This window comes from Pituophis catenifer, unplaced genomic scaffold, assembly GCF_029215685.1.
Source record: "Pituophis catenifer annectens isolate HBS135680 unplaced genomic scaffold, rPitCat1.0.hap2 SCAF_7, whole genome shotgun sequence".
NCBI classification, from domain to species: Eukaryota; Metazoa; Chordata; class Lepidosauria; order Squamata; family Colubridae; genus Pituophis; species Pituophis catenifer.
This window is the reverse complement of record NW_027256887.1, coordinates 89,433,088-89,544,521: the sequence shown is the minus strand read 5'-3', so window position 1 is coordinate 89,544,521 and position 111,434 is coordinate 89,433,088. Positions and strand designations below refer to the sequence as shown.

Genomic DNA, 111,434 nt, shown 5'->3' with positions numbered 1-111,434 from the left:
GTTTCAGTTTCTCTGCACAGACTCAGAAGCTGCAGACTAAGACATGCCCTGGCTCCAGTCTCAGCTCCCAACTGGCTGACTTCGTTGCTATGCCTATTCATTGGCTGACCTTGTTACCATGCCTCTATTCCAGTTCATGAATATACTCTTCTCTCCTGCCTTTTCTCTCAGAGGGAAATGTGAGATTAATGAGAGGAGAAATAGGGATTTGTGGAAATAACGTCCCCCTATAGAGAAAAGGATCCATGCAGGATGGGTAGCTGGAGAATCCCTGAACCAAACCAGACCAAAAACTTTACCAGCAAAAGCGGAAGGAAAGAAATGCATTCAGGATGCTTGTATTCTGGTTCATTGGCACCTCCTGCAGGGTCTGGGGAGCCAGAGGTTGTGTGTCTTCTGGGGTGTTTGAGCTGAGACTAGGACAGTACTAAATGCCACAAGTTTCAGGCAAGATCTGAGGCAAACGTGTGCGAAGCAGCAAATTGAAACAAACTGTAGAGCTCAACCCCCTTGGTAGCTAGGCAACCAGAGGGCAAGCATCTGGCTACTGCATACCAAAGCTAGAAGGAATGACCTTGGGGAGAAAAGCAATGTCCTGACTGGAGTTGCAAAGCTGCAAAGAAAAATTCTCCACTGAGCCCTCCCCCCGTTTCCATGGCAGCCAGCAGCAGGCTGGCTGACACTCTTGACTGAATAGAACTGAGCATTTACTGGCCGGATGCCCTGCCTGTCACCTACATGGAGTTCGCAGCAGATATTTTCTCTTTGTGCCCTGAGAGAGAAACATCCGTCCGAGGGGGAGGTGAGCATCTTCACCACTAGGCCACCACCACACTCCAACATCATCAATGCTGCATCAAACCACCAAGCTCAGAGAGCACCAAGAATGCTACAGACAGATCATTGTGCAAAGAAGATACCTGCATGGGGTTTTTTCTGGGAGGGGGGAGGGGGCAAGGGAAGGGAATATGCTACTCAAACTCCCAAAAACTAGAACTGGAGCAACCACATGTTCTAGGTTGAAATGTCACTAAGACATTTGAGTTAATTTTTATTTATGACATTCATTTCAACCTCCTGAATCTATCCAATAATCTATATTAATCAACTAGACAATCAATTAATCAACTAGACAATCAATTAATCAACTAGACAATCAATTAATTAATCAATGCTAATCAATTAATAAATCAATAAACATCATTAAATATCATTTAATCAATGAGTAATGAAGTAAAGTAGTATGAAAGGGTTTGGTGGTAAATGAATATTATTTCCTCAAGTAGCTTCTGTCTGGCTGTTGGAGTGTCCTTTGATGCTCTGATTGTTCTTTGGTGCTGTCCTTTGATGCTGTGATGAGTGTTCTGTTGTAGTGTCCTTTGATGCTATACTTTTTCTTGGATGTTGTCTTTTGATGTTCTTTGATGCTTCTTGGGTGAGAAGCGAAACATCTTCAAAGAAAAAACAAAGTCCAGTTGTCTCTTGAAAGAAAGCACCTTTGGGACACTTGGCTTGTCTGTCTGGGTCATAGGACCTCAACTTTCTTGTTCTTGACCTCTTGTGGATCTCCCATCTAGACTTATGATGTAAATATTTCTCTACTACACAATGCCAGCTACCTGGTTGTGCTGTTCAGTGCCATCTTACCCCCTGCCGCTGCGTGTTGGGCTGCTTTGGAGGCCTCCGGGCATAGGCTGCCCCTTGGGTGCAGGTGGTGGTAGAGGCCTGCTTCTATGGGTCTGGCGCTCAGTGCCTCTTCTGCTGCTGCCATGATCAGAGCCTCAGCCCTTTCCAGTTACGGGTAGGATTTCCCCATGTCTGGCCACCTAAGCTATCCGTAGGGGAACATTTGTAGCTCAGGGCTGAAATGAGGGGTCCTTGATGCTCCCTGAGCTGGGTGGTTTTCTTGCAGACGTTTCATTACCTGATTAAGTGACATCATCAGTCCTGGAAGGGAGTGGGGTTTGCAGAGAGGGAGCTGAGGGGTCCTTGATGCTCTCTGAACTTGGTGGTTTTCTTGCAGATGTTTCATTCCTCAAATTAGCACTGATGATGTTACCTAGTTTGAGTAATGAAACATTTGCAAGAAAACCACCAAGCCCAGAGAGCACCAAGGACTCTCTCAGCTATCTGTGGATGGGCACATCCCATGCAGAGTCTTACCTTTATTATCTTTATTAGCTTATTAAAAGGAGAAATAAAAACCTAACAATAAATAGTCAAGGAGGCTAGAAGACAGAATAAACAAAGAAATGACAAGTGCAATAAAAAAAGACAAACAAAGAATTCCAATTCCCTTTATAGCAGATATAGATAAAACTCCACTTTACAATTGGAATGTAAACTCCCATTTGTCTTTATAACTTGTAAATATTACTGGTCATCAACTCAGTATGTCATGGTTTCTGTTTCTTGAAAAAGCTTCAAATGTATCTTCTAATTGGTATTAAATTTGGCTTGTCTCTTTTTTTCTAACCAGAACTGAAAGTTTTGCTGTCCCAGCCAGCTCCCCCAGCTTTAACAACCACACTTGCATTGTGGGTATTGTCACATTCTTCCAATAATGAGCGTATAGAAGCCTGGTTGCCTTGCAATTTCCCTAAAGTTTTGCCCATCAACCACAACAAAAAATAGATTTATGAAAAAATGGGCAGATGGGAGTAAAGTCATTTTATGCCAGAAAGGAAAGAAGGAAGGAAGAAAGGAAGGGACGGTGGGAAGGAAGGAAAGAAGGAAGGAAGAAAAGCAAGCAAGCAAGAAAGAAAAAGAGAGAGAGAGAGGGAGGGAGGGAGGGAGGAAGGAAGGAAGGAAGGAAGGAAGGAAGGAAGGAAGGAAGGAAGGAAGGAAGGAAGGAAGGAAGGAAGGAAGGAAGACTTTTGCTTCCAAAGACCAACTCTTAAAAAACCTACATGGTCAAAATGTCAAAAAGCCAACTTAAACTGCAGTGTTAAAAATCCCTACAACTTTGTACGTTCATATTGATCTCAGAATAGAAACACACCTTGGGGGCAGGTGAAGAAGTTGGTTGGGAGAGTGCCTCAGTTTATCCCTCCTTTTCATGCCCAAAGAAGAGAACGATTAAGTTGACGGCATCTCCCCGGCGTGGAAGAACTCAAGAAGCCCAGGAGACCGGAGGGCTGTGATTGTGACAAGAAAGTTAACAACTCCCTTTGCACCTTGTTTAATCCTTCCAGAAAAACAACCTGGTTGACAAAGCCATCTCCCCAGATGCTAATTCCACCCCATCAACAGCCTCCCCAATGGGGCCCTTTCAAGGTTCAAGTAAAGCCTCAGACGAAGGAGCAGAGTTGGAAAACTTCCTGATCCAACTTTGCCAGTTAAGTGTTCTTGACACTAACCAGCTAATTAGTAAGAAGCCTTCCCTAAAGATGACGCCAGTTCAATTCAGCTGCGAGGACTAAGATCTCCTTGTTTAGCAATGTAAGGACTTAAGGGAACCCAACAGCAAAGAGCAGGGATGAACAACGGTGGCCCTTTAATGACCTGTGGACTTCAATTCCCAGCATTCTTCCTAAGCCATTCAATTCCAGCATGGCTCGGGAATTCTGGGAGTTGAAGTCCACAGGTTGTAAAGAGGCCACCCCCGGTGAAGAGATTGGAGTAGGTAAAACATGGAAGGCAGTTGTACCCTGGAAGTCACTCCCCTTTGTAGGAAGATAGCACCCACCCTCTCCTAGGAAAATGAGATATTTTAGAAAATATTAAAAGGGCAGAATATTTCCCATAAAAGGGAGGCAGAAACTCAGCCCCCTCCCCCACACTTTTGTCTATGGGCCATGAAGGCCTGGGCCAGTCTATTCTACATAACAAAGGTCTACCTCCTTCAGGCAGAGCCATAGTAGGAATTGCCCAAAGCCCCTTCATTGCATCATCACCCAGCAAGGCTCAACCAAGCTTGGGACTCAAAAAGACAACCTACAAAGTTACCCCTGCATGGCCCCATGGAAGTCTGACAACCAATCAGAATACAAGCTCAAATTCAAAAACCCAGAGAGGGCATAAAACCCAGGCACCCTCAGCATCTCTTCCCTTTTATCCCGTCTTCACCCAAGATTTTCAAGGCATGTGATCCTGTCCACCATTAAAACCGTCTTTCCAAGTAGCCACCGTGTTTCCAGTGTCTTTTTCCCCACTTGGAACTGAACCCAGAAGGACATTTCCTCCAACACCCGTAGTTAACAGCCACCACGTTTTTGAAGGACTTAGCTTTGTCTTCCACACAGAGGTCATATCTCCAGCGTCAGGGGTATGTGAGGGGTGTGTGGGAGGGCGAGTTATTTATTTAAGAGTATGGCTGCTCATCACAAAACACAACTTTGAGTAACTCACAACAACAATGAAAAACAGAGTAAAACCCAAAACCTGGTTCCTTAACCAACAATCTTCAGGCCATGAAGCCATACAAGCCATTTTATATATTAGGCTGTTGGTTTGAGCTCCGAGCTTGGCCATTTGGCTGCAAACGTTTCATCACCATTTGAGGAGACAACATCAATGCATTTTGAGTTGAATATCTGGAGACCCCCAGATCTGGTATGTCCAGAATATTGCCACGTAAAAGGTATGAGACTCCTGGGAAGGTGCTTGTGTGAGGCTCATATTTTAAATCAAAGAATTGCTAAACTTCCCAATGGACATGGGAAATTTATTGAGTAGTCTTGAATGTAGTGTTAGAAGAAAATTCTGGTCTGATCTGAGCCAGGATCACATAAGAATTACATTGGACATGCTACTCGAAGAGTTAGAAAAAATCTATTCAAGAGCGTAGAAACAGCACTTGTGGTAGCTACCATGTGAGATACAGAGACTGGTAATATTTACAGGAAAGGTGAAAGTCCTTTATAGCAATAACCAATAGCACTTAGACATTCACTGCACCAAAGTGCTTTGCAGCCCCCTCTAAGCAGTTTACAGAGTCACCATGTTGCCCCAAACATTCTGGGTCCTCATTTTTCCATCTAATCAAAAGGAGGGTCGAAGACAGTATAGGAATAAATCTAATTGTGAGTTAAAATTCCACAATTATTAAAATTCTTCCCAGACTATCTTTTATGGAGATACTCAAGAATCCAAGTCATGGTTGACCCAAAGGTGATTTTCCAAAAGCAACTGAATTTTCTTGGTTTTTTAGAATAGAATAGTTGGAAGGGACCTTGGGGGTCATCTAGTCCAACCCCCTGCCTAGGCAGGAAACCCTACACCACTTCAGACAAATGGTTATCCAACCTCTTCTTAACCTCTTAAGGTTATCCAGTGTTGGAGCATTCACAACTTCTGGAGGCAAGTTGTTCCACTGATGAATTGTTCTAACTGTCAGGAAATTTCTTCTAAGTTGTTTCTCTCCTTGATTAGTTTCCACCAGTGGTGGAATTCAGCCGGTTCGCACCCCTTCGGGAGAACCGGTTGTTAACTTTCTGAGCAGTTTGGCCAACTGGTTGTTGGAAGATATCATTAGGACAGAGAACCTGTTGTTAAATTACTTGAATCCCATCACTGGTTTCCACCCATTGCTTCTTGTCCTGCCTTCGGGTGCTTTGGCGAATAGCTTGACTCCCTCTTCTTTGGGGCAGCCCCTGAGATATTGGAACACTGATATCATATCTCCCCTAGTCCTTCTCGTCTCTTCACTAGACTAGAAATACCCAGTTCCTGCAATTGTTCTTCATCTGTTTTAGCCTCCAGTCCCCTCATCATCTTGGCTGCTCTTCTCTGCACTCTTTCTAGAGTCTCCACATCTTTTTTACAGTGTGGCGACCAAAACTGAATGCAATATTCCAAGTTTTCCTTGAAAACATTTCTCATCCAAGCTGCTGCTGCTGCTGCTGCTTCTTCCACTTCCTCTTCCTCCTCCTCCTCCTCTTCTTCCTCTTCTCCTTCTCCAGAAGTGGGTCCCTTGGGAATCTCTCAAGTTTGGAGTGGAGGACAAGAGCGACTGTGTTTCCCAGCAGCTGACATTTCAAGCCCTTTGCTTTGGATTCAGGAACCCCCATATATATTTTTAATTGTTAAGAACATGACCTCATAGGAAAGTTCACCCCTTGTACTATGCCAAAAGGTCTCCTCCTATCAACCCTAAAGCTCTCTAAAAATCATGCCTCCTTAGAGTTGACCTGCATGGAGGGTGGAAGAGGATTCAATTGACAGCGATTGTGAACTGGAACAGGCCCCGTGCTAGAACTAAGTATTTCTTGGTAGATAACAGGATAAAAGAATTGGAAGAGTCCTTGGAGGTCTTCTAGTCCAACCCCCTGCTCAAGCAGGAGACCCTCGACCCTTCCAGACAAATGGTTGTCCAATCTCTTCTAAAATCTCCAGTGATGGAGTACCCATAACTTCTGGAGGGAAGCCATTCCATTGATTGATTGTCCTCACTGTCAGGAAATTTCTCTATAGTTCTAGGTTGGTTGTCTCCTTGATCAGTTTCCATCCATCCATTCTTTCTTGTCCTGCCTTCAGGTGCTTTGGACAATAGTTGACCCCCTCTTCTCTGTGACAGCCCCTCAAATATTGGAAGACTTCTATCATGTCACGCCGGTCCTTCTTTTTACTAGACTAGACACACCCAAATCATGCAACTGTTGTTTGTATGTTTTAGCCTCCAGCTCCTTAATCATCTTTGTTGCTCTTCTCTGCACTCTTTCTAGATTCTCAACATCTGTTTTATATCATGGCAACCAAAACTGGATGCAATATTCCAAGTGTGGCCTTACCAAGCCCTTATAAAGTGGTACCCAAGAAGATCCTGATGCCAGGCCAGGCCAAACATTTCTGCAGTCCACTAATTCTCACCATGGTCAACCAGAGGTCGTAATGGGATAAAGTGGAATGCCAATGCATGCACACATGTATACAGAGAGAAAGATGCACACTCACAAAACACCATAAAGAAATAAAAACACTGTAAAAAGCAGATCCTGGTTGGATTTACTATCTTAGAGACTATTAACACCAAGATGATTATATGGTTATACTATTTTATGACATGCTGTTCTTGGTGGTTATATTATTTTATGACATGCTGTTCTTGGTCGTTTGGCCCCAAACCAGGATATTATAAAATAGAATAGAATTCTTTGTTGGCCAAGTGTGATTGGACACACAACAAATTTGTCTCTGGTGCATAAGCTCACAGTGTACATTTAAAGAGCAAATCATAGGTCATAATCATAGATATTATGACAGGTCATATCAAGGTCATATTATGAGGGGTCATATCAAAGGAGGAAATTCTAGGATAAATTCAGTCCAAAACACAACTCATTTGCAATTTCTTTTTTTAAAATTATTTTTTAAAAATTTCATTCCAAACTTAAAATACAAACTTCAACAGAAAAAAAGGAAACAAAAACAAAACAAAACCGGAAAAGATTAAAAAAAAATATGCCTGAAAAATAAATAATAATTAAAACCTGACCATACACATAAATTGTCTCTCTTAGTTAAATACTGATAAATACATTTCAACAATAATACCGTATTTTTTGGAGTAAAGACACACTTTTCCCCCCAAAAAAGAGGGTGAGAATCTGGGTGTATCTGTCAGATGAAATGTCTAACTTAAGTTCATCTCTGTTTATCCTCCCCAGCAAGGGTTAATTTAATGTCACCATCCATAGTCCCACTTTACCTCTAAGCTCCTCCCTCGGAGTATAAAAGGGACTCTCCCACGTGATCCTCAGGTAATTCTTGACATACATCTGTAAGAGAAAGACATAGGTCATAAAAGGTTGGGGTAGAACCATCAATCCTAACAGTATCTTATACTCCAAAGCCCTGCCCAGCTTCACAAACGGAGGTTTCAGAGGCTGAAAAAAGGATCAAAAACGAATCTTTAGAAAAAAAGCCGCCAAACAGAGCTTCAGGAAAAAAGCCTCAGAAATTGAAGCTCTGTTTCAGGGGCAAAAAAAAAAAAAGTTTTTTCTGAAATGGAGTTTTCAGAAGTTTCAGAGGCAGAAAAAAAAGCAAGGCACAGAGCTCACAAACAACAAACCTGTTGCTAAAATTCATCTCTGCGAACAGCTGATTGGTGGTATTCTGGGAGGCCGATCCACCCGCCAATCAGCTTTTTTCTTATTTTCCTCCCCAAAAACTAAGGGGCGTCTTATACTCAAAAAATACGGGAATTCCCCTCCCTTGCAAAACAGGCCTACAGTTTATAAACTTCTACAGCCCTCTTTGGCCCGCTAATTTGACCTATCCACTATTTACTCTTTAAAAAAAACATTAACAAGTAAAACAAACAACAAAATTAAACTTTAAAGCTCTCTGTTTACAATCTGTTCTTATAATTTACACGCAGTCAGTCCACAATGGCTTCTAATCTACCACAAACTGTTGCAATCATTATCCCTCATCTGTCCAGGATCAAACATCTTCGATGGATTCTTAATAATAAAATAATAAAAGTTGGAGATTTCCCAAGAAAACAGCTGAGTGATAGGTTTCTCTGTCCTTTGCAGGATGTGAGCAACACCTGCTTTCCAGAAATTTCCATCCGGTTTTGGATCCCCTTATCTTGCCGGGCAGGGTGTGAGCCTGTGAGTTGGGGTATATAAGCTGGAACACAGACCTTGGTGATCTAGAGGATTTCTCCTTCAGATTGGATCCCTCTTTGAAGGTGAGAGTCATAGATTAGAGAAAGAAGGGTAACATGATTTAATGAGAGAGAGAGAGAGAGAGAGAGAGAGAGAGAGAGAGAGAGAGAGAGAGAGAGAGAGAGAGAGAGAGAATAACATATTTGTACTTATAATTGCTGTGAAGAATATCAGAAGCTATTTCTTCCTATCTATTCTCTTTTCCCTTTTTCTTTAGTCTCCCCCACCCTCTTTTGATCTTTCTTTCCTTTCTTTTGGCTTCCTTACTTTATGTTCATTTAGATTGGTTTTCAATGTTCTTGTTTAAAAGTTTCAATACCAAATAGCAATAGCTTCAGGGAACTTCGGCTCTCACAGCTAGGCGTGTATGTCTCTTGCTCTGATTAAAAGGGTTTTCAACAAAATCAGGAGATGCAAAACCTTCACCCCCTTTTAAAGAATGCCTGTAGTTTGAAATTCTTCAACATCCCTTGCAAGAACTCCAGGACAAAAAGATAGAAGAGATAATTTATTTGACTGACGAGGTATCTTGGGTTATAAGCAACTGAAAGTCCTGCATCTCTCATAAGAGATCGATGGTTGGCATTGTGTGTGTTTATGTCTTTGTCCATTTTGGGCAGCCAAGGTGGTTCACTGGGTGGGTGGGTGAAAGGGAGGATTGCTTTTCTTGTCCACAGTAGAGATGAAGAGGAAAATCAAGATGGGGGCCTTAAAACTTGAATCCCTTCCATTTAGGCATTGAGTTCATTGGGGTTGAGGATTAGCTAAGGGTCCCTTCTCCAAATTCTTCTACCAGGTAGCCTGCTCTGACTTTACACCATCCATACATCCTGGATGCCCCCTGCTGTGACCCAGATCTTAATGGTCACAATGGGAGAAAACCAACGATGAGGGCCAGAAGTTCAGAACCAACATTTTGAGAATTACAGGCTGTGGTTCCTGGCAGAACGGGGGTCTCTACCAATTGCTCAGGGTAGTATTGGGGAGGGGAGGGGAGGGGCTGCAATCCAGAGATGAACAGGCGGGTTTCACGGTTGAGACGAGTGCTCGGTTCTTCCTTCTGGGGAGGGATGCCCGAAAGGGGGTGGCCTGGCATTGTTGGAGGACATTCAAGGTTCTTCTCAACTTCTGTTTCCCTCCTCAGGTTTGAAGATGCTTCTCATCACTTGCTTCATCTTTGGCCTTTTGGGCAGCCTTACCTGGGCAGGTAAGTTGTTGCCAGCAAAGTTGATATATCCCACCTCCATCCTGTTTCCCCCTGAGTCCCCATTTATCTAGTCCTTGGCTTATTTTAATGTTTTATTCTTAATGGGGGAGCCTCTACTTCTAGCCATGATCCATTTAGACCAACCCAGAAAGGCATGGAGTTCCAGGGTCTCATTATATGGACCCCAAACACTGGTACCTACAGGATGAGGCTGGCATCTGTCCACTAAAGAGGACCTGGGCATTTTACATCCCCTGGGACACATCTGGCCCCTCGGCTCTCTCTGTCTGGCCCATGTAAGGTCAGTCGGAAGTTACAAAGCAAATGCAAATAAGTGTACGTCATGCACACAATGCAATGCACTGCTTTCATCTTGAAGGCAGCTTTTTATTTCCAGTTTGTGTATGTGGGTGCCTGCGTGCCTACAGACCTTCATAGCCCTGTTAGTTTGGCCCTCCAGAACAGTCCCAGTTTCTTATGTGGCCCCTGGGGAAAGTTGATTGCCCACTGAGCCCAAGAGCCATCTCGGTGTCTCTCACTTCTGCTCTTGTTCTCTTTGCTTTCTCATTCTGTGTTTCTGTTTCTGTTTCAAGTTTTTACTTTTATTGTTTTCTCAAAGTATGAAATACAAAGAAGAATGAAAATAGGAAATCAGGGGAAGGAAAAAGAGAGGGGGACAGAAAATACGGGGTACAAGGGAAAAACGAAAAAAATGTTGACTTCCGACTCTTTTTAGCACAGTTCAAAATAGCAACATTACAGGCTCAGCTTTTAACTTCTACGCATTAGTATATAACTAGCCGTTTCTATAACAACAAATCTATCAAATCACCCCCCAAAAAATTAATCACAAGCACAAAATCCAGAAGTGATATTTAAATAAAAAACTTAATTAAATATATTCTCTTCTTTGAATAAAGCATTCAATATAACCATTTCTGCTTTATCTTCCTCGCAGTGGGAATAGTATAAAATTCTGTTTGTACTTTATAATCTTTATAAACTATCACCATTTATATTCATGAAATTCACTGTATGCTTATAGATTCTTTAACCTTAAAGGAAAAACAAACTGTTTTATCCTTTTTAAAACTCTAAACTTTTCTTTAAGCTAATACATTTTTTCTTTATAATTTTCTCTTAACATAGATACTTTCTAACACACTTTCAGTAATATTTTACAAGCTTTAGGAATGACTTAAGCATTAAATATAAAGGGAAAAAATACATTTTCAAACCCACTTTACATTATGACTTTTTCAATTACAAATTTCAGACCGATAAAAATCCATCCTAATTGCAATTGACTCATTGAGTTTAAGTCACTCCTTCCAGCTTTTCTTCATGGAATAAAATCTTTTTCTTCTCTGGAATGTTTATTAAGTAGCTATAAAGGTCTCTTTTGCTCAAGGATTTCTCAGCCTTGTTATTGTCCTTGAAGACAAAAGTCCATTTTTATTCTGTTTTCCCAGCAGGTCCTCATGCTCGGACTATCTGTCCTTCTGGCACTTTTGCCTATAAAGACGGAAGTGAGTGGAATTGCTTCAAATTCTATGAAGATCAGTTCACCTTTGAAGATGCTGAGGTAACTCACCTGAGTGGGAAGAATTCCCATTATTTTGGCCCAGTTTTTCCAAACTTCACAACGTCAAAAAGTTCATGTCATTCTTTGAATGAAGAGCACCTGCTGTATGATTCTTTTTTTTAAAAGGATAAAGATAAAAGTCTATAAGAAAGAGTAAAGTAAAATATTTCAATAATTCTGTTGGATTCCCTTCAGTTTAATGGGATTAATTGCATGGCTTCACTTCAATATCTGAGTGAAATTTGCCAAGGAAAGTAAAACTTGAATGAGACATCTAACTGCTACATTTAAGTGGTATTAGGTATTGTGTGGTTTAACAAGTTGTGCAACTCGGCTATTGTCTTATCCATGTTGTGGGAACAAGGCCAACAATCATAGGGTTAACAGGTGTCCTCACTTAGCAACATTCACAGTTATGACCGTAATGAAAAGGTATCTTTATGGCCAATCCTCACACTTATGGCAGTTGCAGTTACTTAGCAATTGCTTCACTAAATGACTGAATTGTCAAGCCCAATTGTGGACCTTCAAAAATTCAAGCCATGTTGTTCCAAAGTGGCCCCTTGTCTCTAAGAGTGTCCACACACAAACGCACACCTCCTTCCCTCTCCTCTCTCTCCCACACCTTGCTTTTATGTGCCACTTTTTCATGGATATCCCACCGCTGACACCACTCTCATACCTCGCTCATAAGCATGAGAGTCATCTTCCCCAATATATATTTCTCTTTATTTTTCCTTGTTGGGCAAGAGAGTCATGCTCGCATTTGCAGCTCCTCTTAGGAGAACTTCTACTGCAGGAACATAGCTGAGAGGACCTTGTCTGCCCAAACTGCAGGACTCCTGGGTTGGTAGACCTGGATTGTAGCAGACATGAGAGGGACAACATGGTTTGTTGGTGCTAAGATAATTTTGGTTCTTCTCTCTTTGCAGCAAGAGTGTCAGTTCAGATGGAAAGGCCATTTAGCATCTTTCAAATCTGACAAGCAGACAAAATCCGTTGGTGCCTATGTCAGTAAAGAAAGCATAGAACGTGGCTGCGTCTGGATTGGGCTCCGACGAGATGCCGGTTCTAGTGTGGTGAGTATTTGGTCCTCCTGTCTCTGAGCAATTAGCAGCTCTTTCCAAAGGGATGTTTCTTGAGTAGTGATTTACAACCTCCCTGAAAACTCCTTTGGGTGAAGCTGGCACTTGCTGCCCTCCCCCCGCTCTTCCCTTCCCGTTTATTCGTTATCAGGGAGGCATGATCAGGTACAGGGGAGCTTCCACCCCCTCCCCTTCCTTCTCCTAAGAAGCGCCTGAGACTGTTTGGCTGCAGCACCTCCACCAACCCCCAACCCCTGCAATCGATCGCACCATGGCTTCTGGCTGCCAGCATTGGCAGCTATCCAATTTGCTGGTGGCTTACTAACCCAGGTGGCCAAAATCCCGGGACAAACAGTGTGGTGTCGAATGGGCCAGGCCAAAGCGTGTGGGACGGAGGGGCCGTGGCCCATTGGCCAGGGCAAACAGCTAGGGGCATGTCAGCCGAGGATAAAAGCTAGTGGTGAATGCCCGGAGGCAGTTTTCTTCTTAAGCTCTTATCATCTTGATCGTTCTCCTCTGGAGACCCTTCAATTTGTCCGTGTCCTTCCTAAAATACAATAGCCAGAAGTGGGCACAATATCCTAGCTGATACCGCAAGAATTAATCCTGGATCTTTGGCTTGTCAATATTTTCATCATTGCTGTGAATGAAGAAGGGGAAAGAGTGCTAAACTGGCATAGACAATACCCTTCTTGCTCTTGTTCAGTCATGCCCATCACTTTGCCACCCCACAGACCATAGCATGCCAGCCCCCCTCCCCCCATCTTCCACGGTCTATCTCCGCAAAGGTAATACCTTAGAGTGGTGTTTCCCAACCGTACCCATTTTAAGAGCCATAGACTTCAACTCTCAAAATTCCCTAGAAGTTGTGAGTCAAAGTCCACACATCTTAAGACGAGATGTGTGGTCGAGAAAGTCTTCCCTAGAGACAGAACTAGCACTCAAAGGATCTTGATGAGTTAGATAAAGGGTCTGAATGCAACCGTTGGAAATGCAAAGTTCTTTTCTTAGGAAATAAAACCTAAAAGCAGCAGTGTCACATGAAGGGAGCCACTTGGCTAAACACAAAATTCTCCCTCCCCCCAAAAAAGGGTAGTAACTGTTCTGTGGGGTCCTTCATGCTCCCTCCCTCCCTCCCTCTCTCCCCTCCTTCCCTCCCTCAGCCTCCCACTCTCTCTGCCTCCCGCCCTCAGTCCTCCACCTTCTCCTCCTCCTCCTTTCTAGCACTGATGACGTTTCCTAGCTGGGTCATGAAAGGTCTGCAAGAAAAAAACCAAGCTCAGAGAGCACCAAGGACCCCATAGCCGCCTCCTCCTCCTCCTCCTCCTCCTCCTCCTCCTCCTCCTCCTCCTCCTCCTCCTCCTCCTCCCCCCACACTCCCTTCTAGCGCTGATGATGTTTCCTAGCTGGGTCATGACTCAAAGGCTCAGGTGTCCTTGGGGCCCCAGAGACTTTGGATTCTGGGCATAGCAAGAGCGATAGCGATAGCGCTTGGACTTATATACCGCTTTATGTATCCAAAGAGTCTTTGTAATAGGCGTGTGGTACATGCTTGCACAAAAACCTATTTAACAGGACTTCCCCCTTTGAATTAATTTAAGCTATATTTAGAATCGGAAAATATCTCTCTCTCTCCCTCCCCCTCCCTGTGTCCCCCACTCACCCACCTCAACATGTTTTATTCTGCATTGCACAGAGTACTGGATGGCGCTGGGTTGATGGATCACGAGACACCTATAGAAAGTGGGGGTATAATGAACCCAACAACTTGACTAATAATGAGTATTGCGTCTGTCTCAATCCTTCATCTGGTCAGTATGAAAAGCCTTCATTCCTTAGGGTGGTTGGAGTTTGTATCTGTAATTCCAGGAAAGAAGGGAAGGGAAGATGGGAAAGGGAAGGGAAAGAAAAGGAAGGGAAGGGAAGACGGGAAGGGAAGATGGGAAAAGAAGACAGGAAGGGAAGGGAAGATGAGAAGGGAAGGGAAGAGAAGGGAAGTCAGGAAGGAAAGGGAAGGGAACGGAAGGATATCCATACAGATCTTGGGAATAATGCTCCTATTGAAGGAGACTTTTTTGGTGTGGCTGATTTAAAACATCAATTGTATTTTATCTTAAAAAGTAATCCAGATGTGCTAAAACTGCAATCTAAAAAGAATAGATTAATACAGTGTTTTTCAAGATTAGCCACTTTAAGAAGTGTGGCCTTCAACTCCCAGAATCCCCCAAGCAGAGACCCTGATCTTAACTGCCTTCATGAAAGAATCGAGTCCGTTGTAGCTCAGCAGGAAGATTGTTCTAGAGCAGGGAGGCAGCCACTGAAAATGGGCCCTTCCCAGATCCCATCAGGTGGCAATGCTTAGATGAGGGGAGCCTGCAGCATGGCCCCACCCCACCTATAGCTGAGCTGGAAGGCGGAGTTAAGCTTGTCATCTGTTTGAAGTCTTTGTGTCACCACAGGAGATGCAAGTCCAGTCCTCTGGAGGTCTGCTGGCCCTTATCCAGAGCCAATTTACCTCTGACCGTTAGTTGGCTAGATTCTTGGGTATCGGAGCTATTTGTACTTGACACCACCCGTGAGCGGAGAGGCAGGTGTATTTGAGAAAAGATACTCTGCAAGCAACCGAATCCTAAGCCATGTCAGGCTCTTAAGATGATCACCACCTGTGTTCCTTCCTTTCAGGGTACTTGACTTGGATTGATATAGACTGTAACAACAGACTGACTTTTCTCTGCAAGTGGAAACCCTCTTAAGCCAAGTCTGCAGATGGAGTTGGGGGGCTCCCCCTTGATTGGAAAGCTGAGCTGAGATCTTGCAATTCCATCTTCTTCATGTGCAGTTGGTTCCTCTCTGTCCTCTAGACTTGCTTCTCTTCCCCTCTTTCTGAAGAACTTGCCCCCCCTTGATAATAAAGTCTATTGCTCTGCCCTTGTCTTGAGTTTGGCTTTTCTCTCCCAGGGGGTCCAGGGCCCCTCCCTGAATGAGTCTCAGAGGGAAGAGGGTGTTGTGTCTGCAGATGAGTTTCTGGTCACAAAACACCCAATGCAACCTTATCAGCTCCTTTCTCTCCCACCTTTTCTCTCAGAGGGAAATGTGAGATTAATGAGAGGAGAAATAGGGATTTGTGGGAATAACGTCCCCCTGGAGAGAAAAGGATCCACGCAGGGTGGGTAGCTGGAGAATCCCTGAACCAAACCAGACCAAAAACATGAACCAGCAAAAACTGAAGGAAGGAAAGAAATGCATTCAGGATGCTTGTATTCTGGTTCATTGGCACCTCCTGTAGGGTCTGGGGAGCCAGAGGTTGTGTGTCTTCTGGGGTGTTTGAGCTGAGACTAGGACAGTACTGAATGCCACAAGTTTCAGGCAAGATCTGAGGCAAACGCGTGCGAAGCAGCAAATTGAAACAAACTGTAGAGCTCAACTCCCTTGGTAGCTAGGCAACCAGAGGGCAAGCATCTGGCTACTGCATACCAAAGCTAGAAGGAATGACCTTGGGGAGAAAAGCAATGTCCTGACTGGAGTTGCAAAGCTGCAAAGAAAAATTCTTCACTGAGCCCTCCCCCCGTTTCCATGGCAGCCAGCAGCAGGCTGGCTGACACTCTGACTGAATAGAACTGAGCATTTACTGGCCGGATGCCCTGCCTGTCACCTACATGGAGTTCGCAGCAGATATTTTCTCTTTGTGCCCTGAGAGAGAAACATCCGTCCGAGGGGGAGGTGAGCATCTTCACCACTAGGCCACCACCACGCTCCAACATCATCAATGCTGCATCACATCAGTGGTGGGTTGCTCCTGGTTCACCCTGGTTCTGGTGAACTGGTAGCAGCAGCGGCGGGTGGGCAGAGCCAGATGTCATCAAAAATGCTCTGCGCTAATACATTTTGTAACGCCAACAAACCGGGCAGATGGTTGGCCTATACATTAAGGAAGAAGCAGAGTATACGGACTATTGATAGTATTGATATTGGAGGGAAAGAAATTTTTCAACAAAAATTAATTAAAGAAGCTTTTGTAGATTATTATACTAAACTATATGCTAAAGATGATATGCAGAATGGATTTATAGAAAAATACTTAGATAATAAAAGAGTCACAAAAATTACTAATCAACAAAAGGAAAGAATGAATTATCCTATAACAGAGGAGGAGATTATAGCAGCAATTAAACAATTAAAAACAGCTAAAGCTCCTGGAACTGATGGTTTGACTGCAGTGTATTATAAGACTTTGCAAGCAGAAATGGTGGAACAGCTCAGAGACTTATTTTGTAACATACAACAAGGGGGTAAAATACCCCCATCATGGAAAACAGCCTACATTTCTTTGATACCAAAAGAGCAAGTAGGTCCTAAAAAACCGGAGAATTATAGACCAATATCTCTTCTGAATAATGATTATAAAATTTATGCAAAAGTACTAGCCAACAGGTTGATGCCAGTAATCCAAGAGGTGATCCATGATGATCAAGCGGGATTTATTGAGGGCAGATACATGAAGGACAATGTAAGGCAAGTAATAGACTTACTGGAGTATCTTGAGAGGAATAAACAGGTACCTGCAGTGCTGGTCTTTTTGGATGCGGAAAAGGCCTTTGATAGAGTCGATTGGAATTTTCTATTAAAGACTTTAAAAAAGATGGACTTTGGGGACCAATTTATACAGGCAGTTTCAGCAATTTATCAAGAGCAAAAGGCACAGATTATTATTAATGGAAGTTTGACAACAGATTTTAAAATTGAAAAAGGAACAAGACAGGGATGTCCGTTATCCCCATTGCTATTTATTTTAACACTAGAAGTCTTGTTGAATACAATACGGGACTCTTGAAAGGTATAATGATAAGGCAAGAGGATTACAGAATAAAAGCATTTGCAGATGATCTGGTTGTTACCCTAACACAGCCAATGGAATCAATAATCCAGATGAAAGACATTATACAAGATTATGGTAAAGTTTCAGGTTTTAGACTAAATCAGAAAAAAACTAAGATGATAGTCAAAAATATGACACAAGATCGTAAACACGAGCTTGAAAGGAGGGCAGGTTTTGAGATTGTACCAAAGGTAAAATATCTAGGAGTCCAGGTTGCAGAATCAAACATGAAACTGTTTCAAAATAATTATGAGGTGTTGTGGCGAGAGGTGCAGAAAGATATGGAGACTTGGAAAAAACTGCAGCTGTCTCTACTTGGAAGAATAGCAGCAGTTAAGATGAATATTTTGCCAAGATTTCTTTTTTTGTTTCAAACGATTCCGGTGCTTAAAAGCGACAAACAATTGAAAGAGTGGCAAAGTGGAGTGAATAAGTTTGTTTGGAACGAGAAAAAACCGAGAGTGAAATTAAAAATTATGCAAGATGTTCCAGAACGGGGAGGTCTTAAACTTCCAAATCTACAGTTATATTATGAAGCAGCAGCTTTATCTCAAGCAAGCGACTGGTTTGGAAGGAAAAAGACTGGAATATTGAATATAGAAAGTTTTGACCTTGAATTCGGATGGCATGCTTACTTATTTTATGAAAATAAAGTGGACAAAGTATTTAAAAGTCATATACTTAGAGACTCCCTGATGAGAGTTTGGAAGAAGCACCGACTCAAATGGGATTATAAAATACCGCTATGGCTGGATCTTGGTCATATTATTTGGAATACAAATATAATGTCACTCGGGGGGTTTTTATACAAAGAAGTTCTTTTTACAGATGCGGGCAGATGGCAGTTGAAGACATTAGAGACACTGTTGGCTGAAGGGATTAATTTAATTTGGTTACAATATAATCAACTTCAAATGAGATGGAAAGAGGACCAAAAAATTGGTATTATGTTGCATGAGGAAGAATTGGTTAGACATATAAAAGAGAAAGGTCCAATGCATATCAAAAGGCTTTACAATGTTTTGTTAGAAAGAGATTCAGAAACTGAATTGGTTAAAGATTGTATGATTAAGTGGGCACAGAATTTTGAAGAACCTGTGATGTTGGAAACATGGGAAAAAATTTGGGTTCAGAATGTCAAATTTACACAGTCACAGAATTTGAGGGAAAATTTTTATAAAATGTTTTATAGATGGCATTTAGATCCTAAGAAATTGTCATGTATGTACCCTAATGTTCAGCCAAAATGTTGGAGATGTGATTGTTCAGACGCTACATATTATCATGTTTGGTGGACTTGCAGGAAAGTTAAAGTTTTCTGGATAAAAATTTGGTGGGTTATGCAGAATGTTTTGAAGAAAAAAATTCAATTTTCTCCACAATTGTGTTTACTGGGTATAGTTAAGGGTTTTACATTGGGTGAAACAAAGTTGATATTGTATATGATAACAGCAGCCAGATTATTGATAGGTAAATACTGGAAAAATGAAGCTTTGCCCACTGTCGAGGAATGGACTTTGAAGATGGCCAGTTTTGCAGAGATGGCGAAGATTTCAGCATATTTAAAAGATTGCTCACAAGAGACTTATGAGTGGGAATGGAAAAGGTGGATAGAATATGTTCAGAACAAATATCAGACAGGGAAGTATAAAATAGCTTTTAATTGAAAATGTTATGTTAAGATAGAAATATTTTAATTTAGTTAAGATGAAAAATAATATAGGGGATGGAGGGGTTCAAGTTTTATATAAAGGGGGGTTTTTCTATGTGAGTATATTCTGTGGAAGTCCGGGGGGAGGGGAGGGTTAGGGAGGGTTAGGGAGGATGAGGTTGGGGAGTTTGGGGTGGGTTGATGGGGGGTAATGGGTGAAAATGTGAAAATGTAATTGTAAAACTTTTGCAATAAAAAAAAAATGCTCTGCACATGCGCAGAAGTGCTGTGTGCTCACAAAGCGAGCGCGTGCACCGGCGCTCAACCAATAGCGAACCGGTAGTGCCAGGATTTGAAACCACTACTGCATCAAACCACCAAGCTCAGAGAGCACCAAGAATGCTACAGACAGATCATTGTGCAAAGAAGATACCTGCATGGTTTCTTTTTTGGGGGGGGGGAGGGGGCAAGGGAAGGGAAAATGCTACTCAAACTCCCAAAAACTAGAACAGGAAGAACCACATGTTCTAGGTTGAAATTTCACTCTTTTTTGTATGATAAAATGGGCACAAAATTTCGGAGAACCAGTTATGATGGAAACTTGGGAAAAAATATGGGTTTAGAATGTTAAATTTACACAGTCGCAGAATTTGAGGGAAAATTTTTATAAAATGTTTTACAGGTGGCATTTAGATCCTAAGAAATTGTCATGCATGTATTCTAATGTTCAACCAAAATGTTGGAGATGTGATTGCTTAGATGCTACATATTATCATATATGGTGGACATGTAAGAAAGCAAAGGCTTTTTGGATAAAAATTTGGTGGGTTATGCAAAATGTCCTGAAGAAAAAAATTCAATTTTCTCCTCAATTGTTTTTTATTGGGTATAGTTAAGGGTTTTTCAGTGGGGGAAACAAAATTGATACTGTATATGGTAACAGCAGCTAGGTTATTGATTGGTCAATATTGGAAAAGGGATGATATGCCTACAATTCAAGAATGGACTTTGAAGATGGCCAGTTTTGCAGAAATGGCGAAGATATCAGCATATTTAAAAGACCGGACTCAAGAGAGTTATGTATGGGAGTGGAAGAAATGGATAGATTATGTGCAGAATAAATATCAAACTAGGAAGTACCAGATAGCTTTCGCGCATGCTCGAAGATGGCGGTGCTGGGTGAGCTCCCGATCTGATGATGGGGGCTATTTGGCCTTTTCGAGGGGTGTAGGGGCGCTAAATCCTCTTGCGACCCCGAGCCCCAGTGAGGAGAGCCCCTGCCCAACCTGGGGAGGATTTTTGCTCCCCTTGTGACATCATGGTTGGAGTGAGGGGCTAGCGGTTTGGGAGAGGCCCTGAAGGGTGCTTGGGACGCCGAGGACGCCGCGGAGCGCCGCAGGGTTGGTAGCGGCGGCGGCGGCGGCGGCGGCGACGCTGTGAGACCTTCCTGGGCGCTGTGGGACTGCCTGGAGCCCCGCGAGGTTGTGGCGGCGGTGAGGGCGCCGTAAACAACTGAGGGCGCCGAAGAACAGCTGAGGGCGCCGAGAAAGCATCGGCGGTGATGGCGGCGGCAGCAGCAGCAGCGGGAATGGCGGTAGCAGCGATGGTGGGAGCAGCTTGGCGTGGCCGCAAAGAGTCATCTAGCTGCGGTCCTTGTTTTTTCCATCATTTTTTCCATCGGAGAAGAGGGGCTGGAGGGGGACGGTGGCTCCGGCGGTGGTATGAACTGCCGTGGGGCGATGCCCCCCCCTCCTCCCCCTCCCCCCTTCCCCCCCCCCACTCAAAGCAGCAGAACCAAGGCGGTGCTGGCGGTGGAGGCCAGTTGGCGGCGCTGGTTCCCCCCCCCATGCATCTGTTATGGTGCTGGGGTGGGGGGTGACACTGGCTCCGGTGCGACGTCTGCCACAGAATGCTGCAGTGGTGGCTTGCTGAGAGTGGAGAGGAGAAGCCGAAGTGAGGGGGCCTGGACTTACAGATCGGCAGAGGAGGAGATGTTACCCTCCTCTGGGGATATTGTTTCCCCCCCCTCCTTCCCCCTGCCTTCCCCCCCCCCCTTTTTCATGGGGGGTGGGGCTTACGAACTACTATGCTCTGGACATCCTGGACCCCCCCCCACTATGTTCCACTCATGCCCTCGCTGGTAGGAGAGACTGAACACCATTTGAAAGAACTGAGGGATTTTTGTATCCCAACGGGGAGGATAGAACATTGTTCCCGTTAACCCTTGTAACGGGACCGGCCATCGTGAGAGGATGGTTGGCTATTAGCCTCTGTTGGAGAAAAAGAACATTGGACCTTCTCCCTGTCGTGAGAGGACAGTGGAGTCCAGCTCTACAAATGGACATTTTTGTGATCTGTATGTTCAGTCACCCCTTTGGACTATGATAGACCCCCGGACTGGCCTTTTTCCCATCTTGGTTCGGTTGATGCTCCAAAAAGCCGACCTTCTTGCGCTGCGAGACTCCCCCCTCTCGCAGGCCTGGCCCTCCACATTATCGAGGGCCTATCTTGATGACGGGCTTTGGAACCCCGAGAGATGGCATGTAGCGAAGAGGGGGTTGAGGGGTTTTTTAGGAAAATTTTTTAAAAAAATTTTAAGGGGACCCGGGAGGGAGGGGGGGGGTTGTAAAAGCGGACCTGGGGGGGTCCAGATAGCAACCGAGCGGGATGATGGGTCGATTAGTTGCAGCAGGAGGGTCGCGAAAGGAAATTCAACCGGGAAGCAGGGGGATGACAGGAAGGGCTGTGAAATTGAAATAATGAGTGGGAGGGGCAGGTATGACGGACGCAGGGGGCCATATCAAGTGTTGGGGGTGCGCATACGCTGTTTACGAGCGATTGCGCACTCCGGCCCCCGATGCGTGACTCGTGTCCTGGGTTGTGTAGAGTCTCAGGCCCTGGGTCCGCGGCTGATGTTGTGTAATGCCAGGTCGGTGGTTAATAAAGCCCCCCTCATTTGTGACCTTATTTCGGAGGGGGGTGCGGACCTGGCAGGTATCACGGAGACCTGGTTGGGCCAGGAGGGGGGGGTCCCCCTCGTTGAGATGTGCCCGCCAGGTTTCCGTGCATTTCATCAGCCAAGGGCCCAGGGGAGGGGTGGGGGAGTGGCGGTGATTATTAGGGAAAGTCTTTGTCCGAGGGAGACCACTGTTCCTCAGATAGCCGGATGTGAGTCCCTCTGTGTAAAGTGGGGCCGTGGGGTGCAGATGGGCTTGCTGACTACGTACCTGGCTCCCTGCCACGTGGCAGCGACCCTGCCCGAGCTACTCGACGTCATTGCCGGGGTGGCGGTTGATACCCCCAGACTTATTGTCATGGGGGATTTCAACCTTCCATCCGCGGGTGAGGCGTCAGAGGTGGCTCGGGAGTTCATGGCTTCCATGACGGCCATGGACCTGACCCAGTTAGTTCAAGGCCCCACTCACATAGGGGGACACACTCTGGACCTGATTTTTGTCTCTGGTCAGTGGTTGAATGATCTTGGTAGAGGGGACCTAGATATTAAACCCTTGTCATGGACAGATCATTCGCTCCTCCAACTAGACTTTCCTACCGCCGCCCCCCGCCGCAGGGAGACGGAGCCAACTAGATGGTTCCGTCCCAGGCGCCTGATGGAACCCGAAAGGTTCCTGACGGAGCTTGGGCCGTGTCCTGAGACCCTAGCACACGACTCGACTGAAGAGCTGGTGGCCGCCTGGGAAAGGGCGGCCGCTGGAGCTTTGGACCGCGTCGTGCCTTTGCGGCCTCTGACCCGATGCCGATCTCAACTGGCTCCTTGGTTTTCTGAGGAGCTGAGAGAGATGAAGCGTCGGAAAAGACGCCTAGAGAGCATTTGGAGGACTAGCCAATCCGATTCCGACCGGACACAGGTGAGGTCTTATATCAAGACCTACCTAGTGGCGATAAAAGCGGCAAAGTCTAACCACTTTTCCGCTCTTATCGCATCTGCAGAGAACCGCCCAGCCGCCTTGTTCAGGGTGACCCACTCCCTCCTCCGGGGGGGAGTGCGGGAAGATCCCTTGCAGGGTCGTGCTGAGGATTTTGTGCAATTCCTGCACGATAAAGTCGCTCGGATTCGGGATGGCTTGGACTCCGACTGGATGAGTCCACGGGAGGAGACGAGGGCAGGTCTTGAGAATGTTATCTGGGAGGAGTTTGATCCTGTGACTCCCGAGGATGTGGACAGGGTTCTGGGTAAGATTAGTGCCGCCACGTGTTTATTGGACCCGTGTCCCTCCTGGTTGGTGCTGGCCTCCCGGGAGGTTACACGAGGCTGGCTCCAGGGGATTATAAGTGCTTCTCTGAGTGAGGGTGCCTTTCCTGCCGCCTTGAAAGAGGCGGTAGTGAGGCCCCTCCTCAAGAAGCCTTCCCTGGACCCGGCTGAATTAGCCAACTATCGTCCAGTCTCCAACCTTCGTTTTGTGGCGAAGGTTGTTGAGAGCGTGGTGGCACGACAACTTCCCCGGCACCTGGATGAAGCTATCTATCTAGACCCGTACCAGTCGGGCTTCAGGCAGGGGTACAGCACTGAAACGGCATTGGTCGCGTTGGTGGATGATCTCTGGAGGGCTCGGGACAGGGGCTGCTCCTCTGTCCTAGTCCTATTAGACCTCTCGGCGGCTTTTGATACCATCGACCATGGTATCATGCTGCAGCGGTTGAGGGGGTTAGGAATAGGGGGCACCGTTTTGCGGTGGTTCTCCTCCTTCCTCTCCGACCGCTCGCAGTTTGTGTTGGCAGGGGGACAGAGGTCGACCTCGAGGCATCTCGCATGGGGAGTGCCACAAGGGTCGGTCCTCTCGCCTCTCCTGTTCAACATTTATGTGAAGCCGCTGGGTGAGATCATCCGTGGTTTCGGGGTGAAGTGTCATCTGTACGCTGACGATACTCAGCTGTACATCTCCACCCCAGACCACCCCAACGATGCCCTTGATGTGATGTCCCGCTGCCTGGAGGCCGTGCGGGCCTGGATGGGGAGGAACAGGCTCAGACTCAACCCCTCCAAGACCGAGTGGCTGTGGCTTCCGGCGCCCCGATATGGTCAGCAGGTGCCATCGCTGACTATTGGGGGTGAATCTTTGCCCCCCACAGAGAGGGCTCGCAATCTGGGTGTCCTCCTGGATGCACGGCTGTCTTTAGAAGAGCATATGACGGCCGTGGCCAGGGGGGCCTTTTATCAGGTTCGCCTGATTCGCCAGTTGCAGCCCTTTCTGGATCGGGACGCCTTGCGCACGGTCACTCACGCCCTTGTCACCTCCCGGTTGGACTATTGTAATGCTCTCTACATGGGGCTCCCCTTGAAGAGCACTCGGAGGCTCCAACTGGTCCAGAATGCGGCCGCGCGGGTGGTTATGGGTGCAACCCGTTGTGCCCATGTGACACCCCTCCTGCGCGAGCTGCACTGGCTCCCAGTGGTCTTCCGGGTGCGATTCAAGGTGTTGGTTACCACCTTTAAAGCGCTCCGTGGCATAGGACCCGGGTACCTTCGAGACCGACTTCTGCCACCAATAGCCTCCCACCGACCAGTTCGCTCCCACAGAGAGGGTCTCCTCCGGGTGCCATCAGCCAAGTTATGTCGGCTGGCGACACCCAGGGGGAGGGCCTTCTCTGTGGGAGCTCCAGCCCTGTGGAATGAATTGCCCCCCGAAATACGAAAGATTTCCGACCTCCGGGTGTTTCGCTGCGCTCTGAAGACCCTGTTGTTCCGCCAGGCAGGGCTATTAACATAATGTTTTAAATTGGGGTATTTTAAATTTCTGGGATTTTAATTGGAGCCTAATTATCTAATGATTTTAAATTTTAATTGTTGTCGTGTTTTTTGTGTTTTTAAATAGGCTGTACACCGCCCTGAGTCCTTCGGGAGAAGGGCGGTATAGAAATAAAATTATTAAATTATTAAATTATTAAATTAAATGTTGTGTAGAAATGTATAGTTTAGAGGGGGCAAAATAGCTTATTTTCATGAAGAATTGTATAGTACACAGGGGGGAGAATAGAGGGGTGGTAAACTCTGATATAATAAATGTGGATAGATTTCACCTTGGGGAAGTCATGGGGGGTGGGGAGGGTTTGGGGGGTTAAGGGAGGGATGGGGTGGGGAAAAAAATGGGGGGAAAAGTCCACTTTTCACTCTTTTCATATCTTTGGTTTCCTGGTCTTCCTTTGATGTTGGGCATGGGCTGGGGTATCTCGTACATGGAGTTCAATACTTCAATCAGAATAAAGCTGGAAAGGACCTTGGAGGTCTTCTAATCCAACCCCCCACTCAAGCAGGAGACCCTACACAATTTGAGACAAGTGGCTGTCTGATCTCCTTCCCAGTTTCTGCAATGGGCTTAGGGTGGCCCTGGACTGTTCTTCCTACATTCATCTTGTGGACTTAGTCTGACTTCCCACAACTTCTGACTTGCTCAGCAAATTGCTTGCGGTCCGGCCTCCTTGAGCAGACCGGTCCTGGGTCTTCTGGGTCTGAACCTGGCTCTGTTCAGGGTGGACCAGAGACCGTTGGAGAGGTGATATGATAGCAGTGTTCCAATATCTCAGGGGCTGCCATGAAGAAGACGGGGTCAGCCTCTTCTCCAAAGCACCAGCTTCTCATCCAGGAAGCTTCTTCAGTTCTGAGTGGATGGTGGGGAACGAGCTGTCTGAACTGGAGAAGCTTCTTGGATGAGAAGTGAAACGTCTTCAAGGAAAAACAAAGTCTAGTTGCCTTTTGAAAAAGCACCTTTGGGACCCCCATAACCTGGATGACTGAGAGTCTCCACAGACATCCTTTTATTGGCAATAAAATGAACACAAGTGCTGAATACAAATTGAGCTTTTTATTGAGTATTTGAATTACTGAATTATTACACGGAATTATTATTATTATTATCACTCCCAGGAATGACTGAAAAAAGGGCTCTTGAAAGAATTAAGTCCATCCAGACCACAACTAAACTTAATCTTCAGCTGTTTCTTAAAACTGGTTTAGGAGCCTGGTTTAGCTCAACAGACAGAAGCACTGTAATTTAACACCAGCTGTCTGCAATTAAAGTAAGATCGAATCTCACCAGGCTCAAGGTTGACTCAGCCTTCCATCCTTTCTAAGGTAGGTAAATTGAGGACCCAGATTGTGGGGGCAATAAGCTGACTTTGTATAAAATATACAAAAGGATGAAGGCTATTGCTTAATGCACTGTAAGCCGCTCTGAGTCTCCGGAGAAGGGCAGCATATAAATCAAATTAAAACAACAACAACTGATAAGATGAATATTGAGCCTGTCTCTCCGGGGTTGGCAGATTTACAAGATGTACAATACAGTTATTGTTGTTGTTAATGAAAGTAAACATCTACTCAAAGGCATCTTGTTATGCTTCTTGTAGGGACCTAGTTAGGAAAGAGCACAGAATGCTGAATTAATATAATATCTTCCATTGTCTCATAGGAAATGTTTTATGGTATTTTGAGTAAGTCCATTGAATAGAATGGAATAGAATTCTTTATTGGCCAAGTGTGATTGGACACATAAGGAATTTATCTTTGGTGCATATACTCTCAGTGTACATAAAGAAAAATAAAATACATTAATCAAGAATCATAAGATACAACACTTAGTGATAGTATAGGTTACTAATAAGCAATCAAATCATACTAGGAAACAAATAAAAATATAAATCATAAAGATACAAGCAACATGGTTATAGTCATACAGTCATAAGTGGGAGGAGATAGGTACTAGAAGGATGAGAAGAAGAATAGTAATACAGTCTTAGTAAGTAATTTGACAGTGTTGAGGAAATTATTTGTTTAGCAGAGTGATGGTATTCGGGGGGAAAACTGTCCTTGTGTCTAGTTGTTCTGGTGTGCAGTGCTCCATAGCGTCGTTTTGAGGGTAGGAATTGAAACAGTTTATGTCCAGGATGTGGCGGGTCTGTAGATATTTTCACAGCCCTCTTTTTGACTCATGCACTATACAGGTCCTCAATGGAAGGCAGGTTGGTAGCCACTGTTTTTTTTGACCAGTTACTATGAAGCCATCTCACTTTTCTCATATATACACACACAACAGCACACCACACGATGAAGCCTGCCCCATCTTCTAGATTTTGAGAAGCTTCTTCAGGGCCCCCTTCACTTCCTTGTTGCGGAGGCTGTAGATCAAGGGGTTCAGCATAGGGGTGACAATGCAAAACATGGTGGAGATCAAAGTGTCCACCTCTAGAGAGTAGCCAGCACTGGGCTGGTTGTAGTTCACAAAAGCGTTTCCAACAAAGAGTGTTACTACAGCAAGGTGTGAAGCGCAGGTGGAGAAGGCTTTGCGCCTGCCGATCTTGGAGCGGATCTGCAGAATGGAGGACAAAATGAAGAAATAGGACAGGATGATGAGCAGAACAGGGACAAGGCCCACCAAGGTGCTGTTGATGTAACTGACCAACCTGTGGACTGAAGTGTCACTGCAGGCAATTTTCAATAATGGGGGAACGTCACAAAACATGTGAGGAACCAGGAGGTGTCCACAGAAATCCAACTTGGAGGCCAGAGCAGCATAGATAGCTGAATCCAGGAAGCCCCAGAGCCAAACGGCCATGGACATCTGGATGCAGACCTTGCCCCTCATCAGGTGGGCATAGTGCAAAGGTTGGCAGATGGCAGCGTAGCGGTCATAGGCCATGACAGCCAGCAGTGCAGGCTCACATCCTGCAAAGCCAATCAGGAAGAAGGCTTGTGCCAGGCACTGGTTGTAGGAGATGGTGTACTGCTGGCGTAGGAAGTTCACCAGGATCTTTGGTACCACCACAGAAGAAAGGCAGATATCCAAGCAGGAGAGCTGGCTGAGGAAGAAGTACATGGGGCTGTGGAGACGGGAATCCAGGGGAATTAAGATTATGATCATGAAGTTGCTCATCAGAGTGACCAAATAGTCAGCAACGAACACCAAGAAAAGGTGTATTTCATGGCTCAGGAGGCTGGACAAACCAAGGAGGATGAATCCTGTCCCATGGGTTTTGTTCTGGGCTTCCATGAGGGAGAAAAGAAACAGCTGGCAAAAACAGAAAGATGCATGTCAAGAAAGCAAAGAGGAGTAATGAATTTTGGAGAGGCAAAATGACAACCTCATTCTTTGGGGTCTCTGTGGAGAATAAAATATTAAGAATCTCTTATATTTAAAGACAACCTATATTAAGGGTCAAATATATATATTTGGGTTGATGTTTTAAGGACTTCCTTCCTTCCTTCCTTCCTTCCTTCCTTCCTTCCTTCCTTCCTTCCTTCCTTCCTTCCTTCCTTCCTTCCTTCCTTCCCCCTCCCTTCCACAAGAAGAATGATTAAGGGGCTAGAGGCTAACACTGGACAACTATCTGTCTGGAATGGTATGAGTCTCCTACACGAGCAAGCATGGGGTGGGACTAGAAGACTTCCCAGGTCCCTGCCAACTGTATTATTGTATGTTTTTCTTGTACTGTTTTGAATTAGAATTAGCCCCTGGGTGTGATGAGTTAGATTGGAGGTGCAGAACTGGGGGGGAGCAACTTAATTCTCCCCCTGCATTCCTGGGGCTTTTGACATGATGAGAAACTCTGAGTAAAATCCTTTCCAAGTTTGGTATCCAAACCATTTTCCAGGGCCAAGACAAATATTGAATCCTTTGTTTCGTTTGTTCAATTTGTAGAGCTGCCTATTTCACATTTGTGATTCTGGGCAGCTCATATCATGAGAAACCACCATATAATATAACCAAGAAACAACTCCAAAAATCAGTCAAACAAGATAACCTCATTTGAAAACCAAAAATTACACCTAAGAAACAGAAAAATAGGAAGTGAAAATCATGAATATAGGCGTCCAGTAGAGTCTGAACCACAACCAGATTCCCAAGCATCTTGGCATAACCATGTTTGTAGGTCCATCAGGGATGGAGCCAATCTAACCACTTGGGAGGGGGGGATGTGATGTTATTGTAGACAGTTAGCACCCACTTCTCTCCTAGAAGAATGCAATACGTTGAGAAATATTTAAAAAGGCAGAATATTATATTTCCCCTAAAAGAGAAATCTTAAGGGAGACAGAAACTCAGAGCCACAGTTCCCTGCCCCTAAGGAGATATTAAGGCCAGCTTTTAAAAATGCAGATTTGGTAATCCATTCAAGACAGGATATTTTGAACAAAGGCAGAATTAGGTAGAATGGCAGGATCAGCCCTCGCTCAAGATCCAAACCAGGAAAGCCATTCAGACACAATAGGAATGGCCCAACAGCGTTTTGGGACACAAGCTTCCCCATTGCATCATCTCAGAGAGTTCAGGTTTCAATCAAACTTCATTCAGACAACCTAAATTTTTTTTAGCTATGACCCCTGCATAGCCCCCCCCTCCCCGGGAGTCTGACAACCAATAGAATACATTTCTTGCATAGGAACAGGAAGCTCAAGGGCAAGGGCCCAAGAGAGGGTATAAATACCTCTCCCTCTCTCCACTCTATGTGGTCAGCTGCCCAGAACCTCAAACCCATGTGGTCCTGTCATCAATAAACCATCTTTCCAATCAGCCTCCATGTTTCCAGTGTCTTTCTCCCCACTTGGAACTGAGCCAGATGGATATTTCTTCTAACATTATAAAGGGTGGGAGCTGAGGCAGAAAAGGCTCTGCTCCTGGGTCCCACCAGATGACCCTCCCTAATAGGTGAGTGAGCAAATGGATTAGGAGACCCCAAAATCAGTGCCATGAATTCTGCTGAGGAAGTAGCAATGCTTCAACTCTGCCTTCTAGAATCATTGGCATCCTTAGGTGATGCTTTCACCTGAAACAGCTGGTTTTGGGTCACCTTCTTCACGAATCATCATCCTGCAGAAGGACACACTTCTTCAACCTTCCAAAGAGCCCTCTGCTTTGGGAGATGATCTTCTCTGAAATAACAGAACAACAGAACAGCAGATTTGGAAGGGAACTTGGAGGTCTTGTAGTCCAACCTCTTGCTCAATCACAGTTCCTCTGAGATTGGAGGAGCCGAGAATGCACTATCTGGAGGACAGAAGGACAAGCAGGGCACGATTGAAACTTTAATACCTTAATAAATATATCCAGGGTGTTTATAAGGATCTAGAATGCAGTATTTTCAATATTAAGCAGAAATGAAGGACACAAAGGGCATCACCTCAAACGGACAGGAGGGAAGTTCGAAAGTCATGCTAGAAAGTTGGACTTCATAGAAAGAGTACCGGAATCTTGGAGCCAACTTCCACCAGAGGTGGTGGGTCAATTCTAAATAACCGAGTTTAAACATGCTTGGGATAAACACAGGTCCCTCAGGCAACAAAAATTAAAAAATAAAATGAATATAATACATAAATTAAAAAGAAAACAAACAGCAACCCTCAAAGGGCAGATTGAGTTCCTCAAGGAAAAAACAGTCCAGTTGAACTTTTGAAAAAGCACCTTTGAGACTTCTGAAAGGACATTTTGGTCAAAGCTGTTTCCAATCCAAGCTCCAGGAAGGATAAAAAAAAGCTGGATTGTTGGTGGCTCAACCTGTGGCTCCCTTAGGGAGAAGTAGGTCTTTGACATGTCTGAGACCCCCCCTAAGTGGAGATTGCCAGGTGGACTCAGATATCTAGGAATTCTTGGCTCCTCACCACTTCACTTGCCCTCCCAAGAACAGATCCCTCCCTGCCAATGCCTCCCCACAATGATTAGGAAGATCTTTGAAGACCACAAACTGTCTCACCTTGGCTGCTTATCTCACCTGTTGAAGACCAGCTGTGGTCGAAGGAGAATCATGCTGTCCCAAAGTTCTCTCAAGACAGGTTTAGGTGCAATGAGACTGGGGGTGCCTCATCCGAATGTCTGTCCATGCAGCAAGAAGGGAGATGTCTAGAAGCTCATTCTCACAACAGAAGCAATCCTCATAATTTGTGCATTATCCGTGAGAGGTGGTACCCATGGGGGAAAATGTACCTTGGTTAGTTAGAAGGACAGGGAGAAGGGACCCTCTGGGGCAAAACTCACATCTGGGGCTTGTTAGCTGGCACAGGGTTCATTTAGTTGTACCAGGGCTGGGGGACGCAGCGGAAGGAAGAGAGCAAAACTGACTAGCTTTGTTCTACCTTGAAACGTAGCTAGTCAGGAAGAGAAATCAGAATTCAGTTCTCATTGTAGTTTGTAGCTGGTGTTCTAGAAATGAATCCAAGGGCATTTTATATAATGCAAGATATTTAAATCCCTCCTCCCTCCCTCCCTCCCTCCCTCCCTCCCTCCCTCCCTCCCTCCCTCCTGTGGGCCGGATATGTCAAGAGCTGGCCATGCCCACCCCTGGTTTAGTGAAGGGGAAAAATTGTGATATGTCACATGATGATGTGTCATCACAAGTTTGACACCCCTACCCTACACCATTTCAGACAAATGGTTGTCCAGTATGTTCTTAAAAACCTCCAATGATGGACCACCCATAACATCTGAATGCAAGCCATCTGAAGATTAGAGGTTGAAAGATGAATTTAATATGTATGTTTAAATAATATGGTGGGTGATGTTAGGATGGATTATATTATAGCACAATATGTGTATTATATTAGGATTAGTAAAGAAGGCCCGGGCAAATAGAATAAATGAAATAATTAAATGGAAAGACTAGATTGGAAAGATGGTACTATTATGTAAGCTTAAACCAGGCTCCAACTGGTCCAGAATGCGGCCGCGCGGGTGGTTATGGGCGCAACTCGTTGTGCCCACGTGACACCCCTCCTGCGCGAGCTGCACTGGCTCCCAGTGGTCTTCCGGGTGCGATTCAAGGTGTTGGTTACCACCTTTAAAGCGCTCCATGGCATAGGACCCGGGTACCTTCGAGACCGTCTTCTGCCATCAATAGCCTCCCACCGGCCAGTCCGCTCCCACAGAGAGGGTCTCCTCAGGGTGCCATCGGCCAAGTTATGTCGGCTGGCGACACCCAGGGGGAGGGCCTTCTCTGTGGGCCCCCAGCCCTGTGGAACGAACTGCCCCCGGAAATTCGTAAGATCTCCGACCTCCGGGTGTTTCGCTGCGCATTGAAGACCCTGTTGTTCCGCCAGGCCAGACTATCAACACAATAGTTTTAAATTGGGGTATTTAAATTTATTGGGGTTTTAAATTTGAGCTACTTTATTTAATTATTTTAAATTTTATATTGTTGTTTGTCTGTGTTTTTAAATAGGCTGTACACCGCCCTGAGTCCTTCGGGAGAAGGGCGGTATAGAAATAAAATTATTATTATTATTATTATTATTATTATTATTATTATTATTATTATTATTATTATTATTATTATTATTATTATTATTATTATTATTATTAAATAATATTGTAATTGGCATTAGAATGGTATATTGAAATATTGAATAATTAAATAATGAAAAATTATATCTTAATACAAATATTAATATTAATATCAGGAGTATATGAACTTAACCAATGTAACAAATACTATTGATGAAAGTGTTGTTATTTGTATCACAATGAAGGATACCCAGATGTCACACTGTTCACATATTGATGTTGATGTATGTATAAAAATAAAATAAAAAATGTATAACAACAAAAAAAAGATCTATTGTCTATTCATATTAGCTTAGTGTTGTCACAAATTTTTTTAGCTGTGTCTAAGATTTAAGGGTTCCCAAATTCTAATATTTTTTTTTAGAAAAATGTTACTTCTTTTCTTGTACCCTGTAGAGCTGGAAGAAAGAAACACACACACACACGAGAACAGTGTGTGTTCAGAAAGACAGAAAGACAAAACCCTCATGCATGTACAGACATATCTGGATAAAGCCCACTCCCACCCAACCCCCTGAAAACCAGAACTCTCTTTGTTGATTTCTTATTTCTTAGGGAAGAAAAAGAGAGAAGGAAACAGAGGAAGAGAATTTCTCCTCGCCTCGACTTCGCTGGCCAGGCAGATTTTTCAGAGTTTAAAGAGTTTGTCAGTTCAGGAAGTTGTTTTGTCCAAATCCAGGAGTCTCTTTACTACCTGTACTGAGGTGGGCAGATTCCAGACCCTCCAGACAAATGGCCCATTGCTGGTGAAGAAACCCAGGCAAGATCCATCAGTCAGGTTAACCTCAGGGTCCCTTTGTGGTTGCCAATTGTTAGAACAAAATTCTGCTCCATTCCGCAACTGGATAAATGAGCACACAACACCTGAGGAAGAGTTTATTCGAAAGCAAAACAAGCACGCAAAAGCCAGATGAATTGGGCATGTCTAGTTTAATGAAAAGAAGGACTAGGGGGAACATGAAAGTAGCCTTCCAATATCTAAGGGGCTGTCCCAAAGAAAAGGGGATCAACCTCTTCTCCAAAGCATCTGAAGGTAGGACGAGAAGCAACAGATGGAAACTCATCAAGGAGAGAAGCAACCTGGAACTAAGGAGAAACTTCCTAACAGTGAGAATGATTAATCAGTGGAACAGCTTGCCACCAGAAGTTGTGGGTGCTGCATCACGGGAGGTTTTTTACAAGAGATTGGACAATCATTTGTCTGAAATGGCCTAGGATCTCCTGCCTGAGAAGGGGGTTGGACTAGAAGACCTCCCAGGTCCCTTCCAACTCTGTTATTTTGTTATTCTGTTAGGTGGAAAGAATCCCTTAGCAGTGGGCTCTCTTCTTCCCAAATGTGGAAGCAACATAGGTAGAGGAAGAGCTGAGTGGGTTCCCACTAAGGCCTTGGACTACTAGAGGGATCTGAGGACTAGAGCATCATGGGCTATTTGTTGCCATCCAGTGGATGTTCTGATCTTTGCAGCCCTGACAGAGCAGCTAGTGAAGACACAACCTTCAGGGATCCACTCCACCATCCTATTCCCATGCCCTTTGTAGCAGGATTCTCCGTACAGAGTGGGAATTGCAAACAAATCAACTTTGGGGGCAGAAAAATAGTGCTGAGGCCAAGCAGATTCCCAGCCTTCCAATTAAAATGAGACGGACATGCAAGAAAGCATCATCGCATCAGAAGATGGTTCTTCTTAAATGATATCCTCCCCCCTCCCCCTTGAATGCCAAGTCTTGTCATGCAGAAGATTTGGGGATCTTGAGCTTTGGATTTCAACAGTCTCCTGGCTCCGCAAAATAAAGGAGGCCAGTCATGCTGGAGAGAATTTATTTGACCTTCTGGCCTATGAGAACAAGCGAAGTCAGATCCAAGCTACGTAAAGCAACCATGAAGCGAAGGGGTGCAGAGCGGAGATTTTGATAGGCAGGGGGGCTTCCTTGCTTCTCCAGACTTCACCAGGTGCTTCACTCCCTCTGGAGCAGGAGAAATGTGCACTAGATTAAGCACTGGCAGAAGAACGGACGCAAGGATGCACAGTTCTCATTGTTCCAGTTCTTGTAACCTGGACAGCAAAAGATAAGTTTGGTTACTCTTTTGCAGTGACTCCCTGAGAGTCCCAGAAGATCTTTTCAGTGGCTTCTCTCTCCTTTGCAGGGGGACAGGTGGATACCACAGGTGGAGAACTTCATGTGCGAATGTGGGCTTTGGGTTCAGCAGGTTGCTATAAGCAAGATAACTTACTTAGCCAAGAAATCAGGATACGGCAACCAGATTTTGCCTGTCAAGCTCTGCTCAGCCGCAAGAGGGCAGCAAAGGACCTGAGATTTTGGTCGATCTCTTTTGCAGGTCAAAACTGGGTGCAGCATTGATTTCACAGTCATGAGTGTTATAAGGGCCCTTCCCACCCCATGTGCTAAGGGCATCCCTGGATGATGGGTGTGAGAACCAGTATACTTGGCTTGCAAAGCGGCCCTCAATTAGACATCGTAGCTTGCACAGAAGAGCCATCGGCATGCTGTGGTTGCTCTTGTGATATGCTGGCCAAAATGTACCATTTCATAAATAGCCATTGTTGCCCTTATGTGAGAATAGCCACAGCATGCTGCCTTCTGTTCTGTTCTGTTCTGTTCTGTTCTGTTCTGTTCTGTTCTGTTCTGTTCTGTTCTGTTCTGTTCTGTTCTGTTTTCTCTTCTCTTCTCTTCTCTTCTCTTCTCTTCTCTTCTCTTCTCTTCTCTTCTCTTCCCTTCCCTTCCCTTCCCTTCCCTTCCCTTCCCTTCCCTTCCCTTCCTATATGAGCCATGGTGGTGCAGTGGTTAGAGGGCAAGACTGTAGGCTACTTCTGTTGACTGCTGGCTGCCTGAAATTTGGCAGTTCAAACCTCACCAGGCTCAGGGTTGACTCAGCCTTCCATCCTTCCGAAGTGGGTAAAATGAGGACCCAGATTGTTGGGGGCAAGAGGCTGACTCTGTAAAACCGCTTAGAGAGGGGTGTAAAGCCCTGTGAAGCAGTATGAGTCTTAAGTGCTATTGCTATTGCTATTGCTATTGCTGTATTCTACTCTACTCTACTCTACTCTACTCTACTCTACTCTACTCTACTCTACTCTACTCTACTCTACTCCTCTACTCTACTCTACTCTACTCTACTCTACTTTACCCTACCCTACCCTACCCTACCCCACCCCATCCCATCCCAAATTAAGATATAGCTTGTTTATTTATCTCATTGTAAGATGATGGTCCTATAATCATTGGTACATAAATGTTCAGCTTTTGAAGGAATGATGGCTTTCATTTTTGTTTGCCAAAGGCCACCAGTTGCCAAGCGATGAGCTTTCCAAGATGCATGAAATGGTCCTCATTGTTGGAAGTGCATCCTCAACTCTCCCCTTCCCCCCACCTTGGCTTACCTGACTCAGCCCAGAGCTCAACGCAGTTCTCGTTCGTCTGCTTGTTGTTGGGTTTTCCTGATTTCCAGGATGTGTAGCTGAGTTTGGAGCCATCACTCCACTTCCAGTCTTCTTTCTGTAATGATAGGGAAGCCACATGAGCTAATTGAGGAGGGGGCTCTGGCTCGGCAGAGCCCAGGGGCAGATAGAGAAAAGTTGGCAGGTTTCAAAGCTCAGAGCAAAGAGACAACTAAGTTTCCTTTTCTCCATCTGTAGTCGATTTCAGTTGATCTAGAACAGTTAAATAGGATTAAACTTCATAAATTCTTGGATAAGTGGATAAATTCTTAGAAAAGTGGTGTCACAGTGGTTAGAATGTAGCATTGCAGGCTGACTCTGCCGACTGCCAGGAGTTCGTTCCTGATCAGGTCAAGGTTGACTCAACCTTCCATCCTTCCAAGGTTGGTAAAATGATTGTTGGGGGCAAGAGGCTGACTCTGTAAACCGCTTAGAGAGGGCTGTAAAACATTATGCAGAGATATACATCTAAGTGCTATTGTTATTGCTGTAAAGCAATATAAATATTACCAATCTCTCTGTCTCAAATTGTAGATACCACAAGTGCTGTTTCTATGCCAGGGGTGGAATGCTCCCGGTTCGGACCGTGTCGCCCGATCCGGTAGCGATGGCAGCGAGTGATTCGGAGAACTGGTAGCAAAAATGCCTGCCCCCCCCCAAATGCCCAGCTGAGCCACACGATCATCAGAGGCTGTTTTTTTTTACTTTTAAAAGCATTTTTTCTACAATCTGTTCGGCCGAAAAAATGCTTTTAGAAGTTAAAAAAAAAAGAAAAGTTGGCCATGCCCACCCAGTCACATTACACCGCACGCCCCCACAACCAAGCTCACCCACAGAACCGGTAGTAACAAATTTTAGATTTCACCCCTGTTCTACGCTCTATGGGTATATAAGTCTAAATGCTCTTGTTAAGTGTTATTAGTGACAATCAGGAGATCTAGAGAAAAAAACACCCCTGAAGAAAACTATCTGGAGCTGTTTGTGAAATCACCGGCTCAGCCTGGGAGCCATTTCGCCTGATGGCCAACATTGAGGCAGCCTGGAAGACACTGATGGATCTCAAAAAGATCAGCAAGGTCAAAATTTATGATCCCTTGGATCGGAGTCCACCAGCAAAATTCCAGGGCTCTGGATCACTCTTGGAAACTGAGATGGGAGATCCTGGAGATGGGGAGGGAGGGAGGGGCAGCTTTGGGTTTTTAAGCAGAAAATAACCTTTGTATTCATAAAGTCACCAGGAGCTGAGCTCAATTCCAGGGAAACTTCCTTTCTTTGTACAGTTAGTCCTCGACTTACAACACTTCATTTAGTGACCGTTCAAAGTTAGAACAGCACTGGAAAAAGTGACTTAGGGCCATTTTTCACACCTACAATGGTTGCAGCCTCCCCATGGTCACGTGATCAAAAAATCCCAACACTTTTGGAATTTATGACGGCCGCCGTGTCCTGGGGTCATGTGATCCGGTTTTGCCACCTTCTGAAAGCAAAGTCAGGCGGGAAGACGGATTCACTTAACAACCATTTTACTAACTGAACAACTCCAATGAACCACTGTATAGTGTTAGAACAAAAATATAGGTGTTATTATAGATAAATATACAGAAATAAGGGAAAAAGTATTAGTATCAAATCATATTATGTTTAAATAGTGAACAAAGCTTAAGAACTGTATGTTTATAGGAGTACTAATATTACTCTAAAGTGACGGAAGATGTTTGGAACCAGTGATGTGATATCTATGGCCAATGTTTTTTTAATTTTGTATTATTAATAAACTTTTTTTTTAAAAAAAACAACTCCAATGATTCACTTAACAACTGTGGGAAGAAAGGTCATAAAATGGGGCAAAACACACTTAACAAAGGTCTCAACATAAATTTTGGGCTCAGGTATGGCCATAAATTGAGGACTACCTCTATACGAGAAGCATTTTTCAAGTACTGAAAACGCAACAGAGCCGAAGGTGAAAGAGTGCCGGTAATCAACATGAACAATATCTACACAAAATAAAAGAGGAAGAAGAACAATCCTCCCAGGCTGGGCTCTGCAGTCCCTAAATGAACAGCCCACCCGAGTTTGAACGAGGATTCCCGGAAGGACTTGAACAACAGAAAAGGACCTACATGCGATGGACGACTCAATCCAATCCAGATGTTGACCTTGAATTTCTGGGAGATGTGCACAGCCATGTCCTCTAACTCTTCCTTGCCGTCGAGGGAGGCCAGGTGGCAGCCGTGATTGTACTTCCTGCAGTACTTCTGCAAGAGAGCGACAACAGAGAAGGGCACTTGGTCAGCAGGAAAGAAAGACGTGTTTGTGTTTACGTGTGTTGGGTTTTTTTCTTGTGCACGTGAGGGGAAAAAAGGAAATCTTTCCCCATGGTCCTAGCCACCGTCTTGACTTTGTTGAACATCGCAAATGCCCTTGCTGGAGTCTGCAGTTCCCCAACAGTTCCTGACTTTGATTCATGAGTTAAACTCAATCAATCAATCAATCAATCAATCAATCAAAATAGAGCTGGAGGGGACCTTGGAGGTCTTCTAGTCCAGCCTCCTGCTCAAGCAGGAGACCCTCTACCATTTCAGACAAGTGACTCTCCAGTCTCTTCTTAAAAACCTCCAGTGATGAAGCACCCAAAACTTCCGATGGCCAGCTGTTCCACTGGTTAATTGTCCTCACTGTAAGGAAGTTTCTCCTTAATTCCCAGTTGCTTCTCTCCTTGATTAGTTTTCATCCATTGTTTCTTGTCTTGCCTTCTGGTGCTTTGGCAAATAAGTTGACCCCCTCTTCTTTCTGGCAGCCCCTCAAATATTGGAAGACTGCTCTCATGTCTCCCCTAGTCCTTCTTTTCTGTAGACTGGCCATGCCCAAATCCTGCAATGGTTCTTCAAATGTTTTAGTCTCCAGGCCTTTAATCATCTTGGTTGCTCTTCTCTGCACTCCCCCCCCCATCATTTTACAGGCAAGCTGGTCTGTAGATGCCAGTGAGAGATCAGGAAATCTGTGGTCTAGAAGATGGTCACTCAACCTTGAAGCTCCACAATGACCAACCAATAGATACTGCCCATGAAAGCTTACATAGTCCGCAGAATATTTGCATTCCAGACTATCCTAAAAATCATGAGCTTCGCTACCTATTCATGCACTCAGCCTAGTGGCTCTCCACTTCAACCCAACCAGAGAACTGCCTGGATTTAAATTTAGGCTCTGCCTAGACTTCTCCTCCTCCTGGGCTAGGAGATTCACAGACACACAACCAGCGCTTCGAACCTCTGCCTCTTCCCAGGTCTTTGCTTCATCGAAGACCTTGTAGCAAAAGCTACTCCTGGAGAACCATTCATGGGGACAACAGCCTCTCGCTCCTGTGTGGGAAGAGAGGAACCCCAATGAGAAGATGGCCAGCAGAAGGAGGAGGAGACAGCTTGGTCTGCAGAGAATGCTTAACCTGCTGAATTACAAACTTTTTGGATGACTGTAAATTGAAATTGACTTCTTGGGTTCTGAGCACAGAGCCTGCATTTTTGGGTTAGCTTTGGTTAATTTCCTGGAAATTAGCAACACCATTTAGCTTTATATACCGCTTCATAGTGTTTTACATCCCTCTCTAAGTGATTTACATAGTCAGCCTCTTGCCCTCAACAATCTGGCTCCTCATTTTACTGACCTCAGAAGGACGGAAGGCTGAGTCAACCTTGTGCCGGTGATAATCGAACTGCTGGCAGAGGGCAGAATTAGCCTGCAGTACTGACTGCTCTCTAACCACTGTGCCACCACGGCTCTTTTTGCATGTTTTGTGTTAATTTGTCACTTTGGTTGCTCTATCATTTATTTAAGCATGCCAGCCCGGAAAAAAAACCAGATTAAGCCTGTTTGCACACTTGGAACTCTGGTGCCAACTCTGAACCTTCCTTAACCAGTCAGACCGAGCAACAATTACCCCGCTTTAGCTCCAACCTATCTAGACTACTGCAACCTGGTTGATGTGGGGCCACCTTTGAAAGTCTCCTGAAATTGCAACTGCTGCAGAAGGCATCAGCCAAGCTATCAAGCAATGCAAAGCATGGGGCAGCCACATGGGCCTGTCCAGAAGGATTTTGTCAAGTATTTGCAAGCCATTGGCACATGTATCATACAGACACTAGTGGAGGCAGAAAGTGCCCCCACCCCTATGTGGAGAGGAGGGGCTTACACTGAGTATAAAACCCCCTCTAACCTTTCCACCATGCTCTCTTTTAGTTTGTTCTCCATGAGACATGATCTTTGATAGGGGTAGTCACACACGCTGTGTGCCCCCTACCCTAATGGATATTAAGACAGCCTTTGTATATAGTTAATATGTTTTGTTATATGAATAAATACATTTATCACATTTATTCATGCATCTGCCTTTGGACTCTTCTATGCTCCTGGGTGTTTCTACGATCCCAATTTCCACAGATTTCCACTCTACTCCTGGATGCCCCAAAACTGCCGAACCCTAAATGGCTTAACAGCTGATTATTTGTGGGACTCCTCCCCCTGCTCCCCACCGCCCAGCAGACGCCTCTCTTCAGGTGCCCCTCTGGATGCTCAGCTCTTAGTCCGTGAGAGAAGGGAAGGCCAACTTCTATGTGGCTGCCATAGAGCCTAATCCCCAGGGTAAAGATGGAGAGGGCCCTGTATTTTTAATGATAAATGGATGTATCTTTTGCAAGGGTTTAACTTTTAATTTATTCTGTATTTCAATTGTATTAATTTTGCTTTATTTTTTCCATTGTTGCAAACAGTTCTGAGCTTTGGAACAGAGAGATACAGTGGGGTCTAAATTGCACAATAATAAAAGAATAAAAGCAACTTCAGCGAGAGGACGTTGGGGGATGAAATCAGGAAGGGATTCATATGCAAGAGTCTTTCCAAACAGGAGAGACCCTGCTCGAACTCACCACTTAGGGAGACGGCCACAACCAGCAAGCGGAGGCTCAGAAAGGAGAATCGCCCCATGGTCTTCCTTCCTTCCCTGCAGAGAGAAGCAAAGAGGGGAGAAGGGGAAGAGAGGATGAGATGGGTGGGGAGACCCTCAGGAAGGGCCACCTCACATCCAACCTGGACCAAGCTCTCCCCCCCCCAGTTTCTTTGGCAGTTTTGGACTCGCCCAACTAGATCCCTTGGCCATGCAACATCCTTGGTGGGTCACAGTGGAACCTGTGTTACTATGTAATGGGGAGGGGGCTTCTCTTAGAAAGGTTCCCTCTTTCTATATCCCCAATAGAGCCCTTCCTCCCTGCCTGAGGGACCCTCCTGCAGACCCCCAGTTGCAACCTGGACATCACCTGCAGCCCCCTGCAAGAGGTCCCTTCAGATGGAGAGAGAGAGAGAGAGACAGGCAGGAGTCATCTCCTGCAGGGGCCTCACCTGTCAGGTGTCCACAGGTGGGAGAGCCGCACTCACCTGTCCCTTTGCCTCCACAGGTAGCAAGTCTCAGTGGCAACTCCAGGCTTCCCTCCAGCAAAGGGAACGGCGGCATTTATAGGCAAGGAAAGGCAGGAGGATGGATTTCTTTGGGTGTGTGTGGAAATTTTTGCCTAACAACCAGGATGTAGCTTTCTTGCAACAACTTTCAGCAACAGGCTAAGCACACATAAGTCGTATCCCTGGGGGTTTAATCAGATGTATTTTATGTATTTATTTAAAACATTTACATAGCTGCTCATCTTGTACTTTCCTCTGGGTGTCTACCAATCAATGATTAAACCAACATCAATAATACAGCAATGTAACAGACAGGTATCTATTAGGAGCAAAAACCTGGCACCAACCTGAAGCTTCCTTCTGCATGCTGTCCCTCGTTCAGGCCTCATCCTGTCCTGGCGCTTGTGGGAAAATCTTACTTGATTTTTGGAGGGCCAGGGAAGCAGAGGCCTGCCGAAATCCAAGGGGAAAGGAACTTCCACAGGACAGGGGCTGCCAGCAAAAAGTCAGACTTTCTAGAGTCCATAATATGTAATGTTTAAGGGAAGGGACTAGGAATTTGCCCTCCTAACTGATAGGATGGGTTGAGGTCTATAGGAAGAGATCGACATAAACTTGAACACTGGGACCTATCTAACAAAATTAAATTCAATGGAGAGAAAAGTAAAGTCCTACACTTAGGTAAGAAAAACCAACAGCCACACATATAGACTGGGTGAAACCAGGCTTAATAGCAGTGACTGAGAGGGATTTTGAAGTCTTAGTGGACAACCAGCTAAATATGAGCCAGCAGTGTGTGGTGGAAGCCAAAAAAGCCAATGCAATCCTAAAGTGCATTAACAGAGGGATACAATCAAGATCAAGGGAGGTACTAATACCACTCTCTAAAGCCCTAATAAGACCACACCTATAAAAAAGATATTGAGACTCTAGAAAGAGTGCAGAGAAGAGCAACCAGGATGATGAGGGGACTGGAGGCTAAAACACATGAAGAACAGTTGCAGGAACTGGGCCTGGCTAGGCTAGTGAAGAGAAGGGCCAGGGGATACAGGAGAGCAGTCTTCCAATATTTGAGGGGCTGCCAGAGAGAGGAGGGGGTCAAGCTGTTTTCCAAAGCACCTGAAGTCCAGACAAGGAATAATGGATGGAAAGTGATCAAGGAGAGATTCAACCTAGAAAGAAGGAGGAATTTCCTGACAGTGAGAGCAGTCAACCAATAGAAGAGAAGCTGCCTTCGGAAGTTGTGGGAGCTTCATCACTGGAGGCTTTCAAGAAGAGACTGGACTGCCCTCTGTCAGAAATGGTGTAGGGTCTCCTGCTTGGATGGGGGGTTGGACTAGATGACCTCCAACTCTATTAATCTGTTAATCTAGATAACCTTGCTCAGTGCCATAGAAGGCTTTAAAGGTAACAACCAGCATCTTGAGTTGCACCTGAAAGTAAACCAGGAGGCAGTGCAACTCATGCCACCATGGGGTTGCATGGCACAACCTAGGAGAAACTATCATTTTGTGCATTGCTGCATTTGGACCAGTTGTACCTTCTGGATAGTCTTCAAGGGCAGCCTGATGGATAGCACATTGCAGTCATCCAAACAGGAGGTGACCAAGACCTGAGTGACCATGAGCAGAGCCTCCAGGTCCAGGAAGGGGAGCAATTGGTGCACCAGACAAATGTGCGCAAAATTCTCTCTCTCCATGGTTGTCTCCCACTCCCAACTCCAGAAGTTGGCCCAGAAGGATGCTATGGTTGAATGTATTAGAAGCCACTGAAAAGTCCTGGAGGTGGAAAATAGTTGTAGCACCTCCCATCTCAAACTCTCCAAATTTGACCAATGCCATTTCAGGCTGTGTCCAGGCCTGATCACCAGGGCTTCTCCAGAAGTGGAGAAGTTTGTTCCAACCCACAGATGCTATGTGGACCTTCACCAAAGGAGAAGACAAGGTCGGTCCTGGCAGAAATTGATAGGCAAACAAAGAAAACTTTTATCACAGACCTCCACAGTTCCAACACAATTAACAAGTAAAAATCAACAGTAGGAAAGCAATGACATCGTCAGCCAAAATACACCTTACACAGGAACAATAAAACTGCATAAACACAAACTGGTTATAGTGTTTGCTTTTTGATAGAGGGTATTTTGCTTCTGGGGCAATAAAAATGTGGTTATCAAACGTTTTACAAGCCATGACGTGTTGCCTGCACAGTCAAAATACCTTGATTATCAGCACCTACAGGAGAAAAGCTTTGTATTTGCTTGTAGGTTCCATGAGGCCGTATGTATATATATGGAGGGGGGGGAGGGAGGGAGAGAGAAGATTAGGGAGGGGAGGTCAACAAAGAAAATTTAAAAATTGACACAAAAACAACAATGACATAAAAAATCATTAAGAGGTTGCAGAAAAAAATGCTTTTAGAAGCCTCTGACGATCAGACAACTCAGCTGGGATCGTCAGAGCCTTTTAAAAGCATTTTTTAAACAACCTTTTCTGCTGAAGAGGTTGTAGAAAAAATGCTTTTAAAAGCCTCTGATGATCTCAGCTGAGCCGCACGATCATCAGAGGCTTTTTTTTTACTTTTAAAAGCGTTTTTTTCGGCCAAAGAGGTTGTACTGATGAAGTGGGCGGGGTAAGCGAGCAGCGACCAGGCTGGGGACCGGTTCGGGGGCGTGGCCAGCCAATGTTATTACCGGTTCTCCAAATTACTGCAAATTTTTACTACCGGTTCTTGTGAACCGGTGCGAACCGGGAGCAACCCACCACTGGTCCTATTGTGTTGCAGATGCTGGTGCATTGAGAAAGGTGGGGGGAGGCAGGAAGCTGCTTTGTCTTTAAAACATGTTTCTCCATTTCTCATCCAGGGAAATATATTCTGCCTTTTTAAATATTTCCTAAAATATTTCATTCTTCTAGGAGAGGGTGGGTGCTAACTTCCTACATGTCTATAACAATCAAAATACTTAAAGCATTTTAAAACAATAAAATGAATTATCTAAAAATCACTGCCAGTTTCTGTTGGGGAAAAAAAGTGGCTTGTTCCAAATTGAACGGAGAGCATGCTGGCATTGACAGCTTGATTGCTTAAGAATATAAAACGATGAGGAACATAAAATAATGAAATAGGGAAAGTCCCCTTTAAATCCTGGGGAAGCCACAGCAAAGCGCCCTCTAGGAATCCCAGAAAAAGCAGGTCAGGGACAGTTCAGGGAGGGCGCCCCCTGCTGGTTTGCGGTTTTGTGGTTTTCCTCTTGGCTAACAACAAAAAAAAAAAAAAAAGAAAGGAAAAGACTAAAAATATCCTCTACACCGAGTCAGCCAGGAAATAATCAAAACATGTAGAAACACGCCACCAAAAGCAAGAACTGTTTAAATTATTGTGAAAGCTTCCCTTTTCTTTGCCGGCTTCTTTGCAAAACTGACAAATGAGCCCCAGGCGCAGAGCAAGAAACTTCCGACATGAGATACAGTTAGGAGTATTTTGTTGAGTAATCTTGTACAACGACACATGTAATCTTGTGCCAAAAGTGAAAAATATAATCCGTCAAGTGTGAAAACGTCAACCTTGTGAAAGAAATAACAAAGATTGATATGTTGTAATTAACCAAGAAACGTTTCGGATAAAAGTCTGAGCGAACTTTTAGTCAGAGTGCTTTTACTCAGAGTGCACCTCCCAAGCCATGGGGGTCCTGGAAAGGATGAGCAAAGGATGCTGGGAGTGTATGCAAAAAGTTAAAAGTTAAAAGTTAAAATCGGGGCATTAGAGAAACTAAGATTTAGACTGAATTCTATCATACCTTTGTCATTCATTATAGCTCTGTTGGAAGTAAATTCCTTGTCCATTCCACTGTCAGATGAATAAGCCCATGACCCCTGCTTAAACTGGTGGTAAGATTTATTTTGACAGTATAATTTTGACAGTCCAGCAATTACAACATTACAAGGTCAGAATGCCAAATGTAGAAGACGAGAAAGAAAAAACAACTATAGACTGGGTGAAATTTGGCTTAAATGCCAGTAATTGTGAGAGGGATCTTGGAATCCTAGTGGACAATCACTTCAATATGAGCCGAGAGTGTAGGGCACAGTGAGAGCAATCAACCAATGGAACAGGTTGCCTCCAGAAGTTGTGGCTGCTCCATCACTGGAGGCTTTTCAAGAGAGGCTGGTCAACCATTTGTCAACCAAATGATATAGGGTCTCTTGTTTTTGAAATTGAAACATAAATTTATTTATGTTTCATAAATTTCATAAATTTATGTATAAATTGAAACATAAACTGTTTCAACTTCTACCCTCAAAACGACGCTATAGAGCACTGCACACCAGAACAACTAGACACAAGGACAGTTTTTTCCCGAACATCATCACTCTGCTAAACAACTTAACTCCCTCAACAATGTCAAACTATTTACTAAGACTGTATTACTATTATTCTTCTCACCCTTACTACTATCTATCTTCTCCCACTTATGACTATAACCATGTTGCTTGGATATTTACGATTTATATTGTTTTTATTTGTTTCCTAGTATGATTTGCTTGCTTATTAGTAACCTATGACTATCACTAAGTGTTGTATCTTATGATTCTTGATGAATATATTTTATTTTTCTTTTATGTACACTGAGAGCGTATGCACCAAAGACAAATTCCTTGTGTGTCGAATCACACGTGGCCAATAAAGAATTCTATTTCTATTCAATTCTATTGAGCAGGGGGTTGGACTAGGAGACCTCTATTATTCTATTATTCTATATTCTATGTTTTTTTTGTCCTGTGGTGTGCATTGATCTTAGATGTGCAAATCTCTTCTTGGTGTGAAAATTTATGAGGGTTCAAGCATCAGGGAGCACTATGGCAATAAAAGATTTCCCTTATTTTGAGAGGATTCCATTTCCTGCAGAGACACGTTTAATCAACTGCAGCCCAAGTACTATATCAATGCAGGCGGAAAAAGTTTAATTGTTTCTTTCTATCTTATTTTGAGGTTATGGTTGATGTGCGACCTGGCTTGAGGTGGTGGTGGTGGGGGTTGATGTCCCAGGGGATTTTACCATTCAACAGTCCTCCCACTTTGTGGAGGACCAAAGGCTCTCAGTCTCCACACAGTAATAATGGTTTCTAATGGTTGTAGCAGACATACTTTGGGTCAATTTGTGTCATCATAAGGGGTGGCTTCCTTTTGATATGCAGGGGCCTGCCATTTCGGGGTGTGTGTGTGTTTGGGAGACATTTCCTGATCTGCCCTAGGCAGATGTGTGGGCATTGGACAGGGGAGCAGAAAATATTATTATTGTCCCCCAATTTTCCTTATGGAAGATGCTTGAGAAAAGAGGCTGACCTACATAGAAGAAAGCATCGTAGCATCAATGGATGGTCCTTCTTAAGAGACACCCTCCCCCCCTTTAATGCCAAGGCTTGCATTCTGGGGTCTTGCACTTTAGACCTCAACCATCTCCTGGGGCTCAAAAATAAAGGAGGCCGGTCATACCAAGACAGAATTTATTGGATCTTCTGGCCCACCAGAATGAGCAAAGTCAGATCCAAGTTACAAAAAGCATTCATGAAGCGAAGGGGTGCAGCAGAGCAGAGATTTTGGCATGCAGGGGGGCTTCCTTGATTCTCCAGGCTTCAGCAAGTGCTTCACTCACTCTGGAGCAAGCAAAGGAGCCGCTTGCCCTAGTATTTGCACTGGCAGATAAAAGCACGCAAGGATGCACAGTCTTCATCATTCCACTGCTTATGATCTGGGGGCAAAAGAGAAAGTTTGATCCCTCTTTCGAAGTGACTCATTTCACTGGCTTCTCCCTCATTGGCAGGAGGACACGAGGATACCCCAGGTGGAGAACCTCTTCTGCTAAAACAGACTTGGGGTTCAGCAGGTTGTAACCTAGATAACTAACCTAGCCAAGTCAGGACATGGCAACCAGACCTTGCCTGTCAGGTTCTGCTTAGCTACAAGAGGAGAGCAGCGACCTTGAGTTTTTGGTCCATCTCTTTTGACCAAAGAGCTGAAAATTGGGGGTGGGGGTGGGGCTTTGATTTCACTGTCATGGCTCCTATGGTGACCTTTTTTTAACCATGTGCTAAGGACACCCCTGGATGGGTACCAGTATATTGGCTTGCAAAGAGGCCCTTCCGTTAGACATCGTAGCTTGCACAGAAGAAGCATCCCATGGGAATTCTGTGTTCACTTGGCCGTACTGGACTGTGTTGTGTTTGGGTTGGCCTGTGAGAACTTAGAATCCAAGGGATCAATAAATGGCCTTGATTTTTGTTCGTCAAAGGTGCCAACCGGTGAATGTTCCAAGATGCATCAATAGGTCCTCATTGTTGAGGAGGACATCTTCCCCTTCCTCCCCTCCACCTTGGCTTACCGAAGTCGGCCCTGAGCTCAACGCAGAACTCTTTTTCCAACTTGTTGTTTGGCTCTCCTGGTTTCCAGGATAAGTAGTCAATGCAGGTTCTGTCTGTCCATTCCCAGACACGTTTCTGTAAGGGCAGAGAAGCCAACTGAGGAAGGTGCTCTGGTTCTGCAGGGACCATGGGCGGAGAGCTTCAAGTGGGTAATAAAAAACAGATCTCCCTCCCTCTCTCTCTTTCTCATCTATCCAGGCAATCGTAGTTGATCTGGAACAATGAAGCAGAGTTAAACTTGGTGAATGCTCGTATAGGTGAGGATCAGAAGATCCGGAGGAAAAAAACGACTCAGAAGTAAATTATCTTTAGGTGTCCATGAAGTCACCAGTTTAGCTTGAGAGCCATATTGCCTCATGCCCAACTTGGTGACAGCCCTGGCCGATACCGGTTGATATCAGAAAGATAATTAGGCTCAAAATCAAAGAGCCCTTGTGTGGGAGACCACCAGCAAAACTCCGGAGATATAGATCAAGGGGGAAAGAATGAACCCCACCATGTTAATGGCTCACCAGAGATCCAAGAAGCTTCAGAGGCCAGTCAATGGGCCCTCATGAGGAAGGCAGACTGAAGGGGGAGCTGAGTGTGAGAGAAGGCCTGGATGCTGAGATGGGGGTCAGAGCGGGAACTGTTAAAGACAGCTGTCAGTTCTTCAACTGGGCAGGAAAGGTTAGTGAGGGGAAGGAGAGACAGGATTGGAGTAAGTAACATTTTCCAGAGGTTTTGTCCAAGGCGAGGTATTTTGGCAGAGAGATCCCGACCTTCTTAGAGACTTGGACTAACTTTATTGTCACTTTGAATGTACACTAATCGGCATACACTAAAATGAAATTTCATTACATACAGCTCTCAAAGGGACTCCACCTCCAATATACACTACATAATCACGACAAAATGAATAAATAAATACAAAATTATGCACGTACCCACATATATTACATGACAAGGAGAAACAACACAGTCTAGTTCAGATCTATGGGAGGATCCTTCAAAAAGCTCTGTAAAAGGGATTGATAAATATGAACGATAGAAAGGACCCACCTTCTGTGCATCGTTTAATCCAATCCAGACATTCCCCTTCTTTGTGAGATAGTCAGAGATGTATTCAGCCAAGTCAGCTGACTCTGCCATATTGTGGATGGAGGCGAGGTGACAGCCTGGCTTGTGTTTCCTGCAGAACATCTGGGAAGAGCAACAACAGAGAAAGACACTTATTCAGCAGAGAAGGAACACATTTGTGTGTTCGTGTTTGTGCATGGGAGGAAACAGGAGTGATCTGATTATATGGTCCTGGCTACCATCTTTGTTGAATCCCATAGATGTTCTTGCTGGAGTCTGCAGGTTGTAACCTGGATAACTAACCAAGTCAGGACATGGCAACCAGACCTTCTCTGTCAAGTTCTGCTTAGCCACAAGAGGAGAGCAGAGAACTTGAGTTCCTGACTTTGATCCATCAGTTAAACTCAAAGGCAAGATGGTCTTAAGATGCCTGAAGATGACAGCCAGAGTTGCCAGTGTAAGATCAGAAAATCTGACATCTACAAGATAGTCACTCAACCTTGAAGCTCAACCCTACCCAACAGATATTGGCCATGAAAGCCTATACAGTACAAAGTGAGAACAATTAACCCGTGCAACCAGCTTGCCTCCAGAAGTTGTGGGTGCTCCATCACTGGAGGTTTTTAAGAAGAGACTGGACAATCATTTGACTGAAATGGTAGAGGGTCTCCTGCCGCAGCAGGGGGTTGGATTAGAAGACCTACAAGGTCCCTTCCAGCTCTATTCTGAATTTGAATATGAATTTAGTCCATATGATACTTGCATTTTGGTTTATTCCAAACTTATGATCTTTGCTACCTTTTCATTTTATTTATTTATTACATTTGTTTGCTGCCCATCTCGCCACAAGGCAACTCTTCATGTGCCCATCCAGATCTCCCTTGATGGGTCTTCAACCCAGCCAGAGGATACTTGGGTGCTTCACAAGGCTCTGCCTCGTCTTCTCCACTTGGACTAGAATATTCATGGTCACACAGCACTTCTAACCTCTGCATCCTTCCAGGTCTTCAGTTGATCGTGGATCTTGTAGCAAAACCCATTCCTGGAAAGCCAATCATGGGGACAACAGCACCCTTTGGCACCTGTGTGGGAAGAGAGGAAGTCCAATCAGAAGATGGCCAGGAGAAAAGGAGGAGGAGGAAGAGGAGGAGACCTCTGGGTCTGTAGAACATTCTTAACCTGCTAAGTTGCATACATCTTCGATGACAATAAACCAAAACTGATTTGGGTTAGATACAGGAGCTGCATTTGTAGATTGTCCAAAGCTTTTCTTAGGGTGAACCTTGGTTAAATTCTTTGAAGCTGCATGCCTTGTGTTGACCTATCCATTTTGGATGGTTTATCATTCAGCTTACCATTCATAAATGATGGTTTATGGGTTGGATGGTTTATCATTCATAAACAATTTAGACTAGGGGATAGAAGGAAGCTCATCAAATTTGCAGATGACACCAAGCTGGGTAGAATAGCCAACACTCCAGAAGATATAGGCTCAAGATACAGAGCACCCAAAGGTGTTTTTTCAGGAGGCAACTGGACTTTCGTGTTTTTTCTTTAAAGACGTTTCACTTCTCATCCAAGAAGCGTCTTCAGCTCTGACTGGATGGTGGGGAAGGGAAGGGTGAGTCAGTCAGAGCTGAAGACGCTTCTTGGATGAGAAGTGAAACGTCTTTAAAGAAAAAACAAGAAAGTCCAGTTGCCTCCTGAAAAAAGCATCTTTGGGACAACCATGACCTGGATGACTGAGAATCTTCACTTCAAGAACGCTTCAAGATACAGAAGAAGCTCATCAGATTTGAACATTGGGCCTCATCTAACAAAATGAAATTTAGTGGTGAGAAAAGTACATTTCTACATTTAGGAAAGGAAAAACCAAATGCACAGGTGTAGAATAGGTGGTGTCAGGCTCCAGGGTAGTAGTAGCAAGAAGCTCTTGGACTCCTAGTGGACAATCACTTAAGTAGGAGCCAGCACAATAAGCAAAACAGAAATAAAAAGCAACTTCAGAGAGAGGATTCTCGGGGATCAAACCATAAAGGAGTCCAGAGGCAAGAGACCCGACCTCTCCAGATACGAGAGACCCTTCTCAAACTCACCACTTAGGAAGAAGGCCACGACCAGCAAGCTGAAGCTCAGAAAGATGATTCGCCCCATGGTCTTCCTTGCTTTCCTGCAGAGAGGGGAGAAGTGGGGGAGGGGAAGCTAGGCTCACGCAAAGTCCCCCTCAGGAAGGAGGACCCAACATCAAACTGGGACCAAGCTGAAAGTCCCAGAATTGGTCTCACATTTTTGCATGTGACCAGCTGTTTCTCTCACCATGGTCATGAAACACCCTTGGTGGGTCACACTGGATTCTGCATTGCTATGTAATCAATAGGAGGCTCCCTTAGAAAGACTCTTCTGTGGGTCTCTCTCTCTCTCTCTCCCAGAGATCACCCAGTTGATCCCTTGCTACCTGCCTGAGGGACCATCCCACAGAGCCCCTTCTGGAACCTGCAGCAACTTTAAAGAGGTCTCTTCAGATGGAGAGAGACATGCAAGAATGATCTGATGCAAGGACCTCACCTGCCATGTCCCCCCAGGTAGGAGAGCAGCACTCACCTGTCCCTTAGGATGCTTCAGTCTAACTCTGGGTCCTTGTCTGGGGTGTTGAAGCTGAACTAAACACCCCGAGGTGGAGATTGAAGCAGGATGATCTTGCTCTGTGCAGAAGGAGGACATGGGGAGGTTCCCCTCAGCCAGGTCTTTTATATCCCCAAACCGCAAAACCCACCAACCTGAACATCAGGGTGTCATGTGTGGCCCCCCTTTCCCCATTACTGGCTTAAACCCCCACAGCAGTTAGAAACACAGACAGAGACACGTGTACATAGGTTGCTCCGAAGCTTTCATAACGTAGCTGTCAGTTCAGCCAGTTGGCATGTCCTACATGCTTTGTTTAGTAATATTTGAGCAATATTTGTGAGTCTATGGTTTTGCTCCCGCCCTGCATGCATTGTGCCTAGAGCACAGTGGGAGTTACACAAAGCAAGCCATGCCTCTGGCCTCGTGTTTTCATGAGGCTTCTCCTCTGCTTAGCCCAACTATCTCACCCACGCATTCCCACGCAAAGCTATTTAATTTGTATAAAATAGCTTTGCAGGGGGCAATTAGGATGATTAAGGGCAGGGAGACAAAATATGAAGAACGGTTGCAAGAGCTGGACATGGCCAGTCTAGAAAAAGAAGGACCAGGGGAGACATGATCGCAGTGTTCCAATATCTCAGGGGCTGCCCCAAAGAAGGGGGAGTCAAGCCCCTGAAGGCAAGACAAGAAGCAACGGATGGAAACTAATTGAGGAGAGAAGCAACCTGGAACTAAGGAGAAATTCCCGACAGTTAGAAGAATTAATCAGTGGCATGGCTTTCCTTCAGAAGTTGTGGGTGCTTCACCACTGGACAGCCACCTGTCTGAAATGGTGTTTCTCTTCCTCTCTCTTCTTCTCCTCTCGCTCTCTCTTCTTTCTTTCTTTCTTTCTCTCTCTCTCTCTCTCTCTCTCTCTCTCTCTCTCTCATATGCACAATCTGCTCTAGATTTAAAAATCTTCATTTTCATTTTTGAACACCAAAATGCAACTGCTTCAAAGTTCTTTCACTGTGTGGTGAAACTGCACCAAGATTTTTATCAGAGCTCTGAACAATTGTGTTTCTTTAAATAATCTTAATTATGGTAGAATCACCAGCTGGAGTGGAAGTGGAGATGCTCCAGCTGAGAGTCCATTCGAGGGAGGAAGAATCTGCGGTCAAACTCTTTGGTTTTTAGCTGCAGAATTTTCTACACACCCCACAAGGATATCTTTTATGTCAAGTTTGTTAAAGGAATTTGTGGCCAAGTGGCCACGATCAATCAAAGAGGGCAATGACCAAGTCGTGGATAATTATCAGAACTTCAAGGGGAGATTCCAAGCGATTTTCAGAGACCCAATCCAAGCAATGACAGCAGTTACAAGATTTGGCAGCTTAAGCAAGGCCAACAGAAGAGTAAGGCTCTACCTAGCTGATTTTAAATGATTGGCAGCAGATCTTGATTGGATTGACTCAGCCTTCATTGACCAGTTCAGGCCAAGATTGCACACTCACATTCTGAGTGAGCTGGTGAGGCCAGGAATTCCACAAATCCTAGAGGAGTTACAGTATTCCAACATTGCATGTTCATAGATGGGAGATTTGCAGCAGGAACAGGTTCAATTGTGCAAGCCCAGTACTAGATCACGAGACTTACACCCTTCACAACTACCACACCTACCACAATGATGGGACATGATCCAGGTGGAGCTCTGGCAAACCCAAAAATATGTCTAAAAATGAGTTTTGTGCTGGTCTCTATCCTTCATCTGGTCAGTATGAAAAGCCATCATTTCTTAGTGGGGTTGAAGTTTGCACCTATAATTCCAGGAAAGAAGGAGAGGGGAGGGGAGGGGAAGGAAAGGGAGGGATGGGGAGACAGGAAGGGAAGGAAAAGCAAAAAAGGGAAGTCAGGAAGGGAAGGGAAGGGAGATATCCATACAGATCTTGGGAATAATGCTCCTATTGAAGGAGACATTCTTGGTGTGGCTGATTTAAAGTACTTATTGGAGAACCTTAAGAGGCAAAAGTTAGACATTTCTAGAGTCTCACAAAATGGTACTTCCTCATCTCAGCATTTGTCGCAGAGGCAACCTAGTCTAACTGCTTTTTTTCTGCCCTTTCAAAGCTGGAGAGGTTTGTGACTGCCTGATTTTCTTTCAGACATTGATATTTCCATGGCCACCCAGTTCAACCAAGGGGACTCTGAGTGGCAACAAAAATAAACATACAACCCAAAACATCAATTGTATTTCATCTTAAAAAGTAACCCAGATGTGCCAAAACTGCAATCTAAAAAGAATAGATTAATATAGTGTTTGTTAAGATTAGCCACTTTAAGAAGTGTGGCCTTCAACTCCTAGAATCCCCCAAGCAGAGACCCAAATGCTTGAGGGAAGACCCTGGTCTTAACTGCCTTCATGAAAGAGTCGAGTCCGTTGTAGCTCAGCAGGAAGATCGTTCTAGAGTAGGGAGGCAGCTTCCTGCCCTTCCCAACAGATGGCAATGCTTAGTTGAGGGGAGCCTGCAGCATGGCCCCACCCCACCTGTAGCTGAGCTGGAAGGTGGAGTTAAGCTTGTCATCTCTTAGAGTCTTTGTGTCATTGGTTCATTGGCGCCTCCTGTAGGGTCTGGGGAGCCAGAGGTCGTGTCTCTCCCAGCGTGTTTGAACTGCAAAGCAAGGACGCTACTTTCCTGAAAAGGTTCCCTCTTCCCACTGGGGACAGGTCAACTCCAAGGGCTCTTAGATCAGAGGTCAAACTCCAAAGGAAATCCCTCTGACTGATGAAGCTGCTTGGATGAACAGCAAAATGTCTCAAACTAGCAACCAAAAATTAGTCCAGTTGCCATGACTCAACTTTCAAGCAAGGAAGCCTCTCATTTTTTGTGGAAATCTGAAGCTGGGTTCTGGGAAGAACCTCAGCCACTGTCTGCATTCCCACTTCTTGTTCATTTTGCTTTTGAGTGAAGCTTCTTCTTCTTTTTTTTTAATGTGGTGGAAACACTGTCAGTTTCCTTATTTTATTGCTCAGGTTTATTTCTGATTTTGAGACTCAGAAGCCTGCAGGCAACCTATTTGCTGTGCAAATAAAGATAAAGATCAAGGACAAATACAGGTGCAGTTTATATACACAAAACTCAGCATCTCCAGTCAGGTGAAAGTGAACAGAACCACTCCATAAATAGACTTAAGCAGATATTTTATTGCTGGGCACTTGTATTACAAGAATTTCACCAGACTGTTTGCATTCCCTCGGGAAACGGTAAATATAGAGTCTTGGGTTTGCCCTGAAATGTTATCTCCCCTGAATTGAATGGTTTCCCTTCCCTTCAGCTGGTGGTCCCATCACCTCTCCCTGGGCTTCGATCTAGGATCAAGATGCAAAGCCACCAGGATTTCCCCACAAGGAGCAACATTATGACCTAGCAGAAATTAATATGCAAAGAAGGAAAAGTCTTATCACACACCTCCATCGTGGTGCAGTCCACTCATGTAAAAATCAATTCAAAAAATCTGCTTGGTCAGCAAGCCAAACAGTCATTACCAATAAAAGAGGATATTTGTAGCTCAGGGTTGAAATGTGGGCTCCTCGGTGCTCTGTGCATTTGCTGGTTTTCTTGTGGATGCTTTCTTTGCTTTTTCTTCCAGTCATCCACCTAGGTAATTTACATTTGGTGCAGGTGTAATTTGGTTCCTCTGTGGGCACGAAAGCTTGCATGGCCCATTGTTTGCAAATCACTATGGTGCTCGTGTGTTTTTCCACAACTATGTCATTCCTCATGCAATTGGAAGCAGGATGCTCCGTCCCATATTTGGATAGACCAGGTTGCCCTGATAGACCGGTCTCACCGGAAAAGACCCTTAATCTCCCCCCTGGTGTAGCTGACAAAGCGAGGAGAGCTCGTGGCTTAGAGGTTAATACATCTACCTAATACATAAGTAGCCCAGGTTCTAATCTCAGAAGGGCACGGCTAGCTGATGAGAGCTAAATAGCTTGAAATAGATCTATACTAGTCTCCCTTTATTTCTTTGTTGGTAAATATAAATTCTTCATGCAATCGCTCCCAGGAGTTCCAAGGCTCCCCCCATCCCGTTTTTCCTGTTTCCCTTTTTAAAAGCAATCCTTCCAAGGTGGTAATCATTGGCTCCCTTCATTCTTTTAAAAATTAAAAAAATATTTAAAAAAACCTCAATCTGCAAAAAAGAGGATTTGCAGTCCTACGTTTGGAGTTAATGTAGAAAGGACTGAGAAAAAAAGGAAGCCCGGGCTTCCCTCTTTTTTCTTTCCTAGAATTCGAGAAATGATTTGAGATACCAAAAGGGGAAAAGTAGCCACCAAGCCCCCTCTCTCCACAAAGTCTTTTTTGCCTGCCATTTGGGCTGATGACCACTGAGTATCCCAAGCAGAGATCAGAAAAAAGAGCACAGAATGGAGCAGAAAAATATATATACATTTTTTCCTTTCTTCTGTTTCGCCTTTTTTTGTGAGGGTGAGGAGGGGAAGTAGAGCCACCACCACCACCACCACCTCCTCCTCCTCCTCCTCCTCCTCCTCCTCCCCTCTCCAAATCCCACTCCCTTCTAACCCTGATGGTGTTACCTAATTGAGTCATGATTTGGTTTTGTCTTTTAATTGGGGCAACTGAATGGAGCTCAGTGTTTACTGTCCAAATGCCCTTCCTGTCACCAATTCAGAATTCACAGCTGATATTTACTCATTGTGCCCAGAGAGAGAAATATCTGTCGCTACCTAGGATTGAACTCACAGCCTTCTGATTGAGAGGCGAGAGCTCCACCTCTAGGTCACTGCACCATTCTAGTTGGGTCATGAAATGTCTGCAAGAAAAGAACAAAGCTCAGAGAGCACCAAGGGCCCCGCAGTCCTCCTCCTCCCCCCTGCAAACTCCCCTTCCTTCTAGCACTGATGATGTTTCCTAGTTGGGTCATATCTACAAGAAAACAACCTAGCTGAGAGAGCGAAGGCCCCCAATGCCTTCAAAGGCCAGGTGAAAAGAATCCCTCAGAAGTGGGGCTCTTCTCCCCAGATATGGAAGCAACACAGGCTGCTGGCAGAGGGAGAGCTGGGGGGGGGGTCCCACTAAGACCTTGGACTGCCAGAGAGGGCGCTGTGGGCTAGAGGCATCACAGGCTCTTTGACGCCATCCAGAGGGGGTTCACATCTTTGCAACCCTGACAGAGTAGTCCAGCACAGCCCAGGCCTTCAGGGACCCACTCCACCATCCCACCCCATGCCTTTCCCAGAAGAGTGGGGATCACGTGCCTGTCACCTTTGGGGGCAGTAAAATGGTGCTGAAGCCCAACAGATTCTCAACCCTCCAATGAAAATGAGGTGGATGTGCAAGAAAGCATCAAAGCATCAATGGATGGTCCTTCTTAAGAGATATTGAGAATCTCTACAGACTTTTAGCCATACAATTTGGGATAAACACCCTTTGAATGGGGTGGGAGTAGGAATGGATTTCCAGAAGAAAAATTGCAGACCACAAGAACCATTTGCACCACTCAGGTGACACAGGTAAACCTCCAAGGACCCTCTAAAAGGATGCAAATGACCAGCTGTCTGCAAAGACGAGAAATCCTTTCCTTCCCCACCATCCAGTCAGAGCTGAAGAAGCTTCTTGGATGAGAAGTGAAACCTCTTCAAAAGAAAAAACAAGAAAGTCCAGCTGCCTCCTGAAAAAGCACCTTTGGGACAACCCTGACCTGGAAGACTGAGAATCTCTACAGGCTTTTAAAAGATAAAGCCGAGCCTCACCCTGAAGGAAATTCAGAGGTCTTAAAGCTTTGGACCTCAATCGTCTCCAAAATAAACAAGGCCAGTCATGCTAAAGCAGAATTTATTTGACTTTCTGCCCCATCAAGAGGAGCAAGGCCAGATCAAAGCTACAGAAAGCATCCATGAAGTGAAGGGGTGCAGAGCCGAGATTTTTGGCAGAGCTTCGTTGCTTCTCCAGACTTCACCAGGGGCTTCGCTCACTCGGGAGCAAGAAAAGGAGAGATTTGCACTACAATCTGCACTGGCAGAGGAAAGGATGAACCGACTCACAAGGTACATCATTCCATTTGAGAAATCCTGGACGGCAAAACAGGAAGTTTCATTTTCAGTTTGGACCAACCTTCCAATTTGTTTGCCCTGCACACCCAACTGATCCTCACAACGGCAAGTGAGTTGGGAGTGAACTCTTACGCTTTGTTTCCCAGTTTTTAAGGCAAAGAGGATTGGCCCCTGGGCTATCCAGGGGTTTCTTTTAGCAAGGGTCTTTTGGAGAGTCTTCTTCAAAAGGAAGAAGAAAGTTCTTAGTTGAGAAGAAGACTTCCTGCCCAGGAGAAGAGGAAGGTAAGATGGAGTGAAGGTTCCTGTCTGTTACAATAATGACCTTCAAGAAGTAGGCTAAGGTGGAGATGGTTGGTTTAATTATGGGGCTGTAATAATTAAGTTTGGGTTTTTGAAGAAGTGGTGAATTCCATGTTTGTTTATTGCATGGCCGTTTTGTTTGGCTTTAGAGAGGGTTAGGCTGTGAGAGCTTAGAATCTAAGGAGGTCAACAAAGGTCATCACTGGCCAGCTGGTGGGTGTCCCAAGATGGATGAAATAAGTCCTGATTGTTGAAAGTGCATCTTCACTACCCTCCCCTTCACCTTGGCTTACCTGTATTGGCCAAGAGCTCAACACAGTACTCTTTGTTATGTTGGTTGTTGGGCTCTCCTGAATTCCAGGAGAAGTAGTTAGTGCTGGATCTGTCTGACCACTCCCAGACGCGTTTCTGGAATGACAGGGAAACCATGTTAGCCAAGGGAGAAGGGGGATCTCTCTCTACATGGCCCAGGAGATGAAAAATTGGAAAGGGGCAAATCTCTCTCTCTCTCTGTGTCTCTCTCTCTGTCTCTCTCTTTCTCTCTGCATGTCTCTCTCTCTCCTCAGTTGATCTGGAACAGCTAACCAGGGTTAAAATTGGTGAATGTTTTTTTTTTTTAAACATTTTTTACTGGTTTTTCTCTTTACATTGCATATGTGCTTAATGTTTTATAGGTATATTCTGAAACATGTCCGCTAAATGTTGGAAATGCAATCAGATACCGGGCTCTTATGTGGTGGACATGCCCAATGGGAAAAAAATCTGGATGAAAATACATACATGGTTAGAAAAAAGGATAAAGCAACAAATAGACCCGTGATGGTGAATCTATGGCATGCGTGAGCCCTCTTTGTGGGCACGCAAGCCATCACCAGGGGCTCTTCTGGTTTCCATGCACACCGACCAGCTGTTCTTCATGAAGGCTGGAGTGCCGGAAGCCTAAAGACCAGGTGGCCAGCACACGCATGCACACCGTCTACCTGGTCTTTGGGTTTCCGGCACATTCCATTTTTTTGCACTTGGTGCTGAAAAGGTGCCATCACTGATATACACTTAAAGCCAGAAATATTTCTGTTAGGTATAATACTTGAAACTTATAATAAAGGGGATACATATCTAATATTACATGTGCTGAGAGCATTGAGAATCGTAATTACACGATTGTAATTGTGATGAAAATATAATCCGAAAAATATTAGATTGTGCAGAGATGGATAGATTGACATTAAAAATAAAAGACAAGGAAGAAACAGAATATTTTACAACTTGGGACTCATTGTATCAGTGGTTAGATAAAAGAGGTAGAAATTAGAAGATAAAAGATTATTGTTATGTTAAAAAATGATGAAAGACTATTATTATATAAAAGCAAGCATTATTATTATTTCTATTATTATGATTATTATTACTATTATTACTAGCACAATTATTATTTTGTAAAAGTAAATGGACTGAGACAATACACTGTTGACTAAGCACTTGTGTATATTAAAGGAAAAAATGTATTTAAAAAATGTTTTATAGGTGGCACTTAAACTCAGTGTTAATTTGTCCATTTCTGCACAGTTCATGACCTTTTGTATGACCAGTTTCTCTGCGGGTGTCCATGGCTGTTTCCAACATTGAGCCTAGGCAATCCTGGCAGCCATTAATATGTGTAGTACTAGATATTTTGTGCCCTTCACACACACATATATATATTTTGAAGATCCCCAATAGGAAGAGTTCCAGTTCTAAGTCTAATTGTTCATTAGGAATTTCCTGTAGCCAATCTTAAATAAAATGTAAATTTTAGTAATATTTTTTTTGTCTGGTCCTAATAAAATTTTGTCTAGTTGTTGTGGTTTAAGATATATTCCATAATCTTTTATATCTTGCTTATATCCGTTTTGTAACTGGAGATAAGGCCACCAGTCGACTCGTAGCCCTTGTCCTTGGAGGTCCTGTAATGTTTTTAACTTTCCATGGTTATCTAATAGGTCTTTATATTTTTAACAGCATGTTTTAACAGCAGCAAGAATTGTATTCCCCCAACATTGGAAAAGTGAGGAAACACCTACGGAAGAAGATAGAATTGAAAAAATATTGGACTGTGCAGAAATGGACAGATGAACACTGAAGTGTTACACAGAACATATGTGAGTGTCTGGAGAGGTGGCAATCAGGAGATCCAGAGAAAAGATACCCCAGAAGAAAACTACCTGGAGGTGTCCAGACAGTCGACACTGATTGATCTCAGGAAGATCAAGAAGGTCAAAGTCAATGAGTCCTTGGGTGGGAGACCACCAAGAGAACCCTGGAGCTATAGGGGAGACTGAAAAGCCCCCTGGGAATTTGTGGGGGGGAGCCTACTTCTGTGTTATTGCCATAAATTGACATTTCTATTCTTAAAGTCACCAGGAACTGATCTCGGTTCCAGGAAAACTTCCAGCATTTTTCAGGAATTGACAATGCAACAGAGCCCAAGATGGAAGCCTGCCGGTAACAGACATGAGCCATTTCTGCATAAAATATAAAAGGGAGTAAAGAAAGAACAGCCCTCCCAGGCCCAGGCCCTGCAGTCCCCAAGCCCCTGGCCCATCAGAGTTTCAACAAGGATCAGAGGCCATTCAATGCTCTAAAGAGAGGAAGGCAGACTGAAGGAGGCTCTGAGTGCATGAGAACAGCCTAATCCCGAGGTGAATTTGGGATAAAATCCCTCCCTTTGGGACTTTAAAGGCAGCAGTTAGTTCTTCAGCTGGGCAGGAGAAACAGGCAAGAGTTTTTACCAGACAGATCCTTACCTCCCATTGGAGATCCTTCAAAAAGCCCCTTAGGAACAATAACAAATGAATTGAAACAATATTCCCAATGGAAAGGGACCTACTTTCTGTGGATCATTCAGTCCAATCCAGACATTTCCATCACTTTTCATGTAGTCAGAGATGTAGTCGGCCAAGTCAGCTGCCTCTTCCTTGCTATGGATGGAGGCGAGGTGGCAACCTGGGTTGAATTTCCTGCAGAACATCTGGGAGAGAGCGACAACAGGAGAAGTCATTTGTTCAGCAGAGAAGAACCATCTGTGTGTATGTGTGTGTGTCCGTTTGAGAAAAGAGCATTGCCACCAGATGGTTCTAGCCACCCTCTTCACTCTGTTGAGCACCACGGATGTCTTGGCTAGTGTGTGCAGCTCTTGAATAGTTCCTTGCTTAAATTCATGATTCATTTCTTTATAATCTGTGATCACCATCACTTAAGAGGCAAGGAGATCTGAAGATGCCATCCATGTTGCCAATGAAACATCAGGAGATCTGTTGTCTACAAGGTGGTCACGCAACCTTGAAGCTCAACACTGCTCAACAGGTATGGGTCATGAAAGCCTAAACCAGTGTACAGTCCATAGAATATCCTAAAATCATGACCTTTGCTATCTGTTCATGCACCCAGCTTCATGGCCCTCCACTTCATCCCCAGAGTGGACTTGGGGACAATGCAAGGCTCCCCCTAGGCCTCTCCTGTTCCTGGGCTAGGGGATTCACAGACACACAACACTTCTAACCTCTGCGTCTTTCCAGGTCTTGAGCTGATCATTGACCTTGTAGCAAAACCCACTCATGGGCAGCCAATCATCGGGACAACAACAGCCTTTCACTCCTATGTGGGAAGAGAGAAAGCCCAATGAGAAGATGGCCAGGAGAAAAGGGGGAGGAGACAGCTGGGTCTGCAGAACATTCTTGACCTGTTGGGTTGCAAACATCTTTGATGGCAATAAATTGAAACTGAAAATTTCAAATAGAACAGCTGTATTTGCAGAATGTTCAACAACTGGGTAGGCTTAGCCTTGGATTAGTTCCTTGAAGCTTCATGTCTTGTGTGAATCTGTCCCTTTTCATTGATTTATCATTCAGTGAACTCTGCTAAGTCAGAGAATGGATTCTTTCAAGAACCAGGTTGTTGAGTGGGACAAAGTACAGGGATTCCATGGGCCAGTTCTGGAGGATCTGCAGTTGCCTCTTAGATGACCCATAACTACTCAGGGGGATTCAGGGGTGATTATTTGTAGGCTGCCCCCTACAAGGAGTGGGAGGCACTCAATGTTTCATGATAAAAGCATGGATCTTTTGCTAAGCTTTCAACTATGGTATTAATTTTGCTTTGTATCCTTGCAACCAGCCCTGAATCTTGGAGCAGAGAGATAGGGTGAGATCTAAATTGCACAATAAGCCAAACAGAAATAAAAGCAATTTTGGGGCGCAGATTCTAGGGGGTCAAATCAGGAGGAGGTTCAGAGGCAAGAGCTTTGGTCTCTCTGGACCTGAGAGACCCCACCAGAGACTCACCACTTAGACAGAGGGCCACAACCAGCAAGCTGAGGCTCACAAAGATGAATCGCCCCATGGTCTTCCTTCCTTTGCTGCAGAGAAGAACAAAGAGGGAGGAAGTGAGGGGGGGGGACTAGGCACATGGTAAGACCCCATCAGGAAGAGTGACCCAACTTCCAACCCAGGATGAAGCTGGGAGTCCCATAGTTTGTCTCAGAATTTTGCTCTAGCTCAACTGGAACCCATTTCCCCTTCCTTGGTCATGCAACAGCCTTGATGAGTCACAGTGGATTCTGCAATGGCATACAATGGTCAGGGGCCTCTCCTAGAAAGGGTCTCCTAAAAGTCTGTCTTTCTCTCCCACAGAGATCCCCAATAGATCTGTTCCTCCCTGCCTGAGGGGCCCTCCAGCAGATCCCTTGCTGGAACCTGGGCATTGCCTGCAGCAACTTTAAAGAGGTCCCTTCAGATGGAGAGAGACTCCCAGGAGTGATCTGATGCAAGGACCTCACCTGCCATGTTCCCCCAGGTGGGAAAGCAGCACTCACCTGTCAACTCTGGGTCCTTGTCTGGGGTGTTGAAGCCCAACTAAACACCCCGAGGTGGAGATTGAAGCAGGATGATGTTGCTCTGTGCAGAAGGAGGACATGGGGAGGTTCCCCTCAGCCAGGTCTTTTATATCCCCAAACCGCAAAACCCACCAACGTGAACATCAGGGTGTCATGTGTGGCCCCCTTTCCCCATTACTGGCTTAAACCCCCACAGCAGTTAGAAACACACACAGAGACACGTGTACATAGGTTGCTCCGAAGCTTTCATAACGTAGCTGTCAGTTCAGCCAGTTGGCATGTCCTACATGCTTTGTTTAGTAATATTTGAGCAATATTTGTGAGTCTATGGTTTTGCTCCCACCCGCATGCATTGTGCCTAGAGCACAGTGGGAGTTACACAAAGCAAGCCATGCCTCTGGCCTCGTGTTTTCATGAGGCTTCTCCTCTGCTTAGCCCAACTCTCTCACCCACGCATTCCCATGCAAAGCTATTTAGTTTACCTGCTCAGCAAAGCTGATTAATGCTTTTGGTTGCAGGCTTAGTTTTCCCTGATCACATTTGGCTCCTTGGATAGCAAGTCTCCTGCCGAAGCGAGTGGAGGAATTGATAGGCAAAGGCAACACAAGGCAAGGGGGTACATTTCTTTTGGTGAAGGGAGAGAGAAAGTCTTGTGTTTCAGAAGGGAGTTTTGGTCTAAAAACCTGGAAGTAGCTGATTTGCAGAAAATATCTATCAACAGGCCAAAGACACAAAACGTGGCTCCCTGGAGTTGAATTAGATTCTATTCATTTAAAACATTTATGTAGCTGCCCTACATGGCTCAGGGCCAGACTATCTTCGAGACCGCCTTCTACCGCATGGCTCCCAGCGACAGAGTTGGTCTCCTCCGGGTCCCGTCAGCTAAACAATGCCGGCTGGTGGGCCCGCGGGGGAGGGCCTTCTCTGCGGCTGCCCCAGCCTCTGGAACCAGTTACCTCCAGAGGTCTGGACCATCCCCACCCTATTGGCCTTCCGAAAAGCGGTGAAGACCTGGCTCTTCCGGCAGGCCTGGGGCCGTTGATCTCGCTCTTCTGATCTGGCGAGATCTGGCCATGAATGGTGTGAATGAGTTTTTAATATTTTTAATGTTTTTTAATCTTTTAAATGTTTTTAGAATGTTTTTTTTTTAAAAAATGTATTGTGAGCTGCCCTGAGTCTCCGGAGAGGGGCGGCATATAAAATAAATAAATAAATAAATAAATAAATAAATAAATAAATAAATAAATAAATAAATAAATAAATAAATATTGAACTCCAGGCAGGGCCATCTTAACACCATTATGGGCCCCGGCAAAGCAGTGTACGACAACTACTCACAGGAATAGAAATGTAAATGGTCGATAAAATTACACATATATTTATTTTATTGGCACTTCCAACAAAATCGGCATTGAAACACTAAAAACATGCTGTGCAGCAACAACTAATCAACGTGATCAACATTTGAACAATACACGAGGCTTGAAAAACACAAGAGTACTCAGTAAGCCACACCGTTGCTGTATTTATATGATACAAGGTGCATTGAAGGGTTAACCTACACAGATGAGCTCGTGGGGCCCATCAGGCGTTAAGGCAGCCCTGACTCCAGGTGGCTCCCAATCAACAATTAAGCAACACCAATAACAAAGAACAGGGGCTCAGTGTCCAAGCAGGTGAAATCCAGGTGAAGCCCCATCCCCTGCTCCTTCCAACCTTTACGCAGATAAATACTTACAAACAAACAAATGAACAGAATAAAAACTCATTCATGGCTTCATATTGTCAGAATAACAAAAACACCTCTTGTGTTTGCATGGAATCTATCACAGCCTTGGAAGGACAGAGGAATTCATCCTCTTTACTTTTCAGCTAAGAGAAAGAAATGGCTCATGTGGAATTCAGGAAAAAACGGGATATTCTACTACTTATAAGGGGGTGGATTTCTGTTGGGGGTGGGTGAAGGGAAAGAGAAATTCGTTTATTTTAGAAAGTCGTTTTGGTTTAAAAAACAGGAAGTAACTTCTTTGGCACATCAACAGGCCAAAGACACACAACTCCTTGGAGGTGAATCAGATTCTGTTTATTCATTTAGTTAAAACATTCATATAGCTGCCCATAGGATATTGAACTTTGGGGGTCTCCCAAATATTTCAACCTAGAAACAAGGATAAATTTTCTGAGAGTGAGAACAATCAACCCATGGAATAGAAGTTGTCTTCAGAAGTTGTGGGAGCTTCATTCCTGGAAGCCTTCGAGAAGAGACTGGGCTGCCACCTGTCGGAAATGGAGGAGGGTCTCCTGCTTTGGGGGGTGGGAGGGGGTTGGATTAGATGACTCACAAGGTCCATCCCAACTCTGTTATTCTATTCTATTCTGTGTTTAAACCAACATTATAAAACAACCCAAGACGTACATCTATTAAAACAGTAAACTCCTGGCATGGAAGTGAAGCTTCTGCATGCAGTCCCCTCCTGAACAGATTTAGAATAGAATTCTCTGAAGGAATTCCACAAATCCTAGAGGAGTTACAGTAGTGCAACTTTGCGTGCTCATAGATGCCCAGTTGGGAGATTTGCAGCAAGAACAGGATCAGTTGTGCAAGCCCAGTCCTGGATCACAAGGCTTGCTCTCTTCACACCTACTACAACTGATCTGGGGACGGAGAGCTGATGCAACTGGAGCAGCTGCTGAGGAAAGGCAAAGAGGAAGGGATTTAGTGCTTTGCTTTATCTGTGGCAAGCCGGGGCATATCGTTCGAGTTTGCTCAGCCAGGTGCCCAGGGAAGGAGAGCGGGATGACCAGCAGGGCATAAAAGGAGCATCAGCCCACTTACTATTCACAGGTTCAGGGAAACGACAGTGGGGCCTTTCTCAAGTGCTCAAATGGGGAGGGGAGTATTCAGCTTATAAAGAGCTTATGAAGTTCATATGGGTCAGGGTACGCTCTTAATGGCTTCTGACCGGTTGGGACAGAAGGGACAGGTTCTGATCTGCACAGTCCACAATTACGAGGACCTCAAAACAAGGTCACAATAAGGGATCATTACCCACCGTCTCTAAAATCAGATTTGATGGACCGATTACAGATGGCTCACATATTGACCAAGCTGGATCTCAGGAATGCTTATGACCTCATTAGAGTCAAAGAAAGACATGAGTATTTGACAGCTTTTGATATCAGGAATGGTGAGTTTGAAGGTGCAATTATTCTTTTTGGATTGGCTGATTGTAAATGTGCAGCACTATTTTCCAGATTTATGAATTAATTTTTTCAGATACAATTGCCAAATTTCTGGTGATTTATCTAGATGACATCTTGATTTACTCTGAGGATGCAGAGGCTCAGGTCCAGCAGGAGGTGTTGCAAAGGCTACAGGACAATAAGCTGTTTGCCAAGCTGGAGAAGTTTGACTTCGACACCTTTGACAATTGGACCACTTAGGCTGCAGGATTTCAACTGATAGTCTCCAGATGGATTCTACCAAGGTATGACCCACACCCCTTGTTATAATACAAGAGATTTTCAGAGTTTCCTGGGCTTTGCTAATTTTTACAGGAAGTTCACTCCTAACTTTTCACTCAAGGTTAAGCCTCTCACTCAAGTGTTGAAAAAGAAAACAAAGTTTGACTGGATGAAGAAGGAGCAATCTGCATTTGAAAAGTTATGACAGGTCTTTGCCACTCAGCCATTTCTCTGCCACCCGGATTCATCAAAGCGATTTTCATTCAGACTAGCAAGTCAGACATTGTATTAGGAGTGGTTTTAAAAGGGGGCAACATAGAAGAGTTCAGGACCCCCTGCCTTAAGGGATGGGGTGCAGAGCAGAGATTTTTGGCAGAGCTTCATTGCTTCTCCAGACTCACCAGGTGCTTCACTCACTGCAGAGCAGGGAAAGGAGCCATTTGCACTAGAATTTGCACTGGCAGAGGAAAGGATGCAAGGACTCGCAGGGTGTATCGTTCCAGTTCTTGTAACCTGGACAGCAAAAGAAAAAGGTTTGCAGTGACTCCCTCAGAGTCCCAGAAGAATATTTCAGTGGCTCCTCCCTCATCTGCAGGGGGACCAGTAGATACCACAGGTGGAGAACTTCATGTGTGACCGTGGGCTTTGAGTTCGGCAGGTTGCTGTAACCAAGATAGCTTACCTAGCCAACAAACCAGGATACGGCAACCAGACTTTGGCTGTCAAGTTCTGCTCAGCCACAAGAGGGCAGCAAAGAGCTTGAGTTTTTGGTCCATCTCTTTGGCAGGTGAAAAGCGGGTGGAGCTTTCCCTGACATGACTGTTACATTGCCCCTCCCCCCTTTTTTTACCCTGTGTGCTGACGGCTTCCCTGGATAACGGGTGTGGGAACTGGCTTTCAAAGAGGCCCCTCAAGTAGACATCGTAGCTTGCACAGAAGAGCATGGGCATGTTGTGGTTGCAGCTATGATACCCTGGGCAATTTGTATCATTGTTGGCTGGGACTGTCCTGACTCTCAGCAGGGAACTCTGCTTGTAGCATGGATGCAAGTGAGGCTGGTAGCCTCACCTGCACCGTCTCTCCTTGGCCAAAAGCTTTCATAATATAACTGTCATTTCAGCCAGTTGATACGTTCTACATGCTTAATTTAGTAATATTTTAGCAATATTTGCAAGGCTGTGGTTTGACTTTTTCCTGCCCACCATTTCTCAATTCAACTGGTGACCTTCATTGTGTCATTTAGGATTGCTCAATGTTGGGTTGAGGTTCATCTGGAATCAACGGAAATCCCATCACTGGGATGGGGAAATGGCTGCTGAATTCTGGGATAATTAGGAATGGACACTTCAATGACCATCTCAGAATTTACCCATGTAATAAGATCATGATCGTTTGGGATCAGGGACAATTAGAGAGAAGCCAAGTGTTGGGTCATGTGATCCTCACATATTGACCCTCTCCATTCTGACTCCAGTGGCTGGGCATAGATGGTCATCTTTGGCTCCAGAGTGGACAGTGTTACCAGGCAGCCCCCCAGGCCAGAAGAAAGCAGTGAGAGTTTCATGTGCAAAAAAATATATCTTTCTTTGAGTTCTTAGAGAGGCCAAAATATTCCCATTTTTTGTATGGAGTCAGAAGGGTCAGAAAGTACATGCTATCAATCAATCAATCAATCTGATTAGTTTCCAGAGAGCCACGTTGTGTGCCTTCACTGTGTTCCAAATCTAGTAATGCAAACAAGCTTCTTCCAGGTTGTTAACCAGGACCAGAAATCGTGAAGCAAAGCAATTTCTCTCTCCCTCTGCCCTCCCCCCCTCCAACAGATATCCACCCCCCAGGAAAGCCTGGTGGTGCCACTGAGCAGTTTTCTATCCCAGGAGGCCAAGGGACAGTGAGTGCGGCTTTCCCACCTGTGGACACCTGACAGGTGAGGCCCCTGCAGGAAATCTCTGTCTCCATCTGAAGGGACCTTTTCTCGCCCTGGTTCCAGCAGAGATCTGTGAGAAGGTCTTTAAGGCAAGGATCTATTGGGGATCTCTGAGTGGGAGTGGGAGAGATAGCAGTGTTCCAGTATTTGAGTGACGGCCAGAAAGGCAGGAGAAGAAGCAACGGATGGAAGCTAACCGAGGAGAGAAGCAACCTAGAACCAAGGAGAATTAGTGAGAACAATTAGCCAGTGGAACATCTTGCCTCCAGAAGTTGTGGGGGCTCCATCACTGCAGATTTTCAAGAAGAAATGGGATCACCATTTGTCTCAAATGGTGTAGGGTCTCTGCTTGATCAGGGGGCTGGACTAGAAGACCTCCAAGGTCCCTCCAACTCTGCTACTCTGTTACAGTCCTTCTCTGATAAAGAAGTGCCTTTCTCTGTTGTTGCTCTTCCCAGATATTTTGCAGGCAACGCAAACCAGGCTGCCCGTCTTCTCTCCTCCATCCCTAGCAGGGCAGAGTCAGCTGACTGGGGCGAGTACATCTCTGACTATTTCCAAAACCTTGGGCACGTCTGAATTGGACTGAATGACCCACAGGAAGTAGGTCCTTTGTATTGCTTATATTTATCAGTCCATTTTACAGTTTCCATAGGACTCTTTGATGGATCAGCCAATGGAAGGCAGAGATCACTTGCTTTGGACGAAACCTCTGAAAAACATTTACCCCAATGCTGTCTCTCCTTCCCCTCACCAGGAGAATTGACTGCTGTCTGTAAAGTGCCAAAGGGACCATTCTGCTTTGACCCCTTTCTCAGCATCTCTAAGAGTCTCCAACCTTGGCAACTTTAAGACTTGTGGACTTCAACGCCCAGAGTTCCTCAGCCAGCAAAGCCTGCTTAAGCGCACCAGCGTGCCTTCCGTCCCTCTGCTAATGTCTCCTTTCATTCGTATCCATTTCATGTCTTCATAGTTATGTTTACACTTGTATCTGTCATAAAATACATCCTTGACAAAATACAAATAAAAGTAAAAAATAAAATAAAATAAAATAAAATAAAAAAATAAAATAAAATAAAATAAAATAATAATAAAATAAAATAATAATAAAATAAAATAAAATAAAATAATAAAATAAAATAAATAAAATAAAATGAAATAAAATAAAATAAAATAAAATAAAATAAAATAAAATAAAATAAAATAAAATAAAATAAAATAAAATAAAATAAAATAAAAGTTTTGCAGTGCTACACCTCCCTCTGTGGTGATGGTTTTGGTGGGGTGTTCCTGGGAAGGATGAGCAAAGGATGCTGGGAGTGTTGGCATTTCTTGCAGCATCACCCAAGAGTGAAGGTCATCCCAGATCAGGGGTAAAATCCATCAGGTTCTCACAGGTTCTGGAGAACCGGTAGCGGAAATTTTGAATAGTTCAGAGAACTGGCAAATACCACCTCTGGCTGGCTCCAGAGTGGGGTGGGAATGGAGATTTTGCAATATCTTTCTCACAGGAGTGGGGAGGGAATGGAGATTTTGCAGTATCGTTCTCCTGCCACGCCCACCAAACCACACCCCACCAAGCCACACCCACAGAACCAGTAGTAAAAAAAAAAATGGATTTCACCACAGGGCCTGCAATCAGCTTTGGAAAATCACAGGAAAGTGGGGCTGAAGCCCGGCAGATTCTCAACCCTCTAACTCAAACGAAGTGGACGTGCAAGGGAGCATTGTAGAATCAATGGATGGTCTTTCTGATGAGACACCCCACCCAACCACCCCTTGAGGCCAAGCCCTTCCATGCAGAAGAGTCTGCAGCTTTAACCCCCAACAGTCTCCTGGCTCTGCAGAATAAAGGAGGCCAGTCATGCTAGAGAGAATTTATTGGACCTTCTGGCCTAGGAGAACAAGCGAAGTCAGATCCAAGCTACAGAAAGTATCCATGAAGCGAAAGGGTGCAGAGCGGAGATTTCAGTGGGCAGGGGGGCTTCCTTGCTTCTCCAGACTTCACCAGGTGCTTCACTCCCTCTGGAGCAACCGAAGGAGCCGTTTGCACTAGAATCTGCACTGGCAGACAAAAGGACGCAAGGCTGCACAAACGTCATCATTCCACTGGAGATACCCTGAGTAGCAGATGAGAAAGATTTTCAGGGACTCCCTGAGAGCTTTTCAAGGGGATCGTCCCTCATTGGCAGGAGGACGGGAGGCTGCCACAGGTGGAGACTCTCACCTGCTAAAGCGCATCTGGAGTTTGGTGGATTGTTGTAACCCAAGTAACTTACCTAGACTTCAAATTTCTTTTGTTCATTTAGTCTGGAATTTTTAGGCTCTTCTTTTCATTGGTTTTTAATTGGATGGGCCAGGTCTCAATATTTCTCTTCTATATACTTTATGAGTGACTGAAAATCCTCTGACCGTGGTGAGGCAGACTTTTTATATACTTATAGTGATATATATATAGAGAGAGAGAGAGAGTTTTAAGCTAGAAAGCACAAAACGCAGATGTCCTATGACAATTGTGGTCTTTCAAAAGCAGGTTAAGATGGAGCTTGTAATAATTTTCATATACAACTACAATTTATGAGAATGGGATGGGATGGGACGCGACAGGATGGGATGGGACAGGATGGGAAGGAACGGAACGGAACGGAACGGAACAGAACAGAACAGAACAGAACAGAGAATGGAACGGAGCAGAACAGAACAGAACAGAACAGAACAGAACAGAACAGAATTCTTTATTGGCCAAGTGTGTTTGGACACACATGGAATTTGTTCCCAGGTGCATAATCTCTCGGTGTAACATACAGTATAAAGAAGAAAGTGATAAGTCATATGTAATAGATCATAGTTACAATCATTAATCGTAATATATAACAAGAAGAGGTAAATCATAAGATACCAATAGGAGAAGGCAGTAGAAAAGATGAGCAGATGAGAAGGATAATACTGTAGCAATACAGCTTACCACATGGGGAAATTTATCTTTAGGCATAATCAGGACGGTGGGAATTAGGAGTTTGGCAGAGTGAGGGCATGGGGGAAGAAACTGTCTAGTTGTCCCAAAGGTGTTTTTTCAGGAGGCAACTGGACTTTCTTTTTTTTTCTTTTGAAGATGTTTCACTTCTCATCCAAGAAGCTTCTTCAGCTCTGACTGGATGGTGGGGAATAGAAAGATTTATACTCCTTGCAGACAGCTGATCATTTGCATCATTTTGGTGGGTCGTTGAATCACTTGGAGAGTTATCTGTGTCCTCAGTACTTCAATGACTCCCTCAAAGGATGCAAATGACCAGCTGCAAAGTCACTATGAGGAACATTCTTGACCTCTGTGTGATAACATTACTTGACTTCCCTTGTGGTTGGACTGGCTGGGTAGAATCGTGAAAGGCCAGGCTTTTCCCCCAAGATGGGCTGATTCCAAATCAGAAATCTGATTGGCTGCTAGCTTTTGGTTGGTTTAAATGTTCTTCATGTTAGTATAATTTTAATTTGACTGTTGCACTGCTACAGAACTGTTTTAGACAAAACAAACAATGGCCATGAGTTGCCAAGGGGTAAAGTGTTCCAAGATGGACCCCGTGGGTCCTCATTGTTGGAATTGCACCTCAACCATCTCACCACCATCTTGGCTTACCTGAAAAGTCCACAATCTCAACGCAGAACTCTTTGTTCTGGAAGTGATCGGGCTGATTTTTCTTCCATGGTAGGTAGTTGGTTCTAGATCTGTCTGTCCACTCCCAGCCGTAGTTCTAAGTTGAGAAAGAAGCCATGTTGGACCATTGAGGAAGGGGCTCCTCAGGGCCCAGGTCAGAGAGGAACATTTTCAGGTTTTAAGGATCAGACCAAACAGAACATCTGTCTCTCTCCATCTCTCCCTCCATCTCAGTTGATCTGGAACAGCTAAACTGAGTTAAACCTGGTGAATGTTTGGATGAGGGATGATCAGGAGATCCAGAGGGAAAAACACCCCAGAAGAAAACTATCTGGAGGTGTCCATGAAGTCACCAGCTCACCTTGAGAGCCATCGTTCCTCATGCTCAACATGATGGCAACCCTGGAAGATATTGATTGACCTCAGAACAATAAACAGGGTCAAAATCAATGAGTCCTTGGGTGGGAGATCACCAGCAAAACCCCAGGACTATCCGAGACACTAAGAAACTGAAAGGGAAGGGAAGGGAAGGGAAGGGAAGGGAAGGGAAGGGAAGGGAAGGGAAGGGACAGCCTGGCTTGAATTTCCTGCAGTACTTTTGAGAGAGAGCAACCACAAGGAAGGGCATTGGTTCAGCAGGGCAGAAACACGTGTGTTTGTGTGTTTGTGCTGTACAAATGAGAAAAGAGCAGGGATCAGATGGCATGGTTCTGCCCACGATCTCAACTTTGTTGAACCCTGTACACTTCCTTGCTGGGGTCTGCAGCTTTTGATCAGTTCTTGACTTAAATTCACATTTCAGCAGCTACAACCTGACATCCCCATCGCTTCAGAGTCTGAATGGTCTGAAGATGTGACCACAGCTGAATGGACCTTACCCTTCAATCAATCAGAATAGAGATGGAGGGGACCTTTGAGGACTTCTAGACCAACCCACTGCTCAGGCAGAAGGTTCTAGATCATCCCGGACAAATGGCTGTCCGGTCTCTTCTTAAAAATCTCCAGTGTTGGACATCCACAACTTCTGTTCCACTGGTTAATTGTCCTCACTGTTAGGAGGTTTCTCCTTAATTCCTGGTTGCTTCTCTTCTTGAAGAGTTTCCATCCGTTGCTTCTTGTCCTGCCTTCAGGGGCTTTGGAGAATAGGTTGACCCCCCACCCTCTTCTTTGTGGCAGACCCTCAAATACTGGAATACTCTATCATGTCCCCACTAGTCCTTTTTTTCTCTAGACTAGCCATACCCAAGTCCTGCAACTGTCCTTCTTATGTTTTGGTCTCCAGGCCTTTAATCATTTATCCTCCTCCTCCTCCTCCTCCTCCTCCTCCTCCTCCTCCTCCTCCTCCTCCTCCTCCTCCTCCTCCTCCTTTTCTCTCTCTCTCTCTCTCTCTCTCTCTCTCTCTCTCTCTCTCTCTCTCTCTCTCTCACACACACACACACACACACACACACACACACACACACACACACACACACACCCCTTGGCTAAGAAGAGCTTAGCTTAGAACAGCTGATGAAACTTGAACATTTGGATAGGTGACAATCATGAGATCCAGGAAAAGAAGACCCCAGAAGAAAACCACCTTTAGATGTCCATGGAGTCACCAACTCAGCTTCAGAGCCACTGTGCCTGATGCCCAGCCTGGTGGCAGCCCTGGACAATACTGATCAGAGAGATAAATGGGATCAGAACCCATGAATTCTGGGGTGGGAGAGCATCAGCAGAATCCCAGGACTATCAGATATACTTGGAAGCTGAAAGACATCCTGGGAATTTGGCCGGGGAGGAGGACCTACTTCCGTGTGATTGACAGTAAATAGTCCTTGTATTAGAGAAAGTCACTGGGAAATGAGATGACTTCCAAGGAAGTTTTCCTTTCTTTAACACGGTCAGTATAAGAGCCGTGGTGGCGCAGAGGTTAGAATACAGAATTTGCAGGCTTATTCTGCTCACTGCCAGCAGTTCAATCCTGACCGGCTCAAGGTTGACTCAGCTTTCCGTCCTTCTGAGATTGGTAAAATGAGGGCCCAGTTGGTTGGGGGCAATGTGTTGACTCCATCAACCCCTTGGAGAGGGCTGCAAAATCACTATGGGGCAGTATAGAAATCTAAATACTAGTGCTATGATCAAGCATTTTTCAGGCATTGAAAACACAATATATCTCCCTCTCTCCCTCCCTCCCCCCCATCTCCTATCTCTGTATTGTTGCCAGAAAATGACATTTCTACTCAGGAACTTACCAGGAACTAAAGTCAATTTCAGGGAAAGTTCTCTACTTGTATATGATTATGCATTTTTCAGGAATTGAAAATGCAACAGAGCACATGATGAAAGGCTGTCAGTAACAGAAACGAGCAAAACCTACACCAAATCAAAAGGGGGGAGGGAAGAACAGCCCTCCCCGGCCAGTCCCTGCAGTCCCTGAGTTAATGGCTCACCAGAGTTTCAGGAAGGTTTAGAAGCCACCCAATGGGCCGAAAAGAAGAAGTCGGACTGAAGGAGGAGCTGAGTGTGGGAAGGCCGTGATCCTGGGATGGGGGTCAGAGCAGGATCGGCCCTTTGGGGCTTTAAAGACAGCCGTCAGTTCTTTAAGTGGGCAGGAAAGGTTGGTGAGAGGAAGGAGAGACAGCATTGGGCTAAATAACATTTTTCACAGGTTTTGTCCAAGGCAAGAGTTTTTATCAGAGAGATCCCTAACCCCCATTGGACGAGCCTTCCAAAAGCCCCTTGGAAATGGTAAATATGGATCTTATTATCAGCAGAAAGAGACCTACTTTCCGTGGATCATACAATCCAATCCAGACATGGGTTTTCTTTGTGAGATAGTCAGTGATGTAATCGCCCAAGTCAGCTCCTTGATCCATGCTGTGGATGGAGGCGAGGTGGCAGCCTGGCTTCTGTTTCCTGCAGAACGTCTGGGAGAAGAACAGAAAAAGACCCTCGTTCAGCAAAGAAGCAGACTTGTGGGTATGTGGGAAAGAGCCAAGAGCTGACTGAAGGGTCCTAGCTACCCATCTTGATTCTGTTGATGGATGTCCTTGCTAGAGTCTGCAGCTCTTGAGCAGCTCCTTACATGTGCACCTGTGAATAAATCGTGAATGTATTCATTGGTTAAAGCCTCAGATCCCCATCACTTCAGAGGCAAGGTGGTCCCAAGATGTCTGAGGAGGCCAGCCAGAGTTGGTGGCAAAACCTCTGGAAGTCTATTGTCTGGACAGCGTTCACTCAACACTGCACACTGTCCATTTATTTATTTTATTTATTTTATTCAATTTATATCCCGCCCTTCTCCTAGTGGACTCAGGGCGGTGCACAGCCAGAACTAAAACACATACCAATACAAAATTTAAAATTATTAAAAGAATTATATAACTGTGGCCCAAAATTTAAAACATTCAAACTAAAACCCATGAAAGACTATATCTGTTTGAAAGCCCATATTTTCCACAGATACTTGCATTTCAGGCTACACTGAAATTATGATCTTTACTGATTTTTCACACGCCCATCCAGGTCTCCCTTGGCTCTGCCTAGACTTCTCCTCTGTCTGAACTAGGAAATTCACAAGTTCACAAACACTTCTAACCTCTGAATCGTTCCAGTTCTTTATTTCCTCGAAGACCTTGTAGCAAAACCCATTCATGGGGAGCCAATCACGAGGACAACAACAGTCTTTGGCTCCTGTGTGGGAAGAGAGGAAGCTGAATGGGAAGATGGCCAGGAGAAAAGGAGGAGGAGGAAGAGGAGCAGGAGGAGCAGGAGACAGCTGGGTCTGCAATGGAAGCCCAATGAGAAGATGGTCAGGAGAAAAGGAAGAGGAGGAGGAGGAGGAGGAAAAGGAGCAGGAGAAGGAGGAGGAAGAGGAGCAGGAGGAGCAGGAGACAGCTGGGTCTGCAATGGAAGCCCAATGAGAAGATGGTCAGGAGGAAAGGAAGAGGAGGAAGAGGAGGAGGAAGAGGAGCAGGAGCAGGAGGAGGAAGAGGAGCAGGAGGAGAAGGAGAAGGAGGAAGATAAAGAGGAAGAGGAGGAGGAGGAGGAGTTGGAGGAAGATATGGAAGAAGAGGAGGAGGAGACAGCTGGGTCTGCAGAACAGGTCTGCTGAGTTACAAACATCTTTCAGAACAATAAATTGAAAATGATTTGGATTACAGACACAGCAGCTGCATTTGCAGAGTGTCCAAACCTTGATTACAATTAGCCGTGATGAATTTCTTTGAAGCTTCAGGTCTTGTGTGAACGTCTCCACTTCTATTGGCCTATCATCCACTGAACTGTGCTATGAAGCCAGTAAATGGACTCCTTCAAGAACCAGGCTGTTGACTGAGGCAAAGTATAGGGCCCACATCAGTGGTGAAATCTGAACGGTTTGCTACCAGCTCTCTGGCTGCACACGTGCGCTGCACCCCAAGTGCATGCTGCGTGCACACATGTGCAACTAACATGTGCTGCATGCATATGCTCAGTGCAAACCAAACGCGTGCTGCGCATTTAAAATGTTTCCAGTTCAGCCGAACCGGTAGTTTAAAAAAGCTATGATCCGACGATCAGCTGTGCCGCACGGTTTAGCTTTCCTGCTTTCTAGCAGAGTTAAACCGTGCAGCACAGCTGATCCCCCCTTGCTGTTCTACTTACCTTCCCAAGCCTCCTTTTATTGCGTGCTGCGAGTGCGCGCATGGCGCAGTGTGAAAGCAGTAGAAAAAAAGTAGGAAAGCAGTAGAAAGCAGTATTTCTAGCAAAACTGAACAGAGCAGCACAGCTGATTGTCAGATCATAGCTTTTTTAAACTACTTTTTCAACTACCGGTTCAAACCAGTAGCTTTTTTTAACTATTGGTTCGACCGAACTAGTAACTTTTTTTTCCCAACCAGTTTGCCTGAACCAGGAGTTTTTATCACTACCGGTTCGCTGAACCAGAGTGAACAGGTAGCATTTCACCCCTGGTCAGTTCTGGAGGCTCTGCAGTGGCCTCTTGGAGGACCCATAACTGCTGGTGGGGCTTCAGGCGTGGTTTTTTTTTTTTTTTTTTTTTTTTTAATTTGATTTATATGCCGCCCTTCTCCGGAGACTCAGGGCGGCTTACAGTGCGTTAAGCAATAGCCTTCATACTTTTGTATATTTATACAAAGTCAGCTTATTGCCCCCACAAACTGGGTCCTCATTTAACCTACCTTAGAAAGGATGGAAGGCTGAGTCAACCTTGAGCCTTGGAGAGATTCGAACCAGCAGTAAATTGCAGGCAGCTGTGTTAATAACAGGGTGCTTTAAACCACTGTAGTACCAAGGTTATTTGTGGGGCAGCCCCCTGCAAGGAGCGGGAGGCACTCAACCTTTAATGATAAATGCATGGAACTTTTGCCAAGTTTTGCCAAACTGATTTGGTGGTATTAGTTTGGTTTTCTTTTCCATTATCACAAACCACCCTTGGACGGGTTCCTTCAAGACCCAAGCTCTTGACTGGGCAAAGCGTGGGGATCACGTGGCTCAGTCCAGAAGGATTCGCCCTTGTCTCCTGGATGTCCTATAACTGCTCAAAGGTCTCAGAGGATTAAGATTTCTGAGATTGTCCCTCCCACTACCCACCGCCCAAGAGAAGACCTTCTGAAGATGTCCCTGCGAGATGCTCAGCTCTTAGGTCAGTGGAGAGAGGCCTTCTCTTGTGTGGCTCCACATGGAAACTAATCCCTAGCAAGAGCTGGGAGGCCCTCTACTTTCAATTATACAGGCAGGTATATATTATATATACTTGTAATTGTGTTCACTATTCTTTTCTTTTCTTTTCTTTTCTTTTCTTTTCTTTTCTTTTCTTTTCTTTTCTTTTCTTTTCTTTTCTTTTCTTTTCTTTTCTTTTCTATTCTATTCTATTCTATTCTATTCTATTCTATTCTGTTCTGTTCTATTCTACTCTATTCTAATTCTATTCTAATTCTATTCTATTCTATTCTATTCTAATTCTATTCTACTCTATTCTAATTCTATTCTAATTCTATTCTATTCTATTCTAATTCTATTCTATTCTAATTCTATTCTATTCTACTCTACTCTACTCTACTCTAATTCTATTCTATTCTATTCTATTCTATTCTATTCTATTCTACTCTATTCTAATTCTATTCTAATTCTATTCTATTCTATTCTAATTCTATTCTATTCTATTCTATTCTAATTCTATTCTATTCTATTCTACTCTACTCTACTCTACTCTACTCTAATTCTATCCTATCCTATCCTATCCTATTCTAATTCTATTCTATTCTATTCTATTCTATTCTATTCTATTCTAATTCTATTCTATTCTATTCTATCCTATCCTATTCTTCTCCTTTCTCTATTCTATTCTTCTCCTTTCTCTATCCTATCCTATCCTATTCTAATTCTATTCTATTCTATTCTATTCTATTCTATTCTATTCTATTCTATTCTATTCTATTCTAATGCTGGGGGTCTCATTAGGAGGAGATTCACATGCAAGAGAGTTGGCCTCTCTGGACATAGGAGACTCTTCTCGAACTCACCACTTAGACAGAGGGCCACAACCAGCAAGCCGAGGCTCACAAAGACGAATCGCCCCATGGTCTTCTTTCCTTTGCTGCAGAGGGGAGCAAAGAGGGGCAAATTGGAAGGGGAGATGAGAGCTGTTCAAGGTCCCCATCAGAAAGGGGAACCCCACATTCAATCTGGCGCCAAGATCAGAGTCCCAAATTTTGTCTTGCGGGTTTGCAGTCGCTCGGATGGACCCTGTTTCTCCCTTCGTGGTCATGCAACAGCTTTTTTCTTTCATTTGTAATTTTTATATTTATTCTCTAACCATCGATAAAATGTTTCCCATATCACATAATAACCAGTTTGTTCTTTCTCTTTAATTGCCAGTGTTAAATCTGTTCATTTCTGCAAATTCTAATATTTTCCTTATCATATTCTCCTCTGTGGGAATCTCTTCACTTTTCCAGTTGTATGCAAATACAATTCTAGCTGCAGTTATTACATGAATAATCAAATATACCTTTTCTTTACTTTAAGTTTCTGATAAGAACCCCAACAGAAATATTTCAGGTTTCAAGTCAATATGTTGTTGTATCATATTTTCTAACTACATGCGTATTTTTATCCAATATTTTTTAGCTTCTACACAGGTCCACCACATATGATAATATGAGCCAAGTGTCTGATGACATATCCAACATTTAGCTGACTTACAAATGCCATCAGTAGAACATCTTATACAAATTCTCTTTATACACAGTTGACATTGTTAGTTTGTAATTTCTATCCCATAATTGTTGCCATTTTGCTAGTTTTATTGTATAACCAAAGTTTTTTGCCTAGGTTATCATTGTTTCCTTCACTTGTTCTTCGTCTAATTTAATACTCAATAAATATAGTTCTTTTTTTATTATCCTCTCTTCTGTTCCTGTTAGTATCTTATCTAATTCTGTCAACTCCATATAAAAACCATATAGTTTAGCATCTTTTTCATATCTAGATTGTATTTGCAGTCATGTATACCAAGCCATGTCGCTCCCTTTGTTTTTCTAATTCTTGCTTATTTTTGAGCTCCCCCGTTTCAGTCAAAATATCTTTATATCTGACAATATTTCCCATGTTAACAATATTTGGGTGTATTAGTGTTTCCATCGTCGAAAGCCAGACTGGTATCTTTAAATATTGTTGTTCTCTAACTTTCTCCCTTACTAACAATAAGGCATTTCTTATGTAATGTCTGTGAAATTAACCATGTAACTTATTCTTCCCATACCATAAAAAGGCATGCCATCCCAATTACAAATCATGTCCCTCCAGTGTCAATAATCTTGTATTTCTCAGTACAATCCATTTTTTCATCCGTGTTAGCACTGCTGCCTGGTAATATAATTCCCAATTTGGTAATCCAAAATCTCCTCTACTTATTGGATCCTGTTGCATTTTTAAATGAATTCTTGCTTTTTTCCCCTGACAAATATATTTTGTTATTATTTTATTTAGGTCTTCAAAATATTTTTTCTCCAATCTTATCGGAATTGTTTGAAATAAATATAATAATCTTGGTAATACATTCATCTTAATTGTAGCTATTCTTCGTATTAATGACAATTGCAAGCCTTTCCAATTTTCCAAATCTGTCTTAATTTGTTGTATCAGCTTATAGTAATTATCTTCCTTAATCGTTACACATCTCGCTGTTAATTGGATCCCTAAATATTTTACTTTTTTTGTAATCTGAATATCTAATCCCTTCATTAGCTCATTTTTTTTTGTTTTTCTGTAACATTCTTCACTAAAATCTTAGCCTTTTCTTTATTAAAACTTTTTTATTTCATCAAGCTGGCCTGGCCTAAATCTTCTCCCCTTTTAAATATAAATTTTAAATACAAATTTTACTCTGTTTAAATTATGGGGTATTTTAAATTATGGGGTATTTTAAATTCAGCCAATTATTTAATTCGTTTTTAATCATTTTAAATTTTTGTATTTCTGTGTTTTATCTTCTGGCTGTTCACCGCCCTGAGTCCTTCGGGAGAAGGGCGGTATAGAAATTTAATAATAAATAAATAAATAAATAAATAAATAAATTTATTTTCAGACCTCCCACTTCACCATACTCTTCTATTCTTTTTAACAGTTTTAACCCTGTTTCTTGCAGATTTTCTAAAACCAAGTCATCTGCAAACACTTGTAATATATATTCTTCCTTCTTTATTTCCATACCTCTTATCTCCTTATCCTGTCTAATATTTCTATTTAATACTTCTAACACCAATACGAATAGTAGCAGGAACAGAGGACATCCCTGCCTTGTGCTCTTCATTATGCTAACCTTTTCCATCATGTCTCCATTTGCCATTTCCTTTGCAGTTTGTTTATAGTATATTGTCTTAATTATCTTAATAAATCTCTCCCCAAAATCCATGACTTTTACTTGTGTCAGCATAAATTGCCAGTTCACATTATCAAACACCTTCTGTGCATCAAGAAAAATCAACGCCATTTGCTTCTCTGGATGTGCTTCATAGTATTCCAATGTATTTAAGATTACCCTCATATTATTTTTAATTTGTCTCTTTGGTTAAAAAAAAACAGTTTTTTAGAGAGGTGGGGCTGACTTCACAGTGTTACGACCTCCTGGGGTTGTCAAAATCCCAGCTGCCGGGTGGTCCTTTTTTGGATCTTAAATCACCTCGGTGGGGTGATAAAAAAAAGGAAGCACACTCTGCTGGTCTCAAGGACCTGCAAACTCCCTGATTGATCTGGAGATTGCTCCTTAAACTGATGGCTGGGAAAGCGGCCATTGCATCCCGCTATGAAGCTGGGGCAGTCACTGCAAGAGGAAAAAGAAGGATCGATCTGGGCGAGATACTTTAAGTGTAGATTTTTAAAACTTTTTTAAGAAGAGCCCCCTGGGGAACAACAGAGGAGAGTGTGACTCAAAAAAAGAGGTGGGAGCGGGTTTTCGACCTCTGGAAGAAAAGTTGCAAGGAAGGCTTTTGGAGCCATTATTTTTAAAAAAGAAAGTGGTTTATAAGGATTTAGTGGAGGAGTTAAGCTAGAAAACTGGACTAGACATCTTAATTTTTCAATTAGGAACAATTGGTTAATGTAAAAGTGACTATACAAACTTTGTCTCTTTTTTTCTTATAAATATCACATTTTCTACTTATATTGAGAGAGACAGTGTAAAGAGAAAGAAAGAGCAGAGCAGAGCAACAGTGCCATCTACAGGCTAAAGTGAACATTAGAAGAAATAAGAGGGGGAAAACAGCCTTAAGTGTTTGTGAACCAAATTGATAAGGAGTTGTTTTGACTGAAGAATTAAGTCACTGGAGAGGAACACTGGAATCCCTTTTTTTAAAAAAAGTGTAGCTCTTGGAACTTAAAAAGAAAACATAACAAGGCAAGCTAAACAAGGCTGTATAAGATACCCACCCTCCCTTTCACTTTTTGAACAAGGCTTTTTTACTGCTCTGAGAATCTTTGTGTTGGATAGAAATACTTGGTGATTGCACTTTTGGGGCTCGGTGGGCCAACTTGGATTACAACTTTCTTTTTCTTTTTCCTCCTCATGACAACTTATATTTCTGTTTACTGGAACTTTTTTCTGTTTTTCTTTTTTTTTTCTACTGTTTTTGATGGGCCAATTTGGATTACAAATTGATACTTTATAAATTTTTGTCCCAGTGACATATTTGGATTAGGGCTGGAAGAACCTGAAGACAAGAACATTTTATAAACTGATAAAATCAGATTTGGATTATAAATAATATTTTTATTTTTCCCTTGGGTTATAATTGTACTGACTATTGATGGATCACAAATATTAAGATACTGGAAAATGAAGAAAACAACATCAGCATCATCCTCAGCATCTGCAGCAGCAACCTCCAGCCAACTGGTCAGAGAACATTGGATACAATGCTTCAACAAGAGAAAACTAATGCCGCACAAGCAGAAATAAAAACTAAGATACAAGCCCTCCATGATGACTTGAAGGAAAGAATAGTGAAAGTAGAAGAGAAAATAGAAAAGAAAATAGAAAAAGTAGATGATAAATTAGAGAATCTACAACAAATAATGGTGAAAAATGAACAATGTATACAAAAAGTAGAAGAGAAGGCCAAATTGACAGAAAAAAGAATGGGAGAACTTGATTTTAGATTTACAACAGCAGATCAAAATAAGGAAAAGACAATCATATCTTTGGAGATGGGTCAAGCAGATTATTATCTAAGATTTCAGAATATGGAAGAAGAAAAGGGAGAAAACTTAGCGGAAATAATGGCAGATTTGCTGGCAGGAGAGAGGAGGAGAAGATGCTGGCTGACATTGATGAAATATTTCAAGTGCACACTAATTATGCGCTGAGAAATAAACTTCCTAGAGAGGTCCATGTCAGATTCACAAAGAAAGCAATAAAAATAGAAATTTTGCAGAGAGCGAGAGACGATCCTTTGAAATATAAAGGGAAAGAAATAGTAGTGTTAAAACAAATCCTGAGAAGAGTTATAGACTTAAGAAGAGAATACCAGTTCTTGACAAAATGCTTAATCCAAAAAGGAGGGAACTTTAGATGGCTGATTCCAGAGGGAATATTGGTGACATGGCATGAACAAAGACATAGATTGGATTCCATAGAGAAGGCAGAATAATTTTATGATCAGTTTTTGGGATCACAAAAGGAAGAGAGATTGAGAGAGGAAAGAGAGGTTAGACATCAAGAGGAACTTACTGAAGAAAGAGACATACAACAAAAGGAAGATGCAAGAGAATGGGAGGAAATAGCAATAGGAGAAGGAGCAAGGGCAAAAGAAGTAAGAGAGATAATAGCTAATATACAAGAAATAAATATTCAGACAAATATCTGGGCAGATCACAACCCAATAAAAGTTATATGGAAGAGACAAAAAAAGAAGTCAAGACGGACAATGAATCAAACAATATTGAAAGAAAAGGAATATATATACATGTTTTCAAGAAGAGACTGGACAGGCATTTGTCTGAAATGGTATAGGGTCTCTGCTTGAGCAAGGGGCTGGACTAGAAGATCTCCAAGGTCCCTCCAATTCTCTTATTCTGTATTCTGTTATTTTCTCCCAGAGATTCCCAAGTGATCCCTTGCTTTCTGCCATAGAGACCCTCCTCCAGTTTTCCTGCTGGAGAGAGACATGCAGGAATGGTCTGAAGCCAGGACCTCACCTGCCATGTCCCCTCAGGTGGGAAAGCAGCACTCACCTGTCCCTAGGATGCTTCGGTCCAACTCTGGGTCCTTGTCTGGAGTGTTTAAGCCCAAATAAACACCCCACGTAGAGACTGAAGTAGGATGATGTTACTCCGTGCAGAAGGACATGGGTAGGTTATCCCCGGTCAAGTCTTTTATATCCCCTGGCCATAACAACCCACAAACTGAAGACCAGGGTGTCAACAGTTGCCCTCTTTTCCCATATATGGCTTAAACTTTTATAGCAGTTAAAATATAGAGAGACGTGTGCATAGGTTAGCCAAAAGCTTTCATAATGTAACTGTCATTTCAGCCAGTTGATACGTTCTACATGTTTAATTTAGTAATATTTTAGCAATATTTGCAAGGCTGTGGTGTGACTTTTTTCCTGCCCACCTTTTCTCAATTCAACTGGTGACCTTCATTGTGTCATTTAGGATTGTTCAATGTTGGATTGAGGTTCATCTGGAATCAACGGAAATCCCATCACTGGGATGGGGAAATGGCTGCTGAATTAGGAATGGACACTTCGATGACCATCTCAGAATTTACCCATGTAATAAGATCATGATCTTTTGTGATCAGGGACAATTAAAGAGAAGCCAAGGTTTTTTTTTTTTTTGTTTTTTTTTTAAATTTGATTTATATGCCGCCCTTCTCCGAAGACTCAGGGTGGCTTACAATGTGCTCAGCAATAGCCTTCATCCTTTTGTATATTTATACAAAGTCAGCTTATTGCCCCCACAACTGGGTCCTCAATTTACCTACCTTAGAAAGGATGGAAGGCTGAGTCAACCTTGAGTCTTGGCGAGATTCGAACCCTGCAGTAATTGCAGGCAGCTGGTTTTAATAACCAGCTTAATAACAGGGTGCCTTAAACCCCTGTACTACCAAGGCTCTTTTGAGTCATGTGATCCTCACATGTTGAGGATGTGTTGAGTCATGTGATCCTCACATGTTGAACCTCTCAATTCTGACTCCAGTGGGTGGGCATAGAGGGTCATCTTTGGCTCCAGAGTGGACAGTGCTACCAGGCAGCCCCCTTGGCCAGAAGAAAAAAGTGAGAGTTTCATGTGGAAAAAAAAACTTTCTTTGACTTCTTAGAGAGGCCAAAATATTCCCATTTTTCATATGGAGTCAGAAGGCTCAGAAACTACATGCTATCAATCAATCAATCAATCTGATTAATTTCCAGGGAAATTAATTTTGAATTAATAAATTAATTCAATGGAGAACGTCAACCCACCTTCCCATCTAAACCAGCTTTAGGGGGACAGATAATGGTGCTGAGGCTCATCAGATTCTCAACCTTCCAATTAAAATGAGGTGGACATGCAAGAAAGCATCAAAGCCTCGATGGATGGTCTTTCTGAAGAAAAATACCCTCTGCCCCCCTTTAATGCCAAGCCTTGCCATGAAAAAGTCTTGAGTTGTCAGGAATGCAAAATAATTGAGGTCAGTCACATAAAGACAGAATTTATTTGACCAAAATCAGATCCGAGCTACAGAAAGCAAGCAAAGGGGTGGAGAAGAGAGATTTTGGCAGGGCTTCGTTGCTTTTCCAGGCTTCACCGGGTGTTTACCTCACCCTGGAGCAGGGAAAGGGCAACTGGCACTAGTATTTGCACTCGCAGATGAAAGCACGCAAGACATCGCAAGGATGATCGTTCCAGTACTTGAAACCTGGGCAGAAAAAGAGAAAGTAGTGAGTAGTGACTCCTTCAGAGTCCCTGAAGAGTATTTCAGTGGCTCCTCCCTCATTTGCCAGTGGGGGTGGTGGTGGTGGTGGCATGAAGATAGCAGAGGTGGAGAACTTCATGTGCTGAGATGGACTTACCTAGCCATCAAGTCAGGCCAAGTCAACCAGAATTTTCTGACAAGCTCTGCTCCACTACAAGAGGGCATCAAAGAGCTTTTCTGACCCATCTCTTTGGCATGTAAAAACTAGGTGGAGTATTGATTTCACAGTTAAGGCTGCTACTTTGCCTTTTTCTTTTCTTTTCTTTTCTTGCAATATCCAAAGGGCACCCCTGGATGATGGATATGGACAGCAGTATATTGGCTTGCAAAGATGTCCCTCAATTAGACATCATAGCTTGCCCAGAAGAGCAAGAGCAATAGCACTTAAGACTTAAATACTGCTTCATAATGCTTCGCAGCCCCCTCTAAGTGGTTTACAGAGTCAGCATGTTGCCCCCAATAATCTGGGCCCTCATTTTATCAACCTCAGAAGGATGGAAGGCTGGGTCAATCTTGAACTGGTCAGAATTGAATTGCTGGCAGTGAGTAGTGAGTTAGCCTGCAATACTGCACTCTAAACCACTGTGCCATCGTGACTCCTGAGCATGAGTGTGCTGTGGTTGCACTTCTAGCACGCTGGCTGAAATGTGCCAAAGCTGGCTGGAATTGTCCTGACCCTTCAGGATGGGAGTCTTCTTGTAGCATGGATGCAACAGAGGCTCGTAGCCTCACCTGCATCTTCTCTACTTCACTGGAAAGCACAGGAGGAAAGAGTTATTCAAATGTTTCTATGGAATGTAAGACCAATATAGATTTAGCTAGCTGAACAACCACAGGACTTGCTCAAAAAATGTCCTGATATATGGAGGGTGATGTTCCCTTGAATGAAATGGATCTAGCCTTGTTGGGCCTCCTGTTCTCCACCCCTAACCTGGACTTCACTCTTCAACTATTCAACTGAGCACGTTTAGATGGATAACCACTGTGATTGGTCTACCCATCTGTCAAACCACTCCTCCTCCTCCTCCCCAACCTGGTCCCCCCCCTTCAGGAGAGCAGCTGATGGTGATGTTTGGGGGAGAGCAAAGAAAACCAGTGCATTAATTGTTCTCTTCTCTAAACGCTCTAAGTGAGTAGGTTAAGATGGAGATGGTTGGTTTAATGATGGTGCTGTAATAATTAAGTTTGGGTTTTTGAAGAAATGGTGAGTTCCATTTTTGTTTATCCCATGGGTGTTTTGTATTCCCTTGGCTGTATGGAGGGTCAGGCTGTGAGAGCTTAGAATCTAAGGAGGTCAACCAAGGTCATCCGTTGGCCACTGGTGGGGGTTCCAACTTGGATGAAATAAGTCCTCATTGTTGAAAGTGCATCTTCAACACCTCCCCCATCCCCCACCTTGGCTTACCTGTCTGGGCTATGAGCTCAACGCAATACTCATTCTTCTGCTGGTTGTTGGGCTCTCCTTCACCCCAGGCTAGGTAGTTGGTGGAGGATCTGTCTGTCCACACCCAGACACCTTTCTGTAACGAAAGGGAAGCCACGTTAACATAGGAAGAGGCTCTGGCTATAGAGGGCCCTGGGCAGAGAGAGAAAAGATGGCAGCTTTCAAGGGACAGGTCATATAGAACCCCCCTCCCTCTCTTTCTCCATCTAGCTAATCGATCTTAGTTGATCTGGAACAACTAACCAGGGTTAAACTTGGCGAATGCCTCTCCTACTTCAGCTGGACAATCGCTACGCAATTCCTTGACAAATACAAAGGATCTACCTTCTGGTCATAATTCAGTCCAATCCAGACATTGTCCTTCTTTGTGAGATAGTCAGAGACATACTCAGCCAAGTCAGCTGACTCTGCCATGTTGTGGATGGAGGCGAGATGGCAGCCTGGCTTTAATTTCCTGCAGAACATCTGGGAAGAGCAACAACAGAGAAAGGCACTTATTCAGCAGAGAAGGAACGTAACAGAATAACAGAGTTGGAAGGGACCTTGGAAGGGACCTTCTAGTCCAACCCCCTGCTCAGAGCAGGAGACCATTCCGGACGAATGTCCAATTTCTTCTTCAAATCCTCCACCCACAACTTCTGGAGGCAAGGAGTTCCACTGATTCATTGTTCTCATTTTCAGGAAATTTCTGCTTAGTTCTAAGTTTCTTCTCTCCATGCTTAGTTTCCACCCATTGCTTCTTTCCTGCCTTCTGGTGCTTTGGAGAATAGCTTGACTGCCCACCTCCCCCTATTCTATGTGGCAGCCCCTCAAATATTGGAACACTACTTATTCTTTTCATTAAACTAAACCTACCCAATTCCTGCAATTGTTCTTTATATGCTTTAGCTGCCAGTCCCCTAATCATCTTTGTTGCTCTTTTCTGTAGTCTTTCCAGAGTCTCGTGTGTGTGTGTGTGTGTGTGTGTGTGTGTGTGTGTGTGTGTGTGTGCATGAGAGAAAACAGCAGGCATCTGATTGCATCATCCTAGCCACCCTCTTCAGTCCGTTGACCATCAAGGATGTTTTTCCTGATACGTTGTTTAAAATCTGAGATCCTCATCAGAATAAAGGAGGTCTGAAGATACTAGTCAGAGTTGCCATGAGACATCAGGAAATTGCTTGTCTACAAGACAGTCACTCAACCCTGAAGTTCGACATTGTCCAACAGATACTGGTCATGAAAGCCTAAACCAGTATATCATCCATAGAATACTTGCATTTCATATTATTTTAAAATCATGACCTTTGTTATCTTTTCATGCACCTACCCTAGCGGCCTTCCACTTCTGCCCAGCCAGAGTGTGTACTTGGGAGCTATGCAAGGCTCTGGCCAGGCTTTTCCCATGCCTGGGTGAGGAAATTCACAGACACACAACATTTCTAACCTCTGCGTCATTCCAGGTCTTGAGTTGATCATTGAGCTTGTAGCAAAACCCATTCATGGGCAGCCAATCATCGGGACAGCAACAGCCTTTCACTCCTTTGGGGGAAGAGAGAAAGCCCAATGAGAGGATGGCCAGGAGAAAAGGAGAAGGTAGAGGAGACAGCTGGGTCTGCAGAACATTCTTGACCTGTTGAGTTGCAAACATCTTTGATGACAATAAACAGAAATTGATTTGGGTTACAGACGCAGTGGCTGCATTTGCAAATTTCCAAACTTGGTTGTTGATGATCAGTGGCTAAGTCATATCTGACTCTTCACAACCTGATGGACAATGGCGTGTCATCCCTCCCATCATCCATTACCCGAGACTCCTGTTCATTGCATTGATGGCATTATCTAACCATCTCCTCCTCTGTTGTCCCCTTCTCTTTTTGCTTTCCAGCTTTCCCAGCATCAGGGTCTTTTCCAAATAGCCCTCTCTTCTCATTTGATGGCCAAAGTATTTGAGCTTCAGCTTCAGTATCTGCCCTTTCAAAGAAATTTAGGGTTAGCTTAGGTTAATTTTCTTCAAGCTGAAAGTCTTGTGTGAATCTTTCTGCTTTGGCTGGTGTATCATTCAGTGAATTGTGTAAATGTGCTAAGCCTGAAATTGGATTCCTTCAAGAACCAGGCTGTTGACTGGGGCAAAATATGGGAATCACGTGGTTCAGTTCTGGAGGATCTGTAACTGCTCAAGAGGTTTCAGGAGAGATTATTGATGGGACCACTCCAATGCAAGGAGTGGGAAGCACTAAACTTGTAACGATAAATGCATGTATATTTTGCCAAGCTTTTCACTGTTAATTGTGTTCATGATTGTGAATTTTAATTGTACGAAAGGGATTCAAATGCAAGAACTTTAGCCTCTATGAACATGAGAGACCTTGCTTGGACTCACCACTCAGAGAGATGGCCACAATCAGCAAACCGAGACTCACAAAGGAAATTTGCCCCATGCTTTTCCTCCCTTTCCTGCAGAGAGGAAAAATAGCAATAGCACTTAGCCTTATATACCGCTTCACGGTGCTTTATAGCACTCTCTAAGCAGTTTTATGGAGTCAGCATATTGCCCCAAAACAAACTGGCTCCTCATTTTACCAACCTTGGAAGGATGGAAGGCTGAGTCAACCTTGAGCTGCTGAGATTCGATCTGCCAAATTGCAGTCAATCAGCAGCCAGCAGAAGTATCCTGCACTACTGCACTCTCACCATTGCAAAGGAGGGGGAGCTAAGCTTCTTAAAAAGCTCACTCAGGAAGGGAGACCATCCAACCCAGGATCAAGCTGAGAGTTCAATAGTTTGTCTACAGTTTTGCACTAGCCCAGCTGGACCCCCTTTCTCTCACCGTGGTCATGAAACACCCTTGGTGGGTCACACTGGATTCTGCATTGCTATGTAATCAGCAGGAGGCTCCCTTAGAAAGACTCTTCTGTGGATCTCTCTCTCTCTCTCTCTCCCAAAGATCACCCAATTGATCCCTTGCTCCCTGCCTGAGGGACCATCCCACAGAGCCCCTTCTGAAATCTGCAGCAACTTTAAAGAGGTCCCTTCAGATGGAGAGAGACTCCCAGGAGTGATCTGATGCAAGGACCTCACCTGCCATGTTCCCCCAGGTGGGAAAGCAGCACTCACCTGTCAACTCTGGGTCCTTGTCTGGGGTGTTGAAGCCCAACTAAACACCCCGAGGTGGAGATTGAAGCAGGATGATGTGGCTCTGTGCAGAAGGAGGACATGGGGAGGTTCCCCTCAGCCAGGTCTTTTATATCCCCAAACCGCAAAACCCACCAACATGAACATCAGGGTGTCATGTGTGGCCCCCTTTCCCCATTACTGGCTTAAACCCCCCCAGCAGTTAGAAACACAGACAGTGACATGTGTACATAGGTTGCTCTGAAGCTTTCATAACGTAGCTGTCATTTCAGCCAGTTGGCATGTCCTACATGCTTTGTTTAGTAATATTTGAGCAATATTTGTGAGTCTATGGTTTTGCTCCCGCCCTGCATGCATTGTGCCTAGAGCACAGTGGGAGTTACACAAAGCAAGCCATGCCTCTGGCCTCGTGTTTTCATGAGGCTTCTCCTCTGCTTAGCCCAACTATCTCACCCACGCATTCCCACGCAAAGCTATTTAGTTTATGTGTTTAGCAAAGCTGATTAAGGAGGAGGAGGAGAGGACAGCAGGGTTTACTTGCTGCTTTGCAAACATTGGTGATGATAATAAATTGTAACTGACTTGGGTTCTCTCTAACTGTCCCTGTTCCCAAACTGCACAGTGGCCAGTTATCTCTGTTTCAATTCTTTCGCCTGCCTAATTTTGCTTTACTGGCATCCTTGCAATAATTACTTTCCCTTTTGAACTCCAAATTTTATCATTTACAGCTTCTGGCTTTTCCACTTGTCTTTTTCGTCTTATGCTGCATCTTCCTGCAGCCAGATTGCATCTACACATTTCATGCAGAATAGCAAATGCAATCATTTCTTTTGAGTCTGCTGAGCTGCTTCATCGCTAATTCATTTCCTGAATGTGCTTGAACGTTGACAATTGCCAACATTTTTGTGGTTTGGATGAGATCCACACTTGCTTAATATCTGCCCCATTGCTTGTCAGGAACACCCTGTTTGTCCATTCTGACCCTAATCTTTGATCTTCCCCAGACACCTCTTGAATCTGCATAAATGTTTCCTGGTTTTATCCCAATGCAAGGCTCCCAAATTTGCTCCTGCTATTGCAACTGGAGGCTGAAGGCTGCCAGCTTTGCAAAATCTGCCTTGCAAAACGGGGAAGAATTGAGCCCCTTTTTTAACCCCCCCCCCCCCCGGCTTTGTTGCCTGTATTGTAAAAGACACACAATCCCCAAGCTCTATCCTGGGAGGCAGGAGGGATTCAGCTAGCTTTTTAAGAGAACCTTTGGAAATTGGCATACCTGGATTCCTTGCAGGTCATAAGATGCAAAAATACACTGTGACTTCAAGCAGCATCAGAATATCCTTTGCACAGGTCATTAAATAACAGAAGATTATGTTGCGAAGGTTGTTGAGAGTGTGGTCGCGCGACAGTTTCCACAATTCTTGGAGGAAACATCCTATCTAGATCCGTTCCAGTCGGGTTTCAGGCCTGGACACAGCACGGAAACGGCATTGGTCGCGTTGGTTGATGATCTCTGGAGGGCTCGGGACAGGGGTTGTTCCTCTGTTCTGGTCCTGTTAGACCTCTCAGCGGCTTTTGATACCATCGACCATGGTATCATGCTGCACCGGCTGGAAGAGTTGGGGATGGGGGGCACCGTATTACGGTGGTTCTCCTCCTTTCTCTCCGACCGGTCGCAGTTCGTGTTGGCAGGTGGGCAGAGGTCGACCTCAAGGCCTCTTATATGTGGAGTGCCTCAGGGGTCGGTCCTCTCGCCCCTCCTGTTCAACATTTATGTGAAGCCGCTGGGCGAGATCATCCGTGGCTTTGGGGTGAGATACCACCAGTACGCTGATGACACCCAGCTGTACATCTCCACCCCAGGCCACCCCAACGATGCCCTTGAAGTGATGTCCCAGTGCCTGGAGGCTGTGCGGATCTGGATGGGGAGGAACAGGCTCAGGCTCAACCCTTCCAAGACTGAGTGGCTGTGGCTCCCGGCATCCCGATATAGTCAGTTGACTCCATCACTGACTATTGGGGGCGAGTCGTTGGCCCCCACAGAGAGGGCTCGCAATCTGGGAGTCCTCCTGGATAGGCAGCTGTCCTTGGAGGAACATCTGACGGCTGTAACCAGGGGGACCTTTTGTCAGGTTCGCCTGATCCGCCAGTTGCGGCCCTTTCTTGATCGGGATTCCCTGTGCACAGTCACTCATGCCCTCATCACCTCTCGCCTTGACTACTGCAACGCTCTCTACATGGGGCTCCCCTTGAGGAGCACCCGGAGGCTCCAACTGGTCCAGAATGCAGCAGCGCGGGTAGTGACGGGAGCAGCCTGGCGCTCCCATGTAACACCGCTCCTGCGCGAGCTGCACTGGCTCCCGGTGGTCTTCCGGGTGCGCTTCAAGGTGTTGGTTATCACCTTTAAAGCGCTCCATGGCATAGGGCCTAGCTATCTTCGAGACCGCCTGCTGCCACCGACAATCTCCCATCGACCCGTGCGCTCCCACAGAGAGGGCCTCCTCGGGGTGCCATCAGCCAAACAGTGCAGGCTGGTGACCCCCAGGGGGAGGGCCTTCTCTGTGGGGGCACCTACCCTCTGGAATCAATTGCCTCCAGAGATAAGGAGAATCCAAGACCTCGGTGCCTTCCGCCGTGCCCTTAAAACCTTCCTTTTTCAGCAAGCCGGGCTGGCCTAATTTTTTAAGTGTTTTTAAGTGTTTTGTTTATTGTTTTTAATTAATGGGGCCAAATTTATATATGTATATTTTAACTGTATTTTAATATTTGTACTTGATGTTTTTACTTGGCTGTTCACCGCCCTGAGTCCTCAGGGAGAAGGGCGGTATACAAATTCAAAATAAAATAAAATAAATAAAATAAATAAATAAGAACAGAGTTGGGACCTTAGAGGTCTTCTACTCCAATCCCTTGCTCAAGCATGAGACCCTATAATATTGCAGTCAAATGGCTGTCCAGTCTCTTCTTAAAAACCTCCAGTGTTGGAGCACCCACCCACAGCTTCTGGAGGCAAGTTCAGAGGTGGGTTTCAGCAGGTTCCGACCAGTTCTGGAGAAACGGTAGCGGAAATTTTGAGTAGTTCGGAGAACCGGTAGTAAAAATTCTGACTGGCCCCGCCCCCATCTGTTCTCTGCCTCCCGAGTCCCAGCTGATTGGGAGGAAACGGGGATTTTGCAGTAACCTTCCCCTGCCACGCCCACCAAACCACGCCCACAGAACCGGTAGTAAAATAATTTGAAACCCCCCATTGGGCAAGTTGTTCCACGGGTTAATTGTTGTCACTCTCAGGATATTTCTCTTTAGTTCTAGGTTGGATCTCTCCTAGATCAGTTCAATCCATTGCTTCTTGGCTGAGTTGAGACAGTTCAACAGACCTTGTGTGTCATAAGATGGAAAAATCTACCATGACCCTCAAGCGGCATCAGGATATTCTATGCACAGGTCAGTAATTAACTTGCCTTTGAGTCTGCACATTGCTGAGTTGAGGAAACAGCCCTTCCTTTTGGTTGCAAACAAGGGTGGCTAGGACCCTGTTGGGCTAGGACCCCCCTGCTCAGGGCTACCAGGAAGTTCTAACAAAATGAAAGATGAGTACCTCCATCTCAAGGTGCTTCTGTACCAGAAAATGAAAACTGAAACTTTGCTTAAATATAATGCTATTTGGCATCAGGATGTGCCTGATGTTTGGCCCCTGGGTGAGGGGGGGAGAGATCAATAGACTTAGAAGTCTTTGAGAAAAGGGGAGGCTATGCCCAAAGGGCAGCACTGTTATGCACTGTTCTGGAGTCTGTGAAGGAATAAACAAAGGTTGAAAGACTTGTGACTTGTGCCTTCGGCTCCCGCACCCTATGAGGGACTCTACCCCCGTACGGAGCAAGTTTCTACTGGAAGGGGGGAGCCCAAGAAGGTCCTTGTTTATACTCCTTGTTTATGCTGACTGTGATGCTGATGGTAGTGTCCACAGGTCATAAAAGGGCCATGGTTTCCCCACTCTTGTGCCATAGAGGGGGGCTATATGGAATTTTTTTTTTTTGTATAACTTTATTGTCATTGTACGTGTATACACAGTATACCCATACAATGAAATTCACTTAACACCCAAAGACCAGGTCCAACAATGGTTGGACATAACATAACAATCCCCAAACACACTCCCATCCTCCACAATTCCCCACCCCTAAACCACCCAAACATCCACACAACAGACCAAGTGATGCTGTCCAACAGCTCACCGATGGTGGCCCTTGAGTTCATTGTTGAGTGCAATTATAGCTCTGGGATAAAAACTATTCAGAAAACGTGTGGTCCGAGTTTTAATTGTCCTGTCTCTTCTGCCAGAAGGCAGCAGTCCAAAAAGATTGTAAGCAGGATGGGAAGAGTCTCGGAGAATGTTATGCAACTTTCTCAAACGGTGAGATTCGAAGATGTTGTCCAGGGCTGTTAGCTGGAGTCTGATGATATTCTGAGCAGTTTTAATGATTCTCTGTAGAGCTTTTTTGTCCACTGCAGAGCTGCTCCCATATCATGCAAGAATGCCGTATGTCAGGACACTCTCAATGGTGCTGCGATAGGAGGACAGAAGTAGATGCTGAGATAGATTTATCTTCCTGAGCATTCTCAGGAAGTACAGCCTCTTCTGTGCCTTCTTCACAAGCATGTTAGCATTCATAGTCCATGAGATACAAATGCCCAGAAATTTAAAACTACCCACCCTCTCCATCTCCTCACCATTTATGTACAGTGGTAGATGTACATCTCTCTTCCTCCTGAAGTCAATTATAAGTTCTTTAGTTTTTGTGGTGTTAAGTGTGAGGTTATTTTCATTACATCACAATGTCAGCCCTTGTACTTCCTTCCTGTAAGCAGACTCATTGTTCTTATTAATGAGCCCCACCACTGTTGTGTCATCCACAAATTTAATAATGGTGTTGGTCTTATACAGAGAGGTGCAGGCATGTGTGTACAAGGAATAAAGGAAAGGGCTTAGCACACAACCCTGGGGGGGCTCCTGTGCTTAGTATCAGAGTTGAGGAATGGTGAGATCCCATCCTTACTGACTGTGGTCTACCTGTCAGGAAATCCCTTATCCACAAACAAATCCTCTGATTTATACCCAAATTGGACATTTAAAAAAACAACCTGTTGGGTAAAATGGTGTTAAAGGCAGAGCTATCATCCACAAATAACAGCCTTGCATATGTCCCCTGTAGTTCCAAGTGATTCAATATAGTATGGACAACAAGAGACATAGCATCGTCAGTTGATCTATTACCCCTATATGCAAATTGGTATGGGTCCAAAGTAAATGGAAGACTAGCCTTAATATAGTTCAACACCAGCCTCTCAAAACATTTCATGACAATAGATATTAAAGCTACTGGTCTATAATCATTAAGGGATACCACTACTGTCTGCTTAGGGACTGGCATTATAATAGATGTCTTCAGGCAGGTAGGGGTAGAGCACTGCTACAAAATAAGAAATAAGAAATACAGAATAAGAAAAAAAAAGGAAATCAAAAGTGTTTTTTCTTTAAAAAAAATAATGTACATAAAGGTACTGATTTCAGAATAGTTTGGGGTGCAAGTAAATCTGCCATTCATTCATTCATTCATTTATTCATTCATTCAGTTTGTTTGTTAACCATCTCACCAACACAGGAACTTATTTTATACAATATAATAGTGAATTCAAAAAGAAGAGTCAAGAGAAAATGCAAACTATTTTGGATGAGATAAAACAGAAAAGAAGACAAAGTAAAGAAATGTCCAGAGAAGAGAAGCATTTCATATCCGCATAGCAGAATATTCCAACAGCAAAGGGTATTTTCCCCCCCCATGGGCTCTTCCCAGACAGCACAAGAAATGTTTATTGTCAATAAATGAATGAAAACTATGCTATTCTCCAGCAGCTGAGAAGCTTCCTCAGGGCCCCCTTCACCTCCTTGTTGCGGAGGCTGTAGATCAAGGGGTTCAGCATGGGGGTGACAATGCAAAACATGGTGGAGATCAAAGTGTCCACCTCTAGAGAGTAGCCAGCACTGGGCTGGTTGTAGTTCACAAAAGCGTTTCCAACAAAGAGTGTTACTACAGCAAGGTGTGAAGCACAGGTGGAGAAGGCTTTGCGCCTGCCAAACTTGGAGCGGATCTGCAGAATGGAGGCCAAAATGTAGAAATAGGACAGGATGATGAGCAGAAGAGGGACAAGGCCCACCAAGGTGCCAGTGATGTGAGTGACCAACTCATTGACAGAAGTATCACTGCAGGCAATTTTCAGTAATGGAGGACCATCACAAAAGATGTGAGGAATCTGGTAATTTCCACAAAATTCCAACTTGGAAGCCAGAGTAGTGTAGATAGCTGAGTCCAGGAAGCCCCAGAGCCAAATGGCCACAAACAGCTGGACGCACAACTTGCCCCTCATCAGGTGGGCATAGTGCAAAGGTTGGCAGATGGCAGCGTAGCGGTCATAGGCCATGACAGCCAGCAGTGCAGGCTCACATCCCGCAAAGCCAATCAGGAAGAAGGTTTGTGCCAGGCACTGGTCGTAGGAGATAGTGTGATGTTTATGTAGGAGGTTCACCAGGATCTTTGGTACCACCACAGAAGAAAGGCAGATATCCAAGCAGGAGAGCTGGCTGAGGAAGAAGTACATGGGGGTGTGAAGACGGGAATCCAGGAGGACCAGGGTTATGATCATGAAGTTGCCCATCAGTGTGGCCAAATAGGCAGCCAGGAACACCAAGAAAAGGTGAACCTGGTGGCTCAAAAGGCTGGAGAAGCCAAGGAGGATGAATTCTGTCCCTTCAGTTTTGTTCTGTGAATCTATGAGGAAGAAAAGGGGACAGCTGGGAAGAGAGAGGAACACATGGAAGAAGCACAATGAGAAAGTGATTAGTTGAGCTTTCAATCTATGCAGAATGAAATTTGAGGAATCTCTTATACCTGAAGATAACCTATATTAAGGGTCAAATATATACAGGTGGATATTTTAGGTCCTTCCTTCCTTCCTTCCTTCCTTCCTTCCTTCCTTCCTTCCTTCCTTCCTTCCTTCCTTCCTTCCTTCTTTTCCTGCCTCCCTGCCCTTTCCTTCCCTCTTGATTTTTGGGGTTTTTTGTCATGCTGAGAAACTCCAAGGAAGATACCTTCCAAGCTTCGTATCAGAACCATTTTGCATAGCCAACATACTTTCCAACTCTATTATTCTGTTATTTTGAATTAGAATTAGCACCAGGGTGATGTCAAGGAAACAGTCAGTCCACTAAAGAAAGAAGACAGCAAGGAAGTGACAGGCAGCAGAGAGAAAGCAGAGCTGCTCAACTCATTCTTTGCATCAGTCTTCACCCAAAAAGAAACTGTAACCCATAACTGTAAAATATAGACTAGAAATATTTTTTTAAAAAAGCAAGAAAATGGTAAGAGAACACCTGTTAGATCTTGATGAGTATAAATCACTAGGGCCTGACGGATTACATCCCAGAGTTCTGAAGTAGCTGGCGGATGTTAAGTCAGAACCTTTGTATCATATATTAAAAAATCTTGGAGCACTGGGAACTACCAGAGAATTAGAAAAGAGCTGATAAGGTTCCCAACAGATCTGTAAACTTCTAGAAACAATTGAAGTTATAACTAGTCAGCGTGGGTTTCTTAAAAACAGATCTTGCCAAACCAATCTTATTTCATTCTTGTACAGAGTGATAAATTAGTAGACCAAGAAAATGCTGTGGACATAGTATATTTAGACTTCAGCAAGGCATTTGACAAAGTAGACCACAACCTACTTCTTGGTAAACTAGAAAAATATGGGATAGACAGCATCACCACTAGATGTATCTGTAACTAGCTGACAAACCATACTCAGTGAGTCAACTTTAATGATACTATATCTACATGGAAGGAAGGAAGCAGTGGGGTAGCACAAGGTTCCGTCTTAGGCCAAGTACTCTTCATTATCTTAATAAATGACTTAGATGAGGGAATAAAAGGGGAACTCATCAAGTTTGCAGATGACACTAAGTTGGCAGGAATAGCCAACACTCCCAGAAGACAAGCTAAAGTTCTTCATAGACTTGAATGATGAGCTCTATCCAACAACATGAAATTTAATGTGGAGAAAAGCAAGGATTTACACCTAGGCAGGAAAAACCAAAGGTAGAAGTACAGATTAGGAGAAACCTGGCTCAAGAACAGTAACTGTGAGAGGGACCTTGGAATCCTCATGGACGATCAATTAAACATGAGACAGCCGTGTGCGGCAGCAGACAAAAATGGAAACACAATCCTTGATTGTATAAACAATCATAAAATCAAAATCCCATGAAGTATTAGTACCACTTTATAAAGCCTTAGTAAGATGACACCTGGAATATTGCATCCAGTTTTGGTCACATTACAAAAAAGATATTGAAACTTTGAAAAAAAAGTGCAAAGAAGAGCAACTAAGACGATTAAAAGCCTGGAGAGAAAAACATATGAAGAACAGTTGCAAGAGTTGGGTATGGCCAGTCTAGAAAAAAGAAGGACGGGGGGGACATGATAGCAGTATTCCAGTATTTGAGGGGCTGCCACAAAGAAGGGGGGGGTCAAATTATTCTCCAAAGCACCAGAAGGCAAGACAAGAAACCATGGATGGAAACTCTTCAAGGAGAGAAGCAACCTGGAATTAAGAAGAAACTTCCTAACAGTGAGGACAATTAACCAGTGGAACAGAAGTTGTGGATGCTCCAACCCTGGAGATTTTTAAGAAGAGACTGGACAGCCATTTGTCTGGGATGGTCTAGAGTCTCCTGCTTGAGCAGGGGGTTGGTCTAGAAGACCTCAAAGGTCCCTTCCAGCTCTATTCTGATTGATTGAAGGCCCATTTGGCTGTAGTCACATTTTTCCATTTCAGGGTTCCTTCTCCCTCCTAATCTCAGTAAGTTCTTTAAATTCTCTCAATAAATGTGAGGCTCAGCCCAGCCGAAATTATGCCCTTGAATATGTTGTAATCTCCATGGGAGATGAATGCTTGTCTTACTCTCAGCTTCAACACAGAAGAAGGCTACCCTTTCTTGCTCTTCAAAGTCCTAAAAGTCTTGGTAGGACACTACCTCTGTTCCCTTCCAAGTTGAAATTGAGGATGCTGGATGGACCACAAAGCGACCCACCTGTGCTGGTTGACCTACCCTCAGAAGACCTCAGCTGTGGCAGAAGAAGAGTCATCTTCTCCCCAGTTCTCCCACAATTGGCTTTGGACACAAAGAGATGAGAGGTGGCTCAGCCAAAACTCTGCCCACAGAGCAGGAAGGGAGATGTTTAAAAGCTCAGTCTCACAACAGAAGCAACACTCCTGGTTCCTGCATTGTCTGTGACAGGTGGTAACTCATGGGGGGAAATGTGCCTTGGTGTGCAGGCCTCGAGCATATTCCTGCAGGGAGTAGAGCTGAGAGGAGACTCAGCCATGACCCTCTAGGGGGAAACTCACAGCTGGGGCTTGTTAGCTGGCACAGGGTTCATTAAGTTGTACCAGGGCTGGGGGAGACAGTAGAAGAAAGAGAGCAAAACTGGCTACGTTCTACCTGGAAATGCAGCTAGTCAGGAAGAGAAATCAGAATTCAGCTCTCACTGTAGTTTGTAGCTGGTGTTCCAGAAATGAATCCATTTTATCCATTACATAAAATGTAATGTTTAAATCCTCCCTCCCTCCCTCCACAACAAAACCAGCAAGGGCCATTGTCTTCTTGCTAAGGCTCAAAGTTCAGTGCCTGAATGTATAATGTATAATTTTGATTAGTGTTATATATTATATTAACCAAGCAGCATAAAAGACAACACCTGACTCCATAAAAAAAGAAAAGAAGGAAACCAGAGAAAGATGTTGGTGCACGTGAAATCCTCACAACTTTTACCTGGTCAGGGAGACGAGCATAACCCTCCATTCTTGGAGCCAAAGATGATCCCCTATGAGGTTCAACATAGGAGGACAACATGACCCAACTCGGTGCTTCTCTCTTGTCTCTGTTCCCAAAACACAACGACCTGTTTTACATGGGTAACTTCTGAGGTGGTCATCCAAGAGTCCACTGTTAGTTATCCCAGAATCCCAGTGGCCATTTCCCCCATCCCACTAATGGGTTTATCATCAACTCCCAGGAAAACCTCAACCCTGAATGGAACGATGAATTTCACTTAACTACGACTTCTGTCCTTTCAAGTCTTGCTGGGATGTCTCATTGTGCTTCTCCTGAGAGCAGTAGAGTGTTCCTGGGAAGGATGAGCAAAGGATGCTGGGAGTGTATGTATCCCACCTACACAACTAAATCAGTTTTGGGGACAGGAAAGTGGTGCTGAGATCCAGCAGATTCCCAACACTCCAACTGAAGGGAAATGAACATGCAAGAAAGCATCGTAGCATCAATGGATGTTCTTGAGCTTCAAACCTCAACAATTTTCTGGCTTTGCACAATAAACATGCTGGGCAGATTTTATTTGAGCTTCTGGCCCATCAGAAGGAGCAAAATCAGATCCAGGCTACAGAAAGCATCCATTAAACCAGGGGTCTCCAACCTTGGCAACTTTATGATGTGTAGACTTCAACTCTAAGGTGACCAGACGTCCCGCTTTTGGCGGGACAGTCCCGCTTTTGAGCAATTTGTCCCGCGTCCCGCGGCGTTTCAAAAAAGTCCCGATTTTTCTTGAGCCCCAGCTGATGGCTAGAAGAAAAAAAAACTGTTTAAACTCTTGCCCGGGGCTTCAAAGGGCCGCCCTACAGGCAATCAGTGTAAAGCAGTTTTTTTCCCCCTAGCTAAGCTTCAGAAACGAAAACGAAACCGAAACCAGGGTCTTTGGTGCAGCGTGACAAAATGAGGCAGAGAGAGATTTATTTTTATTTTTATTTTTCCTCCCCAAAAAAGGTAGGTGAAAAACTGCAAACATGGGAAATTTAGGAGGAGAGTTCAAGATTTTAAAACACAAAGGAAAAAAAGCTGTATTTAACTAGGGAATTGTAATAATTGAGATACTATTAATTGTATATTGTGTTGAAAGCAGAAATGGTTAAGTTGTGGTTCGGAGGAATATATGGGAGAAATTATTTGGTTTATTATTATTGGTAAATATAATTAATTGATTTGTAAGAAATTGGATTGCATGGAAATAATTGGAATATTCATGTTCATATTGATTAATATACAAAAAAGATAGTTTTATAACTAATTGATTTATATTAAAATGTTGAATTTGTATTAAACAACTGTATTACATAATTACATAATTAAACAATGTGAGGATGGATATAAAAATAGATGACAATGGGAAGGGGTATAATATAGAATAGAAGGGAAAAATTGAATTTGATTAAGATTAGAGATGAGGATGAAGGGTAATATTGGTTTTTTTAAAAAATAGATGAGGAATAAATATGGCAAAAAGGAAATATAGAAATTGTAAATTTAATTGAAATGACTAAACGCTGTTTAAATTTGTGAACCAGCCAAATATTCTGTTCAAAGAAAATACATTGTATGTTTGTATGTGTGTTTCTAATTATTGCTATTTATTCATATTTGTTCTCTTTTATTCTTTAAAGTTTAACAATTCATTCTTTATCTTAATATCTTTATATTTGCTTGGGGTTGGCTTTCTTCCCTTTCATCTTTTTTATTGTACAGCAATCTTTCTCCTCAAACCTACCACCTCTCTCTTTTCTTTCCTTCTTACTTTCTCTTCCCCCCACCCTCTTTTTCTCCTCCCTACTTCCTCTTTCTTTCTCCTTCTCCTCCTCTCTTCCTCCCTCTCTTACCCTCACTCCTACTCTAATTTCCATTCCTTCATCCCTCTCTATTGCTGTAATCCTTTAATGCATATGGACTACTCAGAGGGCTGAAAAAGTTATTTTTGACTGGTCCTCACACTTTTGACCAGTCCTCGAACTTACGACTGTCCTCACATTTTACATTTTTGCCCTATCTTGTCACCATGTTGAAGAGAAGCAGTTGTGAAATGAGTGACATGGTTGTTAAGAATAATAATAATAATAATAATAATAATAATAATAATAATAATAATAATAATAATAATAATAATAATAATAATTTTATTTCTATGCCGCCCTTCTCCCGAAGGACTCAGGGCGGTGTACAGCCTATTTAAAAACACAAATGCTGCACGGGCATAAATGTGAGGATGGTCATAAGTGTGAGGACCAGTCAAAAGTGCGAGGACCTGTCAGAAATGACTTTTTTCAGCCCTCTGGTTAGTCCTTTTGTGCATATGGACTACTCAGAGGGCTGAAAAAGTTATTTTTGACTGGTCCTCACACTTTTGACCAGTCCTCGAACTTACGACTGTCCTCACATTTTACATTTTTGCCCTATCTTGTCACCATGTTGAAGAGAAGCAGTTGTGAAATGAGTGACATGGTTGTTAAGAATGCTGCACGGTCATAAATGTGAGGATGGTCATAAGTGTGAGGACCAGTCAAAAGTGTGAGGACCTGTCAGAAATGACTTTTCAGCCCTCTGAGTAGTCCCTATACACATAGCCATGGCCACCCGGTCACATGACCAGGTAGCCACGCCCACCCAGTCACATGGCCTCCAAGCCACGCCCACACAATAAGCCACGCCCACAATGGTGTCCTTCTTACCAATGTTAAAATCTGTTCACCTTACCCTATAGACATAGCCATGGCCACCCGGTCACATGACCAGCTAGCCACGCCCACCCAGTCACATGACCAGCTAGCCACGCCCACAAAATAAGCCACGCCCACAATGTCCCTCTTTACCAATGTTAAAATCTGGTCACCTTATTCAACTCCCAAGTCCACAAGTCATAAAATTGCCAGGGTTGGAGACCCCTGCATTAAAGAAAGGGGCATAGAGCAGAGATTACAGAAGGGAAGGCCTTGGTTGCTTCTCCAGGCTTCATCAGGTGCTTTTCTCACTCCGGAGCAGAAGAAATTTGCACTAGAACCTGCACTGGTGGATTTATGTTGGCCGGGGGGGAGGGCAGAGGGAGAGAGAATTTGCTTTGCTTCAGGATTTCTGGTCCTGGTTAACAACCTGGAAGAAGCTTGTTTGCATCACTAGATTTGGAACACAGTGAAGGCACACAACTTGACTTCTGGGGGTTAATCAGATTGACCGATTGATAACAGTGTTCCCTAATCTTTCGAGGTTGGTGGACCAGAGAGGATGGCGGTGGCTGCAGGGGTGGGGAGAGAGGGCGTGGTTTCATGCACACACATCACTTTCCGAAATGCAGCTTTGCACGCCTGCACTTGCACACTCACCTACCACTTCTGTGGCTGGCTCCAAATGCGTGGCGGCCCCACACCGGGCTGTGGACCGAGAGTTGGGGACCCCTATATGGAGTCTGTTTGGCACCACTGTCCACTCTGAATCCAAGGATGACCCTTAAGTGCTGGTACCACCTTCCAGTCCCCACACTCACCCCCACTGCCTGGTCATCAGAGCTCGGAGGCCCCAGATTTCACCTCTTTCTGCTGAATGCCAAGTGATTCTTCAATAAACTCCCTCACCTATGAGAGGGGAGAGAGCCATCATGGCCTATTGACAGAAGGACTCGCTTCCTTGTTCTTTCTCCTCTTCTTCCTCCTTGATTTCCTTCCAAGGGGAAGAAGGCAACTTTTGGCTTGTGGCACAGAATGTCTATCCTTTGTGGTGCTCTCTCGATCGATTGTTAACCTGCCAAAGACCAACAAAACTGCTGCTCTGGGAGTTTTGGGGATCCCTGTTAAAAGCCCTGAGATCCTGCAGACATGGCACCTGGGTTGTCTCTCTTCAAGGAATTTATTTGGGCACCAGCAAACATTGTCCCATGGCAACTAAATTGAATTGAAATATGAGAAAAAAATCTCCCAGGGGGTAAGATCCGCTTAACAGTAGAAGATTTACCCTCTGAAGGTGGTGGGTTCTCCATCTTGCAGGCTGGCCAGAGTAGGCTCCAGAGATGGTGGAACTGATTTTCCTACATCTTGCAGAGGATGGAGCAGGTGAGTCCCACCAACTACATAAGGTGATGACCCTGTGATCCTGGGTGAAGGTTCAAGGGCAGCCAGCCCAAAGTCCCTCAGAAGGGAAGTGGTACAACATGCTGGGTTACAATGGCTCCTCTCCCTTCATCTCTTCAACATTTCATCACCAAGTTGATCCCAGTGGAGAGATCCATGCAGGGGGCAGAGCAGCATCTGGCTGAGAGATCGCACTGGGCCAAAGGCTCAAAGGTCACAGCATATTTGGCCAAGAGAGAAATAGGACATGGTCACCCAAGCAAGAAACACCTTCTACTTTCGAAGCAGTTCATCCTTGACAGGAAGTGAATGTGCTCCCTCAGAACTTTACAAGAAAGTTTGAAATGGGCCACAACCCGTTCAGAACCAGGCCAGGAAAGCAGCAGATGAGCGAGCATGCACACAAAGCTACATTTATGAGCATGATGTGCATGCGAAATCATCCCCTCTTCCCTCACCTCTGCAGCCACTGCCACCTCCTCTAGTCCACCAAGCGAGAAAGCCTGGGGAACACTGTTATCAATCAATCAATCAATCTGATTAACATCCAGGAGTAAATGTTCTGTGCCCTTATCATGTCCCAAATTTAGTGTGCAAACAAACTTCTTCCAGATTGTTAATCAGGACCAGAAATCCTGAAGCAAAGCAAATTCTCTCTCCCTCTGCGCTCCCCCCCGCAACAGAAATCCACCCCCTTCCTTGTCTATAAATGCCTCCATTCTCTTTGCTGGAGGGAAGCCTGGAGTTGCCACTGAGCAGACTTGCTACCTGTGGAGGCAAAGGGACAGGTGAGTGCGGCTCTCCCACCTGTGAACACCTGACAGGTGAGGCCCCTGCACCAGTTCGCTCTGCGTCTCTTTCTCCATCTGAAGGGACATCTTCCAGGGGGCTGCACCTGATGTCCAGGTTCCAGCAGGGGATCTGTGGGAGTCAGGGAGCAAGGGGTCTCTGGGGGGATCTCTGGGGAAGAGAAAGAGATGGACGGGAGAGACTTTCCAGGGGAGGCCCCTTCTGCCCTTTACGGAGCAATGCAGGATCCACTGTGACCCACCCAGGCTGCTGGATGACCAAGGAGGGAGAAATTACATCCAGCTGGGCAAGTGAAAAAGTGGAAACCAAAGTTTGGGGTTCCCAGCTTGGTCACAGGTTGGATGTTGGATCGCCCTTCCTGAAGAGTCCCTCCCAAGGTCCTTGCTCCCCCTTCTTCTACTCTACTCGTTGCTCTTCTCTGCAGGGAAGGAAAGAAGACCATGGGGCAATTCCTCTTTGTGAGCCTGGGCTTGCTGGTCGTGGCCTTCTCCCTAACTGGTGAGTTCCAACTGGGTCTCTCATTTCTGGAGAGGCCAAAGCTCTTGCATCCTCCTCCACCCCCACCACTTCCTGCTCTCCTGGCCGTCTTCTCATGGGGCTTCCTCTCTTCCCACACAGGAGCCCCAAAATCCTGTCTCGAAGGATGGTACTCAAGAAATCAGCGTTGCAACAAACTCTTCGAGGAACAAAAGAACTGGAATGATGCTGAGGTTAGAAGTGCTGAGTATCTGTGAATCTCCTAGCCCAGGCAGAGGAGAAGACGAGGCAGAGCCTTGAACAGCCCCCAAGTCCCTCTGACTGGGCTGAAGTGCAGGGCCACTAGGCTCTGTGCGTGGAAAGGTAGCAAGGACCATTGTCTTAGGACAGCCTGAAACACAAGTATTCTCTGATGATATGCTGGTCTGGGCTTTCATGCCCGGTATCTGTTGGGCAGTGCTGAGCCTGAAGGTTGAGTGACCATAATCTAGACAACAGATTTGGCAACTCTGGTGGCATCTTCAAACCTCCTTGCCTCTGAAGTGATGGGAATCCGAGAGTTGACCTCCTGAGTCTAGATCAGGAATTTATTTATTTATTTATTTATTTATTTATTTATTTATTTATTTATTTATTTAATTTTATTTGTCAAACTTGTATAAGATAACAGATATAAATACAAACATGATTATGAATACAGAAAATTGATACGAATAAATGGGGACAGTAGGACAGTGACAGTGAGCACTCAATTGCTCAATTGCTCAAGAGCTGCAGAATCTACCAAAAGTACACATATAGACTGGGTGAAACCAGGTTTAATAGCAGGAACTGTAAGAGGAATCTCGGAGCCTTAGTGACAGCCAATTAAGTATGAGCCAGCAGTGTGCAGCGGCAGCTAAAAAAGCCAATGCAATCCTAAATTGCATTAACAGAGGGATTCAATCAAGATCAAGTGAGGTACTAATACCACTCTATAAAGCCCCAGTAAGACCACACCTAGAATGCTGCATCCAGTTTTGGTCCCCACACTAGAAAAAAGATGTTGAGAGTCTAGAAAAAGTGCAGAGAAGAGCAACCAGGATGATTAGGGGACTGGAGATTAAAACATATGAAGAACGGTTATATGAACTGGGCATGGCTAGTCTAGTGAAGAGCAAGACCAGGGGAGACAGGATAGCATCTTCCAATATCTGAGGGGCAGCCACAGAGAGGAGGAAGGGGGTCAAGCTGTTTTCCAAGGCACCCAAAGGCCAGACAAGGAATAATGGATGGAAACTGAACAAGGAGAGATTCAACCTGGAAATAAGGAGGAATTTCCTGACAGGGAGAACAATCAACTCATGGAACAGAAGTTGCCTTCAGAAGTTGTGGGAGCTTCATCACTGGAGGCTTTCAAGAAGAGACTGGATTGCCATCTGTCTGAAATGATGTACGGTCTCCTGCATTGGTGGGGGGGGTTGGACTAGATGACCTACAGGGTCCCTTCCAACTCTGTTATTCCATTAAGAGCATCTGAGGGGAGTCAACACAGTCAGGACATGGAATCAGATTCCCTGGCTCTTTTCTCACTTTCACAAACTAACACCCGCAAGCACATTTGCCTTTCTCCCTTGTCGCTTTATCTCAGGCATTCTGCCAGAAACAAAACGCAGGCTGCCACCTCGCCTCCATGCAAAGCACAACACAGAGAGATGACATGGCCGATTATGTCGCAGAGAATCTCAAAAGTAGTCAAAGTGTCTGGATTGGACTGCATGATCCCAGTAAAGTAGGTCTCTTTCTGTTGCTAATGTTCACAAATCCATATTTACCATTTATGTGAGGCTTTTAGAAGGATCGTCCAATGGGAGGTCGGGATCTCTCTGATAAAAACTCTCACCTTGGACAAAACCTCTGAAAAATGTTATTGACTCCAATGCTGTCTGTCATTCCTCCCACCAACCATTCAGGCCCACTTGGAGAACTGACTGGTATGTTTAAAGCCACAATGGGCCCAATTCTCCTCTGACCCCACCCCTCCCCAATGTCAGGATCCAGGCCATTTCACACACTCAGCCCCTCCTTCAGTCTGCCTTCCTCTTTATGGCCCATTGAATGGCCCCTGAAGCTTCTTCAAACTCTGGTGGGTCATTAATTTGGGGACTGCGAGTCCCAACCTGGGAGGATTGTCCTTTCTTCCCCTTCATTTATTTTGCGCAGAAATTGCTCATTTCTCTTACCAACAGAACATCTCGTGCTCTGTTGCATTTTCAATTTGTGAAAGACGCTTGATCGTAGAGAAAAGAGGACATTTCCTTGGAATTGAGCTCAGTTCCTGGTGACTTTGTGAATACAAGTGTTTTTTTCTTTTCTTTCTTTCTTTCTTTCTTTCTTTCTTTCTTTCTTTCTTTCTTTCTTTCTTTCTTTCTTTCTTTCTTTCTTTCTTTCTTTTTTGTGGCAACAACATAGTTGTCAGGGCAAGAAATCAGGAACCAAGGTTGCTCAAATGAGTACAAGTTTAATCCATGCTAGCCCTCTACAAGAATCTGAACAGTCACCATGTGTAACTCTCCTCAGCTGCTCCAGATCAACCGAGATTGAGGGGAGGGAGGGAGGGAGAGAGAGACTCTTAAAACCTGACAACTTTCCTTTCTGATCTGGACCCTGAAGAGCTGGAGCCTCTTCCGCAGTTGGCTAACATGGCTTCCCTGTCATTACAGAAAAGTGAATGGGAGTGGATAAACAGATCCAGATTCTACTACCTAGCCTGGGCCGATGATCAACCCGAACCCTCGAAGAACAACAAATTCTGTGCTAAGCTCGAGAAAGAAACAAGTAAGCCAAGGTGTTGGGGAAGCAACTGTGGTGCAATTCCAGCAAGGATGAGGATCTTGGAGCCCTGGCAACTGATGGCCTTACCTCAGCGGTGAAATGCTACCAGTTAGGGCCAGTTCGCCCGAACTGGTAGTAATTGCTACCATTCGCCCGAACCGGTAGTAAAAAAAATGCTTTAAAAAGTTTTTTTTAAAAAAGTTCCAAAGATCAGCTGGGTGACAATCAGCTGGGTGACAATTGGCAGAGGGCAATGTCGAAATTTTTTTTATTTTATTTTTTAGCATTTTTTTAACTATCAATCAGCTGTGAGAAAATCAGCTGTGCCAAGGTCTGTGAGATTCCTGCTTGTTGCAGGGGCCATTTTGTGTGAAGTCCTGCTGCTTTTACATTATGTGTGAGTCAGTTGTGCAGCCACACCCACCTGGTCACATGACCACCAAGCCACACCCACCCTGTCACATGATCACCAAGCCACGCCCACAGGTCCAGTAGGGAAAATTTTTGAATTTCACCATTGCGTTACCTTATTTATTTATTTAAAACACTTACATAGCAAAACCTACCTTATAACCTACTCCCAACAAAAGTGGGAGTGGTTATACCAAAAAAATGGTACAGAAACTGTAGTATAAATCAAACAAAAACAAAGACCTGGCACCGAATCTGATTTCTGATTTGAAATCAGCCAATATTCTCCCAGCCTTTTGGGGGAAAAGCTACACCCTCCAAGGCTAAAAGGGTAGGGCTTGGTTGAACTTCAGAGGGAACAGTTCTCCATGGGGCGGGGGGGGGTTGCTGAAAGGAAGGCCCACTTCCTAGCTCCCATAAGGTGGTAATGCTGAAAAGAAGGCACTAGGAGAACACCCAATTTACCTGGGTAGGATGGGTAGATTCGCTTAGGGAGAGGGGGCCCCCAGATAATCAGCGCAAGGCTTTAAGGCTAAGGACCAGCACTTTGAATTGCGTTCGGAAAGAAATGTGAAGCCATTGCAGCTTTCCCAGCAGAGATCTTATGGAGGCAAACCTAGAAGCCACCGTTGCCGTACACACAGCTTTATCCTGGTCCAGAGAATGTTTCCAGGTGGACTTCAAGGGCAGCCCCATCTATAGCACATTGCGGCAACCAAGGCACAAGTTACTGTGAGCAAGGCCTCAAGTGAGCAATTAGTTCATTAAATGAATTTGTTAAAAGGATCCCCTAGCTGTAGCTGACCCCTTACTCCTCAAGCAGGAGCCATGACCCCCAAATCATGCACTAGCTCATGGTGTCACCTGCACAATGTCAAAGATGAAGTATCAACCAGTTCTGGGGGGGTGGAGGCAGAAATCCAGAGCCACTTTGTCTTTGTAGGGTTGAGTTGAAGCTGGTTCCTCCCCATCCAGACCCTTATATCCTCCATACGCTCAGCCAGCACCTCCATTGCATCACCTGTCTGGCTAGGGGTGGAGAGATATAATTGGGTATTGCCAGCATACTGGTGATACCAAACCGCAAACCTACAAATGACCTCTCCTAGTCGTTTCATGTAGATGTTGGAGGAGTGATGAAAGGCTCAAACCCAACTCCCACCCCACACTACACCTCACCTCTCCTACCTAACTGTCTGGAACCAGCCATGAGGTAGGAGGTAACCCATCCACAATCCCTGAAGCAGGTCCAGAGTGGACAGCAGTTATGCAAGTTAAGAAAAGAGGAAATGCCCCTCTCACAAAGGCAGTGCCACCAACTCTCACAAAAAGACATTAATCACCTCTTGCACCCAACCACATGGCACCTCCCAGGAGGCCTTAACAAACCAAGAGGGACAAGAGTCCCTCACAGAGCTTGCCGAGCTCACAGACACAAGGATCCTGCCCACTTCTTGAAACACAAGTGGTCTGAACTCCACCAGGTAGCAAGGCTCAAACAGGTCTCCCTCACCTCCAAAGGGCCTGCCAGCCAGAGTTCAACTCCAAGGCAAGGCAAGTGACTTTATCTCACAGAGGTCAAGAACGTTCCTCATAGTGACTTTGAAAGGGCTGCCCCGGTTCCTGCTTACCTGAAGATGCAGAAGGGTGGATAAATCATTAGTGTTGCTGCTCTTGTCATCACAACATAGAACCACATATGGGCTCTTACATGCATCTGTCCGGCCTCACTCTTTGCCTTCCTCCAGTTCTGCTCCATCCGACTCTTATGTCGCTTCATCCCTCTGAGCTGCTTGGTGAACCATGGTTTATCCCTTGGATCAGTGAGCTGTCACAGTCCACATTCTGTACAGTCAAGGGAACACAAAATGCCCATGGGACACACCATTAAAAATGGAAGCCATCATTCCTTCATGAATTGCAGTTGTTTATGAAAATAATTACAGGACCACCAGCTCATCATAAAACAAACAAGCTCCATCTTAACCTGCTTCTGAAAGGCTGTCACTCTCACAGGAGACCCCGGTTTATGTTCTTTCCTGCTTAAATATCCATCAATCTTCTTCCCCAGAGTTCCCCAATCTTTCTGGCTCTGTGGACCAGCAAGTGGGGGGAGGGGAGGGGAGGGTTCTGTGCTGGTTCCATGCTGGCAAATGGAGTGTGTGCAGACATGTTCGACCTCATGCAAGTGTGGATGTGTGCCTGTGCTTGTCTCCCACTTCCACTGCCCAGTTCTGAATCTCTCTTCGCCCACTAGTGAGCCAGTGCCCTGGTGTTGGGGACCCCTGTCTATCCCATCATAGTCAGACAAATCTCGGCCACTAAAAGACTAGAGAAGAGAAAAGTTGACAGATGCCTCCTACACTTCAAAACCAAATACAAGAACAGCCTAAAAACCCCAGACAAAATTAACTCGGTGGTTAGCTACGTTATCTGGGTTGCCACAACATGCTGAGCCCTAAGACAGGTGAGGTTCTCCACCTGTGGTGTCCTCATGATCTCCTAAGAATGAGGGAGAAGCCATCAAAATGATCTTTTGGGACTATGAAGGAGTCACTTCAAAGGGGGAATCAAATCTTTCTTTTTCCTGCCCAGAATATTTCCAATGGAGTGATTCGAACTGCGAGGAGCTGCATCCATTTCTCTGCCAATGCTGATAGCTCCTTTTCCTGCTCCACAGTGATGAAACCTGAAGAAACAAGGAAGCCCCCCTGACTGCCAAAATCTCCCCAATGCACCCCTTCGCTTCATGGATGTTTTATGTAGCTTGGATCTGACTTTGCTCCTCCTGATGGGCCAGGAGGTCCAATAAATTCTCGTCTTGATTGACAACCTGGAAGAAGCTTGTTTGGGTCATTAGATTTGGAATACAATAAGGGCACACAATTTGACTCCTGGAAGGTTAATCACATGATGGATGGATGGATGGATGAATGGATGGTTGGTTGATAACATACATTCTGATATTTCTGATTCCATATAATATAATGTTTTGGCATCTCTAATAAGCCAGAAAAAGTTTTGGGTAGTCATGAAATTCTCACTGTTTCTCCTGCCCAGAGCGACTGCCTGGCACCCCCGTCCAATCTGAAGCCAAGAATGACCCTCTATGCATAGGTTCAAGCACCTAACCCAACACATTGCTTCTCTCTAATTGTCCCTATTCCCAAAATGCAGAAATCTTTTTTTGATGGGTAAATTCTGAGATGGTCGTTGAAGATTCCACTTCTAATCATCCTGGAATTTACCAGCTATTAGACCGGATTTTCACTAACTACCAGGCGAACTTCCACTCTAAATGACACAATCAAGGTTACCCACTAAATT

At 44.4% G+C, this 111,434-nt stretch overlaps 8 protein-coding genes across 8 annotated transcripts; 2 read left to right on the top strand and 6 right to left on the bottom strand.

Annotated features, from left to right (window-relative positions):
* Positions 1 to 8,625: 8,625 nt before the first annotated feature.
* LOC139319673 (C-type lectin lectoxin-Phi1-like) lies at positions 8,626 to 15,245 on the top strand. The gene is made up of 6 exons (XM_070947624.1): positions 8,626 to 8,638; positions 9,760 to 9,822; positions 11,298 to 11,407; positions 12,340 to 12,486; positions 14,189 to 14,303; positions 15,175 to 15,245. Exons 2-6 carry the CDS (start codon positions 9,768 to 9,770, stop codon positions 15,243 to 15,245), a joined length of 498 nt encoding a protein of 165 aa, XP_070803725.1. The 5' UTR covers positions 8,626 to 8,638; positions 9,760 to 9,767.
* An 11,855-nt stretch (positions 15,246 to 27,100) lies between these two features.
* On the bottom strand, positions 27,101 to 28,024 carry LOC139319598 (olfactory receptor 5A2-like). Its single transcript, XM_070947507.1, has one exon. The coding sequence runs from the start codon at positions 28,022 to 28,024 to the stop codon at positions 27,101 to 27,103; it is 924 nt and encodes a 307-aa protein (XP_070803608.1).
* A 6,267-nt stretch (positions 28,025 to 34,291) lies between these two features.
* Positions 34,292 to 50,840, bottom strand: LOC139319883 (C-type lectin lectoxin-Enh5-like). The gene is made up of 9 exons (XM_070947934.1): positions 50,783 to 50,840; positions 49,674 to 49,768; positions 48,669 to 48,809; positions 47,578 to 47,702; positions 40,686 to 40,759; positions 39,034 to 39,125; positions 37,887 to 38,021; positions 35,707 to 35,821; positions 34,292 to 34,359 (listed from the first exon to the last, which is right to left on the bottom strand). Exons 1-9 carry the CDS (start codon positions 50,838 to 50,840, stop codon positions 34,292 to 34,294), a joined length of 903 nt encoding a protein of 300 aa, XP_070804035.1.
* Positions 50,841 to 57,316: 6,476 nt separating this feature from the next.
* On the bottom strand, positions 57,317 to 62,043 carry LOC139319147 (C-type lectin mannose-binding isoform-like). The gene is made up of 5 exons (XM_070946850.1): positions 61,986 to 62,043; positions 61,205 to 61,299; positions 60,533 to 60,673; positions 57,960 to 58,074; positions 57,317 to 57,384 (listed from the first exon to the last, which is right to left on the bottom strand). The coding sequence occupies exons 1-5, from the start codon at positions 62,041 to 62,043 to the stop codon at positions 57,317 to 57,319; spliced, it is 477 nt and encodes a 158-aa protein (XP_070802951.1).
* A 4,403-nt stretch (positions 62,044 to 66,446) lies between these two features.
* Positions 66,447 to 78,150, bottom strand: LOC139319149 (C-type lectin galactose-binding isoform-like). Its single transcript, XM_070946852.1, has 5 exons — positions 78,093 to 78,150; positions 75,167 to 75,261; positions 74,355 to 74,495; positions 71,563 to 71,677; positions 66,447 to 66,514 (listed from the first exon to the last, which is right to left on the bottom strand). The coding sequence occupies exons 1-5, from the start codon at positions 78,148 to 78,150 to the stop codon at positions 66,447 to 66,449; spliced, it is 477 nt and encodes a 158-aa protein (XP_070802953.1).
* Positions 78,151 to 84,902: 6,752 nt separating this feature from the next.
* On the bottom strand, positions 84,903 to 88,891 carry LOC139319148 (C-type lectin mannose-binding isoform-like). Its single transcript, XM_070946851.1, has 5 exons — positions 88,834 to 88,891; positions 87,898 to 87,992; positions 86,796 to 86,936; positions 86,433 to 86,547; positions 84,903 to 84,970 (listed from the first exon to the last, which is right to left on the bottom strand). The coding sequence occupies exons 1-5, from the start codon at positions 88,889 to 88,891 to the stop codon at positions 84,903 to 84,905; spliced, it is 477 nt and encodes a 158-aa protein (XP_070802952.1).
* Positions 88,892 to 95,474: 6,583 nt separating this feature from the next.
* On the bottom strand, positions 95,475 to 104,473 carry LOC139319882 (olfactory receptor 1G1-like). The gene is made up of 3 exons (XM_070947933.1): positions 104,364 to 104,473; positions 103,480 to 103,617; positions 95,475 to 96,429 (listed from the first exon to the last, which is right to left on the bottom strand). Exons 1-3 carry the CDS (start codon positions 104,471 to 104,473, stop codon positions 95,475 to 95,477), a joined length of 1,203 nt encoding a protein of 400 aa, XP_070804034.1.
* Positions 104,474 to 104,845: 372 nt separating this feature from the next.
* Positions 104,846 to 110,764, top strand: LOC139319443 (C-type lectin galactose-binding isoform-like). Its single transcript, XM_070947323.1, has 5 exons — positions 104,846 to 104,903; positions 105,024 to 105,115; positions 106,513 to 106,653; positions 107,585 to 107,699; positions 110,703 to 110,764. Exons 1-5 carry the CDS (start codon positions 104,846 to 104,848, stop codon positions 110,762 to 110,764), a joined length of 468 nt encoding a protein of 155 aa, XP_070803424.1.
* Positions 110,765 to 111,434: the final 670 nt, after the last annotated feature.

What these genes read in the sequence shown, in the direction of transcription:
- LOC139319673 (XM_070947624.1), top strand. Translation starts at nt 9,768, where the DNA reads ATGCTTCTCATCACTTGCTTCATCTTTGGCCTTTTGGGCAGCCTTACC. An exon ending in GGGCAGCCTTACCTGGGCAG is followed by an intron (nt 9,823 to 11,297) that starts GTAAGTTGTTGC and finishes TTTTCCCAGCAG; the next exon opens with GTCCTCATGCTCGGACTATC. An exon ending in GAGATGCCGGTTCTAGTGTG is followed by an intron (nt 12,487 to 14,188) that starts GTGAGTATTTGG and finishes TGCATTGCACAG; the next exon opens with AGTACTGGATGGCGCTGGGT.
- LOC139319598 (XM_070947507.1), bottom strand. Translation starts at nt 28,024, where the DNA reads ATGGAAGCCCAGAACAAAACCCATGGGACAGGATTCATCCTCCTTGGT.
- LOC139319883 (XM_070947934.1), bottom strand. Translation starts at nt 50,840, where the DNA reads ATGGGGCGAATCATCTTTCTGAGCTTCAGCTTGCTGGTCGTGGCCTTC. An exon ending in GCCGACTTCGGTAAGCCAAG is followed by an intron (nt 40,760 to 47,577) that starts GTGGAGGGGAGG and finishes TTCTCTCTGCAG; the next exon opens with GGAAGGAAGGAAGACCATGG. An exon ending in AGACCTGGGAAGAGGCAGAG is followed by an intron (nt 38,022 to 39,033) that starts GTTCGAAGCGCT and finishes GCTCTCTTGCAG; the next exon opens with AAGTACTGCAGGAAGTACAA.
- LOC139319147 (XM_070946850.1), bottom strand. Translation starts at nt 62,043, where the DNA reads ATGGGGCGATTCATCTTTGTGAGCCTCAGCTTGCTGGTTGTGGCCCTC. An exon ending in TGTGGCCCTCTGTCTAAGTG is followed by an intron (nt 61,300 to 61,985) that starts GTGAGTCTCTGG and finishes CTTCCCACATAG; the next exon opens with GAGTGAAAGGCTGTTGTTGT. An exon ending in AGACCTGGAAAGACGCAGAG is followed by an intron (nt 60,674 to 61,204) that starts GTTAGAAGTGTT and finishes GCTCTCTCCCAG; the next exon opens with ATGTTCTGCAGGAAATTCAA.
- LOC139319149 (XM_070946852.1), bottom strand. Translation starts at nt 78,150, where the DNA reads ATGGGGCGATTCGTCTTTGTGAGCCTCGGCTTGCTGGTTGTGGCCCTC. An exon ending in TGTGGCCCTCTGTCTAAGTG is followed by an intron (nt 75,262 to 78,092) that starts GTGAGTTCGAGA and finishes CTTCCCACACAG; the next exon opens with GAGCCAAAGACTGTTGTTGT. An exon ending in GATTGTATGATCCACGGAAA is followed by an intron (nt 71,678 to 74,354) that starts GTAGGTCTCTTT and finishes TTCTCAACTTAG; the next exon opens with AACTACGGCTGGGAGTGGAC.
- LOC139319148 (XM_070946851.1), bottom strand. Translation starts at nt 88,891, where the DNA reads ATGGGGCAAATTTCCTTTGTGAGTCTCGGTTTGCTGATTGTGGCCATC. An exon ending in AGACCTGGAATGACGCAGAG is followed by an intron (nt 86,937 to 87,897) that starts GTTAGAAATGTT and finishes TGCTCTTCCCAG; the next exon opens with ATGTTCTGCAGGAAATTAAA. An exon ending in GACTGAATTATGACCAGAAG is followed by an intron (nt 86,548 to 86,795) that starts GTAGATCCTTTG and finishes CTTTCGTTACAG; the next exon opens with AAAGGTGTCTGGGTGTGGAC.
- LOC139319882 (XM_070947933.1), bottom strand. Translation starts at nt 104,473, where the DNA reads ATGTCCCTTCAGATGGAGAAAGAGACGCAGAGCGAACTGGTGCAGGGG. An exon ending in CTGTCCCTTTGCCTCCACAG is followed by an intron (nt 103,618 to 104,363) that starts GTAGCAAGTCTG and finishes ACCTTCACCCAG; the next exon opens with GATCACAGGGTCATCACCTT. An exon ending in GAACCCACCACCTTCAGAGG is followed by an intron (nt 96,430 to 103,479) that starts GTAAATCTTCTA and finishes CTCTCTTCCCAG; the next exon opens with CTGTCCCCTTTTCTTCCTCA.
- LOC139319443 (XM_070947323.1), top strand. Translation starts at nt 104,846, where the DNA reads ATGGGGCAATTCCTCTTTGTGAGCCTGGGCTTGCTGGTCGTGGCCTTC. An exon ending in CGTGGCCTTCTCCCTAACTG is followed by an intron (nt 104,904 to 105,023) that starts GTGAGTTCCAAC and finishes CTTCCCACACAG; the next exon opens with GAGCCCCAAAATCCTGTCTC. An exon ending in GACTGCATGATCCCAGTAAA is followed by an intron (nt 106,654 to 107,584) that starts GTAGGTCTCTTT and finishes CTGTCATTACAG; the next exon opens with AAAAGTGAATGGGAGTGGAT.